At 41.9% G+C, this 137,642-nt stretch overlaps 6 protein-coding genes across 10 annotated transcripts; 4 read left to right on the forward strand and 2 right to left on the reverse strand.

Annotated features, from left to right (window-relative positions):
- The first annotated feature begins 2,190 nt into the window (after window positions 1-2,190).
- Window positions 2,191-5,609, forward strand: si:ch73-361p23.3 (tumor necrosis factor receptor superfamily member 4). Of its 2 annotated transcripts, XM_053868667.1 has the most exons (7): window positions 2,191-2,312; window positions 2,451-2,561; window positions 2,630-2,764; window positions 2,861-2,927; window positions 3,428-3,651; window positions 3,731-3,829; window positions 5,105-5,609. In XM_053868667.1, the coding sequence occupies exons 1-7, from the start codon at window positions 2,231-2,233 to the stop codon at window positions 5,185-5,187; spliced, it is 801 nt and encodes a 266-aa protein (XP_053724642.1). In that variant the 5' UTR covers window positions 2,191-2,230; the 3' UTR covers window positions 5,188-5,609. The 2 variants fall into 2 exon arrangements, with proteins under 2 accessions (XP_053724642.1, XP_053724641.1); XM_053868666.1 differs by lacking the exon at window positions 5,105-5,609 and having other exon boundaries at window positions 3,731-4,791.
- Window positions 5,610-8,461: 2,852 nt separating this feature from the next.
- Window positions 8,462-10,873, forward strand: LOC128760994 (tumor necrosis factor receptor superfamily member 11B-like). Its single transcript, XM_053868812.1, has 5 exons — window positions 8,462-8,566; window positions 8,633-8,755; window positions 9,110-9,238; window positions 9,333-9,440; window positions 10,516-10,873. The coding sequence occupies exons 1-5, from the start codon at window positions 8,542-8,544 to the stop codon at window positions 10,662-10,664; spliced, it is 534 nt and encodes a 177-aa protein (XP_053724787.1). The 5' UTR covers window positions 8,462-8,541; the 3' UTR covers window positions 10,665-10,873.
- A 562-nt stretch (window positions 10,874-11,435) lies between these two features.
- arl8ba (ADP-ribosylation factor-like 8Ba) lies at window positions 11,436-18,742 on the forward strand. The gene is made up of 7 exons (XM_053868453.1): window positions 11,436-11,638; window positions 14,946-15,026; window positions 15,720-15,793; window positions 15,864-15,957; window positions 16,025-16,092; window positions 16,318-16,388; window positions 16,593-18,742. Exons 1-7 carry the CDS (start codon window positions 11,516-11,518, stop codon window positions 16,640-16,642), a joined length of 561 nt encoding a protein of 186 aa, XP_053724428.1. The 5' UTR covers window positions 11,436-11,515; the 3' UTR covers window positions 16,643-18,742.
- A 145-nt stretch (window positions 18,743-18,887) lies between these two features.
- edem1 (ER degradation enhancer, mannosidase alpha-like 1) lies at window positions 18,888-25,413 on the forward strand. 3 transcript variants are annotated; one of them, XM_053868451.1, is made up of 13 exons: window positions 18,888-19,524; window positions 20,404-20,476; window positions 21,135-21,238; window positions 21,344-21,515; window positions 21,640-21,823; window positions 21,915-22,089; window positions 22,611-22,731; window positions 22,807-22,977; window positions 23,050-23,123; window positions 23,203-23,299; window positions 24,110-24,295; window positions 24,359-24,472; window positions 24,655-25,413. In XM_053868451.1, the coding sequence occupies exons 1-12, from the start codon at window positions 19,049-19,051 to the stop codon at window positions 24,446-24,448; spliced, it is 1,923 nt and encodes a 640-aa protein (XP_053724426.1). In that variant the 5' UTR covers window positions 18,888-19,048; the 3' UTR covers window positions 24,449-24,472; window positions 24,655-25,413. The 3 variants fall into 3 exon arrangements, with proteins under 3 accessions (XP_053724426.1, XP_053724425.1, XP_053724427.1); XM_053868450.1 differs by having other exon boundaries at window positions 24,359-25,413; XM_053868452.1 differs by lacking the exons at window positions 24,359-24,472; window positions 24,655-25,413 and having other exon boundaries at window positions 23,203-23,273; window positions 24,110-24,261.
- A 742-nt stretch (window positions 25,414-26,155) lies between these two features.
- On the reverse strand, window positions 26,156-31,125 carry gnat1 (guanine nucleotide binding protein (G protein), alpha transducing activity polypeptide 1). Its single transcript, XM_053867984.1, has 9 exons — window positions 30,917-31,125; window positions 29,316-29,358; window positions 29,108-29,249; window positions 28,880-29,037; window positions 28,685-28,813; window positions 28,404-28,533; window positions 28,174-28,327; window positions 26,830-27,027; window positions 26,156-26,763 (listed from the first exon to the last, which is right to left on the reverse strand). Exons 1-8 carry the CDS (start codon window positions 31,020-31,022, stop codon window positions 26,837-26,839), a joined length of 1,053 nt encoding a protein of 350 aa, XP_053723959.1. The 5' UTR covers window positions 31,023-31,125; the 3' UTR covers window positions 26,156-26,763; window positions 26,830-26,836.
- Window positions 31,126-33,548: 2,423 nt separating this feature from the next.
- On the reverse strand, window positions 33,549-84,346 carry LOC128760757 (semaphorin-3F-like). Of its 2 annotated transcripts, none has more exons than XM_053868403.1 (19): window positions 84,095-84,346; window positions 82,064-82,217; window positions 54,210-54,370; window positions 54,081-54,143; window positions 50,165-50,284; window positions 49,043-49,129; window positions 48,243-48,336; window positions 47,476-47,595; window positions 45,274-45,413; window positions 44,923-45,037; window positions 39,063-39,132; window positions 38,300-38,444; window positions 38,007-38,229; window positions 37,485-37,573; window positions 37,140-37,181; window positions 36,916-37,073; window positions 35,780-35,847; window positions 35,563-35,696; window positions 33,549-34,740 (listed from the first exon to the last, which is right to left on the reverse strand). In XM_053868403.1, the coding sequence occupies exons 2-19, from the start codon at window positions 82,173-82,175 to the stop codon at window positions 34,312-34,314; spliced, it is 2,370 nt and encodes a 789-aa protein (XP_053724378.1). In that variant the 5' UTR covers window positions 82,176-82,217; window positions 84,095-84,346; the 3' UTR covers window positions 33,549-34,311. The 2 variants fall into 2 exon arrangements, with proteins under 2 accessions (XP_053724378.1, XP_053724377.1); XM_053868402.1 differs by having other exon boundaries at window positions 35,780-35,862.
- Window positions 84,347-137,642: the final 53,296 nt, after the last annotated feature.

Below are 137,642 nucleotides of genomic sequence, written 5' to 3' on the forward strand. Positions count from 1 at the left end.
AAAATGTTTCATTCTATGATTTACTGATTTCAAAAGCGGGAAGGCGATGGGATAACATGGTCACCATAAAAAGCTTAGTGAAGCAGGAGGAAACAGTGTGTGGAAGTAAGAAATATTGGATTAAGTAAGAGAACTAGAGTGTGGAGTACCTCAAGGCTCAGTTCTGGGACCAAAATGCTTTATACTTTTGTACTACTTCCATGAGGTGTCAGAAACAAACGAAATAGGCTAATCCTATCAACAGTGGAGATGATCTAAAATGGTCTGAAACAAATAGACTCAATGAAAAAAACAAAAAAAAAAATTAAAGTTGTAATGAAAGAGCGTTCATGCTCTACTGTCTTAATGCTTCCACTCCCGTTCTATGTAATCATTATTTGGGCAAACACAATGACTGTAATACAAGACCTTCTACTACACAAAATGCTTTGCGCAGCCTCTCCCCCTAAATCTAACCTTCTGAAACGCATCACTAACCTTAACCAGGAGTCAGAACCAAACTGAAACCCAATTATGATGACCAAGTTATTTTGAAGTTTTAATCCTCAAATTTTGTTTTAACCTTGTGGGATCGAGCCAGAGGTCCCCACAAGATTTGGTCTCCAGAAATATAGCTATGCAAGTTTGTACACACACAGTTTCAATTTTTTAGTGAGGACTTGAGTAATGGCTTCCCCTGCCGCTCCCCTAAAGCTAACCATCCAAAACACATGGCTAACCTTAAAAAGGCTAAACCTTGTGAGGACAGACCAAATGTCCCCACAAAGCAGAGAGGAATAGGGAACATGTACCAACCATATGCTGGCACCACACTGACAAATGTACACTGTAAGAGTGGGAGCAAAAATGTCAAACTCACTGACAAAGGAAAAGAAAAAATGTAATAATGTGGGGGTATTAACAACATTTTATGCAACACAAAAACATCAAGACTACTCTAAAGATCAGGCGCAATAAACACGAAACAGGATAAGACAGCTACGGATCAGTGAAAAAAAAAAAAAAAAAAACAACAACACAGAAAGCGTTAACAAATCATAAAAAGGAAGTAAGTTGCCGCAAAAACTATAAAATGCTCTTTAATTTGCGTGTTTTAAATCTCCATTATAATAATAATTATTATTATGATTATTATTTGTTGTAGAAGATGCATACAGCCTTAATAAACACTTCTTTTGAGAAACACAATGTATGACACTTAAAAACATTTCCAGGAAATATGGGACAAAGGATTCCATTTTGGGAGTGATCCACAATGATCCAGGATTAAAAAAATGCTTTAAGCATTTGTGGACGATTGGCATTTGATCTCACATATGTTCTATGAAGGATGAATGGTCATAGAGCGATTGCATTCGGAGTGGAGTGAAGCTGCATGGTGGAGATTTGCGCTCTCTGAATGCTTTCCTAGTTAAGAGTTAAGATTAATAACATAAAACGGGTAAAAAAATGATCTCCAATTTTTCAAGTGAAAACATTCAATCGTATTTACTACCTGGAAAAGTAATATTTCAAGTCACACAACTTAAAATGGCATCCTACAAGATGAAAGAGGAAACTGCAAATGTGCTATTTACATCATGAAATGGAACATTGTCAGTTTCTCAGAAGGCAGGTGTGCGGCTTTCTGCATACATTATTTAGAGTGTGTGGTTGTTTCGCGCTTCTTCTGTGCACGACAACATTTTAATCCGATTAAGACACACAGAAACGCAAACAAAAGAGAGCAGCTTTATCATTTTGTCGTATCTTACTGTCCTGATTTTAAATGATTTAGCCTGAAATGAACACAGTTTTGTGAAGACAAAAGGTCTTGAATACATGGTTGAAGGTGGATATGATGTGCATATGAACAGCTCATCATGGAACTTCTGTGTTGTGGGCGTTCCATTAATGTCGTACATTATTATTGTTGTATGCTGATGTTAAGTCGTCACTGATGCTTGTGGTTTTGTCAAGTAAAAGACAGTCAAATCTCCCACAATCGTTGAATTAGTCTTTCTTCCAACAATTGTAGCCAGTGTGAACACTCCATTTTGCCCAACAAATCCGTCAGAATGTTTCACACAGAGCATTTGGTTTTTGACATTCAAATATGAAAATCAGGCATTATGGTTGGGGGGGCGTGATGAAGCGTCGGTATCAGTGCGCCCATCTTCATCTCGTTATCTCATTCGACTGTGGTGACTCTCACAGGAAACATTTGCTCGGCTTCCGAGAACTGCTAAATATGGTTCAACTTCAAATGCTCATCTTAACTCTAATTTTTAACAACCTGATTACCTATTCGGACGGAAAAACTTGCCCAAAAGGTAATATTTTATTTTCTTTCCCTGCTATTTCATTCGCATATTTTGGGCGCGAGCAATGCACCTGTGTTTTCTACTCTGCTAGGATAACCATGTAAAGATCTATTCACCTAGTATCATTGTGTTTTTAATTCAACAAAGGACAAAAAGTTACTCGTAAATCTGGATCCTGTGAAGCTTGCCCTGATGGATACTACCAACCCACTGAAAATGAATCCACAGAATGCAAACCGTGTACACGATGTGATCAAAGTGAGTATTGAAATGAATTGGACAAAATAGTATTAAATACGAGAGGTGTTTTATTTTCAATGTTTCAGATTCAGGCAGTGTGGCCAACAAGCAGTGCACCAAAGTATCCAACACTGAGTGTAAATGCCAACAAAACTTTTCGCCCGTGGAGGACGACAGTTCCACTTGTAAATGTCCAAAGGGCAACGGGCTAAACCAGGGCCGTACGTAGATCAAGTCATTACAGCATCATTTTGGATTATGTTTCTGGTTTACCTCGAAATGGCATTTCTTCATTTCCGTTGTATTTGTCTCTTCAGAATGTTCACCGTGCCTACATGGGACCTTCAACACTAAAGAGAACTCACCCTGCCGACAATGGAAAAGGTATGTTCACATTTTCACACACAATGAGAAGCGACCCCAGTGTTTCAGAAAGAGAGCATGGGCCTAAAAAAAAACCAGATTACTCAACTGTTGAGTTGACTCATCAGTGAGTCATCAGTGACATTCAGCTTCATCTCAATCACAGATTGGCTTTTGCCTTTGGTTCATCTCCAGACAGCAAGTATTTGGATGAAAATCCTGTTCCTGGTGACCACTGACCCTGACTTGGTCTCCATTTTAGAGGGTCTCTCAGTCCAAGTATGCCGTCCACCTCGGGCTTGATGACGGCACTTGCACTTGCTGAATATGATGTTCCTCTAAGTGCAGGTCGATGCAGAACAGATTAATCATTCGGCAACCCAGCCTTCATATTATTATATTTATTGACATTTTCTTTCACATTTCTAATACATATGCGCCAAACTGAGTTCAGGAAATAGACTTACAAGCAAAGATATCTACCACATTTGCACTGAAAGTGAACTGAATTGTCATTTCAGATGTAAATTTGGCGTGAAATTTTCTGGGAACCGCAGCTCGGATGCCATTTGCTCTGACAACAATACAGCCTTGCCCTCGACACCAATTGAAAAATCATCCACGGTCGCTCCATCAAAACCTCGCCACACATCAGCGAACTCTCCACACACCACCTACAGCTCAACAACACGTGCCACAGCCACTGTGGTGGACAAAGAGGATTCCAGCACTGAGACCAACATCGGTAAAATGCATTTGTTGAAATATTTTAGATCCATGCCTGGAAAAGTGACACTCATCTGCATCGTGGCTCTCTTCTTTAGGCCTTATCCTTTCCATATTTGGACTTGTAATCTTCCTTCTTTTGTTCTGTGCTGTGACCTGGAAGCTGAAGCATAGCAAAAAGGTGGCCATCCAACCGGGTATGTATCAGGACTACAGGTTTTCCTTAAACAAAATTCTGCAGATAGTAATTACACTACTTTTACTTATAATTGTCATGTTCTAAATCTTTGCAAACATCCATATAGACCCATGCGCAAAAATAATAGAAGCCAAATGTGCTTGGTCAAACTGCTTGAATTTCAAAGTTGGGACTCCAGAATGTGAAAAGGAGTCTAGTCCATCTGCTGAAATTCTTGAGTTTCTAATTAGGTAAAAATGACTTTAAGTATTAGCATACTTACTATTTTTCCTGTCTTAAAAAAGTTTTTACTGAGCTTTGTATGTACTAATGTGCAAGCATTTTTGCACTACAGACCAACCAAAAAGTGGGAAATACAAACACACAATAATTCATTGTGATTTGAAGAAGACAAGATGCAGTTAATGTGAGCATTTCATGTGGGTTTTTTTTATTTGTTTACTTGAGAGTCATGAGGTGGTGGTGTTGTGCTGTAAATAAGTCAGTTTGTGGTCACTTTGATGTGGTTTGTTGTGGTGAATCTGGTTCAAGAGTGTCAAGCCTCATTCATCAGGCTTGTATGACCAAAAAGAAAGTGTACCATTATTTGGCTATATTCTGATATTTGTTGATTTAAAATGTGTATATTTTAAACAATATTCAGATTTTCACTTTTTCATTTTGTTTTAAATATATTTTATATATTGCAACTCTTGATAGGATTCCACCAACAGCTGCTGAGTTTCTGCTCTCTTGGCCTGAAAATTAGCTCAGCTTTTGGTCGAACTAGCAGTTTAAAACAACAGTTCTGAACTCTCTACAAGATAGTTTACATTTAGATTCACTGGTGTACCTCCAAATCTGAGTCATACAAAGTCTACAAAGACACAAACCAAGAAGACCAAGAGGGGGGCATCAAAATAACAGATGTTTGTGGTAAGATAAAGTAAAAATATTGCTCCCAAACCTGGCATAATAATGCCAATGATGGTTTGAGGGAAGTTGAAACTACCAACACCTGGTGGCAGTTGACAATGAGTGTGGGATGAGTCTTTCAATGAGCAGTGTCTGTCTGAGTACAACGGAAAGATATTGAAATCAAATCACATGACTGGAAAACATAGCTGGCTCAGGCAAACTGAATCATAGATGGCACATTTTTGGCTGATGACTAGCTGGCCAAATAAGCACATTCATCATTCAAGTCAATAGTGCACTGCATTTAGACAGTGTTGACTCCATTTAAAAAATGCATTTTTAGTACATCTATTCATTTAAAAATGTTTTATTTCAGTGGAGCCCTTGTGTCGACAGCCAGTGGAGGAAAGCGGCGATGACAGTTCATCATCTCAAAAAATGAATACAGAAGAAATTTGATCAAGCCATGTCCAAGTTTCCATCACACTGTATGTCTTTGGGATGTTTTCAGTACATGTACACACATACACTCAGTAAACTCATACCATACGATTTAGGGCAGTTAATGAAAATGAAATGAAAACGTTAGTTCGCTGTCTTGATTCTTCATATTGACTCAAACCACAGGCATTGAAGACAAAAATAAATGACATGACATCAATTTCTGTTCATCCCACCACAAGTGACAACATTTATTGTCTGTGGTGTCACGAGCCCAGACAACCTCAACTCGCCTGCGTCTTAGTCACACACAAGTGTATGACTTTTTTTTTTTTGACATTTTAAATACAAATGTGGGAGTTTGAAGCTCCTTAGTTTCCGCTGCTTTTCAAGCCCGCCTCTTTTTTTACTGTGAGAAGAGAAAAAAGAAAATGCTGCGATATCCTGAGACTGTAAATAAAGGTTTTTCAAAAAAGTGAGAGTTTGTATGGAACAACAACAATTGTTGATATAAATTATCATTATCTTCAACAACAGCACTAAGGTATAATCAATGCAAGTATGAGCAACATGTTAACTGTTTTAGCTGTGGGAAGTAATTTGGAAAATAATGAATGTTTGGTTGAAGCGGTGACATATGTCTTCTACCTTTGCTGGTAAGCGCTAACATGTGCACTGGCTTCATTCTCGGTACTCAGTCAGGTATGTACCTTAATCATTTGGATGCCAAAGTTGCAAAATTGCCAAAGGCATCATCGCACCATTTAATCAGGCCCAGCTGCAAACATGAACCCTGATGTAGTTACCACTTTACACAATCTGGTGGACACCTGTAACTTCAACCTGAGCAACACCTGCGAGTGTGTTTCTATCAAAGACAAAAAACATCACCTGATTGGTTGATCACTTAGCAACCAACGTTAGCATGATTGTTAAGTGGGTCGAAGCTCACGCTCACGCTCCAAAGGACAAATTCTGACTCACTCACTCTGAAATGGTTCCTTTCTACCCGATTGCGTTGCCTGTTCTTCTTCGACGGACAGCTGAGCCGGTAGGAGAGAAGAGCTCCCAGCGCCATCTCCTGTCATGGTGGTGCATTACTCAGTTATCTGACTTCCTCTCCAATGCATATAAACCAGGAGAACATGACACAATCGGACTCAGCGGCTTAACCGAGCTAATCTGAATCTAATCTATTGCTACGCTCTGCATGTAACCATAAACGGTGATGATGCCTGCCGTCACTATCATCATTGTTGATGGAGAGATGAGGAAGAATGTCTCCAGCGAGTCAGAGAAACAAACTACGTCATTCAAAATGACTTTGGGTCTCACTGTACAATGTACAATGTGCCCTATTGTCTTACATTTTTCAAGCTACAGCCTTTTGAACCGGTGGCGTTCAAAGGCTTAATGCGTTGAACCGCGTGCTCTTGACGTCAAGAACAACCACGCGCCACCCTCACCTCACCACAACTCCTCACAACAGCCTACAAGATTGTAATGCAAAGTAAATTTTCTTTTTTTTCATCTTTTATCTTATCTGTGTGGAAACTGACTCTGTCACGCTGTTGACTCACAGGAACGTATACAATCACAACCACCACGGTGCCAGAAACTCAACAGAGTATTAGATCACAGACTTAACATTGTGGTGAGTATGAAATAAGCTTAGGAGGAACTTTGTGATACAAATGTGACACATGCAACACACGGTTATTTGAATGTCATTACTCATCAACTTTATTGAAATAAGTTGTTGAATGGTATTGAATTGACTTGATAATTTGTATCATTTATTTAAAGGTGAGCTTGCATCCTGACTTCCATGCACGTTTGGTATCCAGTTATGGCAGAAAAGCCTGATGATGTTGATGTGTCGGAAGGATCCACAGAAACAATTGGACCATGTGTGAGATAATGGGCACTTAGAGTGTGTGACCTGTGTATAGGGATAGCGCTGCCAGTGTAGTAATAACATTGTCACAGATATTTGTACGTGACTCTCTTCATAAAATATCTTTCCAAACATTTCAATAATATTACCAACTAGACCTGCGTTTTATCTTTATTTGCTTATCTTTTATTTTTATCTTTTAGGCCACGGCACACACACATAAGGCACCTCAGTCAAAGCGCAACTGGGCTTAGTTGAAAGTCCTGTAGAAAATACCTTTTAACTTGCGAAAAATTGTAGAAACTGACACTCAGCTGTTTTGGTATGATATTTGCAGAAACAAATGGCAGATAATGCATTTGTTAAAACATGTCTCCAGAATGGGGTGAGCTTATTTGGGGTTATTTGTTTTATTTATTTTAACTGTTGCAAAAAAAACACAATTAGAATTCAATTAGTATTGAGCGATGCAAAAAAACAAGTATTAAGTAGCCCGAATGAAGGCTAAGGGCCACATATGGCCCTCGGACCGTACTTTGCCCAAGTCTGGTTTAGAACAAAACAATATGAAATTGATTCACTAGCTTTTATGCCAAAAATTCTAATCTGTGCAGCTGTGAAATAATGACCTGGAAACTTGACTAGTGCAGTGAAGTTTTCTAGATTCTTGTTATTTCTTACAAGGCAATCAAATGAAGTCAACACTCAATGGCGCCCGCATTTAAGGAAAAGTGGAGGAAAGGAGGAAAAGTGCAACCAACACATGAGATTGAATTAACATCAAGCTAAGGTGCAGTATAAGTTTACGCATAACAGCACAAGCTTATACATAACATAAAACTCCGTCTGGCCTACATCACATCAAGACTATGACTACACAAGTCATTACTATCACTACACAGGAAACCAGAGGGGCAGCAGTTTGTATTTGTGGTCGGAGTACATTCCGCTGAAAATTCTGTTTCAGAAAACAACAATGTCAAAACACTGGGCTCGTGGCCAAGACACTATCTGGCATTCATTTCTTTAAATACAAAACACTCCATCTCGGGACCCTTTTAAAGTGCATACTACATAAGCTTATGTTATGCTTATACTTAACATGAGCTTATGCTGTACCTGTGTTGGTGTTCACATTCTACTTTCCATCTGCCATTAATAAGAAATTTTAAAAAAAACAACAAGATAAGCCCTCATGAGATGCACACACTGTGTGGAGCTGGGTTTCACAAAGGGGGACTGACCAAGTGAAGCACGTACCATAGGTTCTCGGTTTCATATCCTCCGCGGTGACTACGCAACGCACGACCCACGCATACGTCAGCAGCAAGCACACATAAGAACTCTGACTCACTAGCAGAACGCTGGACAACATGATTTCACCCATCTGTTGCTTTACTTGTGCCCTGTTTGTGGGCTTCTGGACTTCAGCAGATGCTCTGGGCTGTAACAAGTCACAGGATATTGTTAACGGAATGTGTTGCAATCTCTGCCCACCAGGTACTGGACTTCAATTATCCACTCTTTATTTATTATTCATTGTAGTCAACTCTGGTTTCATTTAAGGGCACTACATGAGCGAACTGTGTACCAGCGAGAGGCAAACGCAGTGCCTTCCTTGTCCGGAGGGTTTTTATGCTGATGATTATCACCTGTTTGACAGGTGCACAAAATGCTCGGCGTGTAAAGGTAAGACTTCTTCTTACAAAGTAACTCGATAGAACTATAAATACGAGACAACATTCTAATTCATATGTATATAAGCAGCGGATCCGGTTAGGAATCATCATAAAGTTTATCAGCATCTTCTTCAACATGGCTGTAATGAGATATATATATATATATATATATATAATTAATGATGGTTAATATGTGTTCTATCTATCGATTGTGTTACCACTGACTTGTTGCAATTGATCTTCATAATCTGTCAATATTTTTTCTACTAAATTTTAGTCTGTAATCTGCACTTTAAAAGGGTCCAGAGATAGAGTGTTTTGTATTTAAAGAAATGAATGCTAGATAGTGTCTTTTTTTCAACAGAATTTCCAGCGGAATGTCCTCCGACCACAAATACAAACTGCTGCCCCTCTGGTTTCCTGTGTAGTGATAGTAAATGTTCAAAATGTGAAGATGTCAAATGCGCTGCTGGGGAAAAGGCAGTCAGAACAGGTAAGATGTGGTTTCAAGCTGAGTAAGAAGTGATTAAAATTGCCATTTAACTCACGGCAGCTTTTAACTCCTGTTTTTTGCCCGTCTCCCACAGGTGACAGTTACGTCGTGGTTCTTGGAACTTGTTTTGTATTGGTTTCTCTCACTGTTCTTGTGCTTCTAATTCACATGTGTGCACACAAAGTACACAGGCAAAAAGCTAGTAAGTTCTTTTTGCATTCTTACATACACATTTAAATTATGATGAAATTTTAATGCTTGAATGGACAAATGATTTTTTTTCCCCATTAACATTGTACAATGTCAAGCTGAGCCATATCTCACATACGCACACACACACACACACACGTATGCATGGACACAGGTTTGTATCGCCATCCTTGTGGAGACCCCCCGGAAATCTAACCATTCAAAACACGTGGCTAACCTTAACCAGGACTCTGAACCAAACTGAAACCCAGTCATAATGATCCAGTTATTTTGATGTTTTCATCTTCAAATTTAGTCTTGGACTTGTGGGGACTGGCAAAAATGACCCCATAAATAGATGTGTTTCCTAGAATCTGTCCTCACAAGGATAGCTTTACAAGTATAAACACACACACATACAGGTTTGTCACACCATCTTTTCGGGGACCTCTCATTGCTGTAACCCTTTCCCCAGCCTCTCACCCTAAACCTAACCATGCAAAACACAAGGCTAACCTTAACCAGGACTCAGCTCATATATGTATAGAAAATAATAAGAAAGAAAATCAATAAATCCAGTCAGCAATCGCGCTTTAAAAACATAACAAAGAGAGTCCTACAGAATTAAAAAAAAAACAAAAAACATTCCAACAAGTGGAAGTGGGTCCCTCGCTGCATTTGACCAGACCCATGAGTCCGTCAGTTTCCAATATCGGAAGGTGAATGTTTACATTGCAAAATTATGTTGAGGTCTAGATATAACTGTATTGCCGACCAGAGGTTTCACATGGTTTGGGCTATGACTGAAAGATTGTCTTGTTGGTAGCACAGGTAATCGCTCAGACTGTTGACTAGCAAGGTGCCCACTGAGGCATCTCAGAACTCAGGATGTGGTCAGCAATGTGTGGAAACCATAGCGCAGTCTCAAGTGCTTGTGACGCAGGCCTGATTCAAGTGATTAGAAAATGAACCAGTGTAAGACATCAAGAGAGCTGGAATTACCACACATTCTATAAAACCGACAAATGCCAACGTGTAAGTTTTATTAAACAAAAAAAAGGGATTCACAAACTCCTCTGTTTCCACAGAAACCCCCCCTGCTGAAATCTTGGCATTGCACTCCAGCACCTGTGATTATCATCTGTCCAAAGAGGAGAGTGGAATCGAACTGAAACTCAAGGAGAGCGAAAGTTCCCGCAGCAGCCAACTACAACTGGAGACCTTTGTTTTGGTTTAATAGAAACGGAGGAAAACAATTGCATGTATATACATACAAACGTATCCATGTAGTGTACATTATACTAGCGGTGTGTATGCTGTACATAGACAAGTACGAAGTGCTGTGTTGTTGACATATTTCTTCATAGGTGTTTGTGTATTCTGCAAAGAATTGTATTGAACGTTGCGCAGATGTGGACATTCAATGGATATCAAAATGCATGAAAAATATTTAAAGGTTGATGCATTTCTTATGAAAATAGGAAGTGAACATATATTTGTAAATAAATTTAAAGTGTTTTTTGATAATACAAAGGTGATTTATTGGAGATGTAATGTAAATGACCCCCTTCTATTCTGACCACTGTCCAATGTGGCTTCTAAATAATTGATTTATTTGCTAAGGAAATAGTCTTCACTCGACTGCATTTTCTGCAGCTGTGGAATGAGTACAGCCTCCATTTTGCCTTTTATTACATCACCTGTTGATGTAATAACAAGATTTGTTGCACAATATGCGCAGCACGAGATGGTGGAGTTTGACAGTGTTCAGAAGTTTGATCTCTGAATAGGTTACAGGGAGCGTTTAAATAAAGCTACATCCGAATGTATGCCACCTCCAAATGGCACAACAACAATTGGAAACGTGCATGAATCTCCTTTTGAGAGCTGAAGTTGAAGTCACCAAGATAGTTTGTGAGAATTGACAGTCAACTTCGAGGGCTAGTTGCAGAAGACTGCAGTTCCTTCCAGCCACGCTGGGGGAGCTGTGCTACACTATGGTCATGTGACTACTGCTCAGAACGCCACATCTGACGAGGAGGCAAAGAGAGCCGCGAGTCCTGGTAGAGTTTGACCATCGACTTCAAGATGCTGGCCCTCATTAACCGGCTCCTGGACTGGTTCAAGTCTCTGTTCTGGAAGGAGGAGATGGAGTTGACGCTGGTTGGCCTCCAGTACTCGGGGAAAACTACATTTGTTAACGTGATTGCTGTAAGTCCGCTGCTAGCCTGCTCGCTAGCACCGTGCTAATACTATTAGCGGTAATGACAAGAGTTGCAAAGTTTTTGTGTTGTGACACCACGAATCCCCAAAGCGTCACTATGAAGCACATCACGAATTCATTTTAGAATTTTCCATAAAAAGCTCTTATAGTAAACAGATTCAGTCGTCTTCTGGCGTGATTGACACTGCAGTGAAGCATTCATCGCTTCATATCTGACGTTTTTGTCGCTGTTCCTCATAATAATCGCGTCTTTGTTGCTACCAGGAAGTGCAATAGAAGTATGCTGATCATATCACCTGTCTGACTCACACAAAACGCTCATTAATGTCAAAACAGTTGTCATAGAAAATAGTCCATAATAAACGTTTATGCCCTTTAAATACTGCATGCAGTATAATGAACGTGTAATAACATTGGTGCTGTCATTTATTCCCTTTCAGTTAGCTTTGTGGGTTTTAATAGGCTGTTTTAACCATCCAAAAGCCTTGATTCAAAGAATATATTTAACTGTGGCAAGTGTAAGTACATTTAAAAATGAATTAGACTCATTGAATAAGCTATATTTTATTGAAAACATTCTAATTTTGTGTAACAAGTTGTGTTTACAATTACTGGGAAGTGAAACACCAAAATCCCTGAAAGGTCGGAGCAGTGGCACGGTTGTCAGCTTGAGTATTCTGGAGCTAAAGGTCAGTCAATATTGGCGTCTGAGTTCTTCAGAAAAGATTAATCAACTAGTTTGGAATCCTCTACTTAAACTAACCAAAAGCTGACGTGAGCTTCAGGTTGTTCTGTGTATGGGAGTTAAATGTATATTTTGGTCAATTGTTAGTTAAAAACATTCACCCCAGTCAGCTGTTCCTGCATACTGTTTGTTTATTTGTCGTGATGACTAAGTCCATTGATAAATTTTTCTTTAGTCGTCTTTACAGAATTAAAATAGGGTCCATAATCTACAATGAACACATTAAAACACATTCATATCTTCAAAGATGGAGTGCTCTACCACTAAAGTGCTGTTTCCTTGTCATTTGTGATGAGTGAGAGTGGGCGAATTCAGGGAAACAAATCAGAGTTGCTGTCCATGTATGACGTTCATGGTTTATAGTGGGTAGACGAGGGGGTGGTTCCTTTTTCTCAGTCATAAGACAGCTGCATTCATTTCCACTTAGCTACATCAGGTGACTTTTTGAGTCATGTGCTGTGTGCAGGCACATAATAGACTGCTCTAAACTTAAGAGGAAGAAGAAGTGCTCTTTTATTTTACATTTGGTGAAACATGTCGAAATTGTTTTGTTGTTACAAAAGAATGATCATGCACTTTTGTTTCTTATGTGGTGGTCTTGGTCCTTTCAAAACTAAGTCTTAAAATCATAGTCAAGTCACGTTACCAAGACATTCATGTCTATCGAGATGCCGATAAAAGGTTGACAAGTTGCTCCAGTTTCATCATGCCAGAGAGAAAGTAGACCAGTCTTACAACCACAAGCAGTTCCCCCAAAATATGTTTGCTTACTTGACTACATTACTGCTTAATTTTCATTGCATTTTCTTGTCACAAGAATGCATCATTAACTTCCCTTTCCCTGGCCATGTAACCCTGTCCAGAATCTGTTAAAATTAGAGTTGTTGTGTCACCACAGCACACTGTGTCAGACAAAATCAGTTCAGCAAATTCCCCTGAATTGATTCACTACATATACAGTAGGGGCGCTGTGCCCGTGATTTGGGTTTAGAGGATTGAAACCACTCAAAATGATGACAAAAACGAAGGAGCGTTGAGACCATCTGGAGGGCGTCCGTTCCTGATCATAGGTTTAAACTTGTCTCAGTCCAGATAAGTGCTTTGATGCATTCACATGCAAATCAGATGCTTTTCCTCAGCTCTACAAATCTACATGTGCACACTACTTATAGTATAGTATACAGCTGGGAATGAAGGGACCTTGTTCAGATGTGATATTCTGAGGTGAGACTCATGAGCAAAGAAATTCACACACTTAAGTTTTTTTCATTTATATAGAACTGTCACATTTTACACTTCTGTACTCCATATGCACGAATAAGTTATTACATTTACTTTTCATATTCTTTATTGCGCAACATGTGTGGTGACCTGCCTCATATGTTCATATCGGCATGGAAATAAAAATCTGAAGCAAGTGAAGCACTCCCGCTGTTTATGTTTTTAGATTACATTAGATTTGTTAGATTTATTTATTCTTCCCTTAGTACTTCTAGCTGAATTGTTTGTATTTGAATTGAATTTCTCCTGAATCGAATCGTGAGTTTAACAATACCCAGCCCCACTTCCTTGATGCTTAAACAACAGCAGGGATGTAATACCATGTTTTTAAAAACTACATTGAAGTACAAAGATTCTCCTCTCAGAACATATGTGTAACCACTGATACATTGTCCTGTCAGTAATAAACTAAGTGAGATTACACACAATTTTCAGTCAATCATTTGGACACTTCATTTACGTTCACTTGCTGAAAGTCAAGTCATAGTACTGCTTGCTTCCTTATTTTAGAAGCAAGCAGTACTCTGTTAGTGCTATAATATAGAACTTTTAAGGACGTTAACCGTGGCTCGTGCAAGTTACTGAGAAGTAATTTGAATAATGTTGTTTTTGCGGTAGTCAAACCACTGCTGTATAGAGACGCACAATTGTAATTCCTCTGCACGCCTTGTCTTTTTCTATCGCTGAACCTGCTTTTTTGCTCTCTCGCTCGCTCATCTCAGTCTCTGATGCATTTCCGCTGAAACACTCACTCGTCTGGTCTCGGGTTAGAGATGGAGAGATACAGAACAGGATAATGCTCTGTTACAGTTTCCGCTGTGTAAAATGTAAATGATGGTGCCTTCTCTACTCCCATCAACTTTGCATACACAATGACAATTAGAGACATTCAAGTTTCTTCCTTTACTGGCGACGGTTCCTTTAGTCTTTTGGTAAAGCTCTGGCACAGCTGTCTCAGGGAAAAACTTACAGGCTGTGCTCTACGGCAGCGTGTGGCTGACAGTTCCGTATCTGTGGTCTCCCGGTGACGCCTCACAATACGAGCCAGCGCATTTGCTGTATATACATTGCATCACACACACACACATATACATAAATATGTATATGTGTGTATATATATATATATATATATATATATATATATATATATATATATATATTCTTTGGCCAATTGTATGACGGTTATAATGATGTTAAAAGTTGGACATGAAACTGTAGAAACCTTTGACCTATAGATGTGTTAATGCTAACATTTGTTCTCTTTTCAGTCTGGACATTTCAGTGAAGACATGATTCCCACTGTTGGATTTAATATGAGGAAGGTTGCCAAAGGAAACGTCACCATCAAGGTAGCTGTTAATCACTGAGCTGAATGAAGTTTTCAAGATTAATGAAAAATGACATAAGGTTTTTATATAGAAACGTGTGTCACAAACGCCTGTCTTGAACTAACGTTTCGCTTTATTGTGATAACTTTTTTTCTCGCGGTCTGAGCCCTGTGGCTTATACAACAGTGCGGCTAATATATGGATTTTTTCAGGCTGAAATCAGATGAAATCAGAGGCTTTTTATTTACCCTTGAAGCGCTATAAATGTTAGTTTTCGCCCGCGTGTGCACAGCTCCGTCAACAGCGTTGATCTCCTGGAGGTCTGGAATCGAGAACAGCCGCTGAGGTTGGCAGTGGTGTCGGTACTTTGGGCACTACAGCTCAACTCCACACAAACATGATAGATGCCGGGGAGTAAAGTGATCGCTGTCTGAGCGCACAACATTGTTCATTTAAGCCGGTGCACCACTGACCTTTCTACGGCACTGCTTATGTATGAACAAGGTCCAGTTTCCTTCTTAAATTTAGTGGGTGGGGCTAATATTCCGGTGGGCTCTGTAGTCCGGAAATTACGGTAGTTCTGACACATCCTTTGGCTTTGTGATGTTACTGATGTCCAGACATTGTGTTCACCCCAGTAGAAAGTTCCTTTCACGGAACCCTTTACTTAACCTTACACTTGTGTTATGGTGATGTTTGCGTTCTTCCTTATAGATCTGGGATATAGGAGGGCAGCCACGGTTCCGAAGCATGTGGGAGCGGTATTGCAGAGGAGTTAATGCAATTGTGTAAGTCACTTTTAAACAGATTATTTATGGAGTTGTTCTTTTTAAAAATAGAATATTGGGTTGTCTTCAGGTACATGGTCGACGCAGCCGATCGGGAAAAGGTGGAGGCATCTAGAAACGAGCTTCATAATTTATTAGACAAACCTCAGTTGCAAGGGATTCCGGTAAGTGTTCCCAAAGCAAAATAGGCTTTTATTCCAACAAGGCGTTTAACCGTTGTGATGTCTCTAGGTCTTGGTTCTTGGTAACAAAAGGGATCTGCCCAACGCTCTCGATGAAAAACAACTCATTGAGAAAATGTAAGTGTTGCTCACAGGACTCACTATTGTGACCCTTGACAATGACTAGGTTCTAACCCATCAGTGGCAGAGGATTCTCAATGACAAGCGTGTGTCTTTAAAACCTCTCATCTTGACTGCAAAAGCCTGGCTCTTTAGCTGTTCCAGAACGCTCTTCACTGGCTCCCTCTGCTGTTCATTATTGTAGCGTGCAGCAAGGTTTCAGCTCCGTCCTCTCTTTACCAGGAATCTGTCAGCTATTCAGGACAGAGAGATATGCTGCTACTCGATTTCATGCAAAGAAAAAGACAACATTGGTGAGACTTTTGTGAGACTTCATTTCTGCATGACAAATAAATCATATCCATCATCATATTCTGTATATATGTTATGCTTGGTTGACACATGAGCTAATGTAAAACACATTTATTTCACACATAAACGTATGACTTGACTATGAATAAAAGCATGTACAGTTGATAGTTATCAAAGACACATACTGCTGTGATCTTTTCTTCCAGATATTACGCTTCAGTGGCTCATTCAACACTCAAAATCCCGAAGGAGCTGAAAGTGCGAAACAAGTTCTCCTGCTGGTTTTGTCATGTCACCGTCATGTCACAATGATAATGTACAGTTCTATTTTCAACTCACTGCTCGGTTCACTTTTTCCCTTATGGTTTTGTTTTGCTCACTGATAAACACACTACTTCAAAGAAAGCTCTTACAAAAGTTTGCCAAAGCATCAAGTGTGCTTTGCATTTACATTGATAGCGTGACTTGTCATTCGGTCAGTGATGCATTCCCTTATGAATTTTAACACTAGCCTTGCAATCTGCCCTCATAAATTGGCTCATAAATACCACGTGCGACGAAGACATGTTTTTAATTTGTCTTGCAGATTGGGAAGCCTTAATGAAATGTATGTTAATACTGGGGATTTAAAAGCCAGTAGATGACTGAATTGCAAGGCATTAAATTGATTTATAATAAATCCAAATATGTAGCCATCCAAATTTCACTGAGACTTGAAATTGATTCTGTGAAGAGCTACACATCTATATGACGCACCTGATAAGACCTGTTAGCTATTTTAAATGTCACTGGTGAACTTGAATCAGTTAAAGGTGAATTGTGCATCCAACCAGGATTATCTACATTGATGTCTTGTGTATAGTTTTACTCATGTGCAGAATGCACATTCACACATGGATCTCTTGAGTATGTGAATGTTTTAAAAGTGCACCATGCTGAAGGTTCACGGTGGCAAGTGTTTGTTAGAAGCCTGATGTCCATTGTGTCACCTCCACACTGCAAGTGTCAGGATGTTAAGTGCCTTTGACATGTCTTGTCTTTTGAAGCAGAGAGGCGCGCTTAGTGCGCTGGTCTGGGGAAGGACACATGCGATGATCAAAAAATGAAAGGCATGGTAATTTTTAATATGTGTGTGGTCATTTTTCAAAATTTGCAGCCAGACTCGTGTGCACACGAAAAATGTGACATGATAAGTGACGGGACAATTGTGAAACACAAAAACGACTTGCATCAAGGAAGGCTCACATTCTTTTGCTAAAATGTATTTTGAAAATAGTGACATTTTTTGGGAAACACAACTGTTAATTGTGAAGTGAAAAGTAGGGATGGATTGATGAGGTTTCCTGAGAAAGTGTCCTAATTTTTAGAAGCCACTAGATGGCACTGTTTGCTGTTAACCTTTTGGACATGTTCGTCAACCCTGTAATATCATCCATCAGGGAGTATAGTATAGTAGTATCAGGGAGCACCTGGAAGTGCGTGGTTTATACTGAGGTGACATGTTTTAAATAATTATGCGTATATTATGTGTTACACACAGATTGAAATCTAAATTCATACTGAGATTTTAGTTGCTGGTATTTGGAACCAATGTATTCAGGTAAATTATTGTGAGATGCAAGACATGATAAGTGGGTATAAAATTAAAAATATTAATTTATGAGGCCCCTTCCATTAAAACCAAAGCATATTACATGATAATAAATTGACTGTAAATGTAGTACTGATGTTTAACAAACTTAAATATTTTGTAAAGAAATGCGGAAAATAGTGATTAGATGAGACCCACAGTGAGGAAATTGAATTTGTCGCAGCAGCCAACATCAACAAAGACACAAAAAGTACCAAAGTTATTAAAGATGCACAACACACATCAAAGACGTGCACAAAGCATCACCATACGTTAAACTCAACTGGGGAAGTCATAAGCCATCAAACAACACAAGACAAATGAATAAGTAACTTTAATATGACAAAAAACACAGTAAGTAAAGTATAAGTAAATAGATAATGCATAATAGATAATAAATTAAATACAAATGTATAAATAGATGATGAATGGAAAAAGATAAATGATAAATATTAACTTCTTACACAGTCACTAAGGACGAAATTGACTTGTTTTATAGATCAGTGGAAATAGATAAGCTCAACTATAACAGTGGTTCAAGTGAAACGTTTGTGAAGCCTGCTGATCCTCTTGAGAAACATGGTCTTTGATTTAGAGGAGCTGATCCTCGTCCCAGTAGCTTTACAGATCTATACATGTATATACATTTTGTCTTGCCTTTGGATGAATCTAAATTTGAACTCCAGTATGTGTTCTATTTAATATATGAACTAGCGATCTTGTGTCTGTTTTCTATTGGCTCAAATGTCGAGACGCGTCCCGAATGCCACGATACACTACCGGCTTATTTAACAGTCTTTCGACCAATCACAGTTCGAGCAGTTATTACTAGTCCGCTACGTCAGACTCGGGGAACCAATCGTCGTGCCGGGTTTGGGAGAGGCTGGTTTATTGACAGGAAGCGTGTAGGGGCGACCTCCCTCACACCAGTTTCCAAAGCTTTCCTTCTGGTCTCTTTGAACTATCACGTTTTTCCTTCCCTACGTGTAATTGGTTTTAAAGTATGCGTTTAAAGCACCGGTCGGGGCAAAGATGCAATGGAGGTCACTGGTTGTGGGTCTGTTAGTACTGCGAGTGTCCGTCAGCTGCGTGTTGTGGTTAGCTTTCGGACCGGGACCCGGAGTTAGCTCGGGCTTCAACTTCCCTCTCGGGTTCAACTTGAACAAGCTCGACTTGTTGTTTGGTGAGAGCAAAAGAGACGAGCCGGCTGATCCTAACTCGTGGTCCGCGCGAGTGGCCGGTCCCAAATATGCCGAGACAGCGACGACCTGTGCCAAAGTTGGAGGAGTCGAGTCAGCGACGAGACCCTACCTGAGCTTCTTCGAGGGCAACCGGGACGAGTACGTGCGGCGGTACAGCTCTTTCCCGGACGCACTGAAAGCCAAGATGAGGGACATGGCCAAGGAGATGTTCTACTTCGGCTATGACAACTACATGAGATATGCCTTTCCTGAAGACGAGCTGAACCCCATCGACTGTGAAGGCAGAGGACCAGACGTGTTGAACCCGTGAGTCCACCGTTAGACCTGATCACCTGTGCGCGCGCTCACCTGCGTACACAAACAAACCGGCCTCCTGTGCAAACGCGAAGGGGCGAATCACTTTGAACTGCTGGCGAGTGCAGACGATCGTTTTAACCGTTCACTCTTTATGTCCTTTACTTATTGACATTCACTTTGTGTTTTGTGGTGTAATAATAAAAGTCACCATTTCATTCACTCATTCGTCTCCAAGGTCACGTGGACCGTTTGGCTTTATTGTGATAACAAAACCTGCTCGAGTGTCTCCAACAGTACGTGACAGAACGGAATGTTGAAACACGACATCGTTGCCTTCATGGACAGAGTGACGCGCTTATGTGTTTGATACTTTCGAGTTCAGAAGTTGGGAGCGAAAAATACAATTGGTATGACGGTTGTTTTTAGAAGAGAATGACAAACAGCTGTTGCTTTGTTGCCTCGACAATATGACTGTAAGTTTAAACATGGCAAACTAGAATTAAATGAGAACTAGAGATTGGAAATAGAGGCATTATCAGGAAACAAAATAATATAATTCAAAACATAAGTACAGTCATTTATATGGTTCTTAGGAAATAAAAATTACGCAGAATTGTGAATGTAAATAAGGACATAAGAATATATGATTTATTTACCGCATCGAAATATATGTCAAACTTGTGAAACTGTACAGGTGAAAACCTGTAGTTTGGAGACAAATTAAAGTGTTAAAGAGCTGTTTCATTTTAATAGATGAAATTATTTATGGTCATGCTAGTTATGTGATGAATTGAAATGTTGGAAACTGTTACCATCGTGACCCACTGGTGTTTTTACTGTCTGAAATTCATCCTGATAACAATTGTGTTTTTCCCCCTTTCATTGCAGGTCAAACATAAACATCAACGATGTTCTGGGCAACTACTCGTTGACACTCATTGACACACTTGATACTCTACTGGTACAGTTTTTAATTTTATCAAATAAATACAGTATTCTGCTTTAATGCTTTAATAGCAATCCAATGTATGGCATTAACATTTACCTTACAATATGAATATAATATTTAAAAAATCTGCTCACTCTAAGAGCTTCTAAAATTATGTTTTTTTAAAATGATAAATATGAAATTATTCCCTGCCACTTTGATTTTGAGGTGTCATCTGCTTGCATGGGACTGTATATCATTGAGAGAATTCTGGCTCAAAAGGAAAGTGGCTTATTCTAGAATTGGAGGACATTATTTGGTGGAAAGTTACATAGGTGGTCACACGCCTGACTCCAGTAAGTTTCATCAGATATGCAGGCCCCCTTTAAACAAATATTTGGAGTGTTTGCCAATAACTGGAGATAATAGCTTGTAAGTATGTGTTAAAAAAAACCCATCATAAATCATAGGTCAAATAAAATATGTGCTTTTTCAATTCCCAGTGAGGTTGAACTAAATTGATATCCTAATACCTTGTATCATTGCACTCTAACGTACCCCTTTATGCTCTAGAATACAATTTTATTTAGCCTCTTGTGGGTATTATTTTGTGCTATACTGATGATTTAGTTGTCTTAATTGCCAGTAATGGTTATTACAATGCCCTGCTGGTGCGTGTTGCTCTTCTCAGGTCTTGGGAAATGTGACCGAGTTCCACAGAGCAGTCAGACTGGTCATCGATACAGTGTCGTTTGACAAGGACTCCACTGTGCAAGTTTTTGAGGCAAACATCAGGTAGAGTCACAGCCCATTGACACCTGCACCCTGGGATGTTCTGGTGACGTTGTATGATATAACCATTGAACTTGATGTGAAGATATTGTCCTGTCACTGTTCTAGAATCCTAGGCAGCTTGATATCGGCTCACATTCTTCTGACCGACCCCAAACATCCATTTGGCAAAGTGGGTCTTGAAGATTACGATAACGAGTTGCTTCACTTGGCTCATGACCTGGCTGTCCGTTTGCTGCCGGCCTTTGAGAACACCAGCACGGGTATACCGTACCCCAGAGTGAGTCAAACTGTTGTGGCCTCAGAGCAGAGGTGATTATTGTTATGATATGTAGAAGTGCATCTGAGTGACCCCCGGCGTTCTCGCTGCACGTAGTTGGCCTAAAAGCTCGTGACCCCTGCAGGTCAACCTGAAGACCGGAGTGCCTTCGGACAGCATCAATGAAACTTGCACCGCAGGAGCCGGGTCTTTGCTAGTGGAATTTGGGATTCTGAGCCGTCTGATTGGGGATTCCACATTTGAGTGGGTGGCGAGGCGAGCAGTCCGAGCTCTGTGGAATCTGAGGAACAACCAAACTGGTCTCTTAGGTACTGTCTTTCAGTTTCTCTGTGGAAAATGAAGTCTATGTTCAAGTTTCCTGCGCATGTTAACATGTTTATATGTCATGATTCTGAACAGGAAATGTAGTTAACATCCAAACAGGCCAGTGGGTGGGCAAGCAGAGCGGCCTCGGCGCTGGCATGGACTCCTTCTACGAGTATTTACTGAAATCCTACATCCTCTTCGGCGAGAAAGAGGACTTCAGGATGTTCCAAGCTGCTTATGAGAGCATCCAGAACCACCTGAGGAGAGGGTGAGCGCTGGGCACAACCTCTTGTCCTTTGTGAACCTGCCTGGGAAGGCAACGCAGAGAATTGGGAGGAAGAAGCTGCCGGGATAGCTGGAGTAATGTGCATCTGTGCAAAGATGAAATTTTATACTGTAAAAAGAAAATTTGTACAAACCTTGTGCCCCTTCTTAGTCAGTCACTAAATAACTCGGATGAGATTTTGCTGAAAACTGCTTCTGGAACCGAACCCTTTCTGAATGCAAGGCGGACTCAAACACTGAATCTGTGAAGGTAGCAGCTAACAAGAACTATCATGAGTGAATACTGTTTTTCACCTCACGGTTTTATCATAGCCCTTATTTTGATGATAGTGTTGTGTGAGCACTGTTGATATAATAGAGCTCAGGGGTAGCATCTTTTATGGTAATGTTGTCGGTTAAATGAGGCTATTTAAAGAAGAAGAAAGGGTAATGATCTCTCTTTAATGTGTGCCAAAAATAGCGCAGAGTAAATTAAATTACGGACATTTTTTTTTCATATTGTAGGCGGGAGTCCTGCAACGAGGGCGAGGGGGACCCTCCTCTTTATGTCAACGTGAACATGATGAGCGGGGAGATCATGAACACCTGGATCGACTCTCTGCAGGCCTTCTTCCCTGGACTGCAGGTTTGACTCTAAACTGAAGTCGTATTGCTTCAACATGAAGGGAAGACGGTGAACACCACTGTGCTGTTTGTCCAGGTGCTGAGCGGTGACATTGACAACGCCATCTGCCTGCATGCCTTTTACTACGCCATCTGGAAGCGTTTTGGGGCTCTGCCAGAAAGATACAACTGGCAGCTTCAAGCTCCTGATGTCCTCTTCTACCCACTGAGACCAGAGCTGGTGGAGTCCACCTATCTGCTTTACCAGGTTTGGCGCTCAACTTTGGACCCATCCATCAAACGTTATAACCTCAATGCTCTTTTAAACCCTTCTTACCAGGCGACCAAAAATCCATTCTACCTCCATGTTGGCATGGATATCCTCCAGAGTCTGGAGAAAAATGCCAAAGTGAGGTATGAAGGACGCTGAAGGACATGAAGGACACGAAACATGTTTAACATATTTAACAAATGTGTGTATTTTCCTCTGAAGATGCGGTTATGCCACACTGCACCATGTAGTAGAGAAATCGAAAGAAGATCGCATGGAGAGCTTTTTCCTCAGTGAGACTTGTAAATACCTTTATCTGGTGAGTGGAAGGGAACTGATTCAAAGTTGCTGTTGGGGGACGTTTATGGCAAATTGTTTTCCTTGTCTCATTGCCTCACTCTTCTGCTGTTGCTGCTGTATTGCTGCTGCTGTAATATTAAAATATTACAACTGTAATTACTGCTGTTAATCATAATGATGACACAAGATTATTGAAAAACAACCACTGGTGTTTGCAATTCAGGATTTCTGCCGGGATTTTAAAAAATTGAATGGAACGGAATGCAAGTGTGGCAGAAACCCTGCAATTTTAGGATCAGTTCTTTTCTTTCCACCCCACTTCAAAAGCTTAATTCTGTTAGCTCCACTGTTGAAATGGTTTCATGTGTTTTGTTACAACATGTAAAAGTTTATACATTTTAAGTTGGATATATCAATATGTAATACATGGTGTTGTGTTGTCAGTTGCGAAGTCTAGCTGGCCTGACATCATAACATAACATGCCCCTAATATGCTGCATTATCTAATCTCCCCCTTAAAATGAGCTCTTGTTAACAAATATTACAATATTTTGAACTTACCGTGTGGCAGTGTATCGTATCACCGCTCCTGTATTGGGATGTGTATCGTAAGATGCCAGCCGATACCCAGCCCTATAGTTTAGATTCAACACTCCATCGGTTCTCAAATGTACTGTCAGTGCTGGAGAAGTTTTCGGACACCGACAAAATTGAACACAATCTCAAATATTATTTTAACTTTTCCCCCTTATACGTCTCAACGTATGTCATTGTGACGTCCTGGCTGTGTTTATGTTCGATCTTAAGATGTCTCTCTCTCCCATGGCAGTTGTTTGATGAGGACAACCCTCTTCACAAGTCTGACAACAGGTACATCTTCACCACTGAGGGCCATGTTGTTCCGATAGACAAGCGTTTCAGGGAGAAACGCTGGAGTCACATGTTCCCCTGTGAAGAGGTGGCGCTGTCTGAGCCAGGGAGGGACACACCTCAAGTGCAACACAACATTAGTAATGTAAGGTCTTTGAGGTGCCTCAGCTGCTCTAGAATATGCTCATCCAGGTGTCCATTTCTTCAGTGTGACAGGATCCCAGAGGAGCAACGATTCACTCTGCCTCTGAAGAGCATTTACATGAGGCAGATCGATCGCATGGTGGGTCTCCTCTGACCGAGGTTTGAGGTCCACTCTCAGGTGACTGTGCTCATCCTCTCCGTGCACCTTGGAGGAAATGACTTTCACTGAGTGAAAGTGTTCGTGCGTCCGTGTGTGTGGCTGTCTGCAGGTGTGCAGCTGTGCTGTGACCTGTACAAGTGTGTTGCTGTGACCAGTGCCATCTGAACTTTTAGCTAAACAGCGGTCCTTTCTCTTTCTAGAAATCAACGCAGTCAGTGGTGCATAGGCTGAGCATATTTACCTGTAAGCTTCTTGAAGGGCTTCACGAAGTCAGGTGGTGACATGACAGGAGGTTATCAGGCCGAGTTATTTCGCAATGATGGATGTTGCTGCGGTGTTGCTCTGTAAACAGGCTCCCAACATGATGAGCATTTCTGTCAACTGTTTATGTCGAGAAGCAATTTCACAGCACAGGAAGGAAGTTATTTATTACTTATTGATCGCTTATTTCATTTCACGGCTTGACTTGACTCAAACTGTTTCAGGTGTTCTTTGGTGGAATCAAAATCGCTTCTGCAATTTGAATGCAATTGAATTACAAATGTATTTCTCCCTGCATGTGAATAGCCAATGGAAGGGTTGAAAATGAAGCTTTTGGTCAGTTCAGCCTTCTTAAAGAACAAACTGCTCGTGTTTGTACGTGCGCTGTGTCAAGTGCCTTCAGTCTTTCTCGGTTGTTACGGAGAGTGAATGAATGTTGCCCGTCGTCAGAGACATTCTTAAACACTCAGTTCTAATTCCATGTACAGTTTTGCATCAAACTCACCTTAAAGTTGATAAGCCATAAAACACCTTTTGGACAATAATGTTGAATCAGTCTTCCATCTTTGATTTCATCCTCGACCGTCTTTGTTATCGTATTTGCTTTTTATGATTGCACATCATCAGATCCCATGTATTCTGCAACTCAGGGTTTAAGGAAAGGAAATGTTGACTTTCATTAACAAATAAATCATTTTTGAAACCAGGGCGTCTATCTTTTTCTTTTTTGTTCTGGTATAGCTGAACTCCAACTCTTAATAAATTCTGGAATAATAACTTGTAAAATTGAAAATACTAAGGTGGTTTATGATATCCATGAATGCAAAAGAATCCATGTTACCAAGACATTAATGTCCTTCTGTTTAATGTTCTTCTTTTGTTGTTGCTAACTGAAACATGAATAAACATAAAAGTCATAAACAGATAAAAAAACCATTTGAAAAGACAAAAAAAACATGACTTTTTTTTTTGTTCTAATAAACCTATATTTTCTAATTTACATTGTCATTGACACGTCATAGATAAATAAATAAACAGCTCCCTTGAATGCTTCATGGTAATTCACACTTTTTTTATTGCCTTGATGTGTGAAGTGATTTTGTAAAATAATCATTAAACAAATGGTGAAGCCTTTTTAATTTATTTAGATCAATTTTAATTCACATTTAAAAGTTACAAATTGCGGATTATTGGTTATGTGTCAACTGACTTGCAATCAAACACATTGCAGCTCTCTTTCAATACCTTTGAACTTACTTGCCAAAAATAGAATTTTACATTTTAGCCTGCGACAGATTTTTTATTTGTGGTAAAAAAAAAAAAAAAAAAGAGAAAGGGATGCGGTTCTCTAAGCTTTAATTATTTCTGTGAACATCTGCTGGAGTCTGTGCATGAATATGTGCGACGTGGGTAAAATCACAAACACTTCCCACTCTCCCACAACCTTCTATAAAACCTTTTTATTCCACAATGCGGCGTAATTCCGTTATATACACGTAAGCCACTTCTAATATCTGAGCGCTAACAAGTTCAAGTGCATATGCAGGTAATGATGGTTTGGACAGCAAATGTGAGGCAGAATTTTAAACAATCTGAAATCTTAAAACTCCACTTGACAACGCAAATATTTCAAATAAATATTCCCAATAAAGGTTTCTTAATTACAGTACTTGGGAACCCTCAAATAAACTGCTGAAATACACTGATAATTCTGAGGGAAAACAAATACATCAAGCAAGAGAAAACACAGAGGCTACAGTAGTAGATTTTTTTTTCCGATTGAGTTGAAAATGATTTGACCAGTCATTCTTATTCAGATATTGACTTCTTTTATTGCTCTATGACGTAACTTCTAGTCATATATACAGGGAATGACTGCACATCTCTCCATACACACCATAAAGAGAGCTAAGTGGCTCATCTAGTTTTGTGAAACCTGCCATCACATACAAATGACATTGCCTGAAATTCATTCGAGAGTTTTGTTACTCCTGCAGGACTCTTCTTCCTTCCTCAGCAGGACATGATTTCGTTGTGATAAATGCATCCTACAAACGAAAGAGATGAAGGTTATATGTTGACGTATATCAATAATGTGAGTTAGGTTTTCCTGCCTTCGTCTTAGAAGAGACCGCAGTCCTTCAGGTTTTCTTTGATGATGATGTCAGTGACGGCGTCGAACACAAACTTGACGTTTTCTGTGTCAGTAGCGCACGTCATGTGAGAGTAGATCTCTTTGACGTCACGGCGGAGATTCAGGTCCAAAAATTGGACTTTGATGTAGTTTCCTGCGTCTTCGTAAGTGTTTGGACCTGATGGCGAGAAGTCAAAAGGAAAGTGGAGTCAAATTCTGCAGGCCAGTGGAGCCAGCACTTGTAGCTACTAACTAAAGTTTTTTGTTTGAGAGTGATTCAATGTTTTTAGTAGAGGGCTAAAATGTACTTCTTTATGGTGAATTTGTGCTCAGTGGCAGCAGCCATGAGAACCAGTAGTGAGCACGAGGGCTGTGTCCCGGCAGGTGTCTTGCAATACGATACGTACCCTGATACAGGAGTGGTGATACGATACATGGCAATATACTGCAATACTCTAAGTTCATCAGTATATTGTCATGTTTGTTAACAAGAGCTGTGCTTTTAAGGGGAGAAATTGGATAATGCAGTACAATATCATGAGCATGAAAACAAGATGATTGGTCTGATGTCAGTCCCGTTCGACTTTCAGTTAAATATCTCAACAGAGGAATGAGTCACTCAGAAAATATTAGCATTACACTCAAGTCACAAATGCAGCTGCATATCTATATATCTATATATATTATATATATATAACTATATGCATTTAAATAACAATGTAGCCATTGTAAAATGTCAATAATTTACCACACAATCAAGTATGACAATATTTCAGGCAAAATATTGATGCAATATGGCGTAATGAAGTATAGCGATGTTTGAGCATATTGGTATTTTCTTCTGGGCGCTGGGGTAATAACATTTGGGGAGAGGAAACGATTGGAAAATATTCTTCTCTTTCCCAATCCAAACACGTGTTGGAATGACTTGAGCATTAGTCTGATGGAAGTCTGTGACCTGAGGCTGCTCCACAATATTTTCAACAAAAACTGAGTATTGCTTGGACTCAATCTGATCTTCAAAACATGGCTGGTTGCGTGGTTTCAAGTGCTGCAAAACAGTAAGGAAGAATATGTGACTGATATGACAGTTCCCTTTGTCTACCTACGTGGGGTACGCTAGTCAATTGTGGTCCTTGTATTGAGTGGAGCTGCTCAACACAAGCAAACCTTGAGAAAGCACCACCAGAGCAAGCAGTAGGGATTGACAAGGCCCTTGAAAAACCTGTGTGTTGTGAGACTTTCTGAGCTGATGTGTCTAGCAAAGAGCAAACTGCACGAAACTCAGTGAAGCTACCACAAAGGTGGATGAAGTATAATGTACCATCATAATCGGGGAAGCACATGCTGAGATGTGCCTTCTTGATCTTCTCAAGAAACACGTCTTTCTTGTTGAGGAAGAGGACGATGGAGGTGGTGGCAAAGTAGCGGTGGTTGCAGATACTGTTGAACAAGTGAAGACTCTCGTGCATTCGATTCTGGAAGACATGTTTTGGTTTGAAGACAAAAATGACCAAAAATTGGTGCCTTGGATGTGGAAGCTAATGTTCATACCACTTCATCGTCCTCCACCAACACCATGTCGTAAGCGCTCAAAGCAGCAATGAAGATGATGCAGGTCACGCCTTCGAAACAGTGGATCCACTTTTTCCTCTCTGACCTCTGACCGCCAACATCGAACATCCTGCACAGAAGTCAAACTATTATCCTGCATTGAGAAAACCTGGACAACCTGCCTCTCACTCATCCTATCAATAACGCCTGACCTTAGGTAACCTGGTTATACGTCTCCTCCTAACATCTTGCAGTAATATATGAAGCGTTGATGTTCGCACCTGAAGTTGAGGTCTTTGAACGAAAACTGGGTCTCGATGATGCCAGTTGTCTTCACTCTTGATCGCAGCACGTCCTGCTCGGTGGGCACGTAACCCGGCAGGATGAGTCGCTCCAGGTCGTTCAGGTAGCTGCAGACGGCAATGTCCGGTCACTATTCTAAGTAGAACAGTTTTCCATTCTGACTCATGTCTTACTATCCGGCCGAGTCGTTCAGTTGGTACTCGGACGCTCTGTCGAAGCAGGCCTGGATACCAGAGTCTTTCCAGAGGCGAAGAATGATATCGGACAGTTCTTTCGGCATGGTGCCTTCCTCGATGGTGTCGGCCAGATGCATCAGCTTCCTGGCATCATCCTAAAGAAGGAAAAGATGGAGAGACTGATCGGATGAATCTGGCATCACAGACCGAGGGAAGGGTCGTCACCTGCTGGTCCGAGTGGCCGTAGTTGATGTTGAGCGTGTTCATGGCTTTCACGATGGCCATGATGGACTGCAGGGTGTTGCTGTAGATGATGGTGATGAACTCCAAACACTCCTCTAGAGAGTAACCATCTTTGTGGATAATCCTGGGGAGAAATGACGGTTACTAACAACCGCCTTTTTAAAGGGAGAGTCCTGTATGAAGTTCTTACTTCATCTGTTTGACGATTGTGCTTTTGCCAGACTCTCCAGCACCTACATGGGAAACCATAAAAAAAAACAAAAAAGAAAAACAAGCTTTATTTATAAGCGACTTCACAGAATCAGAATAATTTAATAACTTTATTGCCAATGTTAGTGAGGATAGCGCCAAATAGGAGATGCTTTGGTAGAAAAAATAAAAATAAATATTTAAAAAGTTACAATAATAATAGAAGTAATAAATAAATGAACCACAAACAACAAAAGCCACATGCAAATGTACATACAAAGTGCTCAAGATGAGATGTTGAAAAAACCGGGACAGGGGTCATTTTTGTTCAGAATGCATGCAGTTGGAGCGCACTGATGCTACTGCCACCAGCTGTTCATTTGAGCTCATTGCAGTCAATAATATTTCCAATGCAAATTGGAGAAAATAAATGCAGGGCAACAATATTGAGTTGAAAGAAATCAGTGTGTGGCGCAACAGGTCTGTCGAGTCACTGCTGCTGGTGTTGATAATTATACTTAGTAATCATATGAAGTTTGATAAAAGGAAATTAGTACATCATATTCTTTTCATGTTAAATACTCTTACTGCTGATTTGTAAAAATGTTATTCAGAGGAAAAAAAGTTAGTCAATCGAATGTCAGTTGTGTGTCAAAACTATTCAACATCATCGAGTTCGATTATAGATAATGTAAGTGATATTTCTAATTCCATTTGTTGCCTAACTTTACAAGATGATGATGAAAATATAAAAATAGATTTTGTTTTTTGATGCATTTTTCTTCCTGTCAGTGACATATAAAATCAAATGAATAAGCCCTCCTGTCACTAATGCCATTACTTTGTAAGTCAATAAATAACAGTCACATTTATTGTTGGCTTCCTCTAAAATAATTTGTATTGCATTCTTTTTCTCTTTAATGTCTTTATTTCATTGTTTAAGGTAATGAATGAATGAATAAATAATAATACACCTGTATCTAACGTAACAAAAATACAGTAAGCAATAGTACATGAATAAAAATGAAACACTCCCATTATTTAGTTTGATATATTCTGAAACACAGTGAATAAAGTATATATAAGTAAAAACACTCCACTGGAGATGGATTTTCTTTTGATATTCTCAAATAAAACACGTGAATCAAGTAAAAAGGCTCTAAATTTCTGCCGTGGCTATTAATGGCTCCACTAGATTCATGGAGTAGCACTTCACTGGTGTCTGTCCTTCAGTGATAATCCCTGTTGTTCCTAGATTAACAAGGGATTAACCTGAGTGATTATTACTGTCTCCGGAATTTCATGACACACGCAGAAAAATGTATCAGTCACAGGTGGGACCAGAGTCTTCATATTATAGTATCTTTTGATTCTGCTAGAAAAATGACAATTTTTAAATATTTTTAATCCAACTCTGATGATGAAATGTTTGAGCGGAAAGTTGACCCACTTCAAGTGAGTGACCAATGAGTGCGACCAATTGTAAAGATTTGTCTAACTGCGCGAGGTGGATCTCTCTGGACAGTCTCAACATGGTCAGTAGTAAAATCCCAAATTCCTCCCAGCCAGGCAGCACAACATGAAGCTGTTGCTCAACTTTACCTAGCAGCAGCAGCTTGACAGTCCTGGCATCTTTGTCAGCATCCTCCTTGAGCTTCTTCTCCAGCTCTCTGGAGCGTTTCTCCTCTGCACTCGCTCCGGCCCCCATCCTCCTTCACTTGGCTCGGGCCTCAAAAGTGGACGTAGGTCTTCGCCAGCGGCCTCCAGTCGACGTGGATGGAGGATGGAGGGTTGGCCACCTAGAGCTCACACTGGAGAGGGGTCGAGTAGTTTCCTGACTTAGGAAAGGATTTGGGGTGTTTTCTACCCACCTGACCAGGAAGGACCAATAAGACCCAAGGACAAGAGTCTACCAGGGCGTCGGCGTGAGGAGAAGAAGACCTACATGAGTGGAGCTGTGAGCTCACCTTTAGGGGGACTTTGCTGTGCTCAGCGGAAGATGAACATCGGCTCAAGTGCTTATCTCACTCTCAATTCATGTGCATTCAAGTTTGGTCATTGAAAAAGCTAAACTATGCACTTCAAGAAAAATGTTCCGGAACTCGTATTTTATTGAAAACATACATTAAATTAAATATATTCTGGAAAAATGTTTTTTTGTGTGCCGTGATGCGAATTTGATTCTGATCAACCATGGAAATAGAAATTCAACGACTCCTGGCTGCGATCTGAAGCTAACCATATACACACTGGTAATGAACGAACATATAGCATGTTGGATGTGTTACAGAGAGGAGTGAGACCTGAAACGCTTACAGGGCTTTGTGGTGTCACCCGACTGATCTCACTGGCCTGAATCTGAAGCCGGTTAAGCATCTTAATCCTCTCACTTTCAATCACAAATGTCTTGTGCGTGGATCTGTGCACAACTGTTCCCAAACAATAATTCATGTGTGACCATGTGTCATTTCTTTCTGCCACCATGTAAACATTGATGCAACAATAAACCCAGGACAAGGCTTCTACATTTGCATGAATAAAATGATATTCCTTGCTATTGGCTTCAACTATTGCAGTGCTTTATGAGACTGTGGTGGGAGTGCTGTGAATAAAAGACATGAAATGTTGTTACTGTCCACAAACTTTTGCCTGTTGCTCACAGTGCAGCAAACCAGCTCTGTCGCCAGGCAACAACACTAAACACACAGGTAAGCACCATCACCCAGGTCAAGAAGTGTATTCTATTGAAGTGCTCAGTCAAACTTTAGAAAATATTAATGATTGATTTTGTTCTGGTTTCTCATATTAGTGTAAATAGCCAATAAAAATTTCCTTCTTATTAGTTTAGGCTGATGGAGTTAAAGGGACCCTGCCGTGGTCTTGCATGAGTTCACATTTACCAAGATGAAAAGTCACTTTAACATGTGCTGAAGTGCAAAACAATGACGTTAACTTATTGCATTGTAATTTTGTTCTAACTATCACATGTTGCCTACACAAAATATTCACTTAGCCTGCAGATACAACGTCTCCAGTCCTGACATAAAGCTTGTTCTATAACCTGGAAAAGATCATGGGATTGATCACTGGATAAATGGTGACACTCATGAACTTCATAGACCGTCTTTATGCCTGTGGCTACAGTGTCCTGGAAGGTAAACAAGTGTGCGGGGAAGGGACGTAAATTTGCTTTTCCTAAATGATTCACAACAAAACCGCTGTTGATAAATTCTGTTTTTTTCTGAATGGCAGTAGTCGTTACTTACTCGTAATTTACAGCGGCTTAACAACACAAAACTAAAGGTTTTTTGAAAAAAATAAATCACACATAGCCAGGAAGCACAAATATAGTAACACTCTCATGCACACACAGGTTTGTCACCCCAATGTGGGCACCTGTCATTGCCATCACCCTTTCCCCAGCCTCTCACCCTGAACCTAACCATCCAAAACACATGGCTCACCTTAACCAGGACCCTGAAACAAACTGGAACCTTATTATAATGACCCAGTTATTTTGAAGATTTAACCCTCAGATTGAGGCTTAACCTTGTGGGGTCCGGCCAAATGGTCCCCACAAAGTCGTATGGTCCTCACTAAAATAGTGTTTTAAAATAGTCAGGAACTTGTCCCCACATACAAGCCCACTCACTCACACTCACACACAACGTTGGTCAGGTTATAGTAAAAAGAATAAACACATCATAGTCTGAGTCTTAGTCTTAAGGCCACCAACCCATTGTAGGACTGCTACTGAGGACCACTTAACACCATTGAAGTCAACACCAGACCAAACAATTGGGGCGACCTCAAAGCATGGCCCCCTTAACGTCACCTGAACGAAGGCACTGTATCCAGACAAAAGTGTTACATGATGTTTACACCCTGACAAGGAGAGATGACTGATTCTACCACCATCAAAGGCTACAAGGGCAAGGGCCTGTTGACTTTTAACAGACTGTATTCAGCATTGTGTGATAAGTGAACGCTACACAGTCAAACGCTTGTCAGAATAAAATATTAAATGCAATTACTTCCTTTCCTTTAAAAACCTGATGACCAAGAAAAATTCCCTTCAAATGTGTCAGCAGACATGAGTGAAGGCGGTCACACCCATACATTGGTGCTATGTCCAACTTGTATATACACCGCTCTCTTAAAACCACAAAGCTGAACAACAGCTCACGGCTTGTGCACAAAGAGACTCAAGAGGAGGCGTTGTTATTTTCACTTCTGTGTTATTAAAGGATAATTTCCCCTCTCCCCCCCGGAAGAAAAAGTTCCTCACAAAAAGTCACGTTTGTTAAAGATACAACATTGAAGTGTGAAATTCACATATAAACAAAACAAACACTTGAATGATGCAAATGACTTTGGAAGAATTAGGGCTGTAACATCGATATTTGCGGGGCCATCTCACTTCATCAGTCTGTGGGCGTCTCCTTGAACGTCCCTTAGAACGCCACCCTCTCTCAACAGCTTATATCTCGCAGTAGAAAAACAAATATAAACAGTAGGAAGTTCTACTGAAGCTTTGGGAAGATTTAGAATCTCCCCGATTACTGCCAGCAGTCACGTGATCCCTCATGGTCCCAACGTCCTTGTCCGAGTGCGGAAGCTCCCAGCGTCCACCCTTTCAGTCGTCTCTTATAAACACTCAACATATTTAGAACATAACATAATCGCACGTCTGTCACACTAACAATAACATTATAATAACAACAATATTTGCACAGATTGACCTATTCACAAAAACATGTTTTCTAGATAGGTACAAAGAATTACTTTTTACAAACTACAATAAATATTGTGAGTTTTTTTTTTTTTTTTAAACCAACAGTCACATAGTTTGCTGCAGTTGCTTTGGGTTCAGTTCAGGGTCTAGTTCCTCGTATTAATCTGACTTCTCTATGACTGGAGTCTCTCCCAGAATGAAGGGCGGACGACAGTGTGGTGTGGGAAAAGGTGAATGGGTTTGAAGAGGTGCGTCCAGCTCCTCATGTCTCGGCCGGAGTGGTTTCGTCGTTGTGATGCCGACGGTTCCGTGGCTTCTTCTGCTCTTTCAGCTCCTTCAAGCTTTTGGCTTTGCTGTCTCCCACGCTGACGTCGCCCAGCTGCCAGTAGTCCTGGCAGTACTGGTTGATCAAGCCCATCTCCGGCTGGCTCAGGATGGTGAGCAGGTCTTTGTACTGGCCGGCGCTGGGAGTCCAGGCGCTGGACTGCAGAGGTGCGAGCGCAGGGCTTCCGGTTTCCACCAACACGTTGTTCACCGTGCGGCTGGAGAGGACGACCAGCTGCAGCTTGACAAGGGTGTGTTTGAAGTTCTTCTCAGTGGAGGTGCACTGGTAGATGCCGCTGTCAGACGACTGCAGGGAGCGGATGAGAAGACCATGCTCCGTTTTCAGGATGCGGCCCTCCGACCGGATCTGGAACAAAGCAGTGACCAATTTAATGAATGTGCTTTTCCCAAGCTCATGCAACTGTATTATAAAAAAAGCTGAAGTGCCGAATTTGAATGTTATTTTCTAGCAACATTTTTCATTTTTTCTTCTATTCTTCTGCATTACATTTTTTAACATACGTTTCCCAGATTTCCAATAAAATTCTTAAGCTTTTTCTTTAAATATGTGATGCTTCTGAAAATGACACAAACTTTAATCATCTTGTCTTCAAGAGATTAAATTAGTTGAATAAATTACAGATAAATAACAAATTAGTTGTGTATGAAGTTTCAGTAAAACTTCAGATTGGGACACATTTATTATTATTTACTATTAATAAATTACTTGAGTTCACTAACTCCAGGCGCACCACCTTATAGAATGTGATGTCGTAACCAAAATACAGCCATGATGAAGGAGACAGCGAGAGAAAAGTGATGCTTCAACAACATCCAGATTGAAGCACATGAATGTTATTTGGTGCAGTTCATAATGATGTTTAAGGTCATATATTCATTCTGGTGTCAAATATTAAAACATGATTAAACACAAATATTTCTATCTAGTATAATGTATAAAATAATAATGTATTATTTATTATAACATTTTATATATATTATTTACATCCCCCAGATAATTGATTTAAAAGCCATTATTCATGACGCAAAATTGTTTTAAAAGTTCATGTTTTCAACTTCAGTCATTGTCTTTCCATCCTGAATAAAACCACACTAGTGTCCCGAGGCCTCGCCTGCTTTCTCGCATGCCTTGGTGCATCATCTCACGTACTGTAGACCCAGCGCTCACCTCTTTCCGCCTGTCGCTGTTCTCCTTCTGGAGATGCCACTTGAGAGACACGTGAGGAGATCGAGCCTGACACTCCAGGAAGGTTGTGCTTCCTTCCACCCCGTACTGCACCGTCTCCAGAGTGTTTTTATTGGCTGCAGATCAAATCGTGGATGAGTAACTGTGACTGAGCCAGTCTTAAAGTGTTAAGAATTCTCAACAAGGAACCGCCTCTCACCGTTGGAGTTATACCCTCTGCACTGGCGTATTGGGTTTCCGTACTTCACATCCTGCCGTCGGCTACGTCTAGAAGGGTCAGATCAACAGCCGGAAATAAAGAGCTTAATTAATATCAAACACTCATGCAAGTGAGTGTTCATTTTTAAAATCAAATATGATCAGTCAAAGTCACGGCTCGAAGGCAGTTTCTTGCTGTGGGGAATCTAAACGGATGCCAGAGGCTAAAGAGCCACCAGGGGGCCCCATAGCTGCATGTTTAGCATCTTATGAGGCCAACTGAAATGACCAGTTTCATCTGAGGTTAAGTGTCACCTATTACATGCTTTCAAATAAAGGTTGGCCATGAATAAAATAAAATTAAACAAGCTTTGGCTTGTGGTTTTTTTTGGTTTTATTAAGTCATATTTGACACTTAATGTTATTTTGGCCGTCCTTAAGATTAATTTACGAAGTTTAGTGTGTTATTCATAGGGCCCTAATTGTATGCTACTGTTAATAATAATAGTAATAATAAAAAAAATTTAAAATATTCATTCATTCTTAAAATGACATTTCTGTAATTCGGTAACAAAAACATGTTCCAAATCTCTGGATTTCCTTGAGAGTTGCCTGCACTCTGCCTGTGACTGCGGCCTCAGCAGAGAGGAGCTTCTCAACGCTGAAGCTCATAGTATTAACCAGGAGACTGCTCTCAGCTCTCACATGAGGACATCATGACTTTTCAAATAAAGAAGCCAGGAAGCAGATGCTGTGAAAACAACACACTGGGCTGTGCCTCCAGATCATCTGTGTTATTATGAGGTGTTGTGCTGTTTATTAAGCATTACTTGACTGCAGGTTTGTTTGATTTTCTTATTTAAAATAAATACATTTCATAAATCCTCAATGTGTTCTGTTTATCGACATATAAATTATTATTTTTCTTGTATTACAATGTTCCTAAATCTGTTTCTCTTGAATGTTTGGCTCAACTTAAGATGTTTCATTTCACCTGCTGCCTGTTTTGCTCATGACGTGTAACAGATTGTGGCATTTTAGTAGACCATCTATAGGGATAGGAAGCAGCATCTTGCCGAGGGGCCCTACGGAGACAGAAACGGCTCTGCATGGCTCTATTGAATTCATGGTGCTCACCTCTTCTGTGAGGCCGAGTATCTGGAGCAGGAGTTGCCGTCCCAGGCACAGTACGGATCTCTGGCCAGACAGCAGTCGGCACACACCTCGCCGTAGACGTCACAGCGATGAAGAGCCAGGTGAGTCACGCCCAGCACCGACCCAACGTACAGTTGTTGCTGCACAGAAGTGGACCCTGCTCAGTATTTGACAGGGAAGCGCCACATTTGTGTAAGAGCTCTTACCCGCTTTGAGGAAATCTTCATGGTGGTGATTGGTGTGGGCACCTGAGGAGACAGTTCCAACTTTCAATGCTGAAATAGTAACTCAACCTTGTAGTTTGATGTAATAATTATAATTAACCAGAAAGATAATAACAACAGATGACTCTAAAAAAGTGTGTCACAGTTTTGTGAGTTGTATTTGTGATGTATTTTAAACTTTCTGAAGTCTCATTCACAATTTTTCTTAGGCTGCTATTCTGGTTTTGTCCTGGAGGAGGCCCAGATCTATTGCACGTTGTGTATTCAGATTCTATCATATAAGACAGTCGAAACTGCACTTTTTGAGAGCGTGTCACACTGACTGACCTTGAAGACTTCCACTTCCTCCAAAACCAGCTCCTCCGTCTGCAGGTCATCACGGGGCAAAACGATGACTTTCTGAACCGTTCCACGATCTGGCGGCAACAGACACACAATGAAATCTCTATGACTCGCATGCCCTCAACTTCAGAGCAGTACAGGACACACTTCAAGCAGAGAAGATCATTTATCATGCAGCCACCTATAACCATCAGGAGAAAGATATTCCAATAAACTTGTATCAACTAAAAAATTAAAAAATAAAAAAGAATGAAGGATGGAAACGGACCACCCTTTAAAATCAATCACCCATCGTGTATATTAAAAAATAGAAAACAATAATACTTAATAATACTTTATTTTCACATATAACAGCTGAAGTTCAATGTTTAAAAACAGAGATAATATATATATATATATATATATATATATATATATATATATATATATATATATATATATATATATGAATAATAACAAATGCTAACCTTGATCACTGTAAACGACTGTAATGGCTCATCCACTCACCTGTGCCCAGGAACAGAACCTCGTAGCTTCCGTCTGCAGCGGTCACCTGGTCCACCGCTATCGTGGTGAACTCGTAGTCCACGTTGGTTCTGACCACCAGGGGATGCTTGTGCACTGGGTAAACAGCGTTGTACATGGTGGGATGATTCCGCATGAAGTTGATCACCTCGTCTGGATAATCCTTGGTGGACTTCATGTTCGGCGTGAACGTTCCTCCAGGACACTTCAATGGAAGTAAGCCCAGTTTAGATTTAGTTGAAAAGACAGGTGTGTTTTTAAGGGGCTTCACTCACAGTGCCCGGCCGAGGGTAGGGGATCTTCCCAGTGTACGCCACCCACTGGTAGTTAGGACCTTCTTTGTGGGCGAAAGGCCCGTTGAAGACCATGCGTATGTCAGCCATGGAGTACACGCAGACAGCGGAGCCCTTGAACACGGATCTGGAGGGAAAGTGGAGGGATGCATAAATGAGGGTGCCAGAATCGCCTTCCTTCCCACATACGCTGCCTGCCTCTTGCAGGGAAGCACCGTGTCACTGAGGCACAAACCCACACCATCAAACCGACCACAGCAGAGTCAAGCTGTCTGACACACTGACATAGAAACACCCACGTTCAGTAGCTCCTCGCCCAAGTCAGCTGCTGTTCTGTGTGGGTTACTACATCATTACGACGGCAAATGTTTTAGCAGTTGCGCTGCTAATACCCGAGGAAGCCACGGAAACACACTGTTGTTGCTCATATACATTAATCCAGACATGTCCTGAATGGCACATCTACCAGATACGCAATTCAAACGTCAAGCTTGTGGTTTTCCTGGTGCGTTTAAACAAAAAAAAAGAGCCCCAATCGAGCAGAAATGTGTGCTCCTGCTGTCAATCTCGCCAAATACCAAGCTTGTTTTTGCGAGTGTGAAGCTGGCAGGGGACATTATTTCGATGTCAGAGAGGGCGCCGTCGCCATCGAGCTGAGAGAAAATGAATGACCACTGTAGGAGAGAACCCAAAATATACTTTCTGTCTAAACAGAATTACAGTTTAAGGATCTCAATTTACTTACCCTGAGACGGAGAAGACGCCGTAGATGACAGGATTCCTTGTGTCTTGAGTTGGCTGGATATACACGTCCCCTGAAAAGTACATTCATACTGATGAGGAAAAAGTACATCTAGAACAATGAGAATACGGTGCCACTGAGGTGCCAGGTCGTGGAAAGCTGAATTTTTTGTGATGGTACGTGTCTTCAGCAAAGACACACAATAATGGAGTATTAGAGATAGCGACAATAAAATATTAATAGAAATGCGGAAAAAAAATGACAAAAAAGTTTTTATGCTTGGAAGAGGTGGATTTGTCTGTGAATCAATTGACGTTGTGTATTGGCAGGTATATGATATGTATCCCGATACAAGAGTGATACGATACATTGCAATATATTGCGATACTGCACTGTAAGAAAACAACTTTATTGTTTCAACTCTAAATTGTTTCTATTGTTTATTTACTTTCAGTTAAATTTGAATCGCTCCCTTAATCCACAAAATAACTCCAGTGTATAAATAGATAATGTTAGTATTAAACACCTCACAAATGCAGCAGCAAATCCAAGTATCTATGTATCAAATATTGATATAGCTGACTTGAAAAAATATGCACAATCAAGTATTGTCATAGCTCCGCAAATAACATTGATACAATATGCAGCAATGAAATATCACAATGTTTGAGTGTATTGATGTTTAGGTACACCCTTATCAATAGAAAGAAATTCCAGCTTTTGCAGACATCGGATGCCACCGGACAAAAACGGCAGCAGGCGATATAACAAATAACAAATGGAAACGGGCGTAAAGTCCCATTTGCTTTTTGGGCATTTTTCACTACATTCCCTATAAAAAGTTGAAACATTTGGCTGGAAATCTGTCTAATGGTAATTACATTAGTTTATTTTTATCATCATCATTGAGTTGAATTGATTGGAGGGTTTATCCGTCTGCTATCAAAATAATGCAATGATGGATTTCTAATAAATTGAAAGGAAATGATCCATACCATCTGGACCCACAAATCCTTTGATACACTTGGTTCTATCTGTGAATCATAAAATTTGGCAAATTATATAGATACAATAAATGTAGAGCAATAATGCTGTGTAAAAAAACATAAAAACAAAATAGAAGGAAAAAATATATAGGAAACCAATATAGGTTTGAATGAGTGACCTGGTGGAAGTCTGCACTCTCAGAGTGCTTTTCTAGTTCTAGTAGGCGTTTGCAAGTGGTTGAAGAAGAGGAAGTAGACGGGTGAACAGACAACAGTAGTGTGGAACCTTGTGAAATGTCCAATGTGAACATGTTAAAGGCAAGTGCAAAGCCATGCTTCGACATTGACAGACTTCAGAAACGTTACGAACACGCTGACTTTTATACGGCTACAAAACTTCAATGAGATCTGACATTTAGAGAGTTCATAAATAAACACAATCAGCGTTCCTGATCGGAGCTAATGCAAAGACACTCTCCAAACGTGTATTAGCTCGTCATTTGAATCCACCCAGTGAAAGTTTTTGGAAACACTCTGCCTCTAGAGGTTTATTAAGGGAGAGATTCTTTCCAACTTGTCAGACAACGCTAAAAAAAATCTGGAATCCAAAGTCTTCAGATGCGAAGACTAGAGCTCCTGAGTCTCAGAGGGGAATAGCAGTGAAACAATGATCTCTGGTGAAACACGACTTTAATAGGAGCCATATGCACACTGTGACTCTGGGGGTGAGGCATACCGTAAGACCTTGCATATCCTCCGATGTCTTAACCAGAAAAAAATGCTGGTAAAAACAACAAAAAGGGAAATTTCAAGTTGACACGTCGAGAGGGAAAAGACACCAGTCAAATGAAAGATTCATGCCTTGTGTCTTCTGAAGATGGAGTGCAACACGAGACTCTGGCAGGCAAGAACTTCACACCAAATAAGAACCAGAATACAGAAACACGTGAGCGCCACATCAGCAATTGTGTTGGTGAAACGCCGCGAGATAATTTGATCCTGATGCGTCTGATTTCAAGACTCATTCACAGACTCGGTAGAAGCTTAAATTAATTGATATAATTTTGCTCGGCGTTGAGTCGACTCTTTGATCTCCAAGAGGAGAATCTCTCTGAAGGAATGAAAATGACAGGTAATGGCTGTTCAATAAAGAAACCATAAAATGACTTCTGGCAAACAAAGGAGACGCCAGCGTGATAGACGCGCTGGCTACAAAGGGAGAGAGGAGAGAAATAAATCAGCACAGAACTGGAGCAAGTTGCGTCATTCTGAAGTCGAACTTAAAGAGCTTTTGGAAGTGAAACATCGGCGCACAAACTTGCACATGAGGGGCAAATAAAAGTTTTGAAAAAAAAAGAGAGAATCAAATGTTGCAGAGGCTCTGGAAGATATTTTCCTATTGGGGAGAAAAAATATTTTAGGCTTCTAATTTGAAATGAGAAAAACACGACAATACAATGCAGAGGAAATTATTTCTCAAGTTAATATCATTGTTTACTTAATAAATATTCAAGGAACTGGATCTCTCTCTGTGTGTAGTAAACCATCATCAAAAATGTATCTATTTGGGGTGTATTTTCCCACACGTTCATAAAGTTTTTCCATGTCTAATGTTTCTCCTTCTCTTCTGACCAGACATGGCACATTTTCTCTTCCTCTTCACCATATGACTCCACTCCAGCATTTCCCCCGAGTCTTCCGGCAACCACTCTGATGCCGCTGCTGGTCTTCACCGGGACCAGAAGGCATTTCCAACAGACGGTGTGTGCGGTTGTGGGTAGTCACTGTGGGATCTCCCACTGCTACTCTGGACTTGCAATGACCTCATCGTGAGTGCTCTTGAGCAGCACAACCCCAGCTGACGTGCGATGTGAAAGGCTGCTGAAAGTACAGAATCTGTGCTTTTCTTCATGCTTGGTGGTCAAATAAGAACATTCATCTCAGGATCTCATTTTCTATTTTTAGTTTAAACGTGAGACTAAAATATGTCCTCGATGTGAAAACTGTAGACTGGTGCTACTGCAAGAGGTGTTAGTCGAAAGTGTAAATTTCACTTTGCCACTGGGGATGGTGCATCTTGTCCGAACAAAATCACCTCTTTTCAAACGTTCATTCATTGACTTCTGAAACCAAGGCTGTGTTCAGTTTTTTTTTTTTTGGCACTGTTGTTTTGACCACCATTCTCCCTCAAGTACACGCTAACGCAGGCAGAGGAGGGAGACAAGTTATGCGCTGAGATGCACACAACAAACTACAGTATCACCAGTGTTTATGTCCTCTGGAATGCATCTCCAAAACAAATAAGGAATGACTTTGTGTTTAGTGAGGATTACATCCACAGACGTTTTGAGTGATACAATAATACGCAATGCAATAATAGTTTGGTATTTACTCCATGTAGGGTCATACGTCACCATTTGAGAGTCAAGTCAGGAGCAAAGTAAAGAGAGGCTCCTGCAATAAAGCTAAAGCCCTAACACGATGTGAACACTAAGATATTCTTCGGACACTTTTTGAGGTAAGGTCCGATACAGTTGGTTCCGAACAGGGGTCTCAAACTGACCCATAGAAGGGATGCAGCTGTTTTTACTCCTAACCAATCAAAAGGACACCTTTTCATCAATCATGTGTCATCGGAGCGTGATCAGTTCACTGCCAGTCTGGTGTAGCTTGTTTCAGCTGAATGGCTAACCTGCTGTATATGTGGAACGAAAACCTGCACCAAATGCGGCTCTTTGAGGATCAGAACACATAATATTAATCTTTTAAATGTATTACAAAAAAAAAAAATCATCCCAAAAATCATCATATAATGGGACATATTGTCATCCTGCACCTCAGTTTTGTAGCAGCATGTTCTCAGGACACGTTTCGCTCCTATTCCTGCAAGATAATGAAAGATGTGCTGCTCATTCCGCCAGCGATCAGAGTTCAAGGATACTACAAATCCCCCTGTAATCCTGTCAGTCATGAGAATAAGAGACAGGCCTGGGATGATCCATGAGGGGTGGAGGTGGGGGGTGGGGGGGCTGATCCCAGCTGCTCATTACTTTGATTACTCTCCGTGCCGTACGTCAGTCACGAGTGAGTTTTATTTATGAAAGAGAATCTCTGCACATGAAGACGATAACTCTCATGCAGAATTTAACTGACATCGACAAGTTAAACGTTGGCTCATTTCGACCACAGATTTCCTACTGAGCATTAATGTGTGTAAAGCCGGGATAAGCCGATTCAGAGGTGAATCAAACTCTTAAACCTTGTCTTTTATAGGGTATCGTGGCAAAGGGGGTTCAAACCAGGAATACAGCTGAGTTCATCTGGTTCACTGACAGAGAAAACAACAAAGGGATTTATGATTTATGAAACCATGTTGGGCCACTCTCTGTCAGATGCGCTCACAGTACCAGCTTCTAGCTCTGACACAAAACTGGCCGTACATCAGAACAATCCCGTCAGTGATATTCTCTGGCTCTGTTGTATAACAATACACAGATCATTAAGAGGAGCGTGTCATCCCCTTCGTAACTATGGCAACACTTACACACAGATCACTCATAACAACACAACCTGCTCCAGAAATGGTTAACTTGGGCATTGTTTTAGCCGCCAAGGTTGCTGCTATCAGGGGTCAGATTGAGCTGCCTGTTGTGTTGGGTGGTCTGGCACTTTCCTTTCCTGGCCTGCGTTGACCCTCAGCTGTTGCTCACTAGCTGGTAGGGTCAATCATTGGCAGTAATCGCCCCATCAACAAGTTGGTTGTTCATAGCTCTGGAACATTTCTGAGGAACTGCCGACAACAGACCTGGCAACACGGTTTAGCACTTTATCAATTAGAGTCGCGGTTCTCAACTGGTGATCCAAAAGTGGGTTATAAAGTTGTTTACAGTGGGGGGGAAAAAGAGAAGGCGAAAGCTCCTATTTTGATTTTTTATTAACACCACACCAAAGAAACTCACCGAGCCCTTGTTGTAGCAAAAATGTGGCCTCTTTCAACGCTATCGAGCAGAATCGTCGGGGCGCAGCGCACGTTGCAACCACCAGAGTACGGATTATTACCCACCCACTCTGCTGTCATCACGGTCCAAATACAGCTCTCTGGGATGCCACAGGGCCCAGAGTCACCCGAAGCCTGGTACAAACAACAGTAGCTTTGCTAAACAAAAAACATCCTGTTGCTGATGCGGCAACTTCACCGCACAGAACTGCTGTCTCCAGTTTGTATACATCAGCTATGTCTGTTAGCTGCTCTTATGTTCTCTGTGCTGTTAGGTAGCGCGATCTGTCATTTGCACCGTGGGCGCAAATGAACACATGAAGATGCGGTAGCTTAGTGAAAAACCAAATTTTGCCATTTTATTCACAAAAACACACAAGTTTACAGATGATTTTCACTGTCCTGCGGCACAAAACTCAAAGCAGCGAAAGCAACAAAGAATACGACCAACGAATTATCAACCTCAACTAGGTAAAAACAGTCACATGACCAGCGACACTGGAAAAACTGGAAAAGCCAGCTATTTAGAAATACCGACAAATGCAAGCAACAAGTTACCTAAAATAGTAAGGCCAAATGGGTGCTTATAATAACTACAGATCAAACTGCATAAACAAAATAAACAGCTATTTAGAACTAGTTATCTAGTTATGTAGTTATAGGAGCATGTAGAGCAAAGGCGTAGACAGAGATTTACATCTGCTGGATGTACGGTTTTATAGGAGACTTGCAGTGCTAAGCAGAAGGGAAATGATCACCAGGTGGCGGATACTGAACACATCTGCTGAGATTCGCAAGGACTGTCCAAAGATAAAAGGCTGAGATGTTCTAAAAGGGCCACAAAAGAAAAGTGAAAGAGGGAACAATGAATCAGACTCACTGAGTTCATCAAAGTGTGTCTCGATGCCGTCGGCTCCGGCCACAGAGCAGATGAGACGGGCTTTGAGGAAAGTGCTCCACTTGTTGACCAGGCAGCAGTGACCACCGTCGTCATTCTGAGAAGATACAACAGTCATCCATTTATTAGCACACATCAGCCCGAGCCATCCAGGTCTGTCGTAACCGGACCACAGGAAAACACTGCAGCTTAAACTCAAGGAACAAAAACAACACCATTTCCGAACCTCAGTTGTTACTGCGAAAGATTTAGACTTTGTGCTGAGTAAGATACAGCTCCCTGCACGGGGGAACTTCCTCTCTGAGAGACTATGGCGCTCAGGCAATAACTCACCAGGCAGATCCGTCCGATTCTGGACTGGGTCATGGGACTCTGGCCCATCTCTGAGGCTTTCTCGCGGAAGAAGAAGTAAAGCTTGTCATCATTCTTCTCGCCGCTGTCTGGGATGAGGTGCGCGTGGACGAATGTTGGATCTGGAGACAAGAAAGAAAAACCCTGAGCTTACTTTTGCTTTCAAGTGGACTCAGCCAACAAGGGACACACACTATTTAAGATTAGGCAGCTGGACCTTTGATCTCAGAAGGCTTTTCTACACCGAAAAATCCTGATCATTAGACGTGTTTAAATTTCACTGATGTGAAGCTAACTTTTCAATGACCCTTAAACAATTCAGTGCTTGTCATTTCTGTCTTATTTTATGATAGATATTTTTCATTCATAAAGCCACTGATATTAAACTGACAATATGATATCAATATTTTTTTATTTAACTTCTCTTTATTTTAGTGGTAAAAGTGAAGTAACACATTGTACGATATAAAAAAACATAATTTAATCTAATAAATTAAAAAGTATCTCCAATTCTAAACAGTGTCATTCATTTCTTCCCAGTGACAGCACTGATATGGCGTTGTGCTCTCTGATTGGTGGACTTACTGGGTCAGTGGAAGCCCCTCCTCAGTGTGACCACCAAGGGCCCAAAATGGGGACATCCAAACAAAGAAAAGAGGATCTGAATTAGGACCCACATATAAGGGGAGGGGCGATATTGGGGGGGATACACGGCTGATTAGCAGGACTCAGGTGTCCTGGTTCAGTCAGGGGACTGTTGTCAGGGCAACAGGGTCAGAGGAAACTCGGGGGGACAGAGAGCCGGAGGGGCGGTGATTGATTTGGCAACATCAACCGAGAGTGTTCAGCGAGCATTTATAATGCAGCCACTATCATCACGCTTCATTACCGAGCAGCGCTTGTCTGAGTCATTATCGACTCGCTCTGTTTAGTTTTCCAGATCTTTAGGGAACTCGGCTCTTGTACATCAGTGAGTGAGATCGAAGTGTTGACTTGATACCGTAGGATGTTGTTTCAGTTTTTATGATCGTTCAATGAATTCAAACCAGAAATGTGCTGCCGAGTGAATAAAAGTGAGTTTTGTGGTTTTTACTAGTAAAACCTTGACAATCCACAACAAGCAAGTTTGCGAAACACAACTTGTAGCAGGCATTCAACGCTGTGGCATAATAAACAAATAAATAAAGATTGTGTGAATTTCTGACAGTTTTAAAAGCTGAAAATTAAGTGTGATAAAAAATGAAACAAAACAAGAAAATATTTCAGGGTTTCCACCAGGATATTTCGAAACTGTCGTGGAGCCTCCTCGCTCCCGAAAAAAATAAAAATAAAATTAGGGGTGGCCAACTAGTCAGAGGCTAAGAGCTACATTGTTTTACTGTGTTGCTGAAAAGAGCCACATCTTACAGATATGTTAGGCTATAAGGCTTCACCTGAGCAGCTGGTCACATGACTTGGCGGCAGTATAGTGTATAGTGTAGAGTGTCACAAGGTTGGTGTTTCGCACCTGCCGTATGTCTCTTGTGCATGTATTTTTAAAATTCTTACATTTTACCGTGATCCATCCTTGAAATATCAAGTAGCGTAAATGTGCGCGTCATTTATTTTTTTATGTGGCTCATGCCACCAATAACATGGCACGGGTCTGTGTTTGTAAGTGACGCTGCAGACTGGAGCGTCTCATCTTCACTCCACTGAATTGAACAGACTTCACCTCCACAAACAATAGGTGAAACACGTGCCATACCTTTGTGGTATTGTGGATCTGACGACGCTCCAAGTCTTAGGACCGCGACTCACGTTGCTATTGAATGAGCATGTGCGACGAGGTTTATTGTTTATGTTTCAAAATTAAAGTCAAAGTCTTTGAACGATATTTTGACATTTCGCCGGAACTGCTTTTTGTCTTATTTCCTGTATAAACCATCATCTCAACAGCAACTTGACCAAAATCCCAGCCAGTTCGGCACATACGGCTCGGTAGCTGCGGCTTGGCCAGGCCTGGTTTAAATGGTCTTTAAATGGTGACATTCTGAAATCGGTAACTCCTCTCCGTGATTATACAAAAACAAGCCTGTGAGGACTGAGCCGCCTAAGATTTCTTTATAGACAGAGAGAAAAAAAACTCTCGAGGGAGATGACAGGCAGAAATATCGCTGGCTGCAGAACAAACTGAGACGTTACCATTCAACCATCTGGAGTTGTACTGATCCGTCCTCATGGCCGTCTGCTTTCCCAGCGTACGGAAGATGGCCGAGTCTGAGCCCATGAAATCAATGTAGACGCCGGCGTAGAGCTCTCCGTCTGCCACAGAGACACACCAGTGAGGTGGTGGCGAGCAAGTAAACAACAGGCTGAAGATCAGATCATCTGGCGTATGTGTGTACTTGGATAGAACTTCCATCCATCCATCCAGTCTCCAAACTCTCATACTCAATGAGCATTTAAATGTGTTTGGAACCTCATTCAAATACAACATATTTAAATGGGTTCAAGCGATTTTGAATGGAATTTAGCTGCTCAAAACAACCAGCTACAATGACAACAGAAAAATGTGCTATATTAGTTAAATTAGACACAAAATGTGAATTTTAAGAGGATATCAGAAGCAATGGACACACACACACGCATGCCTTACACACACACAAAGAGGCAATAGGTCACTGATCAACAGAAATGCCTGACCACCTGCTCGAGCGGATGATACCAGACCACCCACCCGACACGTGAACAATAAAAGACAGGACCGAAAATGTAGAGAATTCACAAAACAAGCACTGTCTCTCCTCAGAATTCATCCCAAAATGCACAACCATTAGCAAATCTGATGTGCCGGGGGCTCCAGGAGGAACTGTAATTTACTGTAGACATGAGACAGATGCTCTTTGTTTGGCAGAGAAGCTGTTTGAATCTGTCTCAACGTGTTGTGGGGAGAAGAAAAGAATACTCACTGATCAAAGCAGAAACGCTGTTCAGTTTGGGGTCGAAAGGACATTTTCCTTTTCCCGAATCCACTTTACCGGGTTCCAGACGAAAAATGTACTCCTGTGTTCCAGTGAAGGATCATGAAAACACTCTTAATATCCCTCCTGCTTTTCTTTGTCATTCAGAAGCAAATTTATTGAGCTGATGTGCTTAAAAGGGTATAGTGGAGTGTCAGGAACTGAGCAGTGGCTCTTTGAAAATACTGAAAGAATTCATTAGATTCATTAGAATTGAACTCTACAGCACAGCGACAGCGAGCCCAGCAAACTCTTGGTTGTTAGTTCTACCACATAACTCGTCCATGGTGTTTTCGCTCACACAAAAATTATGCTGCAAAATGGATTCTTCAACATCTGCATCAACATCACGGCTGCTTCAGGGATGAGCTTCTTTTTTTGTTCATAAACGGTAGAGCCAGATGTGTCTGGGGTGAATGCTGAAGGGCAGATGTGACCAGGGGCCATATCAGGGTCACTTGCTTATATGGACCCCATCCTCAACATAAAACTAACCATCAAGAAATGACCTGCTGCATTAGTAAACCCTTCAGCTGTCAATATTTTCAAGCTTATGTCATTTCATTTCATTTTCTCCCAGTCCTTTCTAAGTTTTGTTTGTATTTTTCTAATGTTATTATGCAGTTTTTGAATAACAATAGCAAAATGACCTGATCTATCTGGCTTAAAGTTATTGTTATGCTTGCTACTCTAGTCAGTCACAAAGTAAGAGCTCAGTCACAAACATAGAACTTGCATTGTTGCCTCACCTTTGCGTCCAAAGAATCAGATGTGCTGTAGTCTGCTGCCCGGTTGGTTCTACCCCCTGCTTTAGATCCCTGTAAGTAGAGGGAACCCTGCAAAGAAAGACACGGTGCATTGAATGATTCGTTCAGAAAAAAATAAAATAAAAAGATTAAAAAAGATGAAAATAAAAATGATGACCACAATTTACTGAGCAAGACTCGAAAAAGAACCGTGGCTTAAAGTGAAAAAGTGAAAATAATAGGGAAGTGGTAGCAAAAAAATAAATTCATAATATAACTAAAAAGAGCACCAACTAATAAAAAAAAAGGTTGAAAGTCATTATCAGAGTATTAAACAATACGCTCCAGTATATACATCAGCAGCTTTCATGTGATTTACTTTTGCCCAATTTAAAATGAGTGATGTGATGTTTCTCCTTAGCAACAAAGCATTTGTTCTTGTCATTGTTTTCAGGGATAATCTTTACTGAGTCAGGTAAACAAGCTTATTTCGGGGCTATGGGAGATGAATGACTGACAAGAGGAGAGGCGACCTTTACATTGAAATGCGACCTCGCATTTAAACAGTGAGGCTAAACAGGTCCAGTCCAGAACCCAAGTGTGTGGGGACTGGTGGAAGGAGCAGCTGTGTGGCCACCGACTTGGCGTGAGGGAGGGGGCCGGGACGGAGGAAGAGAGGGGCGCTACAAGGCCGATGATGGATGAGAAGCTCCATCAGTAGTGATGGCCTTTCAGAGCCTCTCAGCCAGACAGAAAGACAGAGCTGCAGACGCTGCTGTGTGGAAACAGGTGAGGGGGACCAGAGAACAAGGGGGTTCTATACATGGTCTGCCGTGGTGATGCGGTGAGAAGGATTGTTGCTGCGACTACTAAACGTTCTCACTGACATTTCACAATCATATCTTCACCCCGGAAGAAATGACGATTTGTCTGGGGAGGCACCAGACCGTGAAACGGCACAAACCAATGAGAACCAGACAGCGAGTGACGGAACAAGAAATGAACCCATGAAATTGAGGAGGGAGGATGTTTGACCTGAGATTGATTGACAGATACGGTTCATGAGAAGAGCGCAGCGTGCAGGTCAAAGTGCCTCCACGGCTGCTCAGCTTTGTCTTTGGTTACCTGTGACCTGCGTCCCCGGTCCACGTAGGTGCAGATGGGGTTGTACGCTCCAGTTCCACACACATACAGGTGGGTCCGGTTCCAGGGCTCGATCAGACGGATGAAGTTTCCACATTCCCCCTGAGGGAGAGAGCACACAAATAAAAATTCTTAAAGACTCATTCCTCCAGTCAGAGCTGAACTAGCGTTGGTTTAAAGATTAATAACAAACAACACACTATTGTCAGCAGTAGGTTTAAAAGCATATAAGTGTGGGGTTCACCACTTTCTTCATGAAAACATCCAGCTGCTTATGAGCTACATTTACAGTAACTTGTCATAACGATTTGCAAATTTGTATATATATATGTGTATATATGTGATGGCGCTCCTTTCATTCTACATGTAACAATGTGTCAATTGCTATTTTAAAGCCCCTCAAACAGCTGTGCGTTTCAATCTAGTGAGAGCCACTGTAATTCAGTGAAGACAGAGTCTCAACTTATCCCTGCGCCTCACCCTCCCCTTCACCTTGCGGATGTACTATCAACGTAAAGTGCATTGTGTTTTTTTCATCTGTTAAAATGCCAACATTCAACGTGGAAGGCTGCTTCTGTCAACAGTATAGGATGCAAAAGTCCACTAGCCAATCACAATAGGAGTTATTTGTTTATTCACTGTTCATAAATAAATAAATATAACTTCATATGAAGAAGACCTCATCGGTACCCAAAGCCAAGGTATCAGTGTGAGGGCTGCTCGGGGCATATGGCTAGTGAAGAAAACATAGAGGTCATTTCTAAATTACATGGAGCAGGTTCATCTTAAATAGGATACTGTGAGAAAACTGCTAAGCTGTTTGAGTCCAGCAGTGATGTGCTGTCTGGAAGATGTTGCGGTGATGATGCAGACAGCTGATGTTTGGACCAAGTGCGGTTTATGGAGTGATTTTTGTGGCAGACCAAAGAAGAGCAGTACAGTAATCACAGTGGAATGTGAAGAGAGCACGACCCGAGTGCTGTTAGAGGGCCGTGAAGAAGGTGGATGGAAATGCACAGAGCGGCCGATGCCACCAACGTGGGCTTTGAAGGAGATAATGCTGTCGAGGATGACACCCACATACTTGAATGAAGAGGTGGATTTATCAATTACACAGAAGGGCTGCTGGATTTGGAGTTGTATAGTTGGTGTCATAATAATTCAGCGTGAGCACCAGGGTTTGCAGTAAAGGGAGGGGAAGGGAGGGTCTGGACTCAAAGGACAGTGATGAAATTAAAATGAAAATGTCATTTTTAAAAGGGAAGGATGGAGCCCCGGGACACAGCCGTGTGGTACACCACTTGAATTCCCTTCCCCTCTTGATGAAATCCTGCAGACACTCTCTTCAGAGGGCTCCCCATCCATGTTTCAAAATTACCTACTTTCATTTGTTTCTGAGCAAGACTGAGCAATTTTGGTCGCATCCTTGCAGCGCTGAGTTCTAATCTGGGTCGGGCCGACCAGCTGTCTTGCTTTTTGGTTGCAAATCAAGCCATCTGAAAACGCAGGATTTGGGGGATTAGTCCATCTTGTTGGCTGGAAGTGACAGCTGGCAGGAAAAGAAAAGGATGGACCTGACTTCAAGATGATGGCGATCTTGGACAATATCTGAAGAAGCGTATGGAGTTTAAACGCTCCCCCTGCGAGGTGGGGATGATTGCCTTTGACCCCCAGCCTGAACCAACATCTCCCCGGAATGGCTTCAGAATTGTCATCATCGGTCATTCCCAGAAGAGCACCACCGACTGCCAGGTCCTCTCCCAGCAGCCACATTTATTTCTACATTCTCTGATGAAATTTCAAACCCAGAGAAAAGTGCTCGCACACACAACCAGGCCAGTCCAGTGTAGCCGGAGGCAGCGAGAAAGTGTGGGTCACCAAACACACAGAAATGAACATTCCAGATGGATAAACAGCAGCCTGGGTGTCTGGGCCGACAGTAGACAGTAGAGGAAGGTTACTAGCCAGAACCTCATCCCTCCCTTGGTGCTCGTTGCTCCTGCCAACACTTTGCTAACGAACGATGCTGGAGTGCGTGTGAGAGTGCAGGCGATTTCTGATTTTTTTTTTTTTTTTAATGATGGATCTATGTGAATTGAATCCAAACAGAATGACTTTTTAGAAGCACCAGTCTGAAAGATGAGTTCATCTTTGTGGGAGAGTTTGTTGAATACGCTTCCTTAACAGATTTTTCCTTTTTGTCCCAGTTGCCCAACAAAAGGTCAAAGATTTGGACGAGCTACAAAATGAAAAATAACCGGGGCAGTCAAAGTCAGAAAAACGTGTTAACTGGAGTCGATCTTACTGTTGCTAATATTTTCGATAGTTTGACCAGCTGCTTCTCTGCGTGCGTTTTTGAATGACCCTCCGACCGTTCTGTAGCGTGGAAATCTGGAAGCTGAGTGGAGATGACAGTGAAACGCTCTCTTCATTGTCAGTTTAGTTTTAAAGTCACGCCAGACGCTTCTTCAGACAAGGCTGATGTTAATTGTTGGAGGAATCCGCTATCGTTGTTGTAACAAATACTTGCATAAGTAAAGCATTATTGGCTGTAATGTTGATAAATATATAAATAAACATTTGTAAGCGTAATTAATTTGCAATTAATTGCGACTTAACTGTAGCTTTAGTGCGATTAATCGCGATTAAAAATATAATCATTGACAGCTCTGAAAATAACACATTATTTCTTTGGCTTGTTTTGGGGTACGCACATTAATTTGTATCCTTCAGACGTCTGTAAATGGAAATTACAAAAGAAGATGTGTTCAGGAAAGTACACAGGATTTATTAGGATCAGTTCAGGGCTAGCATGCTAACAATTTTAGCATAAGTAGTGAACTGGAAAGGAGGAAGGCAAGAGATGATGATAGACCTGTTGTTAAATAGAATAGAATAGAATAGAACAGCCATTATTGTCCTTGAGCGCTACTCCCTTGGAACAAAACTATAACGCATGAGCAAAAAACAACAAGTAGGTACTAATAAGTAACATATACACAAGTAGCAGCAGTAAAAAGAGCGTAATAACATAGTGGCACTCATCTGGATGTAAACATGCATTATTGCACATGAATTGCACTTTGGTGAGTTTGTTATTGCACACAGTTATTTCTCTATTGCGCGATGATCAATATGATCAGTAATATATCAGTATATTTTGTTGTTTTTGTTCACTACTGAGATAGCTTTCGGGAAGAAGCCATCTCTCAGTCTGTTTGTCCTGGTTTTTTGTGACCTGTCCCGTCTGCAGGTCGAACAGAGAGTTACTGGCGTGGGACGAGTTCTTGATGATGTTGCCGGCTCTGCTGAGGTTTAAAAGTTAAAGTTTTGCCACCACAAATATGAGATATTTGAGTACCGCTGCATGAAAGTAACCCTGGAGTTCACAGGCTCATAACGAAAATTGCAACATTGCCAGACGGTTTGCTTCGGACAGAAGGGAGTAGCTTGGGAAACGTGGTTTTGTGACCAACGTGTCAATAGAGCATGGTAGCTGCGATTTAAAATTGTCTGACTGAGTCACCACAAACTCTTCCAGGATCACTTGCCGCCCATGGTCTGGTTTTAAAAGAGATTTATCCCAAATCTGCTGACTCAGGCTGCATATTGTCAGCCCTTGTTATTCTGAACCCTCATCGCTGACCAACTTTATAATCAGAAAACTTTCTTTAGGTACGTCAACCGTCTGAAGACGTGAATTTTACGAGCCGTGAACAATAATAGTGCGACGGAGAACCACAGTACATAAACGTGTGGAGTATTTTCAGCCTGCTTGGATTATAAAAAAAGGAGAAGCTGCTTTTTGTTGGGTTTTAATCTGTGCTATGCTCTTCTTATGCTACTTGCAGATCACGGGACATGAAGCATTTGCTGCCGAGTGTCCTAGAATACTCACGTTTGTGTCCTTCCCCGACAGGACACATTCAGTCTTCCTCTGAGGAGCGACGGGCCAGTGGAGCTGAAAGACAGAAAGGAACTCAGCAACTCGGTGGAGCCGGCATTATTTCCACATGACGCTTCTCACAATGAGCGGCTCCTTGTTGATGTCGTGCAGGTCCAGAGACAGGATGTAATCTTTGCTGCCCACATACATGCGGTCGTGGTCTTCATCCATGCGCAGGATTCGGTAATCGGTGGAGTTCAGCAAGAAGGAAAAGTGGTGTGCAGTACCGGTGGACTTTAACTCTGTAATGAGACAAAAAGAGGAAAATAAAGGGTTTTGCTGGAGCTGTGGTTGTAACATAACTGTCAAACTCGGAAAGAGAAACCACAGGTTTGGTCAGAGAGGAGAAGTGTGAAGGTTGTTTGGTTATGGCAGAAGGGCTCTCTTTACTTTGCCATTGATGGAGTCCTGCTTTACTTTTATCCCATTATCTAGAGGTACTGACAAGTTAAAGACACCATACACAGACGGGTTAAATGAGCCATTGAAAAGATGAGTGTTTTTAGGGTACACAAGTTATAGCACTAAAACTCAACTCCAGGTTAAACCGACAGGCTGCAAGACACCACACAACACAGGAACACATCTATTTAGGGAACTGCCAAATGAATTCATATAAGAGCTGGGTTGAAAATTGATATCTCAGCTTAACAACACTTTTTTGATTGTATTAATATCTGGAAGTCAGTGGGAGAAAACCACATCCCGTCCTTGCAATAATTACAGGCATTAAAACTGTTACTGACGCTAAAGATACAAAGACGGAAGCCACATTTTTACAGTGGGTTGTGGCTGTTCTGAGTCCGATCCTGCAATCATTTCATCTTTGGTGAAGAGTTATGGGGAGGCAGTGCTTTAACAAGCAGAACTGAGTCGCTGGACTCTCGTGAAAGGTATTCACTCATATACATCGCATGACCAAAGAGCAATGACTTTTAAATGTCAATGACAGATGTATTTGAGAATTGAGAGTTTCATTTAAGAACTGAACTACAGCACCGCTGGGAAAATCCTGGTGCAAATGACTGTCAAAAACCAAAGATGTATATGTTTTTCCTTCTCAGCTGACCAATTGTTACTCCAATTTAATATTTTGTTGGTTACATCAAAGTTGTATTATTTTTGCTAATTTCATTTTTCAGTGTTAAATTATTTTTTTAATTCTCCAATTTTAATTTTATTATATATTTTTTGCAAAATATTATTTTACTACCAGAAATCATATTTTAAGTAGAACTATATTCTTATAGTTAATTTAAAAATAGAAATTTAACAATATTTTATCATCATTAACATAATGAAAATATTAAATCAGATTTATCATATAAATAAATCATATTTATCAGTAATATTTAATGCATTATTTCTTCCTTGTCGCACCATTTTTAAATGAAACACGGTCCTATCTTTTCCTTCTTCTATGTTTTGTGAGACAATTTGTCACTTATGTAAAAGGCAAACAAATAAAGAAACTTTTTTAAAAAGTGAATCGGTGTAAATGTAGCTGGTACTCGATCCAGGAGTCACTTCGATGTCTTGAGTTTCTACTTGAAAAAGGCAAGACAGCCACACAATTTAGCAACTGATTACCAACAACAGTAGAGGCTCATTATATTTCTCAGTCCTGGTTTCCAGCAGAGAATCCACCTTTGTGGATTTGTGACAGTCGTGACAGAACATGAGTCCCTTTTCCACTGAGCAGAAAACATCCAGAGCCCAGTCGTGTGACCCTGGTTTGCCTCTGCCACCTCCTGCTTCTGTCAGGCTCCGTTGGTGAATGGAAGTGTAATTTTAACCTGTGAAATGTTCAGTTCCCCTGAAGAAAGAGATTTCCTCACTGAGCTTCACATCATATATTGCAATATCCTTTCTCCCACACCAGTGAATGTGCTCCCAGAAGACTCCCACACTGCATCACTGCTGGTGAGTTTACATTACACCCGGGGTGAGAGGGGAGGCGAACGGTGAACGGAAAACAGATTTTTCGACCGCTCCTCCCATTACAAGTCGAGCTGTTAAGAGAATCTGCTTGCCTTCAAACAGAGCTTGGGAAAGTGGAGCTTGAGAAAGTTGAGCCTGCACTCATGTCCCTCTTTTCTCTGGAAAAAGCAGAGAAGCAGATAGAGGTCCTGCTCAAGTTCCACTCGAGAGAGGAGCAGGACAAACACCCCCACTGTTCCATGTAGCCGCATGAGACGCGCTTGATAGAGGGACAGCGGCTAGAACTGGTCTCCAAAGAGAGTGGAAGAAAGAAACTAGCAGCAAAATGGAAATGTCACACACTGTGTTTAGGAACCCTGATGATGAAATAATAAGACGGTACTCAAGACTATTCTAAATACATCGCACACTTCACCACCTGGTTACTTTAAACTACAATGAACGAATGTAGAAGCTAGCAGCGATGCTTGTATTTCCGTTACTGCCACTGGAACTTTTATTCTTTTTATTGTCAAGAACTTCAAGTGTTCACTTCAAATTGTCCCTCGTCCCTGATTCGCCAAAAGTTGTTGCCGACTTTTCTACTGTAGAGCTTGATGTCTTGATAGTTTGTTGCACATAATCCTGTCTCAACTGTGACTTGACATGTAAATGAGATGCTTTAACCGCAACGCCGGAAAGGATCCAACGATCCAATGTGTGTGAAAGAGCAGTAGAAAATCAATATAAGTTGCAAAACAGGTGTAAACATAGAGCATTAATATGAAATGAAACCCTGCTTCTGATGTGCAATAAATGTTTTTTTTTCCTTGCTACTTTCATGAGTGTTAATTGAAGACTAACTGAACATTTGAAAGTATTGTGAATGGAACAAAAACAAAATCTAAAAATGTACAATGCTCACACCTCATATGTTATGAAGGAAAAATAACCTCCCTTTGTTTTATAGGTTTCAGCATCTCATTTATGCGACTTCACTGAGCCGATCAGTGCGTAAGCAGGACTCAATGAAAAATCTGAGAAACACTTAGCGTACACTGTGTCGTTTCTTTATATTCACAATGAAATGTCATGATTTTACAGGCTCATAGAGGTGTCCGTCGCATCACACCTGCTCAGGTACTGATGTGCAGCGTTAAAGCATCACCTTCCAACATGCCACATTCATCATCCCGCGCCTCACATTGGCACTCTACGTCGAGACGCCACAGCTGAGTGGTTGTCACGATCGTAAAAGGGTTCAGGTCATTGAAAAGTTCAGTGGACAAGAAGACAGATGGGTTGGACGGTCAGCTCGACTGAAAGCTGCAATAGACTATGGTCTGACAGCCGTGGGCTTCTAGCATCTGACAACCCACAACTTTCGTCACTTTGGGTTTGTACCACAGAATGCTACAGTAGATTTTGATGTTGATGAAATAAATGGAAAAAAATACAAGATAAAATTCGATTCCTCTGTGTTCAGTCACAGAAAGTAGTACAAAATTGATGTGGCAGACACGAAGCTACAACTTCTAGAAAGGAGAGTTTGCATTAGGATTTTAAACATGTTTGTTTATACTGAATTTATCCTTAAAGAAAATGATAAGCCTCAGCAAAACATCATTTTTGTGCCTCAAATTTAGGGCCCTGGTGGTGACATTTTTGCTGTGTTGAACTGATACGTCACTGAATTAAACCGTGCTACACTGAGGTCCTTCTTTTGATTTAGTAGAAACCCATTTAGCTCTGTGTGGATATATTAAATTAACATTAGAGTCATATATAGCATCCCCTTTGAAAATAAAGGACTCAATTTTCAAGGTTCTCTGTGGGATTTTTCAACAATAAATTTAAACAGGGGCCAAATTAAATACCCAATGTTCTGGAAAAGCCTCAATGTCGTAGGGAAATCTCAGTGTAGGGGCCCTCATGCTGCTTAAGTGTTGGGAAGGCTCCAGATTTTCATTCTCATGATTGTATTCAGGAGACTTTTCAACTGACAAAACTACAAAAATCTTCCACTCCAACAATAACCTTGTCAAAATTGACTGGCTCCCTGTATTATAATCTATGACGTGGTCACCGACTCTTTGAAAGGTTTCCCATATAGAGGTATTGTTGGGCTAAATACTACACATGAAAAAACTAAGAATATAATCAAACCTAACACTGGGAAGCAATTCCCTATTCATTTCACTCCTTGTTCATTGTTTCAGAGACCAAAATGCTTTAAGACGTTTTCCACAATCATCCAAAGCAAGACAGACCACCATGGCAGTGTCAGAATTGGGTTTTTATCCAACATAGACGTGAAAGGGCCGATTCGAATGAAGGTGGAGGATTTTAGAACACAATTTTGGCAAGAGAATATCTTGGATCGCGCAGTCTAGAAGCCTCAGCTGAAACATTAACCCATTATCCAGGCAACAGGATCCGCCTTGAATGACCACCTTCCAACATCCTGTCACTGCTCACATTTGTGCAGCCATACATATCTGAAATTTAAGTCAAACGATAATATACATCGCACATAACTCGAGCATAATCTAAACAAAGGATTTGCTGTAGTTTGACACGTGACTTAGACAGTGAACTTTAATGGTTTAAGGAACAGAGCTGAGCATGAAGAAGTCAGACGTGCAGTCATAATACAGTTGTCAAGTTCCTGCAGGTTTGGAAATTACCTATCGTTTTCCATTCAGACAGATTTCTCATGAAACACACTCCTTCAAAAAGTGGCAATGAGCCGCTGACAGATGACGGCAGAAATATTTGGCTGGGTATGATGTCAAAAGACATAAAGATCAAGTAGATTCACGGAGGTCTAAGTAGTTCAGATAAGCATTTGTATTGTGTCAGTGATTAGAAAAGAGGTCGCCCGCAGCCACATGGTGGTGCGTGTGTGCACTCGTTCAGCATCTTCATTGTGAGGATTCAGCAGATGGAAAATTGCAGCCTCGAATAATGTCAATAATTATGCGTTTTATGTTAAAAATACAATAAAGAAGGCCCCAACACAGTGGAACCAATAAGATCCAGGGTCTCTCAATGTCCCGGCATTGTATTTCCGATGGATAAAAGGTACTGACGTTGTTATTCAAGTCATAAATTTGAAGATACCGGAGTAAATTGAAAGAGATATAGTGGATATAAAAGTAATAACCATCTGTGAGGATCATGGTGGCCCCTTCAATCCAGAGCCCCAGGTGATGATTTCTTTTTGCTCCCGCCTCTGCAGTTTGATTGACACCTGCTGGTAATCTGAATCCCCAACGTGACCCGATGCCGCTCCACTGTTGTCATCATCTGTATTCCAAGTATGTCGCCCACAGGCTTCGGTCGATGATGGGCTTATTCTGGAGAAATGGACAATAGAAGCCATTTTTGTGCATCTGAGAAGAAGATGAAAGGTCTCAGACTTGTGTCGTTTCTCCACATACCAAAAGCCACTATCGAGCCCACAGATCTCGGCGGACCTCCCCCACTGTGTAGTGGAGGTGCTTCTGTTGACAGATTCTATGTGGGGTTGAACAAAAAAAATCCCACATACCTGCCCAGGCATCCCCGGTATGTTGTCTGAATTAGAACTCACACTGTGGCGAAGGCCGCTGGCACTCAGCAACATGCTGCTTCAGATGAGTTTTCCTCCGTGTCCTCTTGAACGTTTAGCATATCGACCTTCATTTATAGACAAGGCCCGTGTGGAACTAGTTTGACTCAAGTTCTACTCAGTCACTCAGTTTTTTGCTCAGATCTTATGATCAACTTCAGCTCTCCCTTTTTGGTTAATTTTCGCTTAAAAGTAGCCTCATACTTTCAAGTTTTTATCGAGGCTTGCAGAGGTCACAGAGAATATCAAAAGGATGAAGTGTTATCAGCCTGACCCGTCGGAGCTTTGTGTTTGCTCCGATTTAGCAGCTTGTTATCAGGCTTTACTCGCCCACCGGGACCAGGACTATTGACTAGGAACACGTGTCGCCGGAGATGATTGCTGCTTACCTGAGCCTGCTGAAGGAGAAATAATTGGCAACAGATAAGGTCTTATCTCTGAGCTTCCGGATGCTGTCAGTCAGGCGCTGTTCAGGCTCGTGCGACACAGCTGCTGTGTGCTTCCCTTGGTGCGTCTAAAAAGATGAGCTCTCTGATCCTTACATCAAATCAGAGGCGCCTGCCTTCCTCGGCACAAATCAGCAGCAGAAACAGATTTAAGAAGTGCAGTTCACTTCCAGAAAGGGGGGTGGGAGATTATAGCAAACCTATTTCTGCGGTTTGGGATGACAGCAAAGGTTAATTAAAGCACAGGGGACTAGAGGAGGATTTAACAGGCAGGAGGGTTGCTTGCTTCCTGAGACGGTCAGCGCAGGACGGACCACAACTCTCTACGCAAACTGGACCACATCCATCGCTCCATCACTGAGCAAAAGAGAATGTGATGTGAGACCAGATGGGCCACGTAACCCCAGAAAACTATTCACCCCTGTTTCTGCCCCACCATTTTAGGATGAGCAAAACTGTTTGGCCTCTTCCAGAGCCTCCTTTGTTTTAGAACCCTTATTTTTGGTGTCAGATAGTTGCACAAGTATCGCTCACATTGGAATACCATCATAGATGTTCTTGCTCCGACACGCACGACCACAGACAGCTGCCCTCCTGCTGCTGCTTCACCAAGGGTGCAGGTGAAAGGTTAGAGGTCATAAGGGGTCTGGGGTGAAAGCGCTGGGCTCCTTACACACTTGAGCATAATCAGGATTATCTCCGTGGGGGTCAAGCCAAGCAGGGTGTGACTAGCACATGCTGAGTGATGGTCATGATGATATGGAGATCTGGCTTGAGGATTGTGTTTGACACGGACAAAAAAATAAGTACTAAGAGTCGAAGAAAAGTAAAGTTTTTTAATCATAAGAAATGTATCACTTTTTAAACCAAGATTCAACAAAATAAATATAAAATGTGTTTTTAGAATGCCGCTTTCTATCATTTCTAGTAGAAAACTCTTGTTCAGTGGAGGGAGACGTTTCCTGCTCTTAAAATGAATAGATATTTATCAGTGTACAGTACCACTAGCACCATGCACATGTGTGGTGGGGGGATTCATTCATGTGGGAGCTAAGCTCAGCCATCTCAGAGAAAATATTTAAGGTACAAATATCTGCTGTCTAATGCTTTTCTGACAACCGTTAAATCCATATAATCCCTTCTCCAGTGCGACGACACCTAGGATTGTACGTTATTTACCTCTTCCTTCACAACATAAGAAGCCAGTCAAATACAGCTTCCAGGAATGAGACATCCACCTCTGTCCAACACTCGACTTAGAAACACCACGCTGGTCCTCGTGGCTCTGGGTCGACGCATGCCTGACTATGTTTGTGTGTTTTGAGACGTTGAGGGCAACACTGAGGCGGCGTAATGATGATGAAGATGTGTTTGTTGTTGTAGCTGTGTAAGTCGCAGCAGACGGCTCAGGGCGGCGGTCAGCGGTGACGTGGAGCAGGTTAGGGGATTATACGGGTCTGAATAGTGACAGGGTGGATGAATTAAAAACCCCTCCACTCGCCTGATGAACTCTGACCTTGCACAGGCACGTACCCTTCTTCCATGTCAGCTGCGCTAACACACTCTCTGCCAGTTGAACAATACCGTACCCGTTCGGTTAATCAACTTTGAGTTGTGTTTATTGATAGTTATTTGAACGTTCTTTACGTCAGTGAAATAAATGACCTGAGGACCATTTGTTTCAATGAATTTCAAACTTATTCCTTGGCGTTTTTTTGTGTGTCACCTACGAGTCAATTTGTCTGTGTCAGGTCAGGACCTCCATTGATGTAAAGTAATCAGTAGAAAGTAAATTGTTTAAGTGTGAAAAAAAACTATGCTAATCTTCAACAAATAGCAGAATGTGACAAGAGTGGTAGAGTTTCAAGAAAGGTTGAAATTATTTTAATTTTCCGACCCATGTCTCACACGTTTCCTCTTTATTTGATCATTTGTCTGTTGTCCACGATGTCTAAGCGACAGTTCCGACTGGTCCTGACCATCGTCATGGCGACGCTTCAGTGACAAGTGTGATTCAAAGTCTGTAGTGATGAAGTTTTTCGTTCTTCTAAAGCTTTGGAGAGCGACAACAGAATTTTCAGTTTGCAGTGAGTGTACAACGAAACTATCCAAACTATATATATATATATATATATATATATATATATATATATATACATATATATATATATATATATATATATATATATATATATATATGGGAAAGTCTGAAACATAAAAAAATGAACGGCTACATTGGATATTTGGTAATATTCGTTCTCGGCCACAAATGGAGGGTGCATGTGCTAACTCGCGCATGCACGGAAAAGAGAATGAAGACAGCAAGACTCGCCGACGCATTACGTTGATGGCGACTCATTTAATAGTTAATAATGCTCTAATAAAGCTCTAATAATAACTAGGACAGAGCAGTGACACTCGATATACACCGTATGAAATTGTGTGCCATGGTGAATTTACTTATTCCGGAAACTCATACGAAGGAGGTTTCATTTAAGCTTTAATTTTAATGTTTTTTTTACTTTATTTTTGCAGCAAACAGCCTTCATAGTGGCAGAAAATAAATGCGTCAAATGAGTTGAATAAGAGGTCATTCTTTCATTGACCAATAAATACACAGAATGCATGACTCACTTTGGCTTGACTGATCGAGTCTCTCAATATATATAAAAATTATATCTTATATCTATTCCCTATAGAGATATTCGAGTAATGTGGTGCTAAAATAAGAATAAAGACATTGGATTTGCTTCATCTTTTATCAAGGTCGCGGACGGTGCGTTACTCGCTGCAGGCGATGCAAGCGGGGCAATTAAGAGCTACATTTGGAGAGAGAATTAGAAACAAGTGTTGACTCGGGCTCCGTCGGGGCCAATATCCACCCCTACCCTCTTTGGGTGTTCCACTCACCAGCAGCCACGACTCCGCAGTCATTTCTCAGCCAAAGCGACAAAATGGTTTGCTGGTGGGGTGAGAATAGAAGGAGGACTCTCTCGGGGTGAGGAGCCTGACAGCGGGCTAAAGAACTTTCATTTATCAAAACACACAGGCAGGAGAGAGAGGTGGAAACTCTGAGCCCCGAACAGCCGGTCGGTGCAGCCAACTGTGAGAGACTGGATTCTCCTCTGCTGCTGCTGCTGCTGAAGGGCCAGAAAACAGTCTTTACAGAACATTCTAATCACGACACGACTGGACTCTGGGCAGAAAACCCCTCGCTGTGAGCCCAGATACACAAAACCACGGCCAAGACGTCACCTATAAGCTTAAAGCCTGGGAGGTAGAAGAAATAAAGTATCAGAGGGATCGCCGCGCCGCCAGGGAACCAGTCATTTAAAGAAAGCCATGCAGGTGCATCCACGACTGATCCAGCTGCGTGGACTATGTTTTCAGTTACACACATTTTTTCCATCTCTACAGATAGATTTCTGGAGCGTGATCATTGGGTATTCACGATGATGATTGAATCCTCGAGATGGGAGAGGAGAGATGACGATTCATCATTGAAAGTCACTCTTCAACACGTTAGCAGCTGACATCTTTCAAAAGACTTGCATGGTGTGATAAGCTCACGCAGAGTTCTGGCAGGTCCTTGACACAGTCGTATAATCAGTGGTATCAGTCATAAGACACTTGAGAACCGCCGGTGGAACATGAATCTCTGTGAAACATTCAAACCACCTTAACTGAGGCAGTGAGTCAGCTGCAATGGCTGAGCAGCAAAGACAACAAAAAAAATAATCTTGACTTTGACTTTGCTGTTTGCATCATAGCTCACAAAGCTAAACAGCTTTATTTATTTACTTTAGCATAACATCTTGTCATTATGGGAACGCTAGCTTCCCTTTTAAGCTACAGTATTGTCAGACCGTGTTTATTTCTCGTCATCTCGAGATGGAATGCGAGATAACTACGCTCACGCTCAGCAAAATCTCACTGTAATATTGCTGAAAAGATGGTGAAACAGTGATAATCGAAGCATGTTGTGGCAGCCAGACTCGAAACAAACTTCATCAATCCATCTTCACACTCCCTCTTCATGCTGCTTAATGCCATTTAGATTTATCACCTTCAGCTTCCTTCGACTTGTCTGCTCTTGTCGTGATCCACCAGCCTCTGTCTGCATACCAGCCCACTGACAAAACACTGGCAGCCCTGTTCAGTTGTTCCCTTCACTGGACAGAGCTTCAACATTTAGGAAAATGTTTTTTTTTTATTTGACTCTAAACTATATGGGGAGTAAGACCACCAACACAGGAGTGGATTTAAACCTTTGATCCACACCTTCAGAAGCTTAGTAGTCTGGGTGTGAAGTACAATAGTCAATCAAATCTCTTAAATCCTGGGTATGAACATCACCATGATCCCAAGAGAGTCCAGGGGTCACCTCATCCAACTCACGGGTCACCAAAACCAGTCTCCTTAAAATTCTGTAGCTTGCTAATAGGCAGCTGGCAGAGCCCCCCCATCTGTTTCCCCGCCATCTAAACACCACTGCATGGACCCACTCACTGCCCCACGGTGCGTGTGGACAAAGGATGAGTCACCCCCCAAGCAGGTACACGTCAAAGCAGATCCTGGGCCAGGGTTGCTGCACTAATGCCACATGACAGGCAGGGGACAGGCAGATAATGCTCAACATTCAGGCGGCTGGTGGGTGAGCAGCATCGCATGACAAGCTGGACAGACGGGGGAGTGTGGCCAGGGGTCTGCAAGGTCCATGTCTGACACGTCTCGTAGCTCGGCAACAGAAATAGACCGGAGCAATGACATTTACAAAGCAGCTACAGTCACCTAAACGTGTCTTTTAATGGGCTACTATGGCATTATTCTACTCCCGCTGTGTCTTCAGGTTTCCAACTGTACTCTCTTGTCGCACGAACACTAGCTATTAACAAGAGGTGACATTTAAAAGTGGAGGAGGACGTTGAAACTCAGAAACTGTATGACGGAGTAGTGAATGGCTTCCAATGCACTGCCAACACTAAGTGGCATGATGAAATTATGTATGGTGATGCACATAACTACCTTATGTCTAATACGACGTGCCTCCCCACTACAATGCAAAATCTAAAATCCAAGCCGAGTTTAAAACGGTTGTTTAAAGCATGGATGTTGGGGGTCGGAGCAAAATTTCAAGCTTTATTTAACCAGAAACAATATTGAATGTTTGGTTAACTTAACATTCACCTTAGGATCTCTCTTTTTTAATTGTACTAGACACTTGTGAATTGGTGATACCATATCTAGTCAGGAAATGTTTTTTTTTGTGGGCGGCCTTTCTGTATGGAGTTTGCATGTTGTCCCCGTGTGCGTTTTCCCTGGGTACTCTGGTTTCCTCCTACAGTGCAAAGACATTCTTAGTAGGTTAATTGTCCCTAGATGTGTGTGTGTGTGTAACCCGCGATGGACCGGCGACCTGCCCAGGTGTATTCCTGCCTCTCGCCCAATGACCGCTTCGATAGGCTTCAGCACTCCCCGCAACACGACCTGAAGTGCTGGTTAACTCACAATGGATTCAACATCCTGTGACCATTACGATGATTTCGATGACATCAGCATTCCTGCAATGTGATTTTATGATGGATTAAATACGGCTTCTTCATATATGAAGTCTGTTTCAATTAGATTCAAATGGCAAAGTCAACCAATTGTCGTTGCAGGGGACTGAAACTTTGCTGTGGTTTGAATGTTTGTCGGCTGAAGGGAGCAGCTTTGACAACCATCTGTCTGCTGAAGTTCTGCTTGAGCGTCAATACCCCTGCGGTCATCAATTCCATTATCAGACGACAAACAAACGGATCAATACGGCATTTACTTCCTAAGAGGATTTGGAAGATAATTGAACGGGGACTTCAGGCACGGCTGCACTGCTGCATCACGCCCCGCAGTCACACTCTTGTTCAAGAAAGACAAACAACTGGTGGACTAAAAACACCAAGACGTTTCTGGACATCTTATTGTTATGAATTCTTCCAGGCAGACCAGCAGCAATGTTTTGATTGCCTTTTTGAAGAAAGTCGTTCCACCCAAGTTTTGGCTCAGCAGCGTCAGAGATTGCATCACACACACTCCAGAGCTCATGTGTCTCCTGTACAAACAAACATTACTGCCGTACAATGATGTCCAGATTATTATCTTCAAATAAATGTCATATACAGTCACACATAGGGCAAACCTTTACATGAGATCAGATTCCTTGTCTCCTGTTATGACCACTGTTTTCACCGGGCAAGCGTGAACATTTTATTTAGCTGGAAATCTGCATCACGGTGATTGATTTATTACCCCTGTCATCTTAAAGAAGCATGTAATGGATTAAACTTCACTGTGGTTTTGAGTATGTGATGGAAACAGGCATAAATGGAGCTCAGGGGGAACACATGAAAAAGTTCAACGGCGTTGAGCAATGGAAACATATTAACAGTTAACAATATGCTCAGCATTATACCTTGAGATACAACAAATGTGTTTTGGCCTTGCTTTTACACAAAATCTGTTTTTGCAATCGCTGAAAAATAATCTTTCCAACTACTGCAGCCATTGCTTGGACTCTCAGCATTTGGAAACACAATAGGAGAGCAAAGATGAAGGGGTGTAATGTCAGCATTTTTAGACGCAGGTGCATTGTCTGCCAATGTTGCAGCAGCCACTTTTGGTTCAAACCCGCAGTCTGCTTAAGAGAAACAAGCCTTCATCGGTGAGGAATGGCGTGAACACTTCCATCCATCCATCATAGTTCTGTGATGTATGATGGTTGGACTACTGTAACAAAATTGTTCGACAAAGGGTTTATGGCCTATTCATGCTCCCTTTACAAACATAATTGTACCCAACTGTTTCAAACAATGTTACCATCATTGATCACATACTTCCATGCGTTCTTTACATTGCTGTTCACCAATATATCCACCAGGAGGAGCAGCCCAGAGTCAAAGGTTTATGACAACAACTCCGAAACTAACATGGTGACTGTGGAACAAGTATTGTTAACGCACCTCCAGGACAGTGTTGGTGGTTAGAGAGGCTGTTATATATATTGCCTGGAGGATGGAGAATTGCTGTCAGGCATTTAGTGACATTCAAAAAGAATGGTTGCTCTACGGGTGAAGACACACAAGGATGACCGTAGTCACTGCTACTACATTGTTTGGTACCCCACGTGTCCATGAGTTGCCTTCTGATTTCAGTCTGAGTCAAACCCAACACAGACTAACTTCTCCCTCAAGAACCCAAACATGATTCTTTTTATTCGTGTGTTTTCCTTCAGTTCAATAGTTTTTCTGAATACCAATGTATTTCTAACCATGCCATTCATCTTATCATGGCAAACTTTGAGCTTTGACACACTCAGTGAACAAGCTAGATGCTACTGGCTGCCGTGGCTTAACTAGAATCAAGTAGCCACATAACACATGTCAATCCTCTTTGTGTAAAAGAGAGAAGAGCCAACCCTCCAGGGGTGAAGACCATCCGTCAAGGGCATTTATCTTTTCTTAGCGAGAGGTGTCGCCGTGATGGATATGATGATAGCAAGAATAGTGGGAGACTAATGGGGGGAAGGGAGGTGTGGAGACGTGTGATCTATCATTATCATGCAAATAGTGAGTCAAAGTCGCTGAACAATGGAGACCATTTGAGATAATAAATCCACAACTCCAGGAAATCCATGTGCTGCTCTGTCATCACACACCAACTGTCCATGTCACAGGGTCAGTCGCTAAAGAGGATAATTTGACAAGATGATGGCTGTACCTCTCAGAGGTGTGAAGGAGAACATGCATCAGCTGGAAAAGCGAACAGGTGGTGCGCATGGGTCTCACAGCGCTGGAGAAAGAGGGGACCACCTCATTGGCAGCGGCCCTCAGGTGGGAAGGACCAGGATCAGGAGACGACATTTCGCAACACGAATGGCTCGTGTTACTCAAAAATGAGGGGGTTTCACTGCAAATAATTACAGGCTAAAACAACCATTTACATTCCAATAGGTTAAACATGTGCTTTGAAGCCACAAAAATGTCACTCAAGATGAAACATGTTGGCAGCCATTACTCCCCTAAATGGACAATGTGGATTGTCTGCGAGAGTCGGGCCTCACTCTCCAGCTAGTGTGCAATTAAAGCAAAACTTGCCAAGGTCAGGATGAGTGACAGGCTGACAGACCTATAGATTACTGTCTGACTGTGTAATCCACGGTCTTTTTACTAGGCTGGCTGACTGACACGCTCAGCCCTCCTACTTTAACACCGCTGCTTGTTGAGTTGGGGGCTTTCTCAGTTGATGGACAGATGGGACATCCTTCCCTGTGACCCCTTGGCCTTTTTTTCACACTTGTGACCACAATGGTGCAGAGTGGGAAAGAGGCTCGAATTAATAAAGATGCCCACGATAATTCCCTTTCACAGTTCAAACACCAAGCTCAAGAGCGAGCGCACAGATGGAGAGGTTTATCGCGGCATAACGCACGATAACCTACAAGCCCTTTACGAACCACATCAAGGTCTTTAGCTCACAAAACCATGTAATGCTAAACCTTTGCAGCGCCACTACCGGCATGAAACAAGGAAATGGGATTGCCTCCTTTCCCTCGAAATTACATGCGGGAGGAGAACGCCGACCTTCTTAACCTCAAAACCAAAAGCAGATTATAAAACGGGATGCGATTTCTTCATGGTGTGTTTTAGTTGGCGGCCTCGCCGAGTGAGATTCTGCGAGCGGAAATAGATATGCAATGATGGAACGAATGTTTCAACAGTTGAAGAAATTTGAATCAACAAATGTGAAACCATGGTGGAGGCGTTCCAAAACTTGCCTGAGCAGCAGACTGTATCTGTCCATCTCACTACGAAACATCTGCCAGTGCATTTAATGCAGCATGATTGAAATTGGACACTCTCACTTTGCGGGTGCATGAAGGTGGAGCTGTGCACAAAATAAAAGCAGTGTGAACAGGCTTATCAGTGAAGATAAAGGAAACATGCGTACGGTTTTGGTTGCCACGGCTCAGCCATGATGTTCAAGGGGCCAGTGACTACACGGACAAGTGGAGGCTAAAAACCTTCTTATCTTACGCTGTCAACCCTCCCCATCTGTCTCGGCTTCGCTCAGCGCTGATTACCCGACAGTCTGATCCACAGCAGGAGTGGGAGAGACATTCTTTTATGAGAGGCCTGTCTTGCCCGTCCAACACTCCTTTAAATATTATCACTGCTGTTTTCAATAAATCAAAAGAAAAGGGATCAGCTGTTGCGAGCAACCTCTGAGAAACTTGGTTAAGTTGTATAGTAATCTTTGGGGGAAAAAAAGGATTAGCTAATAGAAGTACTTTCTATTCACAAGCTGTCCAATGTTTCCCACCAATCCAAGTAGGGTTGTGGAGGCAGACACCCTTTCCGAATGTGCTCCTTCAAAAAGGCACTTGGATACTTGAATTCTTCCCCTTTTCTAGTTGAAGGTACCGGAACACCTCATACGGAAGGCCTCCACAAGACACCACAATACAATGGAAAAGCCCAGCCAAGCCTAGCTTTGCCTTTTGGCTCAACTCACCAGGGCAGAGAATGTCCTCATGACTGAAGACAGTGTCTACAGATCTTGAACTCCATCCAAATTATTCAAACTAGGGAAGGAACGTGTTTCCATTCTGAACTTGGCGCCCTTTCCTAGAACCATGGCCTCCAACTTGGATTAGCTTCTCCCATCCTGGCCATTGCACACTTGAATGCGAACACTTACAGTGATAAAGGTCTCGACCCGATTGGTCCCATTGGACCTTTAACTATCTTATTTCAACAAATGTCCTCAATGTTACCTTTTGAGAAGAACTTCAACAATCTGTGCTTAAAGAGACGATGTAATCCAAGCAGATTTCATGCTCCGATCTGATCCCAAATGTAGGCATTAGTAAAAGCCAACAGCTTCACTGGACTTGTAAGACGTTCTTAATGTGACTGAACTCAAACATAGCTCCATTGTTGGGCGATGTCAAAGGACTGATTTCAGTTTCCGCCGTCTCACTCTGAGCGCATTAAAAGCAGATCAGTCTTGACTGGAAAAGAAAAACGTTGGTGTCTGTGCCAGGAGACACTGCATCTTATAAAGTTTCAGCAGGGCGTCTGTTGGTCCTCCATCACTGTAGTGAGGAGAGGCACATGGTGGAGGATCACATCAATTCATCTAACATGAAATCATGGAGCAGATAAAAGAACAGGATCATAGCCAAGCTGTGAGTGATGATTGTTCCAGCCAGGAGGAGGAAACATGAGATGAGAATGATGATGAGAGACAGTGAGAGGGAGCAGAGGGGGGCCACAGACAGACATAGATGCTTTCAGCATTAATTCCGTGCCAATGTTGTCTGCCACTCCCCCTCTGCTTCCCCCTGGGACATGAATGAAGTAAATTAATGATGGACCCGGCCCACACAGACGCCCCTCTTCTATAGGGACCAAGCAGTCCATTCACTGCGATGAGAGAGGCGTCAACTCCAACGACAACAACAATAATAACAGCAACACAGGAGGCCCCAACTCCAATTTCTCATGCATACATATGTGTGCCACCACGTATGGCACAGATACCACATACCGCACTGCCAAGGCGCCCGTAGGAACACCTACAGAGGGCTCCTGAGAACAGAGCCGCTCACAAAGCCTGAAGCCAGAGAGGCGTGATCAGGGCAAGCGTGGAAAAAAAAAATCTTGGCATCACGTAAATGAATCCCGCCACAATAATTCGGGACAAAAACCCGTCCGGTCCCGATGGCATTATGAAACACGCAGGAAGTCCACCAGTGCATGAACCCAGAAAGCAAACTCACGATCCTCCCTCTCGTGCCCTTCCGCTATCACTCCAACCCCTTTTGTTTATCCAGGGCAAAACAAGGTTCAGAGCCACACACGGTTCATTTGACTCAGACCTCCATACTCGATAGCCGCCAGAAGCCACAAGCGCTAATGGACCATGGGAGAAGAGAAACCTGATTGAAGCGAGGATCAATCTGACAAGAAGGGTTTGCCATTTACCAAGCCTTTACATCTCAGACCTTGAAGGTGGGCTTTGTAACCACGTTAGCATCTGACTTTGGCTCAATTTTCAACAATTAAGAGAAGAGACTGCTTGAAAGCAGACAGGCAGCCAGAAGATGAAATAGAGTTTTGACAGAAGTTGGAAGAGGAGGAGGAATGATCTGGCTTTCATTTTAATCCAATACTGAAACACTAGCGTTGCTACCTCCCACAGTATCACGGTCAGCATCAACCACAAGTCTAATATCTCCCAGAAGCAGAAAGACTCTTGGTCACCATCCAAAACCCACCACACAGTCCCACACCTGACTCATTTACTGAACGTTTTCTGCCTTGTGATGGGGAATTAACGTCAAATGATGCAAGAGAATTATGGAATTTAAATAAATCCTCGTTTAAGAAATAACTTTTGACTTGAAAGTATTTTGAAGGGAAAATGACATTTAATTCAAAGCAATTTCTTGAGAATGTTTTGATGATTTGGGCAGATTCAAATCACAGAGTCGTGAGCAGATGTCTGGTCTCACCCACTGCCATTTACTAATGTGTGTTTAAAAAAGTAAAAGAAAAACTAACTCTAACTAAACGTTTTAACATTCACAGCAGTCTTCGTAGAATATCTACATGGGAAACTGTTATTGTAATGAAGTAGCCATTGTGAGGCATGGTGCCCAGACACAGCCCCCTGAACACATCTACCAAAATATTAAAAATGGAATTATATTTAAGCCATCTTTGGGTGTTTTTCTGCAGTCTAAGACATCAGCATTTCCCTCCACTGTTCAAAAAGTAAACATAATTATTTGTATTTATAGGTATCCAATTTTCTATTATACTTTCTTACTTAATCTCATTTGACTGAATGATCCCAACGTGATGTTTCTGTATCAGTCAAGAATTCCATTTTTCTGGGGCCATTATTACTGGGGTTGGGGGTCAAGATGTCCAAACTGCTTATGCTCAGGAAATGCCTGAACCACTTCATACAGACACAAAGATGCTATCTTCGTTTGTACTTCGACTTTCGTCCGACTCATAACTAAAGCAATTCATGGTTTGTAGTTTCATCATTCTGTTTTTGCAACCTAAGAGCTCCTCTCCTTAACGGTGAATTTCTCTTTCATCAGATCAACAAAGTCTACCTTATCTTATTTCATATCTGGGTCTCATTCGACTCACCAAAAGCGGTTGTGATAACTTTTGAAATCTCCTAAAGGGGAATGAATAAAAGGCTCCTCTCATCTCTCCATTACTTTACCCTGGCTTGATCTTGTTTCCCACTTGCTTTTGTCGACTTTCATGTCACTTGCTTGATTTCATTGAGTCCAGAACTAAATCTCATCCACAGATGGTCTGTCTAAACAGTCACCCTGTCGTAAACCACTTGAGCAACGTGAAATAACACAAAACAGAGAGACAATTTGTCCCGTAAGCGCATCCTCCCCTCATATTCATCCACGCCCTGACACGAACAGCTAACCTGACACAGATGTTCTGCCACCACCGATCACAGCGCTCCGTCTACCAGGCTCTCTGTCTGACACGATACATCCACGTCTGTCTCATCTTAGCGCTGGATGTTGACAGAGCTGCAACATGACCGACTACTCGGGTGAAACATGACAGCCTTGGCCCGCTGGGACGCCAAGAAGCTCAAAGTCATGCACGTCAGATGTGAAGGAGCTGCAGCAAATCACCTCTGACAGATGATCCCAATAACAGCTCTGCAGTGAAATGTCATTCACCTTGCTCTATGACGCAGGTGGGCTCTTAAACAGCTTTTTATATGATGTCCCAAGAGAAAATATGGAAATGTGTGGTGTCATTTCTGTGTTAAAATAGCCACTTGCTATTCCACCAAACCTCCAAGGAGAAAATGGTGAAGTTCACTCGATATGATCTCAATTTCAACTTATTTTTACACACAAAATTGGACATAGGAATTCAAAGTGGGGAGGCCATTATTCGTTATTAGCACCAACATTTTTAATCATTATAAAAAAGGTCTAAAGATTAGTGTTGGCAGCATATGCATTTGGCCTGATTCCATAGTTTCCCAATACTGGGGTGCTGATTTTATTGATATTGGGATTATGGTTCATATTGCCACTTTTTATCCGATTTGATTTACATTGTAATTGTGTTTTATTAATTTAAAAATGAATAAACGTAAAAAGGCAAATGGTGGTGGTGTATTTATAGAGAGTATTGTTCACTCTTTATAAATATAAGAAGCAGCTGATGTACAATAACAAGACGGCAGAACAGGTTCTGAGCTTGAGCTCAGCTTCCCAACTGTTTACCAGGAAATGGACATGGCGTCTCGTCTTGCCGCTGTCAGAATATGGGGAAAGAATTGAGTAAGTGTTGCAAACATTTAAACATGCCATCACTAAAGATAAAGAACTGATGTGAAAATTGCATTTTGGACTCAAACCACACCGATCAGTGGCCTAAAGAACTGTCCCATCATGAGTCCGATCAGATTGCTCCTCCTCCATGAAGCCTGTCAGCAGTTTTGGTTTCTGCTCCACATTCAGGACAGATATAAAAATAAGTACATGTGTAGAATCAAGGGACTTTGGTGAGCAAGCTGATCGGTGCTGGCAAAGTTTCTTATCTTATGATCCCTTTCCATGAGGACAAGCCTGCCCAGTTTCCCATCTGCACTCAAAAGACATTCATCCATGAGGGAAAAAAACACCCTCACTGGTTAAGTTTCTGCAACGTTGGTGCCATTATGCCAGCATAATTGTTTCAGCAACTATATACCCTACTCCTGCAACTCGGTTCAAAGCAGCACGTTTGACCTTCAGCAAAAGTTAATGTCATAAAGACAGGTGAGCTGTTGCAGGTAAAAAAAAATGTTAGCTATGGCTCATACCACAAGGGGGGCTAAAGGTTCAACTGAAAATAAGGGCTCCAAGCTAGACATTTTTAGATGTTTTTTTCGGGTAACCTCCTCCGTAACTGAGATCAACTCATATTACAGAGGTGCAGTGAAGTAAATCACCATTCTGTAGATCAGTAAATCGACTATAAAGGAATCACAGAGGCAATATCATCCAGGCATTGCCATAATGTACGCATGACATGAAGCATATTTAATGACAGACTATTTTTGAAGGTTTCGCAGACATGTCCAATGGGTGGAGGACTTTAAAAATGTATGAGCAGATGGAGAGAAAACTCCACGGTCGACTTGGCTGACAACGACAACCGCTTAAGACAGTGGTGATGATGACATTGGTTTAGCATGAAGAATTAACATGCGCTAGTTTCAGCCAGCCATTACAAACGCTACCAACTGTTTTGACACACTGTTGAAGTTCGGCCTAGCTTACTATAATGAAGTCGAAATTGAAGTGATGTGGTGGTTCCATTCCGATGAAAGTTGGATGTAAACACGTCAACATTTGAACACGAATTCCCATGTTCAAGGACCCAACGTGTCCACGGCGTTGTCGGGGTCAATGGCAACATGGTAACAAGAGCCAACCACTGAAAGACAAATGGTAATGAATGATCGCTGTCTGGGTAAACAAGTGGTGAGTTGCCCTTGACCCGGTGTCTCCTTAATTTCAGCCCACTTTTTAACCGACTTTAACACCCCTCCCCCGGTAACCTCAGCCACATCTGGACAGCACATCCAGCCCGGAGTTTACAGCCACTTCACCAACTCCCACCAGTGTTATATCAATTGTTCAACGCATCAACATTTGTCTCTTGATGGAGTTGGGTTTCCTGCGCAGATGTCAAGGGAAATAAGCGCGATGTGATTACGTCCCACTCTCTTCTGAGGAGAGAATTACTTGAAACTGAAGTGAGGAGTGACAGGTAAATGCTGCCATGGCAACCAGACCAAAGCAGTGTTGTTTATATACTTAGCTCTGCACACATATGTGAGCATGCACACACTCGACGACTTCAATACGAGCACATGTGCTTGACATGAATATTAAACGCATCCCATTCCCGGCCGTCACTTTGCATCTAAGAAAAACAGCCAAATGGAAAAGCATTAAGAATAAATGCCGAGGCGAAAACTCTATTTTTATCTCATGATCGCATTTCCCCGATAAATTTTGTAGGGTAAAAAGTCGTCTGTCGAAAAGACATACACATACTGTGATATAACGCTCATTGGCTTTCACACACATTCATCAGTTTCTTCCCTGCTGTGAGTTGCCCCCTATACCCACAATAGACAGCGACACCGATGGGCCATTTATCAAGTCTATCAAAGCTAACCCTTCATTTAGGAAACCATTAACCAAATCATTAACATAAATAGTTCCCACCGACAACAGCCAACACGCTGGTGTTCGGGAATTTGCCAGAGGCATTTTATAGCAAAGCTATTCAGGTAGAAGTTATACTTCATGTAAATGTCAGAGGAGATCTGCCTCCGGCCCCTGGTCTTTTTTTCGAGGTCTTTATGTGTAGCCCTCCAAGTACAACAGGATTTTTCTCAGTCCATCACACCTCCCTATGTTTTGTTGTGGTCTTGGTAGATTTTGTTTTAGGTTCACAAATGAGTTATTTATCATACTTCCTGAATGTGGGTCGCCCTTGCCAGACCAGGGTAGAGGGTGGCGGACAGGTTGACCAGACCCTCTCACAGTGTGACTGCTCACGACCCATCACACTATTTTCCCTCCCAGATTTCTCCCTTTAAGCTAACAAGATTGTCTTCTATCTGTGGGTCAGCTCACATATATGGCAAAAATAATGAGATCTGCTTGACTGAGACAAATTTCTGAATAGTCTTCAATGACTATTAGGGTCTTGCTTAGAGGTGGGTATTGGCAAGAGCCTTGTGATACGATACACATTACGATGCTTGGGTCACGATGCAACAGCATCACAATGTCATAATATTGTGATTTTTTTTGCAACATTCTACATACATAACTAAACTATATATTATTAAAAACTAAAAGGACAAATTAATTCAAAAGTGTTATATTAAAGATTTTTTTATTTTCATTTTCATATTTCCTCCCTTCACCTGTGGACACTGACTGTCCATAAGAGGAAATTCAATGGTGACATACAATGGAGTAGCACTTCAGTACCAGCTGTCCGTCGTGGAGACTAGCAACTTAACTTTTATTTTTCTAAAAATATGATACCAAGTGATGAAATATTGTTATTCTATCAGTGGTCAAAGTATCGTAATACATATTGCTGCATTTTTCCACACCTAAACACCAAAACTGCAAGACAATTGGCGACGATGAGACCGTATAAAGCATTCCTACAAAGACCATTACTAGTGAGCTGTCCATTCCGGCTGTTCTCGCCCGCGTCTGTGTAGCTCTCGTGTCCCTCCTCCCTTGACTCCCGTTTCCAACATCTCACAATTAAGCAGACAGAGAGGGTGTGATTTCGGAGGGAGCAAAGACGAGGCAGAAGAGAAGGCAGCAGACACTATATTTAGCTGCGGAGCTGTCGCCTTCTGTTTTCCTCCCTCCTGAATAATCATAAGTTGACGGCATGCATCCTGCAGAGCAGAGGTTGTTGGGATTCACTTCGCCCTGCCGCCCCCCTCCTCCGCCACCATCTCTGGAGAGAAAGTCTTGTAATAATCGCTGCAGGCTTGCGTGCCGCAGCCACTGCAGATTACTCCAGAGAGACGCTCTCCCTGACATTCTCTAATAGAGGCAGTTTTGTGCTGCGGTGTGTTGCCAACAGGTACAAATTTGTGTGCCTGATTCCCAGCAGGGGAGGAAAGTGGATTAAAATGCCAGCTGGACGACTGCATGGCAACACGACGCAAAGATGTTTGAAGGTTTACAACGTCAACAAGTTTGAACATTTCCAGTAAACAAATGTGTACAGAAGAGCGGGTGGGAGGGGGGTAGTTACAGAACACACTTATTTAGGTTGTGTGTTTCACTGATAAAACCAAGTAGACAATCTTAAAGTAATTTATTTATCATATTGTTATAAAATTTCTAATTCATAAGATTTTTTACATTTTTAATCAAGCCCAATCCCTTGTATTTATGCTTGTTTTAATTCCCACATCTTTCTTCCTCTAGTGTAAAACCGTGGTTGCACTATATGCAGTATATGTACAAAACAAGGGTTGCGCCGAATGATCGGCCGGCCGATATGGGCATTTCTGACGTCATCACAATTGGCAAATCAGATGACAAATTCAAATAAAATTTATGTTTCATAAATGCTCAGTAATGTTATTACTCTTTGAAATTTTACATCATGATGTAAAAATGACAAAACAAAGCAAGTGTTTCTCCACAAAAATCACACTGGCGATGCTGCATAGATGCCGCAGCAGCCAGGAACTATGGCGGTCATTCGGCGATGACAACCGAAGCGCACTTCGGAACATGAACACCCACAGAGTTAGCCTCTGCGGTAAAACAAGACACTAAGCCTCAACTCACAGCACCAAATTCGAGCACTACCATGAGGCTAACGTGTGAAAGCTGACTTCAGGCGAAAACCATGCCAATGGAGTTTATTGTTGTGGACAAGCCGCCGTTTTTTGTTGTCGAAGACCACAGCTTCCATCTTATAACAGCTAATAGCAAACCCGGACCCCAGACACTCATTCCCTGGACATGTGGTTGATGAAAAGAGGAGCTGTCTGTCAGGTTATAAAGCAACATTCTAGGCAACGCTATTATATAGCAAGTATTTTTTTTTGTTTTTGTGTAAAGTTGTTGGTGTAAAGGTGAATGGAAAAGTGAGGTGCAAAGACAGCTTCGGACAAACAAATGTAGTAGCATGATTTCATTGCTGTTTTTCAGTGAAAACAGCAAAAAAAGTGAGCCAATGTGATGTTTTCCGAGTGAAGTAAATGTCAAAATCAATTCCTCATTGTGGACAAATTCAAAGCATCAATCAATATAATGATTTCTTGTTTCTCATTAACAGAGATGTCCGTTTGTTTTTTGAGGGTGTCGTTTTAAAAGCTGCAAATGAAATTACTGTACAGCGGCGAAGAAAAAGTCGACAGATAAAAACCTGTAAATGAAATGTAGAAGGAGGTCTGTATCAACCATTTACATTATAGAATATTATCATCCCATTCACTCAGGAGGCAGCAAGGAGAACACTACATTATCATTACAAATATATAGTCATGATTCATTTCATAACTGCACGGTGGCAATTTCTGAACTCTGCTCCCGGTGGAATGCATGTCTAATTATATTTAACATCCACAGATGTATGTAACACAACACTGCATGAATACTGCAACGATGACAGATGGAAATAATGAGAAATCTAATGGGGGAGGGATTCATGAGGACAATGTTTTCACATTCCTGTACTCCGGCGTATACGGTGGAGAAAAGTTTTCTCCATGGCGGTGATGGGAGAAGCCCGTGCTGTGGGGCTGAGGTGCTGGTTTGGTGCGTCTGGTGAGGGCTGAGCGCTCTTTTAATCTTTCCAAAGTTCGAATGTTGATAGTGGGCGGCAGCAAGGCTTGACTGAGGCACTTAACCTCGTCTCCTGTGTCACAACTAACAAGAAGATGGCGAGGAGATCAACTCTGCAATCGCTTAGGATCATCCTCCGAGAGGTCTGGAGCCCCAACAGCAGAAGACCACCAGGACAGAATAGACAAGCTTTCACCAAACCAATCGCAAGTTGTCATGAAGTGGTTGACTTTTCTTGATAGGCTCCATCATCATGTAAATAGAATGAGAGATTAGAGGTAAAACTTGAAAGAGCTGAGGCATTATGTGGGGTTTAGTGAAGGCAGGCGAACAATCATTGACCCGTTACACGGGACAAAAAGAGTCAGAGGCGAAGGTAACCTGTCAAGACTGTCCCTGAGAATTAGTCCAATTACTGAAGGGATCAGCTTTGTCTTTTCTCAGCAGGTTTTCTTCCCACCGCTAACCTTGTCTCCAGGTGTGGCTCCACAGGCTAAAGAGCCAGAAGAAAAACAGAGTTAAATACTTTCGAATGTGCCCGAGGATTAGACTAACAAGCTATTACTTGTTAATATGTCGCCATTCTCCCAGAGTTTGAGGGCAGTTAACCTCGGGAGTCACTTGCTTCTGTTTGAAGGGTCACAACCTCGCAGAGCTCCGAGCTCTAAAATAGCACGTGATTATAGACCTTGTTTGAAAGTAAATATAGGAGTTCCAGCAGCTGATCTAAGCCAGGCCCTTTCACGTTGTTAAAATACATGCATCACAATCATCTTTACAACTTTGCTGTGATTTAATAGACTTTTAAAAACTGGGTCCACAACAGGTGTCATTTATTCTGCGTCTCGCCTTGACAAAACTCAATCCCCTGCTGCAGATTCATGACTTTGTGCGCTGTTTGTTTAAGGGGTTTGAAGTCTGGGTAGATGATCTATCCCTCTAAGCTTTGAACGGACATTCCTCTGGTCTTAGCCTCAGTTTGCTCTCAGCGTCCTTATCACAGTTCATAACTCAGCCTCCACTCACGCGTAGCCTCAAGTGCTAAGTAGAATCACTTAAAACACGGCTTTTTAAAATAACGTCCTCTGTTTCGAGAACACTTTTCATTAGAAATCACATATTTGAAATAAAAGCAAACTGAATGAATTCTGAATGAATTGTCAAGTACTAACAATACTTTATGTTATGAAGATATTTCACCATGCATTCCTTATTAACTGATGCCACACTTTTATGTCGTAGCACACGTATCGAACATTTCATTGATCATATTTTCATTTATCAACACATAAATTGTTTATTTTTGTGTGTGTGTTTTAAGAAACACTTTTTTTACTCTCTCAATTTATCCAGTATGATGTGGCTTCTTCCTCTTTTGCCAACATGATGTGATTTCTACTGGTATAAATAAAACATATTCACTATATTTCAGTTATGCACCTGTTGTTGTTTATTTTTAACTGTTTAATGCACATTTTAAGATGCATATTTGGAGAGCTCAGATACGTTCTAAACCTCCCAGCGAAAAGATAGAATCAACAAAAGCCATTTCTGCATTGGTTAAGCACATCCTCTACTTATTCACCTACTGTTTTTTTTTTTATATTTATTGATATTGCAACACATTTCTTGGTTGCAAAAAAAAATATATATATATATATATATAACTATACACATTTATCTAGAACAATTTGGTAGCCTGGTTCTAAATTATAATATGAACATTCGCCTTTTAATGTCTATCCGTATATTACAGCATAAATACATGAAAATATTAAATGTGGAATTAAAATCTGATATTTGTGATTCTATTGTAATTCAATTCAGTGTTTACAAGAGTTGGAAAAAATGTACCTTCTAGTATTACTACTTTTTATTCTTTTAAATGACAGTTCATCCAACTGTGGAATGGAAATTGTCGTTGTATAGTGTCAACACAACGCTGGCATGCAAGAGTGGTTTACTGTAAAACAAACAAAAACATACAATGGATATTGCAAAATAAGTTATATCATAAACAGGATATTGAACTCCAGTACTGGCCAGCTAAACAGTTGGAGTGGTGTGTTCGGGTACATGTGTAAAACACACAAATATATTATGTCTGTTGTATCAAATAGTCTTATTTGGCAAGAAAACATAAAAATGCAGTTTGTATTGGCTTTGGGTCTGAGCCTAACTGGATCAGATTCATTCACTGAAAATAATCAGACAAAAGAGATAACCTTTATGGGAAAAAAAAACACTCATCACAGAGTAACACACACACAGGAGGAGAAGATAAAAACAACAACCAGTAACCACTTAGCTGCTACAATGTCAGTTTCATCATCCAGTGAAAACAACTTAAAATATTTAATTCAGTTCATTTATTTCTCAGGAAAAATCTAATCCATATGAAGCCCAGAGAAGGTTTAAGTACACAGCACATTAAATATTAATAAGAGCACATTTAAAAGCAATTCCCAGAAGTGTGTAGCAAAAAACCAATACAATCAGAAACACCGCCGCTCATGGGCATTTCTGATCTCTAGTCGTCTGAAGTTGCTCCTTGAAGCATAAACTAGCCCCAAAACTAATTATCAACGGAAGAAACTGCATTAAAAGAGCTTGAAAACAAATTGGGAATTTCTTGAATGTAAATGGAAGACAAGCGAAGCGTGACGATGATCTTGATTGGAGATGAAGATTAGATTTTTTAGGACGTAAAGGTTTTAATGAAAAGTGTCAGAAGGACATTAGCATGCTGCACTGTTTTTGTCTATATACACTCAGTCACACAGGTTTGAAAGCTACATTTCACTCCCGCCGTGGCGCATTCCACCAGAGGAGGTGAACACATCTAAAAGAAAACTATAGAAATCATATTTTGACTTTAAAATGTTTGCCAACATTATGCTAGAATCTAGAAATTCATGCTTGTAAAATAAATCTTAAAACCTCCAATATCTACGTGTTACATCAAACCAACTCAGCCCAACTCAGCCCATGATATCTGTGCCCTTTTATTAAAAGGTATCAAAAACAAACCACCTCTGAGACTCAAAATGATTCCAGGATTGTTATTTTCTTTTGCCAAACTAGACTGTATTATTAACACAAACAAAACAAAATGTTCTGATCCACTACTGTTGTCCACTGCGACATACGTAGACAGCAGCTACTCTGTCACCTCTTACTCTAACAGGACACTTGAATACACAGAAGGTCTCATGTGGCACCGGCGAACATTCATAACATGCTGGACCATGGCCCTGAGTGTTTCACTCTGCCAAGTGTTAAATCTGACTTGGTTTCAGAGGGGACAGGAAGACACACAAAAGGAACCAACAGCAGTCAGGCGACTAAATGAAGACATTTTCTTTGGTGAACCCGCCTCTCACACGCCGACACACTAATCACGTTGGCACTGAACCTCGCCAAGACTTAAGTTCAAGCGAGAACAAAGCAAGTGTCGCACAATTCACAGTGACAGACATGCACTGATGTAACTTGAGCCAGCAATGTCGCTTACCTTTGAAGGACAGGAAGATCCGGGGCGCAGAGAGGGGCTCGATGGAGGGGGGCAGGCCCCCGAACGATAAGGCCAGCAGGGCCAGCAGCCAACACAGTTTGTCCCACAACATTGTCTCTGTGTTTGTTAACAGAGGGGGATGAGAGTCCGGGAGCTGAAGGACAGGACGGATGAGCATCAGACAATGAGCTACTGCTTACTCCCCTTGTTAAAAAGACATTTCTTTGACCTTAGTGATGCGCCTCTACATGTGGTTGATCCATAATTTATCTTCATTATTGCTTTAACCGTACTCAAAAACTTCTGAAACATGCAACACACCTGCTTTAGTCTTCGATAATTTAAAAAATATCTCACATTTTTGTCAGAACCTGTTTCGTCACCAATCCAAATGAATAGCATAGAATCATGTTCCATAGTTTCTAACACACCCCGCCACCCCGTGTTGTACGTTAAAGAGCCCAGTACAATACTAAACCGCTGCTCAACAGAAGTAGAGAAAACTGATGACATCTGCGATTCTTTCCTCCAACCAATTGTACTTTTATTGTTATCATTTATCAGAAGCCAGTTGATTTCTTCCTCATTTTGTTGGTGAGTAAGTTGGAGTACAATTTGGAAATCATGTGATAACACATGCCGCCAGTATTCGGTTCTAGTCATTTTCATGGTAATAAGGGAGTGAGAGTGGACCAAGATCTGTGGGGTCAAGGTCAGAAGCCAGTGGTTAAAACAGTGAACAGTCCATCTCCTCCTAGAGGTGAGAGGAAGTATATTGCATGCTGCAGCATGAAGGCGATTATCCATTAGCAACATAACACAAAACCAGATGGACTGGTTCCAATGAAATTTTCAAGACATGTTAATGGGCAAAGGGACAGATGACTGAACTTTGCTGGTGTTCCAAATTACCATCGGGATACTTGAAGATTTGCCACTTCTGCAGTGAGGAACAGCAGAGGAAGCTAAAGCAACTCTTCTCCTTGCTTACTGTGTCTCTTGTGCGAGCGAGTTCTGTCACGCTACTGCCACCTGCAGTCTGACTGAGCTCATGGCTATCAAATGCTAAAAAAACTATCCAATTATATGGACGCAATAACATATAGTGTGTTAAATGGAAAAGATTGTTGTATCAGCATGAGTTCATCCAAAACACCCGAGTTGTATCTGAACTGTATTGGATGGCGCTGTTTGGTACAGGCAGGAACTGTGCATTAAATCTGCCGACATGATCATTTCAGTATTGTGACATTCAGGATATAATGATAGCAGGCCATACATGCAGAGGCTGCCATCCATTGTCAAGACTCTTGTCTCACCCCCACACTTCTGTCTCTCTTTCAGCCACAAGAGTCTGCATGCTGCCGCTTTCTCTTTCTACACAAACTGAGACAAAACACAACCACAAATAGCTCAGCCAACGCTTGTAGTATTGGTACTATTTCCAGCCAGCCGCAGCCAAATTTCACCAGTTGGTGGTTCCACACGAAGCGGCCCACTGGCACAGATTCAACCACAACACGCTGTTATCAGCCGCAAAAGGGAAGATAAGGAGAGATTAACTATGGACGAGGCAAGTGCCAGAACACTGCGAATCCAACTGTGCCAGTGACTTTTGGGAGGTTTCAAGCTGCAGTTATCTCGTAAATGTGGATCTGAGTCTGAGGTCAAACTGTCAGCCGGGGTTTAAGATCAAGTTCCACTACTGAGCCCTGAAGGCACAGCTACAAAGCAGCGCGTTCACCAAAATAACGAGTGACCGGAGCCCGAGTTATGGGGACATGAATGGACCACGTGTCATTCATCACACCGTCTCCACATTCATCATATATTAAGGAATGTCTGTTAGGGAGTAAAATCATTCCAAATGTTCAACAAAAATAACTGGGGAAAACGAACGACCCAATGATAATTTCATCCATATATAAAGCGGAATTGCGCACACCAGTTAACTTTTATTACACAGCCAAACGTCCCAGCCATAATGTAGACGCAAATATGTGAAGCGGTAGAAAAAAAAATGCACATTACCTTCTTCTTCTCTCCGTTGAAGATTTATCTGGCGAACATTAATGAAACCACAAAACCATCAGATCCATCAGTGCGTCCGCACGCGGGAGTATCCTCACGATTATCCCACAGCAAAACAAAGCCCCTCTGAGACTAAACCGCTGAGTATCCGAGACTTAACGTCGCTCTTCCCGGTCACATCAAGAGATTGTGGCCATCGCCCGCGAGAGAAAGAGTCAAAGGAAAGAGTTTGGTCTCCGAAGGGTCGTGGAGGTTCCGCGCTGCTGCTGCTGCGCTCGGATCTGCGCGGAGACGCGGCTGCAGGTGGAGAGAATGAGTCCGGCCGTGGACACACCCACGGGGGAGGGAACCTACCTTGGCATCCCTGGGCTCCCCTCCACCCACCACCATGGCCCCCGAATCAGCGTACGATCAGAATCAGATACGGGTCCTGTCCACACGCACATGCCAATTTACAAAAAAAAAAAGAAAAGTAATCTTCCTCCTCTTAAGAAGGAAAGATTATCTTGTCCACACATGCGTGGAATGTAAAAGATGAAACGGCAAGAAGTCACTTTATCATGAAAGTGATAAGAAGAACATGAAAGTAAAAAATCCAATGTCACCGATAATAACGTGAATTTCACACGCAAAAAGTATAAAATAAAAAGAGATAGTTACAGATCATATAGTTTGTTAATTGTGTATTTAATTGTGGCCCTGACATGAATGTTTGATGCCCCCGCTGTGTCTGCAGACGTGCGATTATAACGTTGCAGAATAAATTTAATATTTCTTGCACCACACCTCTTTTTTCCTCACACAGCTGAAACCGCATTTTGATGCTTCATTCGTTTTATTTTATTTCATGTCAGAGTTTATTGGAAACAAGCAATGGATGCCGTAAAACAAAGAAGAAAACATGGTCATGTCAGGGCTTTTCAGTCAGATGTAACTTTTGTTTCATGTACTTACATTATTAAACTATTTTAGCATTTAGAGCAGCTTACCTGTTTTCTCAAATGAAAGCACATCTCATCACAGTAAGACATTGGTTGCGGCAAAGTTAGCGCAACATGGAAACCACATGACGACAAACTGCCAACTGAGTCGCTGAGTTGAAGAGCGCTGTCACCGTTTATGTTCCGTCAGTGGCCATACTGATCCAGTGCAGTGGGTCATAAATCCTATAATCCTCTGTGGGTTACATGAACAAGTTCTAACTACGTAGACCTGAAGGCAAAAGGAGTCGATGACATTTTGTTTCACTGCCATATTTGTCATTCTTAAAAATACATTCCTGAGAATTGTTCTTTCACACTACAGTGTATGTTAAGGTCATGTCTCATCTCAACAGTGAATAACTCATGGAAAAGAATAACATCTTTATTGGCTGGATTACAATAGCATCTCAGCATAGCTTTAAAGTAACCTCAATATTATGCACTGCTTCATTGATAATACACAAGTGATATTCCAAATAATGGCAATAGCTCACATATTTGCCATTATATGTGTCTGCTTTAATTTACCAGACATGTGGTGCCAGGAGGACTGGATCAACCTTGAAACATTGCAGCTCCCCAGCAGCTCAAGTTTCACAAGATGTTTTTCTAACACTTTCTGAGCTCCATTCAAAACTTCATAAATGTTTTATAGCACTGGCTTACATTGTTTCATATGAGAGCATGTTTCTCTACTAACCACACTTTCTATACTTTCATAATAAAACTGTTACAGTTGTCATCATCTTTGTAGCGATTTGTAATCCAGATGTTGCCAAACACACTAAAAAGGAACCAATCTGATTCAAAGTCCAATATATTTTTAATGCACTATAAATTTTTGTCTTGTTTGGGCCATGCAGGGAGGTTCACAGGCTAGTGGGGGGTCTGCAGTACTGACCTCGCCACCACATCAGGCCAGAGACATCTTACAGTCAACAGTCGCCCATCTATCCCAAGCCTCATGATTTTAAAATGGCATCCTGCATAAGGGACGCTGTTCCAGGTTTTCATCCATCCACGATTGTTGCGGACCACATCGATATGAAATCAATCACTCGGAATGCACTGACCAAACATGTCCTATGATATGTGTCTGGTGTTTGTTTCAGAAAAATGGTGAGATTCCACTGTATGCCGCAGAAGCTGAGTTTAGCTTCGCCAAAACTGTTTTTATGGCCTCACAAGGACCTCATTTCAATTGAGCTAACTACTGTGGCCATCTTAAATGCCCGACCTGCAGGCAAAATACTCAGCAGTTTGTTAAGTCAAGCCAAGAAATAGACTCCTACTGGACCCAAACTCTGATGCAACACACGTCACAGCACGTTCTCCAGATTATGTGGAGAAAAGTAGCCAGATGCAGATAATGTAGATTTCCTCCAACACCTCACTGACCTGACAGAGAATCACAGACCCCTGCTTCTCGAGGCATCAGATATTCATGGGCAAATGGAGACTTAAATCTTTTAATCTCACTTTATCCCTCTCCCTGATCGTGCTGGCTTATTTCGCTTCTTATCCAGTCGAGCCACAATGCAGCTGACCATGTACGCGCGCATATTATTTCATAAATGTTTAGTCCATGCAGTGGGGAAGACATTAGACTTGCTAAATATGAAATCAAGGAGTTTCATGAAGGACGCAAGGGCTTTGTTTTATTCAGTGACTTCTGAGTTATAATTCAGTTACTGTGAATAGCAACCTTTTTCATTCTGAAAGTTGAATTTTGAATCATTTTAAAGATGTTTTCTGATATATTGTGGAGATAAAAATGAAGCTAAGATGCTCACAGAAGTAACAAAAGGTCAGTTAGACTTCTCTGGACTGGGGAGGGGGAAAACAGTCTCCACAACACTTGCACGCACACGGAAAGAAGGGTGACGATATGATGACGTTCAGACTATTTGAATTTTTGGACGCTCTTGAAAAATCATCGAGCTCTTGCAAACAGAGAGGCACACCATATGTAGGTGGGCGTTTATGTTTGGAGGGTGGTCTAAGCAGCAGACTGAACAGATCTAAATAAATAACAAGTTTTATAAATATCTGGAGCACGACTGCCTGTCCCTCCGGATTAGCCAAACAATAAAATCGCTTTTTGCTAAACTTCAAAAATCAGCAGTTCAAACAGCAGTGAATCAAAAAGACAGCACATGTGCCAAGTTTCATTGTGTCATCACTGGTGCTCTTTTTGTTTCCCAGCTCCACGAAACACGCCTCATTCTCTCCCGATCCTTTCTGTTTTTCCCGACTCCCGTCTTGTTGCCAACAGCTGCATGTTGTTTCTTATATTTCCTTTTTTTTTATCAACAATATTATTTCCATCTTCAGTCCCCTGGTGGCCTCACCATCTGTCACTTGCGTGAGACAAAAGGAAAGCAATTATTGAATCCTGGCTTTTGAGGAGTGCCTGCCTTCGTAAAAAGTCCCCAATGTTCCTCTGTATTTTTACTTCCACATTGTTTCTCAAGAGACATTCAGCACTGAAGAGACTGAACATTAATCTTCAAACCCTTGGGCACTTAGTGCTCGGCCACAGTGACAGCACGGTTTTGCATCCAGTATTTAGTTGTGGTTGTTGTGGCAACGGGAAAATAGCTGTTCTCTAATGTCATCTCATCTAATGCTGATTTGTTTCTTTCAGTCGTTGTTATATACTGATAAGCTTCACATCACAAGGAAGTGAGTCAAATAAAATTGTTTTCTTTTTTTTTTCTTGCAATGAATAATGAATGACAAAACTATTTTTCACTCACTGGTCTTTGTCTATCAGAGTACATTAGCAGAGGATTGGCAGTCGTCCTCAAGTTTGAGCTTAGAAGTCAGGCAAATATGAATGTTTTGTTCTGCAGTACTTGTCCGATCCTGAAAGCCGAACAGGAGCATCAAACTCAATCACACAAAGCTCTTACATTCCAAACACTGACAAAATCATACGTCTGCTTTCCCATCTTTAATGTATCATAATCCTTTTTACAGTATTTTTCTGATTAATTCTTGGCTTCTTTTGCACTCTGTTGATGAGCAACGTTATTCATGGTTATGATATCAACATGGTTTGAAGGTGATCCAGTTTCTGCTGCACTTTAAATCAAATGTTTGAATTTTATTTAAACTGAACACATTCACAGCTCTTGCCGGCCATTAAGAATAACTGGGCGGTCTGGGTTTGGCTCCCGGACCTCGGGTTTGACATACGTGGTCTGGAAGGAAGCTCGCTGAACTCAGACCAAGTAGATATAGTTTAGAGACTACAAGTTTAAAGGTAGGTAAAAGAGTTGTTGGATGTCTACAGAAGCAATTCACATTGAACTGAAGCAAAGTTGCTATCAGTTGCTATCCAATATCCCTGGAAGTTGTGTTACCCACTTTGGTGAGATATAGGAAACTTAGCCTGGTGAGACAGCACATTTGCATTTAAATTGGAAATAGCTGCAGCAAAACCTCTGCCATATCGCTGACTCACTAAACTCAAACCTAATTGTGTGGAGGGAATATTGGCTTTGCCTACATTTCAGAGCCAAATTTTATTTCCCCAAGAATCTACAAACCCATTTTCTGCTGCTTATCCTAGATGAGGCCGTGCAGGTCTGGAGTCAATCCCCATGGGCAAGTGGCAGAGTTCACCTTGGACGACTTGCCAGCTCTTTCCAAAAGCCAGAACCTTGAGACAAACAACAGTTTACACCGTCATTCACACCTGTGGACAATTTTTAGATTGCGCCGATTAACCTGCAGGCATGTTTTAGGTTTGTGGGTGGAAAACACCCAAACGTACGGTAAACATTCACACGGCCCCGAATGAGATCCGATCCGGGTCTGTGGTGAGGCGACTGACTGACTACACACTAGCCGATGCAGCTAGCAAACCACAGTCGTACTGTAGCTATAGTTTGCTCATCACTGTCATCACCGTATTGTCCGGATTATAGGTCACAAGTAGTTTTTTTTAAGTTTTGGTGGTCACATGATCTTGACACTGACCATGTCCACCAAGGAGTAAGCAATGTCTGCTGAGTGTTTCTTAGTTGCTTCTTGGCTATATTCCGTTCCACGTCAAAGTTCAGGTCGAGAGCGATGAGACTTTGTGGGCTACGTTGCTTCATGCAACTGATTTTATGAGATAAATTTCGCCGGAAAAAGTATAAACCAATGCAACTCATAAATGTTTTTCTTTTTTTTTTTTTTTAATGTAGCGAATTACAGTCTGAAGAATGCGATTTAATAGGTAAAACAATTTTTATTGCTAGCCAAAGCAAGCAAACGTTTGAACTTAAACAAGATAGAACCACAATACAAAACATCTAGAAAATAATTGAGATCAGAAGGAATAAGATGCTGTGTCCCGTAGAGAATCTACGCTATAGACGTTGGTTAATGATGTTTGAGAAAGTGGTTGGTGTCGATAGATCTGGTCTGGTGGATTTAATGCATTTGTTCATCTTCAAATTACCATAACTTTTGAACCACATGTGACGGCATTTTGAAGTTTGCAAAGTATGAACGTGTATCTCCCTCTGCCATGCCTTGCCACTATTATGTTTTATTTTTCTTTCTCATGCTTTCTTACACAGATATTATATATTATAGACTTGACAATCCCATCTGAAAACAAATCCTTCCTCTAGACTCTTAGTCCGTTTTCGCGCAACTATACTTAATTAAGAAGCTAGTTTATAGTATTTTGTTCTTTGCGCAATGACACAATTGTAATACATGCATGCCATTCCTTCTACACCTTCCACAAAACATACATAGCTTTATTGGAGACTCATATATCTCTATGTGCACTCTGATGTAGTGGCAACCCCCCACAAAAGGAAAATGATTGAACAAATGATTAAAAAATACATAAAGCATCTGACGGTTTTTTGTTGGTAAAATGTCTTCAATAGGAAAACACTTGCACTGTGTGACTTTCTGACTTGTCGTGTTCAGACATGAGAAAAGAGACTTATTCTCTGAGGGTGACTGCGTCTATATTTTTCTCTGCTCAGATCTCACTGTGTTTGGATGGTTGGCAGGCTTTTTTTTTTTCTGCTCACATTTGTTCCTCAGTCTTCTGTCACAGACGCCGACTATGACTCAGCTGGAGATCTGCATGTCTGAAAATGGGACAGCTGCCTTTTATTTTTTAAAATAAAATCACAGAAGTTTGTCTCCTTTATCTGGTTCTCTCCTGCCTGGGAACGTGAAGGGGGCAGCTGTGGTGGGAAGATTTGGGATGAATTAAAGCTGTTTCCAGGCTCCATGGGGTCTAATCCCAAACTCTTGCTGGTCGCTCCAACAGAACAGAGCAGATCTGTATTATATTACATCAGTGTGTTTAACCCCTTTTGGTTCTCTGCTTGGAACATCAACAATGTTTGTGGCTAAAGGTGATATCTGCGGTTGTGGAGAAGCTGTGGAAGAGATTTCCCAGGCCGGATTGTTGATGCTCGCTTCCCGAGACATTGGCCTTTAAGTGTCATACTTCATCCGCATCCAGCCGCGGGCCCGTCGGGAGAGACGCTGGAGACAGATAGGAAATGACTCTGTCTTTTTGGGCTGCTTTCCTCAAACCGGACAGGAAGTGGTCAACGTTCTGTGGTTATAGTAGAACTAAGTCATGTATATTCCTGAATTATGAATGGGTTTATGGCATTTCAGACGGCTCCAAAGGATGAAATATAGACTCACTGATGGACTCTCGAGACAGCTCAATACGATACACATGATAATACGATGCAGATGGGATACAGACAATGGCTTCATACTGGAAGCATTTCTATAAAGACATTCTGCTCTTTCTATCTAACAATGTGTCATCGGTTCAATTTAACCTTGTCTGCTTATCCTGACCACTGTTTACAAAGCTAGTGCCAAACAACGAGGGGTGTTGATGCCGGATGGTCACGCTCTTCCTGGATGAAGTCTCTGTCAAACTGACGAAAGATTGTTGTTGCCCTAATGTGATGACGTATAAGATTTTGGCTTGGTATTATCATTAGACGCCGATTCTGAGTTCTATTTGTGACAACGTGTCACAGACAGTTTCACACATTTGCAATGAATTTCAGATTTAAATCCAAAAACGTTTTCACATTCACGCATCTACAGTATGGCTGAGGAAAACCATGACCAAGTGGCCATCAAAGCGAAGATTTTTGGTTTGTGTTTTGAAGTGGCGTCCGTCATTTTTTTTTCATGGTGAAGATCCCCTAATGTCTTGCTCTTATCTCATCACACACACAGCACTGATAACCATAGTGGATCTGCCTCACTGCCAGCTCCTCTCTGTTTGGCAAAGTGATCGCCATGTGCAACAGGCTGTTTTACATTCTCATTATTGTTACTTCTCTCGTCATGATTCTTGGTGTATGTAGCACCTGCGGCCATGTTCTTCATTCCAAGAGGTTTGCACCCTCCCCATATAAGGTACTGGATTTTCCGAGTACAACCTTAAGACGCTCCACCTCATGTGCTTAACTTTCCTACAACAACTTTTTGTTTGTTTGTCGTTTTTTTTTTTTTTTTTTTTTCGTGATCAGGAAACGCCTAACCCCAACACTTCAACAAAAGTTACTTCCCCCCATTGAGACATGTCAATCTGATGGAATGATCTAGACCGTGGCGCACTGGTGACTGTGAGGTATGCCGTGGGAAATTTCTGCGGAGACAGAGGTGGACGATATGATGGCACTAAATCATTAGAAATTAAAACGTGTTGATCTACCCATCTGATTCGTTCGCATTTGTTCCTTACATTGTAGATCTATGCCGGTACGTTGACTCGTCCATCTCTGTTCCCACACACTCACAACAAAGAAGTCATTCAAATGCGCAACTTCCAGTTGTTTTCAAACCTGACTCGCCTCGAACTTGACCACTCACCTTCACGACACAATGATGCTGTGGTGCCAGTTGGAACCACGACGCCAAAGACAGTCAGCGCTGCTAACAGCGCTAACAGAGCTAACGGCTAACGTGATGTCTCGCTTCAATACTTTATTGACAACTTAGACCATCTAAGTTTGCTTCAATGTTAAAATTTTGGCTAAAGAAGGAAGAATTGTTATGAAGCAAGCTGAGGCAAAGTGTTAAAGATTTGTCTGAAAATTCCCCAAACAAGAAGAAAACCATGCAAAAGAAGGTTGAAAAACACTGAGCTACACAGCCATGTCACCTAAATTCTCCGGCAAGTGCTTAAATGTGAATTGGCTTGAAATACATTCACAATCTGAAGTTTCACTGACTAAAAACTAGCTGTGCCAGAAGGCTTGGTGACCTATCAGTCCACAAAGTCCCGTTATTTGAGAGGCCAACCAGCAGAACACAAAAAAAGTAATGGCAACTTATCCAAGAGGGAAAAGCTGATGTAGCAGGGAGGCCTTCACATGGTGGGAAGGTGAATTCAAGTTCACTTCATTTGTATGAGTCACCTCAGGTTTTGACACCATACCCACATGTTGGCAAAAACGCAGTGAGGCAGACTAATTTTGCATTCTTTTCCAATTCACTTTCCAGTTAACATATGGGAACACAGCATGCCAATAAATGCCGTACAAACCCTGCTGTATGTAAAATGTGTATTTATGGCACCAGTATCTGAGGTTCCCTTCCTTTGCTTTTGCCTTGTCCTTCAACCTTCCCCTTCCGTCTTCGCCCCCTCTCTTCTTCTCATCCTCCTGTCATCACTCGCTGTGATGAGCCTGTTAAACAGGTGGTTGGAGAATTTAAAATGACACAGGAGGGATGGAGACCAAACAGTTGTAGGGGTGTGATAACATGGCCAGTGTCCTTTGTGTGAACACCAAGGAGAGAAAACAAAAAAATGACCCTTTTTTCTTTCTTTAAAATTTCTCCAGTCCACAGCAGGAATTACAGAGTTACAATTACTGGCCTTTGCCTGTGACGCCAGAACACACCTAAATTAAATTAAAGCTAATGAAACCCATTTGGATGCACACCACGGTTAAGTGCGTGCAGATGAAGAGCTGCAAGCGGGGGACAGTTTATTCGAGACTTGACCCGCGCTGTCTCACTGGTGCTGAAAGAGACAGGACTTGGATAAACGCGAGGAACCGTCTCACAATTGCTGCGATGAAAAGCATCTTGCAGAGGGAATCTCCTGGAACATCTGTTCCCAGAATTCTTTGCAGCACTTGCGTTCCGCTGAATCCCCCCGTAAGTTGCGCGCAGACAGAGTGGGACATCAAGCGCATTTTCTGAAAGACGTCTTTTGCTGCAGCTAAGCTCCCAATTTAATTAACTGTGGAGACGTTGGTGGAAGAATGTCACAACTGTCGCTGGCTCCATGCAGTCTTATCACCGTCTGCCTCCTCATCACTGTCGCTCGCCAGTTTTCAAACCTCACATTCACAAATATTGTTAAACACTGCCGCTTTTGGTCGTAACACCAGAGAACATAGTTCCTTTAAAAGCGTGTGTGTGTGTGTGTGTGTGTGTGTGTGTGCGCTAATGAACTGAACACTGCCAATACTGAGTGAGCAAAGACATGCACACTTTACCAGCAGGTACCTCTACATGGTGACAGTTTTATGTTCTCATCCAGCCTCAGACTGCTGCCAATTAATGACACATCTGGATACTGGATCTGCTGCGAGAAGCAAATTTGGTGCCAACAACTGGCAGCCAAAGAAAGCTAATCTCATCATATTCTTTTTTTTTTTTCATTCTTTTTTCACGCACACTCTCAGGTTTGCATGAAAAGCCTCGACTCTATTGACACATTGCCATAGAGATATAGAGAGACACATTTTTCTGGTCAAAATGATTGTGTTTTGTACAGTGTTCCTGAAACAAAGCATCAGAAAGTGTTAAGTCTGACCTGAGAGGCTCCAGTTGGTGCTTTTTCTTCTCTTTTTTATGTATATCTTGGCTTCCTCACATAAACTCTGCATGTGTTCACGTGCCACTCTACTTCATGCAGTTGCTCTCCAATGTATCAGGTTTCACTATGAAGTTAAACCAACATTTTTTGACATTTATACCGCCATCATGAGAATGATGTCATTTGAATTGCATTCGGATGATGATTTTAGTTGGACTCTTTCGCTGTTGTTGTGTAGCCTGAATTTGAAGCTTCTGAAATAGTGATGGAAAACAACATTGTTTGGTGGCTTACGGTTACCGTTTTGGCTTCTGTTTCGGCTGGTCCTTCGGTTGAGGGCCATGCTGGGAGGGAACTCATCCCTACGGGCTTCGCCGAGGTGTTAAACCAATAGCGACGCCCGTTAGAGGGCGAAGCACGTATGACATAGAAATAATAATTACTGAACGTAACTTCAGTTCTATGAATACGTGCGGAGCCCTCCAACAGTCTGCCCAGCAGGCCCTGTTCTCCCTGAGTTTCCAAAAGGAGACAAACGGTGATGAACAGGGGGATTTATGGGGAGAGGTGGAGCCTTCCTGGGTGGAGAGTTAAGCCCGTTAGAGGGCTCCGCACGTATTCATAGAACTGAAGTTACATTCAGTAACTATTATTTCTGTTGTCATACATTTCAAATGAATCATCTGCATCTCCACACGATGCTATGTGATGTCATAACCAAAACAATCACGTTGCTAAAATTGATAAAAAAACAAACAAGCACAACAAGTGTTGTTCCGTGTACTTTACGTGGTAAAGAATTGGCTCATCACCAGAGCACTTCCTCCCTGATGTTCAAGTGCAGATTCACCTCAAATCTGATCATTTGGATAGTAAATATAATATGAATATATGAATATGAAAATGCGATTAATCGTGATTTTATTAATTTGATCAATACTTTTACCGAGTCACATCCCGATGTGAAATACCAGCTGGTGTTAAATGTGTAGAACAAGTGACAAACACACACTCACATACGTGCATAACAGACCCCATAAAATTCATGTTATATCTGTTTCATATTTCCTAGACATTTTCACTAGAAGTTTTCTGAGTGAAAGAGAATCCTGGCGTGCTTGGATTAAACCCCCAAAAAGGAGATTGAACACACAGATTTTGCAAATCGGGCAGCGGTTGGATCCCAGGCTTTAATTGAACCCAGGAGATTCTGGCTCTTACACAACTGTGTTGCGCAGCTATAAACGGTCACAACATGCATGGGCCACTGCTCTGTGTTCGCTCACACGGGCAAACACCAACGTTGCTAAACTTGGTCACACTGATCCCATTTCAACACACGATGGATTGGAATCAGTGAGAATGAATATTTACTACTTTACTATCGACTGCAACTGACATCATCAGGCACATCACATCATGTATTTTAAAATAAAACAAAGCCGAATAAGCAAACAATTGTGGCGTAACGATCAAACACCCTGTATTTTTCCGCTGGTGGTGGTTGTTAGGAAAACAGTTCGACACAAGCAAACAGGTGCCACCCATCTGAGGACCCACACAAAAGAGAGTGGAGTTCACACACAGATGTGCCGGCACGCTGAGGGCGATTAGTCAGCAGAACGGAGATAGAAATCGACAAAAAGACTGTAAGTCCTTAAAAGTTGACATGATTTGGAGCAAAACAGCCCATAAAGGTAACTGACATCGACAGAAAACATCATCGTCACATGGAGGAATCGCGACAAGTTTCTATTGGAAAAAAACTGTTTGAGATGATGAAACAAAATTTCAACGTATCTTCCTAAAAACTGTCATTGATTTGAAATGAAGTATTTATGAGAAGCCAATGAGTGCACCGAAAGACACATTGTGCTTATGGATTCATTGAGCAAAGTCTACCTACAGTGTATTCACTTTACATTCTGTGTGCAATAAATCTGTTGTGACGCTTGACACTGAGTGTTCAGAGAGGTCCTGACATCATTTCCTCTTTCTTGCTCACGAACATGTATGAAAATTCTATCCAAACAAAAAGCAGCAACACATGTCGGCGGCGTGCCGGCGTGAATGGCAGGGACAATCAAACAGGCGACCCAGGGAGAGGTGGCGCCTGTCAAGCGGAATGGATCTCATTAAAACTATGGCCTCAGGTCAGACTTTGATGGACACGGAGACGTCAGTCACCCACCAACACGATAAGCAGAGACCCCCCGCCTCTCTTTCCTCTCGGCCCCTCGAGAGTTTGCAGCATACCAAGTGAGTCGCGGGGGGACTCTTGAACGATCCCCATCACACCTCTCACCTTTGGCTGCCAACGCTGGAACAAATGAGAACTCTACCTGACTGCAGACAGAGTCCCTCCTGCCGCGTCCACTGGCAGGCGGCGCGCGACCTTTTCTGTTTCCTGCCGTGTGGAAGTGTTGTCGACTCAAAGGCCAATCCTGAATAACCTGTTACACCAGCAGGAAATTTGAAAGAATAAAATGTTTGTTTTTAACATAAGCAGGGGAAGCAAGAGCATTTTAAATCCGCTTCAGTACTTTGAGTTTGTACCATAACCATACCAAAACAATGACTGATGTTCAGAACACTTAGCTCTTCAAAACTATGTGGCTTTATGATAGAGAACCATCATGACTTAGATATATTATTTTAAGTTTTGTATCAAATCATATATATATATATATATATATATATATATATTTTTTTTTTTTTTTTTTTTAAATCAATCTACCGAGTGAAATTCAAAATCTTACAACACGAAACAAAATTCAAAATTAACGTTGAGGTACTGCACTCTCTGTTTTATAAATATTTTTTGCAGTATATCATGATTTGGATAAGCAGTGGGACCCCAAAGACCAGACTCAGATGGCGGTAAAAAGATTGAACAAAAACCAGAAACGGCTTCAGGGAAAAGATTTTGACTCACTGAAGTAAACTGCATTGATTAAAACAAACACGGAGGACACTTGAGGTACGGCATTTTTAAAGTAAATGTTAGTTTTCAGGCTTTCCGTAGGCATAAATCTGATCTGAAATTTGAGTCACTCTTCAAATATCTGGTCCTGATTTAGCTGTGAATGTGAGTTCATGTCAAGTTACAGCTGCATGTGATGACAGCAGGTATGTGTGTCAAATGTAAAGGAAAACAAAAGGTTTTCTGCTGATACAAAGTGATCATTTATGTTGTATGTCTTCTGTTCCTATTTTGAATGAGTATGAAATAATCCTTACCGTACTTGGCTAGAGGTAGAAACCTGTGTGTTCCTGGTGCATATCCTCACTCCCATGGCTTCATATATTGACATTGGGAAAGTTGCCTTTTGAGTCCTAGTCTGACGAAAAAGGAAGCCTTCAGCGTCGCATGTTGATGCGTTGGCAGCGCGAAACGTGATATGAAAGACAGAGGTTGGGGTAAACCAATGTGATGGCGCTCCAGTCATTCTACGCTTAATAACTTGTCACATTGCTATTTAAAAGCCCATCAAACTGCCGTGCACTTTAGTACCATCACTATGGAGGAAAGCCACATAAGGGCACGTCTCTTAGCACATCACCCCGTGAGCCCCTGCTTCGCACATTCCAGCGTTCCCACACCCCTGCCTTTTGCACCATGGGAGTGAGGATGGGTTGCTTCCTGAAGAAGCAGATCCATGCTGGTAAATGTCCCCTTCAATTGGGGCTAGGTTCCAGTTATTTATTTGGAATTTCATCCAACATCTGGTTCAGTACGTTCCAGATATCAATCCCCCTCCACACAGAGGAAGAAAGACGACGCATACGCTATTTTTTTAAGGACATAAGCGGACGCTCAGTGCAAAATAACAAATACAAATCAGGGAATAAAACGTAAACTATTCATCCGAAATAAAAACCAACTTAAATAATGACAAAAAATGACATAAGAACTGTTAAAAGAGTCTTTATCGCAAAGAAATTAACTCGTTCGAGACGCTCGAAAACAAAGTCCTCACGCAAAAATGAATTATGAATAACCCCTCCCAAAGTGCATGAAATAATCCTTAAAAAAAAAAAAAAAAAAGGATGTGCTGTCTCAATGCTTTTTCACGTCACCTATACTGTATATCACATACGCATAGCTAGAGAGCTCATACAGTTGAGTCGATGAAGTAAAAAAAGCATGGGAGCAGCAAGCAACAGTTCTTTCTCTCTTTACGAGGAAGTGGTGTCCACATGATTCATGCAGTGGCCGAATGTTTATCCTGACATTCCCGAGAGTTCATCCCTCCAGCAATAGCCCAGTGGCGCTGAGCCCAAGGCAGAAGCGCTGGATGGCACACATTGACAAGCATGTTTGTCAAGGCTGCGCCAGCATCACTCAAAGTACATCAGGATTCCAAACCATCCTCGACATGCCAGTTGTTTGACGCAATACGAAGTCCACTAGAATCACGCCTCAACATGAGAGGAGGGAAAGATGCCAGCTATTTGGACGATCCTGACGGCGAAGACTTTAGCGATGAGGTGTGTCAGTATTTAACAGCCCTGATGAGCAAAATGGTTTTGACAAATGGCTGAATGATATGGAGTATCATGCATTCAATCCATGTTGGAGATGGACCAATGTTGTGTCATGCTTTACGCATCCGTGTGGTTAAAGGTCGAAAGCAGAAAGACACAAGGATATGCAGAGTCGTGCCAGCAACTTTATTCCCACTACAGGCTAATGCATTTAGTATTTCATTGATCCCTCTTACATCAGTAAGTCAAGTAGTTGGATGATATAACCAACAACCTAACAACTTACTTTTCTCTCCCTTTTTTTTCTGACTCAAATATAAATACTCCAAAAGAAGAAACTTAAATCTACACTTTAGGGTATAAAATATGAATATAAAATTTACCTTCAGATTTTTTCCTTACGAAGAAAAATGTGTATTGCACATAAATCAATTTTTTTAAATATTTATTTTTTATCTTTAAATTTGTTTACTAAACTGGGTATTCAGTATTTTATGATGATATTTTTACGAACAGATATGGCTTCATAGTTTCAAAATGATCACCAAATATCAGTCAGTCTGAATAGTGTGCACCATTTTGATTTTAATTTTCACGAATACAAACAAAACTAAAAAAAAGAAAGAAAAAAATCTATTTAAAAAATAATAATAAAATCACAAATAAGTAAACAACAGTGACAGAACAAACCATAAATCCACAATTAAATAAATAAATAGATAAATATTATATTGCAAATTGTAAATTGTATGTTTAAATTTTGGGTTATTTGGGTCAACAACTGAAAAGGCAAAGACGACCAAAATAAACCGAAACAATTTTTTGGACGAAGATACAGACGTAACACACCAGAGTGGATCAATTTATTAATACGGGCCAGCAATGTTTGGGGAAGGAGTTAAAAACTGGCGCTTAGAAACTGCTCTTACTGACCAGAAAGTAGTAAGATTCTCAGTTGCTCATGTTTTTTAATCCATTAATGGATTTATTTTTAAACCTGATGTGCTGCTTTAAAGTTTGCAAACTTTGTTTTTTCACTGTTAAATCTTTGAAGCAAAGCATTTTTGGGTGTCTGGAAAACTAAGAAAACATGATAATAAAGCAAGTATGACGGTCATATTAATACATGTGTCTGGATTGATGAACTAACTGGCCATACCTTTCTGATGCACCTTCAGCATGAGGCGAACTGTAAGTCTAATTAAAGTGGATGTGTTTTTTATCTGCTCACACGTTGCAGCGAGCCAGTTGTGGTCGGTATGCGGTAAAGGCTCACTGGGGGAAAATAAAAGCCTTAACTGCTTCATCACAGTGACTTGGGGGTCAAAAGGTCTCTGAAGTGGATGCGACATTAGCTTTCTTTTCCTGAAGGATTATGACTTCCAGTCATACGAGCTGCCTCAGAGGCCCTGGCTGGTCCCTCCCTCCGGAGTGGCTCTGGACCCGGGTCACTAGACTCTGACATGACCTCACACCTCCGCAGTGCTCACTTGCCAAGCCAGTGTTATGTAAACTGATATGTATGTGAAATGTCAAGCGACATTGTTGTCCTTGACAGACTGATGCTGGATCCCAGAAATATTTTGCGTCCAACATGGAAATTGACTTTCCGCAAATTCCGAGCTTTTGCGATGGCAGTGATTACAGCAGCGAGATGCCTGAAGGGGAGCAGATCATTATGTTGCTCTACGTTCACCAGGAGATGATGAAGAGACGCTGAACACAATGCAGCAGCAATCACAATAAATTTACTAATCCCTTCCTGAAACAGTGGGCGAGAAGCCCACATGCAGCTCTCCCCACAGGCACGACAGGAGCAAGAATTCTGGCCTGACATGCCAGACACAAGGCTCACGGGGTTGTTGGAAACCCCTCATTATTGGAACAATGACTTTTTTAAATTCCAGGAAACTGCCATTTCACAGAATAAAGGTAGGGAAAAAAGAAAGGAAAGTCGGAGCAGCAATTACGATGGTCAGCATTAGTCCAAACTCTGGGAATTTATACAGCTCACATTCTTGTCCATGAAGGAAGGAAAGAGGACTGAAACATTCTTTGACTTGTGGTAAAGAAAGACAGGAGACAGGTCCTGCTGTTACTGACTGTGTAACAAAAAGATCAAGGATCCAGCGGTGGATTCTCTCCTCAAAATATCTGAGAAGCGTGGTCATTTCAGAGAGCCTCAAAGTAGGGTTAGTTGATGTGCATGGCTTGCAATATCTGGCCCTCTTAAAGTCTGCTGCTGCCCTATGACACAAGATTGGATGCTGTGACATCCACCTGACGGGAAAAATATCAATCATAATCCAGCAGATCTTATCTTAAATCTTAAGTATCTCACCTCCATACCACCATAAAGTAGTCATTCATTCTTAAGATTGACATGTTTCATTTACTGGGATTAAACTTGACATATGTGTCGCATTTATTATATTTCTTAAACCTCATGTGTTATCCATTTCATGCTGGTAAAAAACAGCCACTCCTTGTGATACTGCCTTTACATACAAAACTGTCTCAAACCGTGTTTCCATCGCGGATCACATGCTTCCACTCCGTCTTACAGTTGATGTTGCTGTTCACCATGATATGCACTAGGGGGAGTAGCCCAGACTCAAAAGTTGATGACAACAACACTCAAAACACACATGGCGACAAAAGAGGTTGGTGTGGCCCTTAAATATACAAGTAACATACGACTGAGGACCTGCTCGACTTACGTCCACCCGTACTTACGACCACGGCCATGCTTATTTTTTGTATTCAATGTCTGGCACAGCAGCACGTAGCAGCCCAGTTACGGCAGCACAGTATCCCAGCATCTCACTCTCACTCAGCCATCTACCACTACAGTAGCACCTATAACCCTCACATCGGCTATTTTGAATGGCATTCCACTTACGTCCAATCTGATTTACGACCAGTTGGTCGGAACCGATCCAGGTCGTGATGTCGTATTGCCACTGGAGGACAGAGAATTTCCGCCAGTGTTATGTCTTGTGCTTCATTAGGGCTATGTATCAGGTAGTAGCAGCAACACTGCCCCCCACGGTTTCCAGTGGTAGTGCTCCATTTGGTCCATATCCGCAAGCTTTGTGCAGAAATACATACGAAATGAACGCACAGCACGGACCTCACACAACGTTAAGCATGAATGGTCCTTCGCTGTTCACTACAAGTTTCGTAATGTACTGCAATAGTCACAGTCGAAGCTGAACAAATTAAAGGACGCAAAAAATCCAACAAATGTTTCTCTTATCTGGTCTCTTTGACTCCATTTTGTCAATTCAGAGCTAAGGTTCGACCATGCATATACAGTATAACTTAACAAGTGTTACATTCCCTTGCAAGACGTTACGTATTCCCGGCCCTTCCTCCAAGTAAATTGATTCTCTGTCTTATCGAGAAGGCGATAGCCCCCCAAACCTTAGACTTCTTCCCGCATGGTCCCCTTCCACTGTCAGCTAGTGAGAAGACTCTTCTGCTCTCCCGTCATCTGTCATCAGAGCTAACTCAAAATGACTCCTAGCGCAGTGCAGGAAATCACCAACATCTTTACTGTCACTTCTCATTGACGTGCTGCGGCAGGTGGCACCGGCGGCGGAGGAGACATGTTTGAATATGCTAAAAACATATTTGCTCCTTCATAATGTAGTGAGGTGTTTTTTGTGAGGCAGGCACTTGGTGACATCATTTCTCCTCATCCTCTCCTTTGCCTTCCTGTTGCAGCGGCAAGAGCTTTCCTCTTCCACCAGCTGCTAACTTTTTTAATATTAATGAAGCCTCAGACTGACACTCACCTGCCGCGCGGTGTGCGAGTGGGAGTCGAGGAGGCAGATTTTGTTCGCATCAACCCTCAGAGGGAGAGAGCTCCTGACACTGTTTTTAAGTCTGGCTCTCATCATCCTGGCATGTGTGTGTGTGAGTACGTGTGCGTGTCATCTCTCTTCGCTGCAGTCGGGCTTAGACCTCCAAATGTCAGAGCTCATGTGGGCAAACCTGTAGCAACAATTTAATCCACTGGATACAGGCGATCATCCTTTCCTTCCTCTGGTTCTGACTCAGTTCTGTTGCTATGGTAACGCAAACAGCTCAACACAATGTGACATGTCTCTAGTTGTTTCTGGGAGCGACACGACTTGAGTAAATCGAAGTTTTGGGTTTGGTTATGCACCACTTGTTTTTTGTTTTTTTGCAGAGGTAAGATGGCAGTTAATGTGTGGGCTTGACTGTTGCCTCCCTAACCACAGGTTCTGTGGAGTGTTTCTGGTCCGCAGCGGTCAGTAAGAATCACACAATACTCTAGACTGGCTGACCACGACCAGCCATGGAATGTTACGTGCCCAGCAAGAAATTGAAATAAATGCATGGCGATGCTAGTTTATAACAATGCATGTCGGGTGTGTGACCATGTAGTGATGGCCTCCCATCACTAGATGACAGTGTACTCACATGTCACAAGGGAAACCGGTCTTTTCTGAACTCGCCTAGTGATAAAAGATATCGGCAGATATACACTTCTTTTGTTGCGGTATTTTCTTTTGCGAGGACATTTATATTCATCAGCTCTCCAGGTCCACTGTGCTTAGGATGCAATAAACTCCTCTTTGTGTATTTTTTTAAGAGTCTGACAGTATCCATTTCTTTTGACAGTAAAATATAACATAGTCTCTTATCTTATATTTGCCTCTATTCTGGCCAATCCCAGTCACCACATGGGACATGCGACATTTTTTTTTTTTTTTCTTCGTGTAATTTTTCTTTGAGTGGCACGACTTCCTGCAGTATTATGTATTAGTTCCCACCTTTAGTTGTGGTGTTTCCTCTAGTTACAATGTACTGTATGGAAAATGGTGTGACACTGTCTGCACTGCAGAGCTAACAGAGCTAACATGAAGTCTCTCTTCAAAACTTTATTGACACCCGTAAACTATCAAAACTTTCTTTGCTGTTTAAAAGTTGGCTAAAAAGCTAAATGTAGAACCAAATAAATGCGCTCCAAAATGTGAAGAGAGAAAGACTCATTGCAGTTATGAAGCAAGCTGAGGCAAACAACGTGAGAGATTTGTCTGGAAACTCCACGAACTCCAAGAAGTGAACAGTTATTTTAAGTAAGTCAATAAATAAATCTTTTTTTTTGTTTTTGCTATATTTTTAAACACATAAATTTTCCACATATAGCAATAGCCATGAGTCAGTAGCTACATTTTTTTCCACAAATTAAAAGGGATTTTCTACAGGACTTTGGATGAAACACACGGTTCCATTGGTGGTGATCCTCTGGATTTTTTTTGTGAACAAAGTGTGCCATGGCTTGAAAAAAGGTTGAAAAACATTGCCTTAGACCAATCAGAGAGGAAGGACGAAAGGAAGGAGGGCTTCTCATTATATCCAACAATCAGTCTTGTCACCAACTCTTCCAGTATTGAAGCATCTCCCCAGTTTAAGTTCCTGACCCACGCTCCTCTACACGTGACACACAGCTCTGAACTCGCGTACCTCACAGAGGAAATCCATGGTCATGCCACAACTTTTGACATCTATTCCATGACAACAAGGTTGCCCTACATATTAGAGTGGTCACGCTCTGAATTGGGGTTATCCCTGCACCCACTCCAGCAGACCACCCTCTGGTTGTTTCTCCTTTACTGCACAAGCGGCCGTGTTTGTTGTGGTAACAAGGCTGCCTACAAAGGGGTCGACTAATCCGCTGTTGATTCATCCCTTCTGCTGTGACATGAAGGGGAAGTGCCCCTGGACACGTTCTACTGTCTTCTACCTTCATATGTCGCCATTATTCTCATTATTCTTGTGTCTTAATCTCAAGTGTCTTCATGGAACGATCATATCTGGTGCCAACCATTCACCACAGGGTCGCATGAGAACCTGCTAGTTATTTTTGATAATCCAGAAGTAACATGACCTACATGCGTGAAATATCATGAGCGACAAATCACCATAGGGTCATCTAGCACACATGCTCCTGAGACCTTCGGAAAAATTGCAGATTGAACGTTCAGTTGTTTTACTCCACAAAACAATAGACTGCACAACAGCGATGATGCCGCCAGCATCCTCAAACCTTTCGCCTTTAGAAAATTGTTTAGTGTTGCCATGGAAACCAGGATGCCTCACAAAATTCTGTGTTTAATGTGTTAATACAGAGCAGATCACAATTTAGCTGCTGGGTTATTATGGCCAGCCTCTCCTCACAAGACTGTATTTCTTGTGTGAATTTGTAATTTTCATCCAGCTGTTAGTCCAGTATTGACAAAGCACACTTAGTAGTCCAAAGAAGACTGAATACATTTGCATTCATTTGGTTAACGCAGCAGGCCCCTCACTCATGATGGCAATTTTAAATACTGCATCAATTCTCGGTACTCCTGTTACAAATAAAAATATATCTGTAATGTATAGAAATGGTTTTGAGGCTGAACATACTGTATTTCTAAAAAAAACAAATGCAGAAATCAAGCAAGTGCTAGGGATTTAAAACATTACATACAAGCAATACTGTAATGTCATTTCTGTCTTTCTTGAATACATTTAATGACACAACTATAGACCATAACTGCAAGTAAGAGTAAAAAAATAACTAAATAAATAAGATACATATATATCCACACACACACACACACACATATATATAGTAAATCTGAAGCAAATTTTATTTTAGAGCTGGTTCCCTTTGTGTGTGATTTATTTAAAAATCAGATAACTTAAATTATTAAAATAATAATAATGATATTATGACAGAAAATGATGTAGAAAAAAGACAACGATGGGGCAGAAATTCATTTAAAAAATAACAAGTCCAAATGCAAAATAAAGAACTTATATATAGAAATTATTTTAAATGAAGGAATGAACAAAAAAAACACTGAGGGTGTCTTGAGTCAATTGAATTTAATAATAATATACATTATTTAATGAATATAAAAATAATCTTAATGAAAAAAATGGCTGAAATGATATGGAATTATGAGAAATGAAATTATTCCCTGATTCAGGGTGAGAATAGGAAATTCTTTGCTATTCCTACGTTGTTTTTTCTTTTCTTTTCTTTTTTTTATTCATTCATTTTTAACCATGAATGATCATCAATGGGTTTTTCCTTGGTTTCACACAAGCAATCCAGGTCATCTACATCCGCCTGAGGAAGCCCTGAGCTCATGTCATTGACTGAGATGAGAGGCCGTCCTCTAGAGCCAGACAGCCGACGAAGGTGCCACATCCACACCACTAAACCCAAGTCTCTCCTGTCTATTTCGTCCCGTACAGTTCCTCCGTGTGTCTGCGTTTGTGTAATTAACTTCCCCTCTTCACTCCATCAGACACCCAGAGGATTTGTGCTCAATAAACTCGCTGCCCTCTGCTCTTTGAAGGAAGTCCATCTGCTCCGGAGAGTGTCGAGCCGCCTGGAGGCTGCGTGCCGACACTGTACGCTTCACCTCTGATGACTGCTCCCAGACTTCCTCTTCCTCCACGATGTGTTTTTTTTTCCTTTCCAGATTCATTCATGGCATCGTCTGGAAAATGCAGTCTGAGGTGCTGCGGCAGGAAGCGGCAGGTAGAGGTGCGAGAATAAAAGCAACAGCTGAGGAGAGAAATCCACTTCAGCCACATGTGCTGGATCACTTTTGCTGGACATAGAGTCCATGAAACAATCCAATATTATCACAAGTAATATTCATTCAACAGATTCAAATGCAGCTTCTTCTGCTACAGTACAGTCACAGATTCTCAGGCGCACCTGGCTGTAGGGAGCAACTGTGAGCTACTACATGTGCTATCAGAGTTCAGCTCAGTGAGACGACTTAAGAGGCCTGTCAACGTGTTGGCATATTATTTTGATGTTCAGCTCCCCATAATCCTTCAGGATCACTCGCCAGCAACAGCATGGTGGGAGTCGAGCTTGTCAGAGCTCTTATGCAGCTATGTGCTCCTGGATTATTATTATTATGACCACCAGTCAAGTTGTACATTTTAATTACCTTCATGAGTTAATATATACCACAATAGTTGTTTTTTTTTGTTGTTGTTGTTTTGTTGTTTCATGCAAATATTCATTTAGAACTATAAACCCATTGTTACTGCCTCTCACCCCAGACTCCAGCTCTCCTGATCTACACCTATCATAGCTTGAACTTGTGGTGATCAAATCCTGAAAATGTGTTGCTGAGTATTGTAAATGACAAATACTCCTCATTCACTATGCTTTTATAAGTCGAAGTGTTGAGCTTGTTATCGGACAGGAGCCACCAGAGGCTACCAACGTTCAGTCCGGCCACGCCTTTACCACATGTCACCAACATCGATGTTGGGTGGCATATTCCAGACCGAAGGCTGCTGGTTTGATCAGTGCTTCCATATATTGTTATTAAAGTGAACCGTCCGTGAGAGACACCAGCATGAATGACAGCAATGGATTTGATAATGGCATAGTGTTTTCTCTCCGACCAGCTATGTTTCCACTTGCTAATGGACAAAAGTGGGCGCCACGGATAACAGGTCGTCCCACTTTTTCTAAATCAGGACCTAATGTAAACTGATTGTCGTAGCTTTTATGAGATTATCCTACAAGAGAATCCGTCTGTCGGTGGTGTGTTAAAAGTGAATTTGTCCCGATCATCGGCTCTGGAAAGGGTTGGCGCTGACTTTTATCAATGCTGAACGTGTTCAATATTTATGACAGAAAATCTTCATGTGTGGGGAGAGCTGATCCCTCCTGACATGAAGTGTGATGCGGAACGGAACATCTCCCTCTCACCTGCAGCTGTCCTCACCTGGAGCAGTGGACCTGTTCCAGTCATTTAGTTGTTACTGCATGTTTCTTTTGGGAATCTTCAGTGCAAACCCATGCAGCAGAGGTAGCTTTATGGCCTGGGGCGAGGTCATCATCCCAGAACTGCTCTGGTTGTTATGGCAGAGTGAATGCCCTTTATTCATGTGACAACATGGATCAAAAAAGTCCCTTCTTTCTACTGCACCCAGGTTCCCACCCATTTGAGCATGACAGTGGTTGAGCACACACTACGCATGTTCCTACTCATTTATGCTCAACGTTACATACAGATCAGAGTACGGCCGGAGCCTTCTGTCTGTATGTTTCCTCTCTGTTTCTACATGTTTCCACGAAGCTTACAGATATGGACCAAATGGAGCAGTACCACCGGCTTGAATGAGACATGAAGAAGACAACGATGGCAGAAATTCTCTGTTCTCCAGTGGCAATATATTTAATGGCCTCACTGACCACTGTCTCCAACAGTGCTACCTCCATTTTCCTCTTTTGTGCAAGTGCTGCATGATCAATACTTCTTTCTCAGTCACCATGTTGGTTTTAGAGTTTGACACTGAGCTGCTCCCCTGGTGGATATATTGGAGAACAGCAACTCCAACATACCAAACACATGGAAGCATGTGATCCGTGACGTTCTAAACGGTACAGTTTTGTACGTAATGGGAGCATAGATTTTTTTTTTTTTTTTTTTTTTTTTTTTTTTTGCAATAGCTGCAATAGATCGTCACTGTTTTGGAGGTAGTTGTTTGTATTCCTCACCAACCATCGGTCTACACAAGTCATCAAGATTTGGACCCATGGAGCTCAAATTGCTGAAGTTCATGCATATCCTGCATTGAAAAAATGGAAATATGCACAGGACTAGGCTGCTGTTTATGATTTCATACTGTATATCGTGATAACTTCGCTATTTATTATTTTTATTTATTTTAAAGTCAGGGACCCCTGATTTCCTTAGCATTACACACACGTTTCTGACCTGAAGGATGCTGTTTCTTGTGCGATCCGTCTCCAGTGAATCACAGCTCGGCGCTGCAACTACACATTGATATGTAGAGAACTATTTTGTGACTTAGATTCATAGAATTATGAGCCGCAACCTTTTATTCCCTTTCATGCCTGATCTGTTGAGGTTTTGTTTTTGAGCGGCACACTGCGGGTTTAAGTTACGGTCAAAGTTCCACGCCGTTGTGCAAAAGTTATAATAACAGTGGTGATTTTTACTACCGAATGTAAACACAAGCCCGGCTGTAATCACATGATCCATTTCACAATCACGCCAACCTATTAGGAACGACAGACCTGCCTCACAGCCGCAGAGCTAAAAGTGCTTTCACAGGAGAAAGGTGAGCGGTTTAAATGCTCTCCGAGCCCCCGAACATGTGTGGCAAAATATATCACCGCTGCAAGAGAACTGTCATCCTGTGTCAGAATTAATCAACCTTAGTGACTCGGACCTCGAACCCCTCGCTCATAAATCTGCGAGAGCATGAAATCCAAACAAATACCGGAGTGGTGCTGGGGCAGCGCTGGATTCTGAAGTTCACCGCGTGGAAGTGTCCCTGAGACCCTTCAAACTGGAGCGGAGGCAATATTTACCGGAGAACTTTTAGCTCACTGGCGGGAGTCCGAGTGGAGGGATAATCTTCGGAAGTGTTTACGGCTTTATGTACTTCACTCCCTGCGCACTGGCAGTCTTTCATTACAGCATACTCTCCCCTGGAAGAATAGCAGCCACAGCTGTCGTCGTGTCATCACGGCCTCGGCCAGCAGCACCGGGTCAAAGGTCAAACGCCCCTGAGTTCATGTTTATCTAACATTCCGGACACTCAATTTAGCTAGTAAGCAAAATGTCAGCGTGGACTGAAATGATTTCAAATATTTGGCGGACGCTTCCAGAGCTGTGGAGAACTTGCTCCCGTAAACGGTTCCCGATGCTGTCACTGATGGAACCCTCAGGGCAAATCACCACGCACATTCTGGCTGTCAATATCAACAGTGTAATCCAGGAGGTGCTAGTCTGAGAGAGTCAAGGCTGCAGTCTGATTCATTTGGTTGCAGCGCAGCACCAGACAGTAATGGTGGCGATACTGTAATTTATCATGGCGTCACAAAGCAACATCAATGTTGCCAAAGCGGGTGAATTTTTAATGTTGACACTGAACTATTTTAATGTCTCTCTTACTGTAACTGCTTTGAAAAGGTTTCGAGCACTTTCTTGTTGGAGGGGTGGGAGGAGGGACAAATGGAAGTTGAATGTTTTTGTGTTTTGACAGTTTTGCACACTGCAAACATGACTGTTTTATTTGTGCTAGAGGATTTATTTGGTTGAGGTCTTGGTTTTTGAACAATATAGAGGAAAACACATGGGTCAATAACCATCTTTTCTCAAGTCACAATAACTATTTTTAGGACAGTGGACTAAATTATGGTGATCTGCTTTTATTTTCTCCCATACTTCACTACTCATAAATGAAATATAACATTCTTGACGGCTTCGGGTCTTGACATTCTCTCTATTGTTATCGCTCATCAAATAAACTTATGTTTCAATTGATTGATAAATATTTTAAAAAGAAATGGTGAAATACTTGCTGTACATGTTAAACAAATACTCAAAATAAAGAATTCAAACATCTGATTTTGGTTTAAAAACATGATCCAGGACTTGTCGGATTTTTAAAAAATGTTTTTACGACTTCAGACCGTAAAATCCTTTGCTGCACAAACACTGAAAACCACCACGTCCAACAGCCTCAGGGTGGATTGGAAGTCCAACTGCATGTCAGACCTTTTCTACAAACACCCGTGCTGACCACAGGCCAGTCCTGAAGCTGGCCGAGCGTGAATTCAAAAACCAGTTTCCATAATTGAGGGACTATTCCCTGAGAGAGATATCGATTCAGCTGCTTCTCTCCTGACGTGTCAAACAATTCATACGTCCGCGGCCGTGTCTCCACAAAGCTTTATTGTCTCCAGGTATGTGTGATTGGTTAGGTGCTGTGATGACCCCTCCCTCGGGGGCGACTGAAGCAAAACACCAGGCTGCTCTGACGGAGAATCAGTCATGTCAGGTCACATACTAGTGTTTTCCTTTTCTTGACACAAAATATCCAGCAAAGCAGCTCGGAGAGGCTCGGGAGGATTCTCTCAAAATGAATAACATGTCCCTCTTGAACTTTGACCCCTGACGTGCCAAGATGTGATTGTTTTGCTCTTGTTTCAGTTGGATTACATAAAGGCTCCAGATTTATTTTCTTGAAGGTGGTGGAGAAACGTGGGAACATCAAATGTGACACAGAAATTGAGAGTTTGTCATTGATGACAATTATTGTTGGAATCAACTGGCTGCAGTGATGCAACACGTTCCCACAGCAGATTCAAATGGAAGCTTTACTGCATTCTGGTACAGTAGTTCTCCAAGTCTAAGACTCATTCATGCTCAACATTCGACATGGGTCCAGATCCGGACAGAGCCGTCTGTGCTCTGTTGCTTTTACTACCTAATAAAGGTTGCCATTGATGTTGCATATATATATATATATATATATATGATGATCAAAGTTAGCTTTTTGGTTTCAACATATAAATCATTTTTAATAGTAAGTAATATTTAATAAGAAAGAGAAACTTGTTCAATCGCGAATGGTACTTCGCTTTGGAAAATAGAATTAAAGTCAATTCGATTAGAGCTATAAAGTCAATGGTATTCCTGGTGCAGCCTTTTGTATTCAATTATGTTGTTCTTGCAGATCCAGTCAAGCCTGGGGCCACATGAAATGTCAGTTTCATAAAGAGCCTGGGTTGTTGCGTAACTGTTACGTACCTGCTGGAACTATAGTTAAAAAGACTGGGCCACCATTTGTGTTTACCTTAGTGTTGGAGATGAGACCGAGTTGAGTCTTGGTTGCAACTCGGTCTCAAGTACTGCAGCACTAGGTCATTTATTCCAGTCTTTTATAGTCCGATCACACCATTCAAGGGCTCTTTTCATCATCACCCCTTCACCTCCGTCTTCGCTCCCAGCTGGAAGCTCAAATCTTTGTGTGATAGAGTTACGGATACAGTTACGGACTTCTTGAAATCCAAAAAATCTCTGGGAGGTGAGGGTCTGGATGAAGATGCCAAAGTTGAAGTCATGAACACAATTTGAACTGTTATAATTCAAAACAGCCTTTGCACTTATTATTTTGGTTGTGTTTAAAAATAATTGAATAAAATATAATTTGTAATGAATTATTGTTTTTTATATAATACATTGAAAAAAAAAGAAAAAAAAAAGTCCACAATTTTATGGGTGAACAAAATAGTTGGAGTCAAAGATGTTTACGTATAACACTCAACAATATTTCAACAAATGACTACTAAATTGTTGACACATTTTAGCCAACTATTTACATAGTTATGATAATCTCACAATGATATCATGTGTGTCTTCAACAATAGAATATTAAAATCAGTCAAGCTGGCCTGGGTCTATTAAGCATCTTAGACGATTGTTGGAAATATTTATCCATTTATTATTCCAAGTTTACATAGGGAATTCCATTAAGCAATTCCTCTGGTTTATCTGCCGTTCTGGGAAAACAGAAGCCTGGTGTGTCTGCGTGCTTGACTCTTGAAAAGCCTGACCTTTGACCACAGCCATAAACAGACTTATTGGGTTATATGTTTTCTTTCTGAAAGTACAGGGGTCTTTGAGACGGACGCCAAGGAGGAGACAGCGAGAGGTCAGGAATGAGCGCCAGACAGTTGGTCGGTATTAAGAGCAGCAGAGGAAGGAGTTTTTTGGAGGAAACACTGCATGGGTCAGGGTTCAGTATAACTTATTCAAACAGGGTGAATAATAATTACCCTTCTGGTATTATAATAGAAGCTACTTAACTGTTTGTATTGTGCTATTAAAAACAAGGAAAGTAAGATAAAAAAAATCTCTGCAAAATGCTCTTATGACATACATATTTTGTGATGAAGCAATGTCCTGTGAAAATCCAGGGGAAATCTTCAAAATAGTGTGCAGTAGTGCAGTGCCAATGTGCTAGCACGAACATGAATACTTTTATGACCTGCTATAGCTCAGAGTGGAAATATGGTGTCCCATGGGAAAATTGCATGTGAAAATGGTGAATGGAAGAAACAGAATGGTGGAATCAAGAATGTTTGACATTTGGTTGAAGAACGCCTGAAGGGCTTGAAGTTCTTTGCTTTTCCATCATTCCAGGCGCCGTTTCAAGCCTTTCATCGACCACGATTTGGAGTTCGGTGACAGAAACAGTGAAATTACTCGCAAGACAGAGAAGATGTGTAAGGTTGCGTGTGTCCGAACGTTACGCTGACATGCATAACCTTTGATAGCTGAGCCCTGACCTCCCCCACCAACAGTAGGGCTGTGATTTAAAAGTATTACTCACATGGCTACAATCCTCTGCAGCTCCACATTTTACTTTCAACATTCACCTTGGACTCAGTTTGGGAAACTAAACTCTCTCACCCCCTTGAGTGAAAAAAAATCGTCTTCTATTTTTATATCAATTTTTATCCCTCTTCTTTATTACAATGCATTTTCATACTGCCTCATCGGAAAAAAAAAAGAAAAATATTGCACAGGCCTAAGCTTATTTGGACAGTCGGACTCCACCAGCCTCAAGTGTGAGTAACTGACCAGCTGTCACTTATGACACTGACCACTGAATGTTTGGCAGCTTCAAAGAGGCCATCAATAACTTGGAGACTCTCTTCTGCGCTGCATCTACCGTGTCCTGGGACAATGGCCGGAGTGTGGAATCACGGCATGCAGACCCAAAACTCTGGGGTCCACTCTAATTGGTGACTGATACAGATTGAGATTATCTGCTCTTCCAGGGTAACTATGTAGTGTCAGAGTCAGTAAATCATGGCTGGGACGACACCGTCACAGTGGTGGGATCACAGAGAGGCAGAGGTTGTGTGTCTGGGTCTCTGCTTTATCTCGAGCCCCCTGCCGTCCTTATCTGCCGAGCGTGAGCCTTCAGAGGAACAACAGGCGGGTCCAGACTGATAGCTGGAGAGCCAGACATGCAACACAAAGATGGAGTGAGAGGATGGTCCAAACATGGGCTTCATCTTCAGTGGCTGGCTCCGCTATTGTCAGGTGTCTTCATTCATCTTATTAAAAAAAAAAAAAAAAAAAAAAAAAAAAGTTACTTCAGGATTGACATTACCAGAAATAATTGTGGCAGCGACAGTGTGTGATGGTACTGACCACTGCAGACTGTAGCAAGCAACGCCATTTTGCAGAAGCTAAATGTATGGTATGGAGTCCGAGCAGTGCTGTGCTGGATTTTCAAAATAGCAAGCATTTTAAAGGTGTTCTGAATCATATAAAGATATAATGAGATAAACATTTGATTGTGTCTGAAATTTAGACATTGAAATTCGATCCAAACCCCTGCGAGACTCACACGTAGAACCAGACTTTGTGATCAGTAAGTTCTGACAAACATGAGTAAACGTACTCATAAAAAAAAAAGAAAAAAGACGGAAAATGGAACATTAAAACGGTTTTGTGGATCTCTACTTTTACCTGTTTGTCAAAACAAGAAAAAAGACAAAGTCTTGTGGCATGAGAGCCACCACATTACCCCATGACCTGAAATTGAAAAGTGGAATTTGTTTATGTCAGCATATTTTTGGATGCGACCTGAATCCCACCAGCGATGAAAACTTATCTTGAGTCTATTACAGCGCGTCGCGTGAGAGTCAGCCTCAGTGGTTCCCGTCTGCTCCTGTCACTCACGGCGGCGATAAGTGAATTAAATCCTCTAACACACAAATTACATCTGATAATTATTCAGACGGTTGAGCCGTAATTAAATTGGTGTCTTTCACTTGCAATCTCGTGTGGATACGTGACACTGAGCCAACTCTGTCAAATACGTGATACACCTTTGCAGTGTAAATACGTGGAGAGGGCTGAAATGACCTCTATCCAACATTACTCTCTTCAACTTCACAGAACTGCCGTCGTGAGGATTTACAGCACAGAGTTCAGACAATTTGCGACTCACAGAAGAGTTCGCTAGCTGTGTTAGCTGCGCAAAGCAGTATTTTCTGTTGTCCCCCACGTGTTTTCTACATGCCGGTTATGTTCTTCTTAACACAGGCCAATGAGAATTCAAATGATATCAATGCATTACGAAGCTGAGCGTCATAATCTCGGATGAATTCCGACATCTGATGCGACGTTGAAACGGAACCCTGTGGTAAGTCGAGGAGCCCCTGCATTCATCCAAGTGTCCCGCACAAGCCACCATGAAATAAACCTTTCAAAGTGTGGGCGACCATTTTTTTATGATTATTTTATTGTTATTTTAATGTCTTTCCCCGAATGAACACTAGTTGGTGCAGGTCGCCAGTGGAGATGTAGTGACTTGAGCAGTCGTACATGTTTAGTTTTGGTCCGACACAAAGTGTGTAGATTTTTGTTTGTTTTGCACCACACAACCCAAAAGCAGTGTTGCACTAGCTAAATAGATCTTTAATAAAATTCAATAAATCTTTTTGTCCAAGTATAGCATACGTGGACAATAAGATTTATTGAATTTTATCATCACGTTGAAGTTCAATTGCTGTGTAGCTTCTTAGCTCGACCTCTAGTTGAATCATTGAGCTCCCAAATCACTAGTACTTTGTCCTGTTCTTGCTGAATTCTTAGTTGAAATATATATATTATCGTAAAATTAATGTGTTTTACTCGTTCATAAACATGTTTTTAAGGGACTTGGATCGCTTTTTTACTGTTTTCAGTTAACATGGGATCATTTAGTTTGGATCAAAACAACTCAATGGAATGAAGTTTAAAACATGCAGTGCAGTACTTAGTGATGTTATTTATCTTGAGGAAATCCAACCTCAACATGAACATAGAGAGTCACACAAAGGCCTGAGCACTTTGACGGGAGAGAATACGATATGGATTCCATGTGTCAAATGGATTGCAAATGTTGCTTCAACTAAAGCCAATGTGGTTCTCATCAGGGCAGAGAAACGTTTTATGCACCAGGGAGAATTTCATAAAACAACAGTTCGGTGCCGGAGAATATTGAGCCGAGCGTTTCTATCAGCGTCTGCTCAGTGTAACAGCTCCATCTTCTCATGGCAACTTTTAACGCATCTGCGAGGAGATGACAGAAACTTCCCACGACCCTCCAACCCTCATTTAAATACACTTTTTTTTTTCATTGAAAACTCAGGAACATGGAGCCATGGACACATCATCCATCCATCACATGGTATATGCTGCAATAACTTTCATATGAAGGTAATTCATTTTGACACCTAGTATTATCTGTTTAAGGAAACTGCATCATTCTGTCACATGATAGGGCCACACTTGAATATAACTGAAGTGATCATGTATAAATGTTTTCGTGTGTGAACTCTGTTGTGCTGTACATGGTGTACGACTAGTGGGTTTTATCTCTCTGGAATATTTGGGCATTTTGATTGACATTTCAGTGACTTCATTCTTTGCACGCTATTTGTCTCAGGTGCGTCATTACCCTCTCCTCTTATTTGCGACGGACTTTTTTATCTCCCACTTCAAACAAGAGTCACTCTCACCCCCCTGGAAGAAGATGCAGAGGTTGTTTGGGACTGCACCCTCCCGCCCCTCCATCCTTTCACTGTGGAATCACGGCATGCAGATTATCAGCGGAGCATCCCTTTGTTGTTGCGAGGAGGAGATGCAGGTATTTGGACAGATCCTGTGGATAACATTGGAAGGACCCAGATTTCATTTCACGCGAGGCTCATTTATGCTTCCACACCAGGATGTTGATGTGGTCATTATTTTTCGGAGAGGAAATGCTCGCATATGTTTTACAAGTCAAGGAATGTAGCTGATGATTTATCAGATTCTCCAAATCTCCGACTCTTTAATCAGAAGTGGGACGGAGCTTGCTGTGGGTTTTATTACGGCCCGATGAGCCGCCCTTATCGGCGTCCAGTCGAGCCGCTGAAGATGACAGACAGGTCTGGCTTTTGTTTTGATTACTCCACACTCTTTATCTGGAAGCAATTTGGGTGGAATCCAGGCCCAGACGTAGCGTCCGGAGAGGAGACGACACGCTATAGTAGCGTGCTATCGTCTCCCTTCAGTCACGCATGACCCACCTCCACAAACACTCTTGCACCGGTTGTCGTGGTTACCTGTCAAAGCGCTTTAATCACAAAGATGTCTCAAGAGCACCTCTTTTCTTTTTTATATATCAAATCTACCATCGTCACAAACACGCACCTCCATTGTCTAGTTGTTATTTGTGTGTACGGTTGGATTTAACTCATATATGCATCCATTTTTCTGAAGAATTTTCCCCCCCCCCCCAAAAAAAAATTACATGTGAAACAAAATTTTGATGGTTGAACAATTAATACGCCTCATTCGTCTAGTTCAGATGTTCCAAAATGGAGGTCGGGACTTGGGTTTGTGAGAGATGGTGGAGGGACAAAAATGAAAACTGTAGTCATCTCTGTAGGCACCACAGTTTCAATTCAATTAAAAGCTATACCTGTTTGCTTAGGCCAAAATCTGCACATTTTGTGGCTGTATTCTAGGGACCAGTCAGTAGGGCCACTATTTTTGGAACGTTTTGGACCATGGTTGAGCACATGTAAAGATATAGACGTCATCCTGGAGCATCCATATGACCTTTACACTGTCCATATTTGTATGTAACGTGTGTCCATTTGTGGCTGGTGTTACGTACAGAATGTCACCTTCCATGCATTCGATCTCTTGGTATTGGTTTCAGTGTATTTGTTCAGTATGTGGGTTTTATTTATTTGTGCAGATATCTGTTTTTTGTTTTATTCTGAAAAAGAGGAGCACATTTCAATGTGCTCAATGTAAAGGAAAATTCTTGATCTGTAAAACCCAATGAAAATGAATGATGTTTGCGCTAGGATTCTTTCTGTCTTCATTATTATGTGGCATTTCAGATGACCAATATAAAAAGATTTTTTCTGCACATGAAACATTTATATCCACAAAAAGACAAACCTAGTGAGTGAAACTGGCCCCTTGTTAACAACACTGAGCACGGCACATCGCCGTCAGTACAGTCAACGTGGATGTACTTGACACCTGTGCAGTAGCAGTACGGCAGATATTGTTTTTACATTCCTGGACACAACTGAACGGATTATCCAGCCCCACTGAGGGTGGACCGACTGTGTTGTACGGTCAGACTTTATTGGTGAAGAATTGCGAGTAGAACGATGAAGTAGTCTGAAAGAGTTCTTGAGATATTTCCATTTATATAATGCATCAGAAAAATGGAACCTCCGAGGCTTCCCTGCTTATAAAGTCCACCAACCTACAGTAACTGTTGCCCTGCGTGAAGGTTAACTTGCCGACATGAAGAATCTTTATTTGAATCATAGACTTTTCAACTTTTAATTCCATGCACTTGGACATTTAAAATTTAGGAAATTAATCCTGCATCTGCAGTTCTAAACCAAATAATTATTCTAACTTTTTAGTCGCCCATTCATTCGGTCTCAGGCATCCAGATGTTGCCTGGGAGCTTGTTCCTCCACGTTGGTAAAGAGTGGTTTCTGAGCCAATATTTGATGCACCTGTCATCAGAATAGCATGAAATCAATATCCATATCATGCTCTGTGTATTTTAAACATCCCTCTATATGTAATCTTGTGGGTTGCCACTGCACGTTTTGCTTCTATATACGTGTGACAGGACAGCAATCTACTCCTTTATGAAATGCTGCACCTTGTCATTTGGCCACTGGCTGATATTTTGAGAACTGAGGACTATCTGTGACCTGACACTGCACTTTCACAGGTTCATACAAAAGATTTTTTGGTGAAAAGATAGAGGCTGCTGCTTCTTGTCAGAGCGTGAGGCTCTGATGCTCCTTTTAAACACAGGGTTTCGGCTCTGAAGCAAAGAAAAAAGAAAGTCCATTCAAAAGTGCCACACCAGGTGGACACAAATGTCACTGTAAATCAAAGCTTTCTCCTGACTGGTGAACTTCAGCTTGCCTACTCACAGACACGCACCATCGGACTCCAATTATCTCTCACCTCAACGTATAAACCTCCTTAAAGCAATATTTAGAGGCACCGGACGGGATTTCCAAGTGTTAATCATTTATTGTGGACGACTTAAAAGTGTGTTTAGTAGGCTTACTGTCACACGAGACGGCCTTGTTTGGAAGACAGGAAGAGGTTTGTCTATCCTTCACAGATCCAGTGCGAATAGATTTGTCTGAAGATGGAACCATTGCCGGCCCCAGATGAGTGATCTACCTCCGCTGGACTTGCGTTACCACGAAGGCTGGATTTTTTCTTCGGTGCCTGGGGGAGCGGGTTAGATATGAGACCTTCATAAAATGGACAAGAAAGTTTGAACTATCTTATCTTGCTGTTTTTACAGCGAGGAATGTGTTTTCCAACAAGTTTTTATTTTATCTTTTGGTTATTTAATTTTCTCCAAATGTTCCTACAAACCCAAAGGTTGAACATGGCTGCTGAATCTTGACAATGGAAGCGCTTCACCATGAAGTTCACCACAAATCTGGATTGCATTTGTTGCGCCTTGGTTTCTCCTCAGATAGTGTCTTCATGTGGTTCCACACCCTGCTGTGACCCCAGTGGCCATTAAATACTGTCGAATTACACAGACTAACAAACAGTGGGGGCCACTCAACCAAAAACACATTGGCTGACCCACTGTACATCAAAGGATGTCACAAGTACAGGGTCATCTTCCTCTATATGTTTTTTTTTTTTTTTTAACTAGTAAGAGTCGATGAAAAAAACAAAACCAAGTGTCAATTCAGATACATCCTCAGACAATAGGGGCAACATCATGCAAAATTGGAGTTGAGCATCACTCTTAGGAGGAGTCACCATGACGACGGTCGGAGCCTGCACTGGATGCTTGTATCAATAAATTATCTGTCAAATAAAGAGGAAACATATGAGACATGGAAAGTCTGGAAAGCCTGGAAAGTCAAAATATTTTCGACTAGAGTTGAACTGCTCCTGTTCGGTCACCAGCCGACCGGGCAGTGAGCCGGGGAGTCTCTGGTGCAGCGCTTGCTACATCTGCGCAACACATTTTTTGTGTACGAAAAACACATTTGATTACATCGCCCTGTCGATTTGAAGTGAATATCATCGTTCAGACGTCACACGAAAGCATTCTGGCTATTGCTCAATTCTAAGGAAGTTGCTGCCGAATCTCAAACCTGCAGAAGATACTTAGCTCAATAGCTCAATCTTGTCTCTCTACTTCACTTAATACGAATTGGTGACTACCTGGAGACCTCCTTCACCGTGGGTCACAAACGTAGTAATAAGTACAGCAACTGAGGCACAGGACGGGGTGAATCGGACCCAGGCCACCCGAGACAGAATCCGTAGTGTGAAAAGTTTTTTGATGACAAGTCTCAATTTGGTGTTAAAGGTTGTCGGTTCAAATGAGAACAAGGGGGGACTAAAGAACCAACCTGGTGGTTGGTTTTAACTGGGTGAAATATAATGCCACTCTTTTGTAGGTTTATCAGATCTCACTTGTAAACAGGATGTTGTCTGTTTGTCAGGGTTTGCCTCAAAGATATGACCTTTCAGAGCCATCTCTCCCGAAACACAGATAAGTAACGGACAATAACATGAGTAAAGCTGGATCGAACACGGCGATATCATCTGAGGAGATAATGGACTGTCTTTGATCATAAGCACAGTGGAGTCATGTGGGTGGTAGTGACACAAGGGGCAAGTTCAGTCGGAACAGAAGAACTCCCAGGCAGCTTTGGTGGATCGAGTTTCATGCAGGGATGAGGAGTGTGTCAGGCGTGACAGTGTCCTTTCTCCCTGCCGGGCATGCCATGCCCTCCGGCCTGTCTACGTCAGACGATTCTCTCTCTGCTCTCTGAGCCGCTGCCAGGGCAGCGCTGTCATCAGAGGGCTTTACTGTCGGTGTGTGTGAAACTTGAGAGCTGCTGGACGAGCATGAGTGAGAGGTGAGTGAGGTTCACCACGACCGAAGAGGAGAATCAAGGCTCGGTATCTGACCGCGGGGCTGCCAGAGTGTGAGGAAAGTCAAGCCACTGCCTCGAACAGGATCCAGTTTCCTCACAACTTGTTGCCTGGTGCTATATAAACGTGGGCATGCAGCGCTGACACTCGATCCGGGCTAAAAGGGCCGCTGGAGTGGCTCTTTGCTCCCATCAAGTCCACTGCACTTTCATGTCAGCTGCCCTCTCCTGATCAACCCAGTGGCTTGGTAACCCTTTATGGGCCCCCAGCGGACCCCCGTCACACCACTACCACTCAGTTTCAGTCATCACTGCTTTGCTAATGAGGGTCTGGGGGGACATTCTGGCACAGTAACTAGGACACAGCAGAACCAGGGAGTTTCCTGGAGCTACTGTGAAGTGGTTACCACAACTTGTGTGTTTGGAATACTCAGTGCTCTGAGGAAAAAACCTGACTCTTAGCATCATAATGCATGTTATTCCAACATATACAATGGCAGGAAAAAACAACTGAATTTATACCTATAAAACACTCTCCTTTTATGAAATAAACGATGCAAATGAAACAATATAAATGTGAAACTATATCAAATGAGGAGAATACTAATATGAACATTTTTCAATCCAAGGCTACACCTTTGAATTTAACATTTGATTCCCATGGTCTTAAACACACACACACACACACATACATTTTGAATGATTAAAATGGAAGTCAGCTAAAATCTTCAGGATGACAAGGACTACAAAAATGGCAGATGCTTTGACGCGGTACGATCACAGCCACAATTTGTTATCCTATTTCAGCAAACCAAAATATTAATCACAAGCCGGAGCAATGTCCCAAATGTACGACAGATAGCGTTGCAGTTATTTTATGACACGTTGTTGAATGATGTACATTAAACCTACTGTAGAAATAACTTTTGTATTCTTTTTGAATTAATTCATTTTCCTCTTCTCCTATTTCTGTTATTATTTTATCATATATAATACGTGTATAAGAGTGAACAATAAATGTTAACATAAATGTTGTCCAAAGTTAGGCGCAGGGAACAGTCTAAAAATTTTGGGAGGCTCATGTTAATGTTAATCTTTTCAGTATTGGTTTACTGTTACTGGAATTTGTAATCTGTGACACATCACAAATCTTCTTCACAAACCTTTGCGGTTCGCAGTAATAAACGTGTTGGAGCTGATCTAACTTTGGGGCATTTTGCTGCTCATGTAAATTGACTTGGTGGACTTGACTGGAATTTGGGTCACCTTTCCATTTTTCAAAAGACATCTATAGGTGTTGCCTCTGGTATTTATTTTGATGTGGAATACTCTACTCCATCTCTTCACGGTGAGTACCTGAAGAGGTCCTACCAACTGCCGATTGGCTCTCCACACCATTAGTGCTGTTTCTGTCTTCACCTCACTCCCAGTCTTCCCCAGCGTAGCAGGTCACACATTAAATTGAGCTGTGGTCGCAGGAAACACGGCATGATCCTATTAAAAAAAAAACAAAAAGTGCCATTCTCATGCAAATGGGTTGCACAATTTGCTGCTACAGGCGGTCATAATCAACACACATCTACAAGAAACTGTCATGAGGCGAGACGTGTATATTCCCTAATAGCAAGGCTGTCATCACCGTCATTGTTTGAATGTGACAATTTACAAAATGGAGAAGCGTTTTTAGTCCCATTACAGAGCCATTTGCATGATGCCTTGTTCCTGCAGTGAGCAGAAAGATGTACAGATGAGTTACATATAGATCTCAGTTGGTCCTCCATCATCATTGGTTGAACATATATCCACCTTATATGCAAGGCCAGAGTCTAAAGTTTGAGCAGTTATTATTGTGGCTAACCAGCGTGACCTCACCTCCGATCACATCCCGAGCTCATAGGCAGCCAGCAGTGATGTCAGAGGGCCAGTTTCAACCTCCAGAGAAAATGTGTGTTCCAGATATGTTCTGTTATAGTAGCTGCTAAGTCACTTTCACACTGTTTTCACATCACTCGTGAAGAGGAAGTGCCCTGGTCGACAAGTCTGAACCGTAAATTAGGTTCCTGTGTAATTTCATTGTTCTAGCCTTCGTCCAGTGGAGCATTGTGCAGATAAAACTGTCAAATCAAATCTTCACACGGGTCTGTAAATTGAATGACTGTATTGGTGGAACTCATTCGGAGAAGTGTAACTGATATATACACAACTCCCTGCAATGGTCTGTTAAAACGCGGCTTGATACCAGTGCCAGGTCTTTTTGGATAGTTGCTATTAAATCTGAACTCAGGGATGGTGTGAAGCATTTTCCAAACACAATTGATGTTGTCAGATACACACAAGCTGCGGCATAAAGCATTTTCACCAGAGATAAACAGTTAGCAGACTTAACAAATACTAAGTGCCTGTTGCATCCATTATTCATCTGGGCTGTTTTCGACTTTTGCCATGTGCAGAGCTTGCAGTCTCTGAGAGCACTGAAGCTATAAATTTATCATCACGCTGGAATGAAGTGATCGATATCAACCAAGTTCATGCTAATGCATCTCCTCCTTGGAAAAGAGGACGGATGTAGTTGGAGACAGAGGAGCTATAAATGACTTCATCTTGGATGGAAACCTTCTTGCATGAAAACAGCTCTTATATTGAAACAGAAGCTTTGTTCATGGAATTAAACTATCTATCTATCTATCTGTCTATCTATCTATCTATCTATCTATCTATCTGTCTATCTATCTATCTATCTATCTATCTATCTGTCTATCTATCTATCTATCTGTCTGTCTGTCTGTCTGTCTGTCTGTCTGTCTATCTATCTATCTATCTATCTATCTATGTCTGTCTGTCTATCTATCTATCTATCTATCTATCTATCTGTCTATCTGTCTGTCTGTCTGTCTGTCTGTCTGTCTGTCTGTCTGTCTGTCTGTCTATCTATCTATCTATCTATCTATCTATCTATCTGTCTGTCTATCTATCTGTCTATCTATCTATCTATCTATCTATCTATCAGTGAAAAGGCTTCAACTATTACAGTGCATCATCCATAAATAATAGATAGTGCCGTTTAAATCGCCACAACTTCCTTCACACGGCTGGTGCACTGGTGGTTTTTCTTCGGAGCCCACAGAAGACAGCGTTGCTGCTGAGTTGGTGTCATCTTAACCAGTCCTCCCTGAAATGACCTTATGAAGAGCCAGATGAGGATTAGCATTGTGTGGGCGCCAAGAAAAAATCACCAGGAGGCAGTTCTTTCACTTCACCAGGAGGGCGAGAGGCACACATTTCTGAGAGAGTAGCAATGACACAAAGCAAACAGAAAGAAAGGCTAGATTAAGTCGCCAAAGGGGCGATGGTGCAAATGACAGGTCTTTTAACCTGAACTCATCGCGTGGAGTTTTAAAAAACTGACTCCCCTCGCAACAAGTAGCTGTATTATTTATGAATGTGGTGGCAGTTATTCCGACTCCCTCGCTGCCACGAAAATAATAAGGTGGCGATAAATTCAAGTGCTGTCGACAGCCACTTCTGCGAACAACATGTCAGACGTCTCCAGCACTAGATCCCAACGACATCAGATCCTGCTCTGCGTGTGATGTGTTTTTCTTCTGGGTCCATTCAATGGACCGGCCTCGAGGCCCATTTCACACTGGATTAGTTTCCATTTAGAGCCCCGAGCCCAACCCCCCCTCCGCCGACTCCCGTAACTGAGGCATGAACTAACGTCCAATCCTCCAAAAGTCTTTTTTTGTCGTGGCTTTAGTTGTCGTAGTTTGTTTTGGAGCATAAATAATGTTGGGAAAGTCTGCAAACAGGCTAATCCACGTGTTTGAAATTGATCTGGGCTTGAGGTGGAGAACATGCTGTTCACGGAATGTTAAATAAACGGGTAGGGGACGCAAGGCATAACGGAACCTCATCACTGCATGTAAACTGCTGAAGACCACCAACGCACACCTACAGAGCATTCCTCACGTCTCTCTCATCAGCTCACTTGTGCCACTCAAACGGAGCAAGCCGTCAGATCCGCCCCCCACCCCCGCTCCCCTTCCACCCCTCATGCACGCATGCCTAAGTACACTGACATGTTTAAAAGCACTATTCTTAAAAATTAAGTCTTGTAAGAGGACAGATGTGCGCGCAGAAGGCACGAGCTCCTCGGCAGAGCTTCCAGATGTGAGCACACACAAACGCCTGTTTGTATCTGGGGAAATCAAAACAGGAAAAACCCTAAAGGGAACAAATGGTCGAAGAAAGTTCCTGCACATCTCTGGACGACACCTCATCAGCATCTCAGGAAATGACAGAAGAACTTTGCGCCCGACCATGTGACCACAGGCTTGTGGTTCCACCATAGCAGGGTCCTCTCGGACACAAGTTGTGAGTGTTGCTCTCGGAGTAATTGTTTATGAATGTCATTCTGATGAGGTAAAAAAAAAACGTTTTATGGGATCAAAATCAGCCAAAGAGCGAGGAGTTACAGGGTGGCAATTTTGGTGGGGTAAAGTTATGGATTATTCATATGAGTGAGTTGCCCACTCAGCTGTTGTTGACTCAGCACTTGTCCAGCAGCACCTCATTACAATCACCATTCAGCTACACCCAAATAGGCCTCCTGCCTTGACCCTGGTTTACTCTCACTGTGGCTGCACTCATGGAGCAGAAGGTTTCACATCCATGCTTTTATATCTTACATCAAACTGAGCTACTTATGGAGACTTATGGAGGCAATACATGTTTCCCCTTATATTCTCTTTCTCTCAGTCTGATTAAAAGCTTGTGAATAATTGTTTTTCCATTATCATTCTTTTTCTGGACAAGATCTGCTTCATCCACATCTTCTCCAGGAGTCTCCAACCCCAAGTCAGCCTCTTCCACCAACCAATCCTACAGGTTCCTGTGCATCCTCCACAGTCACCCCTACAGCATCCTTTTCGTCTCCTCCTTCATCACATCTGTAAACCCCGGTAAACCACTGTGCTTTAACCAGCCCACTTTCATCCAAGTTTAGCTACAGCCATGTTACTCACGGGAGAAAACAACACCCAAGTGTTCTGGAAGCAATTGTTGTGCTATTGAATGTGTTTGTTTTTACTCAACAATCTAGCTTGCAAAAACTTAGGGGCTTTTCACACTGTGGGTTTTGTCCGCAGAGTCCGAGTCGCCCCCTCTGCACCAAAGCCCTGTTCGCTTGGGTTCAGGGGTTGGTCTTTTAAGCTGACAGAGTGCATAGTGTGAAAAGCACGTCAGAAGCCCATCACACCGTGATGGTTCTGAACCAGTCTGCTGTCAGCTTGGTTGTTATCACACAACAATGAAGTGTTAGACGACTGGTGTAACAAGTGCATCTGTATAGACTGACATGTTTTGCAGGTAGACTACTGTTCTGACTTCCAGATTATGCTTTGAGAATTCCAGCCACGCAAAATAAGCTTACCCCATTTATTGATGTATTTACTCAGTCAACTGCATGAAAATTTGATAATTTGCCGAAACTGTAAGTGCAGAATTCTTGTAAAGTAAGTGATCTGTCATCGCTGAGACGTAGATAAGGACACAACAAGAACTACCCGATGACCGTTTCTTTTCCATTTCTCTCAGACTCAAATATTGAGAGGGCGAGGGTCAAATCAACCTGAGCTCCCCGGCCGTTAAATTGTGTAATTCTGCCGAGGCGTGCCCTTTGACCCCGGAATATTGTGTGTCTGTCATAATAGGGACATAATGAAAAGTGCTTGGAAAAGTTATTTGAGTGGTCCATGTGAATTTCATTACACGTGCTAAAATGGGCTCTTTGACGCTGTACCGGACGAGGAGCTGCAGATGAGACATTTGTACATGCAATATCCATTAACCACCAGAAAAGTTTTGCATTTCTTCACCAAGTTTTTCTCAATGATTTTCAATTGTCAAGAGTGGCATGTGGACAACATGGCCTCAAGAACCCAAGGGGTCTAACAGGCCAGCCGGGTTTGATTATCAAGGTCAACCTTCAAAACCTCATGCTGCCTCTCGCTTTGCCCTGCGGTCTATTATGACTGAAAGGAAGTTGGAGCAAGACTCGTGTCAAATACACTGTCAACGCGCTAAACAGGAACAGCTTGGAAGCAGCCCAGTTGCCGACAAGAGTCCCTCTGGGCAAAGGGACGACCACAGGAAGTTTAAAGTCTCTCCTCCAAATAAAGCTCCATCCGGCTTGATCACGCACTTGCAAAAAACAAACAAGCAAACATACAAATATGTGACCCGAGAGACCAAAAGCATATTAAGTCGCGAGAGCATGCCACTTGAATATCAGAGACCTGCACTTCAAGTCCTATTGTGCTGCTTGAATAAGAGGAAGATGGATCCCAGTTCAACTGATATCTATGGTGATCACTTAGCTTCACTTCAAGCAGCAAAATGCTGGGTCTGTGAAACTAATGGAAAGAAGCTGTGGAATTCATGATTTACAGCTACGTCCGGTCAGAGTTCCCGAGGAGTTTGGTCCTGTCTTGTTAGATCAAAAGTTGGTTTACAACTCTGAGCATGTGGTTTGTTTCGTGGCGCTCATCATCAACACAGTCCAGTGCTAATCCGATGGACTGAAGAGACGGATTTGCCACAGACGTTTTACAAATCTCTTTGTTATGTTAAACAAAGTCAAGTCCAATTCTCATCACAGCCTTTTAAAATATCCACTCTGTTGCAAGGTTACAATAGCTTTGGATGTTTCATTAGTTTTTGTTTTTTATTTCATTTTGAATTTTTGTCTTTCAAAAACAGTTGATAGAGTGGGTTCACTTGTTTCAATTAGTTTCAGTTTTTGAAAAATGCTTAGTTTCAGTTTAGTTGTTATTAGTTTTAGTTGTTTGTTTTTGGTTTTTTCACATCAATATGCAGTTTTGGAACAAGATTGAAGACTAAAAATAGGTCACAAAAATAGTCAGTAATAAGTCAAAGACACCATGTAAAAAAAATGCATCAACTTTGGAAAGATGACGTTTTTGCCCATCGACCACCAAGGCGCCAGTCAGCGTTGTCAGGTTGCCAAATGCAAGTGACGTCACAGACTTGACATGCTGCATCTGGCCGACAGCTGTCGCTAAACCAGCCCAGCCAAAATAAATACGTGTCAAATCATCTCAAAATGTTTCTTTATGAAATAAAGACAGAAACGAATGAGAATTTTGATAAAATTGCATTTGTTAGTTTCAAAATTTCAGTTACTTATCTACTTATATTTATGAAAAAGTTTGGCTTATTTTTATTTTTATTTCAGTTAAGTAGTAATGATTTAAGTTAACTGTAATAACCTTGCTCTGATGACAGAAATGACTTTGTGCTACTGAAGCTGATGTGCACCCCCATACCTCACTAACACCTGCTGTACAACCGAAGCAGCAGAAAGCTGGATTTCTCTCCAAGAATGGATTCTTTGGTGCCTTGGGTGATGAGCAGCACTAATGTCAATTCATCAACTAGTTCAAATGTTCAGAGCTGCAGTTGTAACGTTTAATAGTTTTGGGGAGAGAACACAAAACATGGTGTTGGTAAGCAAATCCAATGAAAGCGCAGTTGCAGGTGTCAGAGCGCGATAACGTTGAGAAAGCTGGAACGTTGAGGTCAAATACGAAACGTCACTACGCGACCTAACCCTCTAATTCAGACGAAAGCTGGATCTGTGTTTCCTCACGCAGAGCTGTTGCGACTTGAGATGAGTCTGCACTCATCTGGAAAATCTAAAAGGAAGTGAGCTCCGACTCAGAGCCGTCGGACCAGAGTGTCGCACCTTTCCCTCCTTAATTTCCTCCACGCGGTGCCCCTGCGCTTCGGTCGGGGCTGTTTCACGCCTCACCTCCTGGCCAGATACCTGACGAGAACCAGATGTGCTCCAGATGATCCGCACATCATGTGCCTGGACTGAAGAGGAGCGAGGGACTCCGGGGATCGATCAAACCGCCATCGCTTTATGCTCAAGTTCACCTGACACGCAGACGATTCTTCAGGAAAGGTTTGAACGGATGAGGTTAAATATTTGTTGAATTTAAGTAACATGTTTACATTCAGGGTCAGCAGACCTAAGTTCTGTCTACATGCCAGTATTAACTCATTTTCTTGTATAAATCTGGGAAAATCACTTCATCAAAAGTCAGTAGAATGGAGAAGGAGACAAATAAATACATGGATAAACACATGGATGGATGTTGGGAGGTTAAGCCTCAATTTGAGCATGAAGACGTGGACATAACTGGGTAATTATAACTGGGTTTCAGTTTGGTTCAGGCGAGCCATGTGTTTCAGATGGTTAGGTTTAGGGTGAGAGGCTGGGGAAAGCACGAAGGTCGATGAAAAACATCCAAAAGTCCTAACAGGGATAGCAATATACGAATGTCTGTGTGTTGGACTAGATGCTGGACTGGATGAGCTTGTATGAGTGAAACTGTGACTTTACAACAAATCACAATAATCTCATTTGAGGCATCAGCTGGAGCCACTGGTGGCAGATGTTGAGCCCAGAGTGAACAGATGTTGTGCACAGTAAGACAATTCATCCGCTTGGTGTTTTGATGAAGCAGAATATAAAAGACGCTGCACCGCTTGCTTGCTTCACTCAGGGAGTCTTAGATTGAAGCAGAGTGCGGACCAACCCGAAATGATAGACTGAAATGAATAGTCCATTTTCAGTTGCCATTTATCAGAAAGTTGTGTGCTGATCACGTGCAAGTGGATATTAAAACTGTTGGTCGTAACAAACATATGTATATATCTGGGGCAACTTTAGAGTGTCCAATTGGGAAACCAGAGTAGAACATGCAAACTCTACCCAGAAAAGTCCATAGCTGGATTCAAATCCTGAATCTTCTTGCTGAGAGGCTGCAGTGCTGTTCCGCCACTGTACCGCCAATCTGCGAGATATTACTCCATAAAAATGAATAGTGAAGCGGATCGACTTTGAGACGTTACTCTGTTGCTGTTTAGGTTTTTTCGAGTGATGAGTGAGGCGTCACTCGTAAACCTAAACATTTGCATAGCAGTCGACGTTTCCAGTGAGGCAGTGGACAGTGGGAAGTCACCTCGCAACGCCGCAGAACAGCTCAGAATTTGGTTTAGTTGAGACCAAAAATAGTAGGTTTGTCGTCGCAGCAGGATAAAGAAAAAGAAGAGGGATCATGAAACAGTATTGCAGGGTTGATGAAACATTGTCCTTGTTTTCAGAGGCCACTAGATGGCGCTCTTGGTTTAGAAAGGTGAGGCGTCATTGAATTAGCGGTTCAGGTCCAAACATTATACAGCAGACAGCGCCACCTGGTGGCCTTTGGAGATCAGGACACTGTGTCATGACACCTCTTCAACCTTTCAACACTGTGCCATGAAAACTCAGTTACTTATCACGAGCAGCTTTCTCGGAGGTGGAGAGGCCTGAGGACATACTGGAAAGCTTGTGTCTCTTATTTCCCATGGGAACATCTTGGTTTTTTCTCCAGAGGTGCGATCAGAGATTTCTCAGGGAAGGGAAGTCTGGGTGTCAGTTGCGGCCTTGGGGACACCAAAGTACGGTGAGTGCTAGTTGGTTTATAGAAAGCTTGCGATGCCATTTGTAACAGGAAAAAGGCTTTTTTCTGTTTTACTGAAACAGGTGGAAACAAATGAAAAAAATCCGAGAAAGATAGTTGTGCTTATTGCTTTCTTTGGATTTATCTTTGATGTGCACTACACAGATGGTGGTAGTGTCTGGATTTCATCCCGCGTTTTGTCTGAGCTGTTTCTGTAACAGGACGAAGTACAGTAAAAATGTTTATATTTAACGGCTCTATTTCAGCTGCGTCGGCTCACACACTTCACCTTCTCCCTCTGATATTGCCCGCTGAGGTTTCTCCAGTAAGGTAAACAACACTGAAAGGCAATGTAATTTGATTTGTGGCATACAACGTGTTACATTATTATTTTCAAAAGAATCGCTGTTTCTTTTTAAAAGCTGAGTCTCCACAGACCGGACTGTGGCGGTCGCAGAAGGAACTGCGTGGCTGCAGTGTTCGACACTCAACTTCTTCACAGTGGAGATCAAGACCTAAAAATGCACCACTGGTTTGTCAGGATCCCTTTTATGATTCTGTTTTTTTTAAAGCTGCTATGTCCCAGCGCAGCGATGAAGTGAGTGTATTTTTACTTCAGGGTCATGAATCACCCCCTCTTCCTCCTCCACTGACAGAAATATTGTGCAAGGTGCAAATTGTTTTTAATCGGTTAATCATGTCAGCATGAACTAGGTCTCAACATTTGAGGATTTAAGTGACTCTTTTGCAGGCGACGCCCATGTAATATTTGATTTCCAGCTAATGCACGGCTTCAGGGGGAAGGTGTTTGGCACATCTCGAAGCCGCTCCATTAGAGAGTTTGCAGCTGTTGAATATCAAAGAACAGCTCCTTCATCTTGCCATTATATCCATCACACAGCACATTACCTCGCGGCAGGTCAGATAGCTGCGTCTTTTTCTCACTTATCAGCGCCTTCGCTGCATATTCATCCACGCCGTCTACGGTATCAAAGCCGGTGTTGTAAAAGGAAGACGGAGAGGATCCAGGTAGGGATCTGAGGCTGGGCGGAGGAGCCAGAGAGCAAGGATAATGAATGGCTGTCACAGGATACGACGGGGATGCAGCACCATTACGGATGACATATAAATTGCTGTGTAATTTCAGATGCTAGGCGTTTTCTGCCGGAGCAGGTCTCCTCTTGTACGGGCTGACAGACGATATTCCAATAGAAGCCGCGGCCAGAGGGATAACATGCCATTGTGGACCCATTTGATTTGCCAAGGACATATAATTGTCCCGGCCGCATGCGGAACAGAAGATCAAGCACCTTCTAGGGTTTCACAAGAACATGATGCAACACAACACAGGCTTTCAGTCGGGCGGTGGAGCAGGTGTGAGTGATTTCCCGGCCCCTTCGTACAGTCTCTGTCAGCTACCTGAGGTCTAGTTTGGTAATCTTGGAAGCGGATTTAGTTTGAGTTCCCAGGTTGTGGAGATGATGGAAGCTGAGCTGGAGAGGTTTAAAGCTGCTTAACACAAGACAGAACAGTTCACGGCAGGATTCCTCCCCAAACTGTTTCCTGCAAAAATGGCTGAATACTTCCGGTGTATTCACGGTGCGGTCCAGTCGTCCTCGGTACTGGGAAATTCCCAGCTCCCCCCCGATGACATCACCCAACGTTGGATTACCCAATGACAGGTGGGAGATTTCTCCCCACCGTGAATACGCAATTCACTATGGCTGCTCGGAGTGTCAACAGCATTTTTTTCTTTTGTTCACTGAATAGGTTAAATGCATAGTGTTGATGCATAACTATGTAAACATTGCCAGTTTGATCAACTCAGATTCTCCCCCTTTCTGACTTGGAACATTGAGTGACACCACCGGGGGGTGTATGTCAGAATTTCCCCGCTCCACTGAAACGCACCAACAAAAGGTGCACGGGTTGCTGCAGTTACACTGTGCAGTTTTGGGGGTTTATTTCTCACTTTCACGATTCATTTGCACACCCTGAAATAATTTCTCTCAGAAGTGCCTGACATAATCCAACGTGGTGACACCTGCTTTCAAAATGTCATGTTAGATTTTAGAATGTAAAAGTGAAAGAAGTCCCAAAGTCATCAACGACTTATTTCCCAGGCCTTACACCCTGGAGTAGAACCTGTGTCTGGGCTGCCACCTTCTGATGCTACTGTATGTACGCAGGTGTGTGTGGTCTCACATTCCCACTTTAAATTATTCAGCATTAGGCTTAGTTAAAAGCGATTTTCTTTCTTTTTCTTTTTGCACAAAATGTACCCCGTGAATGAATCTGGCGCATTTTGATGATGTTATTTGATGTAATTTCTTTCGTTGATTTATTGATTATTACATTTGGATTTTACTTTAAATCAACATTTTGCATGTGGACTTGACCACGCATGAAACTTTACATCATCAGAAGAAGAACCTTGTGAAAGCTGAAAAATATAAAATACCTCAGTTCTGTGAATATGTGCCACTAACTGGCTGCCCAGCAGGTTTAAAAGGGGCTGAGCAGTGGGAGACACAGGAGTCATAGGTAGTGGGCCGTGCCTACCTGAGCAGAGAGCCAAGTCTCAGGCCGAGGCCAGTGGCCCGACGCGGATTAACCCAGTGATTCTTAACCACAGCCGGCCGGGACGCATGGAGCGCCTCCTAGAGGGCCGCTAGAAGTTTTTTTGTTTCACACCTTTGGGTCAGGAGGGCTGCGAGACGCTCAGTTTTAATACATGAGCCACATACGGTGGCAGTAGTGAGTCACTGAATTGACTTGACAGCTGCAAATCTGTGATAGTCACCAACTATGGAGAAGTTCTGGTAAAGAATGATAAAGAAAGAAGAGTCATTTCGAAACAAAATAATAACAACAATGACAAAGCTGCAGACATTATCATTTTTTTCAAATGTAAATGTTTACTTTGAAGTTTCATTTAATAATTAAAAAAAAAAATTAAGGAAGAAGGTTGTAGCCAGTCCCAGCGACACCAGATTCATTAGCAAGATTCATTTTTTTGTGCATACGAATGTTTCGTATGCAGTAAAAACTGCAAGTACAATGTTCATTTCAAGTCATGAATGAGTTCTCTTTTTTTTTATTTGGATGAGAGCTTGCATAACTGATACATTCCCTTCAACCCCACAGCTCATTGAGAATTTCATTGGCAATATTAGTTACTCAAGCAAGAGCTGCTTTGATCAAAACCATTACCGGTTCGCTAAATGTCACCATGGAAGCCATCCGTTTAGTAACTTGGTGACAGGCTCACCCCATTCATTGCCCCTATAGTCGCCAAAACTTCAGCCTTATCAATGGTGTCGGAACCTTTTGAGTAACCTGAAGAACATCTGAAATCTGAACGGTGCCATCTCACCACTGAGGTTCCACAAGGGTCCACGTTGGGCCCTTCTTCTCGTCTCACTGAACACCAACTCTGTTGGATCTCTCCTTCACACTCATGATTTTTCTTTGCCGATATTACAGTTCTCCAGTGCAGTGAAGGAAGCAGAAGCTGAAGCAGCCTGGATGTCTGCACACTGTTCCTACTTCAGTATCACCCTGGACATCTGTGACATGGACCTCAAATAACCTGGAAGTGATCCTTGATGACTGCCAACTCATCCAGCTTGCAGGTTTATGACACGTAATACAAGGAGGATATGTCGGGACAAGATCTGGTCCGGACTCTTGTCACCTTGCATCTTGGCTCCTGCGTCTCCCTCCTCACCTGCTGGTGCCGTCAGACCTCTGCAGCTCCTCCAGAATGGGGCAGCCAGACTTCCCGAAACTCCTCCGCACCTCACGGCTTCAGCATACATTTATACATCACCCACACGAGCTTAGAAAGATTCGACCTTCCTTCCACCTGCAGCACGGAGAAAGAGGTTAATGGAAGACAATGACATCTGCATGTTTCCCTGCAGCCACATATATTCTCATCAGCATAAGAGAGCAGGCAACTCCGCAGATTACTGTAATTCCTCAAAGCTGACAATGTCGATACAACGGTTAATGTCGTCTCCGTGTGAGCTCGCGCCTCCAGGACAATGAATAATTCCAAGAGTCATTTTCACTCCCCGAATTGGCGGCAATGAAGGTGATTGTGTTACAACAATGCCATCGTATTAAAAGAGCACAGCGGAGCCAGGAAGAAAATATCCTGAAGCCAGTTGGGTGTATTGGGTTGTAGTGTGGGCTGTATGAGGGAAGGCAGCGAGATCCCAGTCTTCATCTGTTTCCCAGCTCGGTGCTGATAGCTTTATCAGCTGAGGAACTAATATACACCCGCTGCTGATGAATCCGCCCATGTGCGGCCCAGGTTCTACGCCGAACACTGGGGCTCCCTGCTGAAGGGGGTTAAGAGCTGCTGTTGCAAGCAGCTTTCAGCACCCCCTGATGCAGGGGCCCCACGACACAGGTACTGCTCTGTGAGAGGTTTGGAAAACAAAAGAATGGTTCTGTCATCGATGGATTGCAACTGGGATCTGGGCCACAGCTGTCAGAATGCGTGCGAAATGTTAGCGAACGACTGTCGCGGTGATTTTGTGAAACAACGTTCAGCTACCCCGCTAGTGTCGCGACGCCACATATGACGGCAAAGATTTGATGTTCTAAGTGTAATAGAGTTGTAGTCAAGACCTTGTTGAGGCCAGAACATACTGAGGCCAAGACCCATGAGGGATAAGAACCAAGACCAAACTTGGGCTGTGTCCAAGGCAGCAAGGAGCTGTTTCAGACTGTTATATTGAACTGTGTAGACCGCAATGGTGCTAACTGGTGAACTAGTTTCACTTCAGAGCTCCAGAATCAGTGCGTGCGAGCATCAACGCCGTCACCTCCGGCAGGTCTTGGGAATAAACTCACAAGTTTCCAAATAAAATCAAATATTGTGGAGATTATCTTTTGTTTGTATCAAGAATGATAGATGTGGAGTATCTTAAGTTCAGAGTCGCACATTTGATCATCGACGTGAGGCTGAACTCACTTAGCAACATGCTTAGTCCAGCTACTGGATACGTGCTGCCTTAGCCCAGCTACTGCATACATGCTAGCTTAGTCCAGCTATGGGCTAGATGCTAGCTTAGTCCAGCTACTGACTACATGCTAGCTTAGTCCAGCTACTGGCTACATGCTAGCTTAGCCCAGCTACTGGCTAGATGCTAGCTTAGTCCAGCTACTGACTACATGCTAGCTTAGTCCAGCTACTGGCTACATGCTAGCTTAGCCCAGCTACTGGCTACATGCTGGCTTAGCCTAGCTAATGGCTACATACTAGCTTAGTCCAGCTATTAACCACATTATCCAGGTCGTCCACCTAAGAGAAATTTCAATTTCTCTCCAGTAGTCGCACTAAGCTGTTTACATGTATTTTGAAAGTCCAAAGTTAGCCGGACTAACACAGTATTCGGTGTTCTGGTCTGTCATGTACTTGTCTGTAGCCGTCCACCCTGCCTGCACTCTCCTCTTCACCGCCATGAGCTTCATCCATTACTGGTCAGATGAATCAGTGATTATGAGGCAGAGGGCTGCAGTCCATCCCAGCTACCAGGGTGAGAGGCGAGACCTGGGTCTCCAGTCCACTGCAGTCGAGGACTGTAATGGTTTTGAATAAAACGGCAGTAACATCTGCAGCAGCCAGTGTTTGTGTGTGTGGACTCTAACTTTCACTTCTTTAACTCCGGAGGAAAACAGACCTGAGCCGTTCTTTCATCCATATGGCGGAGCTGTTAAAGCCATCAGACACCATCCCACCGGGTTTCATTACTACTGCAAATTGTTAACAACCTGACTGTCAGGTGTCCAACAAAAGCCAGAAATCATAACAATGCAGCCATAATAACAACCGCGTGTCTCTCCGCCCCGGCAGCATGTTGTTTTCCTTCAAACGGCCGTCAATCCTTCGGCTCGTATTTTGACCCGCTTTATTATTCTTCCATAAAGTCAGGGTCCCTGGTTCCGCTCTCAAACTTACGTCTCATTAAAGATTTACCCTCCCATTAATAATAGAAGGTAAAGAATATTAAAGCGTTTCTGCTCTCCACTTAATGACCAGGCGGAACCTTATTATGACACACGACACACTTATAGAGTCAGCAATCGTTTCATTATTAATAGTGATGACACGCCATTGGAATGAAATTAATTCACTTCTCACCTCATATATGCGCCAATGTGGCTCACAGATATCCTCTCCAAGGATTGTAAAACCTCAAAAAACTGCAGCAAGTGAAGTAAAGTAAAAAGTGTCATTGGTGAACACACAGGTGAAATCAAAAAATAATATCTAGATAATTTTATATATATATATATATATATATATATATAGTGAACCACAAACAGTCTTTTATTCTTCTCAGGTAGTTAGATTTGTTATTATACATTATTTATCAATAATAATTTAAAGACAAAAGTAATTCATGACAAACTTTCTTCATCTGGGAACCAGTTTCAGGTGTACATCACTACACAATGCAATGTCATAACCGAAGGGTCCATGATGAAGAAGACCATATGTGATGAATAGGAGAAATTCAAGTTTAAAAACCTTCACAAGCACAAAAAATGTTTTGTGCAGACTATGCAGTGAAGAATTCGCTCATCACTGATGGGCTTCTTGTTTAAGCTAACGTGGACAGATTCAACTTCACTTTGATCAGTTGGATGTCAAATATGAAAATATGAACAATCCTGACCATGAATTGAATTGTTGAATAATTTAATTTTATCTCGAGACTCTTCATTCATTCCGTTCTGTCCAACACTAAATCCAAAAACCCAAGCGACATCAGGGTGGATGCTGCTTCACGCTTTAGCACATGAAACAGCGACCCCTGCCGGACAGTGCTGCTCTACAACGACTCCGTGTGGATGTTCGGTTGAAAGCGAGCACTGCGTAGGACCCGCCTCCCTCTGCTGTTTCCCATTTGTCTCTCAAATTGAACGGAACATTTAAATGACTTCTCTCTGCAGACGAGTGTTGATAGAAGCAGTTCAGAACCGCTTCATGTCCAGGGCTCAGGGGGACAGAAGGGACTCTGGTTTCCTCCCACTGTTGAAAAACACACAGATGACCCCAAATGATGCCAGGCTGAAGTCTTCTAAGCAGTTAAAGCAAAAGAGAACCACACTGCTTCTATCATGTTTGGGTACACCAAGTAATAACTGTCTAAAATTGTTCGTGACGTGAAAGTCCAGAGCCCGACCTTCACAAACCAAGACCCCCTGTAGCTGCACGCTCTCCTGCCTGTCCTCAGACTGACGCTGAAGACCACCCAGCTGAGATCGTTGGAAGCCCTCACCACCCAAAACACGACTCTGTGGCAACTGCAGTCAAGCCAAAGAGCATCAAATGCAGAAAAATACGCAACCTTTGTAGGACAGAGAATAGGCTTCTCATGCCGGAGCCCAGTTAGACTCCTCTGGATATACAGTATAAACTAATGTACAATATTGTAATGTGACTGAGACAAAAAAAACACATGTTTAAAACATTTCAATGACCGGGTTATCTATGTTCAGACTGATGTGCAAAGCCACTTCTATTTAGACACATGGCCTCGATGTGCTGATGTTGATGTTGATTTAATAGCAAACAGATGCTCTGTTGAATTGAATGTCAGGAATCTAAAGGCAGTATGGGTTGAAAAATGCAGGTTTCAAGGTGATGATCACCTTGAAACCTGCATTTTTCAAACCATACTGTTGCATTTTTTTGCAGAATCCCGCAGACTGGTTTGCCTTTGGTAAATTGCCTGACAAAATACCAAGCAGACCCTCAAGTCTTAAAGTGACAGACCACCATGATGGACTCATTGATCCCTGAGGACTTACAAAGGGTGGTTTGAGATATTGAAGAGGAGAA

Source organism: Synchiropus splendidus, chromosome 6 (assembly GCF_027744825.2).
Source record: "Synchiropus splendidus isolate RoL2022-P1 chromosome 6, RoL_Sspl_1.0, whole genome shotgun sequence".
In the NCBI taxonomy this organism is placed as follows: Eukaryota; Metazoa; Chordata; class Actinopteri; order Syngnathiformes; family Callionymidae; genus Synchiropus; species Synchiropus splendidus.

Excerpts from the sequence above, each read along its gene's own strand:
- si:ch73-361p23.3 (XM_053868666.1), top strand. The coding sequence starts at position 2,231 with ATGGTTCAACTTCAAATGCTCATCTTAACTCTAATTTTTAACAACCTG. Across the intron at positions 2,562-2,629 it reads GTGTACACGATGTGATCAAA|ATTCAGGCAGTGTGGCCAAC; the intron begins GTGAGTATTGAA and ends TCAATGTTTCAG. Across the intron at positions 2,765-2,860 it reads CAACGGGCTAAACCAGGGCC|AATGTTCACCGTGCCTACAT; the intron begins GTACGTAGATCA and ends TTGTCTCTTCAG.
- LOC128760994 (XM_053868812.1), top strand. The coding sequence starts at position 8,542 with ATGTGTTGCAATCTCTGCCCACCAG. Across the intron at positions 8,567-8,632 it reads TTGCAATCTCTGCCCACCAG|GGCACTACATGAGCGAACTG; the intron begins GTACTGGACTTC and ends GTTTCATTTAAG. Across the intron at positions 9,441-10,515 it reads AGTACACAGGCAAAAAGCTA|AAACCCCCCCTGCTGAAATC; the intron begins GTAAGTTCTTTT and ends CTGTTTCCACAG.
- arl8ba (XM_053868453.1), top strand. The coding sequence starts at position 11,516 with ATGCTGGCCCTCATTAACCGGCTCCTGGACTGGTTCAAGTCTCTGTTC. Across the intron at positions 16,093-16,317 it reads AAACAACTCATTGAGAAAAT|GAATCTGTCAGCTATTCAGG; the intron begins GTAAGTGTTGCT and ends TCTCTTTACCAG. Across the intron at positions 16,389-16,592 it reads CAAAGAAAAAGACAACATTG|ATATTACGCTTCAGTGGCTC; the intron begins GTGAGACTTTTG and ends CTTTTCTTCCAG.
- edem1 (XM_053868450.1), top strand. The coding sequence starts at position 19,049 with ATGCAATGGAGGTCACTGGTTGTGGGTCTGTTAGTACTGCGAGTGTCC. Across the intron at positions 20,477-21,134 it reads ACACACTTGATACTCTACTG|GTCTTGGGAAATGTGACCGA; the intron begins GTACAGTTTTTA and ends TGCTCTTCTCAG. Across the intron at positions 21,239-21,343 it reads GTTTTTGAGGCAAACATCAG|AATCCTAGGCAGCTTGATAT; the intron begins GTAGAGTCACAG and ends TCACTGTTCTAG.
- gnat1 (XM_053867984.1), bottom strand. The coding sequence starts at position 31,022 with ATGGGGGCCGGAGCGAGTGCAGAGGAGAAACGCTCCAGAGAGCTGGAG. Across the intron at positions 28,814-28,879 it reads CTGAACGACTCGGCCGGATA|CTACCTGAACGACCTGGAGC; the intron begins GTAAGACATGAG and ends TGCCGTCTGCAG. Across the intron at positions 28,328-28,403 it reads TGGTGGAGGACGATGAAGTG|AATCGAATGCACGAGAGTCT; the intron begins GTATGAACATTA and ends CATGTCTTCCAG.
- LOC128760757 (XM_053868402.1), bottom strand. The coding sequence starts at position 82,175 with ATGTTGTGGGACAAACTGTGTTGGCTGCTGGCCCTGCTGGCCTTATCG. Across the intron at positions 54,371-82,063 it reads GATCTTCCTGTCCTTCAAAG|AGTTAAAGTCCACCGGTACT; the intron begins GTAAGCGACATT and ends GTCTCATTACAG. Across the intron at positions 48,337-49,042 it reads CTGATTCTTTGGACGCAAAG|GAGTACATTTTTCGTCTGGA; the intron begins GTGAGGCAACAA and ends ACTGGAACACAG.